Below are 121896 nucleotides of genomic sequence, written 5' to 3' on the forward strand. Positions count from 1 at the left end.
TTAAATTAACTATTCATACAAGATATCGGTATCTAAACAAGGCACCAGTTCTTCTCACAGAAAAAAGGTACCAAATATTTTTTCATGGAATTATATATGCTACTTTAAAACAATACTCTCTAACTTCCTCTCAAAAGAAACACTCTCTAAACTTATCAAATCACTTTAGAAAGTAGAACGAATAATATCAATTTTTGTTTATAAACATGTTGTTAATGGGTGATATTAAATTTCCATTCATAACAAATTACATAAACTTAAATATTCAATTGTGAACATTGTATTCACTTTAAAAGTCAAATTTGTTAGTCTCATTGTAAGTGACTTTCTGCGTAAAAAATTAGTTAGTTACTTTTTAACTATCAATTTTTTAGAGGAAAAATATCCAAATTATCATCTCAAAGGTTAAGGTTATATCAAATTTTTTGGTCAACTGTACTTTTATTTTATCAATTTAAGATTTAAGAAGTTGTTTTTTTAGAGGATGTGCATGAAAAGTTATGTGTATATTAATCAAAATTATCTTTTGATTTGTGCAAAACTATAAACTTTTCTTTTTAAATTCGATATCCGATCCAAGAACGAACTAATATGAAGGATTAATCATAACGTCCTCTAATGGGGGTCCATTTAAAAGTATAGCAAACTATCTATAAAATGACCAAGTGAGATTGGCACCGTTAAAAGTAGACTGAATGATTTTATGTGTGGGTATTTTTGAGTTTTGGTCTTTTTTTTATGCTTAGGAGGTCTTAATTCTTAGAGTATTACTTTTCCCACCCTATGGTCTCCTCGCGTGCCCTACGCAAATTACCAACATACCCTCCGGATTATGTAATCCGAAATATAGATAAAACATCCGGATTATATAATCCGGACAGTTGCGAGGTATAAAAGGAACTTCACCCCCCATTTTTACAGTTTTACAGTTTCACTTCTCGCTCTCTCTTTCTCTCTACATTATCCCAAAATTCGGACACCAAAAATCTTGACCAAATTTGGAGTTTTCTTGCTCAAAAGCACCGCATTTCAACCCTTGTCAAGCATCATGGAAGGTAAGTTCGATTTATCTACACAAGCAAGTTCAATTAGTTCGTATTTTTTTTGGGGTCCATAACACGGGACGAGGCAGTGGAATGGATGGTGGATTACTTGGGGTCTGATCTGGGTGATGCACTCAAAGAGATCGAGAAGACCAAAGGTGCACATTGCAGATTTAACTACTTGGAGAGGATATTCAAGGAGCGGTTGAAGGAGCAGAGGGATTTGGTGGAGGAGTATGGTGTGACTGAGGAGGTGGAGAGGTTGCGGGACCAGGCTGTCCGCATATATTTGCTGTACTTGGTGGGCATCACGATCTTCAGTGACCAAAGCCAGTGGGTTGTGGATGTTGTCTACCTGAAGTACTTCAGAGACCTTGATATTTGTGCTGGTTTTTCGTGGGGAGTTGCGGCACTAACTCAGTTGTATAAGGAGCTCAACAATGTTGCACGTTGGAACACCAGTCAGGTGGCAGGATACCTGAGTTTGTTGCAGGTATAAATCAAGAACTATGTTTTATTTTATTTTTAATTTAAGTGTATATGGTTTGTATATTTATATGTGGTTGTCTTTGATGCAGGCTTGGGTGTTTCATCACTTCATAGGTATGGGAAGCAAGGATGTCTGGGACGGATATGTGGAGAATTTGTATCCACGCGCGATGCTTTTTGTGCCACTGCATGGTTTAGGCACGGTGGACAACTACAGGAACTATCTAGATGCGCTGGATTTGACGAGGGTTGTCATGGCCCCATATGGAGAGCACCGTCAGACACGTCCGTTTGAGCGGGTCAGCCTTTACTCTGGATGGCTGAGATGCGGAGCGCATGGTGAGATATCTGCCGGAGAGGGTGCTTCGCCAGTTTGGGTTTGTTCAGACCATACCGAGACATCCTGTTCAGAGTGCACCTGTTGATGTTAAATTGGCGGAGATCACAAACCGCTTTCAGCGTGTCCTTGATTATACGCTGACACCTCAGCAGTTGGGACAGGTTGCAGTTCATGGTGTGGAGGTAGAAGATGGATACATTGAGTGGTTTTACCAGGTGTCTCATCCACGCATGATTCTTCCAGACATGCCGGTACCGGTGCCACAGCCACCAGAGCGTGAGGTCCTTGGTGCCCGAGCTGCTCAAGATGATGGAGACCTTGCGTACTTACAGCTTAGCGGAAGGATGAGCCGCATCAGAGACCACATCTATGCTGTGATGAGAAGCGGTCTGGTGCCGAAAGGGAGTGAGGAATGACAGCGTTTGGAGGATGTCTTGAGAGAGGTGCATGATGCCAAAGTTTACCGTCGTCGGAAAGCTACTGAGGGTGGCAGGGGTGGTGGCAGAGGTGGTGGCAGAGGTGGTGGCAGGGGTGGTAGCAGAGGTGTAGTTATTAGGGACTGATACTATTTTATGTAACTTTAATGTTTGAATATTTTGGATTATTTTGTTATGTACCATTTGGATAATTATGTTTATTAAAGTTTAAAAATTATATTATGTTGTTAATTTTGAAGTTATAATTTGATTTTTTGGTTTGCGTATGGTCAAAGGCCAAAAACATTGACTGAATGTGCTCTAAAACAGATGGATTCTGGCTCTGTACTGATGCAGTCCGGATTATATAATCCGGACATGTTTAGCGTATTCCGGATTATATAATCCGGAACTTTTGTTCACCACCCCCTTTTGTTGACTTTCAACGGGGTGATTTACACGTTTCGGATTATGTTTTCCGGAAACTCTCTAGCTGTTTCGGAATATATAATCCGAACCAGTATATTTATAACTGGTATCATCAACCATCAGGGTGAATGGAGTGTCAAACTACACGAATAAATCCGGAATATGTATTCCGGAACTACTTCGGATTATATAATCCGGACTAAGGGTATTTTGGGAAAAAAAATAGGGCGCGCTAGGAAAGGCATAGGGTGGGAAAAGTAATACTCTAATTCTTAATGTGCATGTTGCAGTTGAAATATTTAATGCCATGAAGTATGGGATGAGGGATAAGCCAAGAATGTTACCTAGAGTATTGATATTAGCAAGGCATATAATATGATTGATTGGAGTTATTTGAGGACGATAAAGATGGGTTATGATTGTAAATCAGTAAATGGATGGAACGGAATTTTGTGTTAAAACACGGTTAATTATTCCAGCATTGTTGATAGCAATCCAATTGGTTTTATATCTCCCAAGTGGTTCAAAGGTTTGTAGAAGAACATCTTGTATTTCACATTTGCTTTTTACATATGATATGATGATATCCTTTTCTTTCGGGCATTAGAGTCGGAAGCTTGCAAGATTCTTTACATTTGCACTACTTATGAATCAAATTCAGGTTGGACAATTAATCTCTTGAAGTCTGAAATTTTCTCTAGTTCTAATACATCTAAAGAGATCACGAGCTTGTTTCTTCCTCACTTGGTGTGGAAGCTATGCTTGAATCAAGTAACTTGTCCATAGGCTCCCTTATATGATAGGAAGAGAGGAAGAAGAGTACTTTTAAATTCATCATTTAGAGAAGTTCTTGTTAACGAGTAAGGATCTTCTCTATATATAAAAATAAATGGAGTATGTCATTAATAAAGAGATACACACAAAAAATATATTGTGGGTCCTATCACTAAGTGGATCCCACCATCATTAATTATTTTTTACTTTAATAAAAAAATTGCGTGTCTTTATCTCTCTAAATATAAGAAATGGATAAAGTCATAAATGGAGAGGATCCTAACACCTTATTAACTTAGTATCGCAGTCCATTCTTACATATGTTGTGATGATTTTGAGAATCTTGACTACCTTGGTGAAGAGTTTAAATTAATATTCTTTTTGGTGGGGTTTGACACATGTAGAAACGTCATGATGGGATAGTATGTATGGGACGAGTCGTCAACCCATATAAAACGTAGGGTTTAGGTCTTAAAATTCCAATCAGAATTATTTAAGTTCTTTTTATCCCGGTACTAAATAGTCTGCTACCTGTCCTCGTGAGCTTAACTCAGTTGGTATGACAATACATAAAATATACAAGGTCCGGGGTCCGGGGTTCGAATCCCAACCACCACCGGAAAAAATAGTCTGCCACCCATTAAGGCTAGCTCGTATAGGTAGTTGGTAGCCCATTTTTTCCTGCATAACTTAAGATGCTAAATAAATTAGTTCAATTTATTAAGCACTAAAACTTTATCTTTCTTTTGCCACACACGTATTTTATTTGATGGAATCAATTACAAGGTAGTTCAATGGATAGATACTAAGGGTCTGTTTGGTAAGACCACCAAAAGAGCTTATAGCTTATAGCTTATAGCTTATAAGCTCATTTGACAAAATAAGCTCTGTTTGGTAACTTTTTTTACAATGAGCTTATAGCTTATTTCACGAATTTCAACGAGCTTATAAGCTATTTTTCAGAAGCTATTCCAAGTAGCGTTTGAGCTTATAGCTTATAGCTTATTCTTTTTTCTTCCATTATTACCCTTTTTGTTTTATGTAAATCCGTTTTTACCCCTTCTTTATTTATTATAATTTATATGTATTAAATGTAGCCATAAAGATTAAAACAATAAAAGGAATAATTTTGGCATGTTTTTTCAGGGTATTAATAAAGTATAATTGTTCCTTGTCAAAAAAGAAGTGCAATTGTCCATTTTTTTTACGATAACTGTTTAGTTATTTTTTTTATAATCATCCATCAATTTTTTAGAGAAATAATCCGTCGTTGATAACACATATAGATGGTATATAATATTCCATATAGATTTTTGAGGTAATATTCCATATAGATTTTTTTTTTTACAAAATGTCCCATATAGATAATAATACATTTTGGTAATGTCGTCCCGTATAGATAATAATACATTTTGGTAATGTCTATTCTTTGTATAAAATAGAGACAAATGATAATAAATAGATAATAGCATCTTGTCGAGAAAATAGAAAAGGTGTTGCTACATTTAGTTTATTAATTGATATAAATTTAATATAAATTAAGAATGTCCTTTGTTGTCATTTTACATTTATCAGCTAGTTAAACCGCTAATTTTACCAAACACTTCAACTAGCTTATCAGTCATCAGCTAGCTTATCAGCTAAAAGCTATCAGCTAGCTTATCAGCTAAAAGCTATCAGCTAGCTTATCAGCTATCCGCTATTTTTACCAAACAGAGCCTAAAAGAAAGAAAAATTCAAGTTTTTTTTATAGGAAAAATTTGAACTTTTATGGAATGTAAAACTTGAAAAGATCATATATAAGATGAAAATCGGTAATCTGGGGTTGCCCCACCTCAAAACATTCATGTTTTTATTTTTTTATTTTCTCTTTTGTTTTGCAATTTATTATATTTTTTGGATAAATAAAGGATACTGCTTATAAGAAATTTTGTGGGACTTTTATAATGTTTTCAAAAAAATTAAAATGAATAAATGTCTATCTGTTTAGCCTGTAACCCGTATAAGGTTGTGCTTGGATAATAATTTTTGAGCCTATAATTAAATATGGCTTTTTAATCTGACCCATTAAGCTATGTGTTTGTAAGATCATACCATCTTTTATCATGTGCCTTTTTTTTAGGGTTAATTAAGTTTTTAGTTCCTATAAATATTTACAGTTTTGTTTTTAGTCCCTACAAAATAAAATCATACTTTTTAGTTCCTCTGACATTTTCCTTAAGCATTTTAGGGACCAAAATGTTGATGGAAATTTTTGACAGGGACTAAAAATGCTAATGAAAATTTTTTATAGGGACTAAAAATGCTGATGGAAAATTTTATAGGGACTAAAAAGTATGATTTTATTTTATAAAGACTAAAAATAAAATTATGAATATTTACATGGACCATTTACTTAATAAACCCTTTTTTTATGTGTGTATAATATTTTGATGTATTATATTTTAGTGTGTATCGATAATATGTTTTGATGTGTCTTGCAAACAAACACTTGGAAAATTTTCAAAACATTGTCTCTTTAACATCTTGTCTATGCTACCCTGTATTTTTACAAGTGCTCGAAGTCACCACTCTTGCACTACAATAATGATAGCATGGGAGGTAATTATTCTGGACATCCCAAAGGATTGCCCTCGACAGGTTAGCATCGAACATTGGCCTAAGAAAATTGCTTTTTTGACATAAAATACTTCCTATTGACACAAGTAAATGACCAAATTACTCCCAACAGTAGTTAACTACCGTTGGTTAAAGCGCAGGTAGTTAGCTGCCGCTGGATTCAACGGTAGTTAACTACCGCTGGAAAATTGATTTTCTTTACCATCCCACTTGCTTTTCTTTACTCTGCCACTTTTCCAGTTTTTTCAAGAGTGAAATATTCTTGCTGCTTTGTCCAATTTAAGGTAGGTGTCTATGTTCTATCCATCCAATTATGCCACATTGGAATCAAAAGGGAAAATCTTCCGTGTGAAATGAAATGCTATCAAACTTAACAATAACAATTGACCATCTTTCTTCAAAAAAATAAAATAAAAAATAAACAAACAATGGGTAATCCTAATTGGTGTTGTGTTTGATTTGAACAATCTAATCTGATTTGGGTATCTTTGAATTTATTTATCTGAGTTGAACAATCAGTGATGTGTGACTTTATGCACCGGAGGAGAATCAGTGATTTGTTAATGTTGCTGCTGCGTCGAGATCTGTTCCGACTCCGAATGCGGCGAGGATTATGCGGCGTCAAGATTTGTTGGTAATGTTGGAATTGATGTAATTGAAGTGTATGAAGAGAGGTTAACTATGAGATGAATTCCAATTTGGGGTTTTTTTTTTTGTTTCTGGAAAATTATGTGATTGGGTATTGAAATAAATTGTTATGTTTTATTTATTTTTTGTTTCTGAAAAATTTTCTGGGTTGTTCTTAATTGTGATGATGAAGGAGATGTTGAATTATGAAGAAGAGGAATGAAGAAGATGAAGTAATGAAAAGTGAAAAAGCAAGTGGAAAAGTGAAAAAGTGGCAGAGTAAAGAAAGGCAAGTGGGATAGTAAAGAAAATCAATTTTCCAGCGGTAGTTAACTACCGCTGAGTCCAACAGCAGTTAACTACCGGGGCTTTAACCAACGGTAGTTAACTACCGCGGGGGGTAATTTGGTCATTTACATGTGTCAATAGGAAGTATTCTATGTCAGAAAAGCAATTTTCTTGGCCTAAAAAAGGGTGTAAACACACATTTGACCCAATACACCTATGTCGAACAAAGGCCCAACTAAGGCCCAATTCTCCGAAGTCCAAAACATAACACAAACGCCGTTTTACTACAATGAACATTAAGTTTCTTTGGATTCATGTGATTCATAACGTCTTTTTCTCATGTACTTGCGGTGAGTACAATATCTGAAACTAGTGTTTAGTCTGTTTAGGTCATGTCATGAGAATGATCTCAAGAGGGATATTTATAGCTTTTCGTGTGCTTGTATTTCTGTGACTTAAGCCCCAAACAACTTGGGCCCTAAGTTACTTTAAAGCGTTCTAGGTGCTTCTAGAAGCTTGATGAGGCGGCACCTTTAGGGGGATGCTCTTAGGGCTTCATGACCCTTCTGAAGGGCATCTGAGCCCTTCTAGAGGGCATTTGTGCCCTTAAGGATAGATTGACGGTCCATCTCACATTCAAGAGCCAATGGTTGATAGTTACAAGACAGCACCACCCGTAACTGTCACCCAACGACTACCTCGCCATCACTCCAAGGATCTCCACATCCTAGCATATAAAAAAGATAAAAAAAAAGGACTTCTAAAGTTCTCAAAGACAAGATCAAACTATCCTAAAACTCTCTTTTTTGCTCACTTACAAACTTGAAGCCCGAAGTGTCTTTTCTATGTATCCCCTCTGCAAAGTAACACCGTACAAAGCTCGTCTGGCGTCGTTCTCTTTATAATCTCACTAGCGGAAAGACGGCCACTATCGTGCCCGTCTGTCCGCTCTTTCTACTGCGCTAACGCATGTGGTTATTTTATTATGTTTGTTTGTATAATTTTAATTAAATTTTTAAATTTTTTAAATATTATGGAAATTATTGATATATTGACTTATAAACAAAATATTGTCAAGGCATATAACAAAATTATTTTAAACTCAACATATTTTAGTTTGCCTCCATATAAAATTAAGGTAAAAAAAATGATCATTTATTGTTTATTCTAATAGTAATTAGTAACATCATAACATAAATGTGTATGTTGTGTTAAAGAAACATCATAAACAAATGTATAAATGACATGTTATGTAAAAGAAACATTGTTATGATTGCGATAAAAGAATATCTTTAAAAACTACATTTTTCGTAAAGTCTCCATCTTCTCCTTCTATTTTCCCTTCTATAATGAGAACTTTTGTTGAATTTCGAGAAACTCCTCTTGATAAAGCTACATATAATTGACCATAGCTGAAAACATGTCGTGGAAGATAGATTCTGACATTGGAAATGGTCTGCCCTTGTGACTTATTTATGGTAATAACAAAACTTAGTCTAACGGGAAATTGTTTTCTACTAAGCACAAAGGAAAGTCATGAATTCGCGTTTGTTTTTAATTTAATTCTGGGTAAGAAATAATGCTCTTTTCCAGCATTGCTTCTTGTTAGGATTTCCACATCCAACATATTCTTAAATAAACCACGACATAACAATTGTGTTCCATTACACATGCCATATCTAGGGTCTATGTTTCGCAACAACATCATGTTGGAACAAAATGTGTTTAACAATGAACCTTAAAGAGTTTTGATGATAACAAGGTATTAAAAATTGTAAATTGGACTAGCTAATATTTGTTCAAGTGTACAAGACCATAATTATAAAGTTACATCATCATTGGTTCTGAATGAGCAAATAAAGAGCAAAAGAAAATGAAGCTTAGATGATTCTGAAGGCAAAGCGCTCCTGAAGTCAAGCTGCTCCTGAAGAAATACCGCTCCTGAAGTAAAGCTGCTCCTGAAGAATAATGCTTCTGAAGACAAGAGGTCCAGAAGCCACATCATCAGAAGCTGCGTCATCAGAAGCTGCAGAAGTCATATCATCAGAAGCTGCATCATCAGAAGCTGCCTCATCAGAAGCTATTTCACCAGAAGCTGAATCTCAACTGGATTTGCAAAAGATTCAAGAATTGAAGAATTATCAATGCAAAAGCTGTCCATTGGATTCGAAAACACAAACAAAGGATTAGTGGAATTTTGCAACGGTCATTTCAAAGGTGTTTGAAGGCTTGTGCTTGCATTTTGGACGAAAGCGTTGACATTGTACTTTGTACGAATTGTACAACCACGTTCTCCACTACTCTGTTTTGTGTCCACGCTTCAAGACAAGAAAACAGCTCCAGAATACGGTCTCGCCTGCATATATGTTCATTTGGATAAGGAATGGTTTTCAAATTGGTTCTTCATAGGACAACAACCAAATCAGGCAAAAGATCATTGGTGAAAGATCAAGCTTCAACAACGACTCTTTGGTGTGCTGGCAATTTCACAACGTCTCTTTCACACCTCTATATAAAGGAGTGAAGACCTAGAGTTTTGGTAATGCAAGAACGCTGAACGAAAGACTCACAAGATTTTCACAAGTACCAAACCTCTGCTGAAATTGTTCTGCATTCACTTAGAATTTCTGTGTCTCAAAGTCATATCTTAGAAATTCTTAAGTCCATTGAGTCTGTATCTGATTTGCATTGTGAGCACCTCTGATTGTATCTCAAGTGTTCAACCTTAAACAATTTTCTGTGTAATTTTGTTTAGTTAGGAAGTCTCTTGCAGTTGTGCTTGAGCAGGAAGTCTCTTGATTGTGTTCTTGAGCAAAGGAAGTCTCTTGCTTGTGTGCTTGAGCATTGGAAGTCTCTTGCTTGTGTGCTTGAGCATTTGTAATCAGATATTACTCATAGTGAAATCTCCTTGGAAGTGCAAGGGGGACTGGACTACTTCCGGATTGTGGAAGGAACCAGTATAATTGCTTTGTGTCGTTCTTCTTCTCTCTCTCTGTTTTATTCCGCTGCATTTAGATTCTGATTATCACTTCAGAAGCTGTCTCACCTAGCTTCTGATCAGTGTGTTCAGTTTTTAGGAGAAACGAAGAATTTTTAAAAACACAATTCAACCCCCCTTCTTGTGTTTTTCTCACCTTCAATTGGTATCTAGAGCCTTGGTCTGTTGTGTATCACTTAACCGTGCAACGGTCAAAGATCTGAGAAAAACATGTCTACTCCTCCTCCTACTGGTTCTAGTGATACTAGCTATAAACATGTCTCACATGATTATAGTGATAGTAAGAAAACCAGTGTTGGAAAAGTTCCAAAGTTCAATGGAGATGCTGAAGAGTTCTCTTGGTGGAAGACCAACTTTTACAGTTACATCATGAGCCTGGATGAAGAATTATGGGATATTCTGGAAGATGGTGTTGGTGATTTAGTCCTTGATGAAGAAGGAGCTGCTGTGGATAGAAAGAAACATACTCCAGAACTGAGGAAACTTTACAAGAAGCATCATATTATCAGAGGAGCCCTTGTCACTGCCATACCCAAAGCAGAGTATATGAAGATGAGTGACAAATCCACTGCTAAAGCTATGTTTGCTTCTCTCTGTTCAAATTATGAAGGGAGCAAGAAGGTCAAAGAAGCAAAGGCTCTCCTGCTTGTACATCAGTATGAGTTATTCAAGATGAAGGATGATGAAACTATTGAGGAGATGTACTCAAGGTTTCAAACCTTAGTTTCTGGGCTACAGATTCTAAAGAAGAGCTATGTTGCTTCTGATCATGTAAGCAAGATACTCAGAAGCTTACCTGCCAGATGGAGACCAAAAGTGACTGCCATTGAGGAAGCTAAAGATTTAAACACTTTAAGTGTCGAAGATCTTGTTAGTTCTCTTAAAGTTCATGAGTTAAGTCTTAATGAACATGAGTCTACTAAGAAGAGTAAATCAATAGCTCTTCCATCCAAAGGCAAGTCATCAAAAGCTCTCAAAGTGGTTGAATTTGAAGAGGAAGAACAGTCAAGTTTAGATTCTGAACCAGATGCTGCTGAAATGGCCATGCTCTCAAACAGACTTCAATATCTGGCCAAGAAGAACAGAAAGTTTCTCTCCAGAAGGGGTAACTCCAGAAGCTCAAAGAAAGAAGATCAGAAGGGATGCTTCAACTGTAAGAAGCCTGGACACTTCATTGCTGAATGCCCTGATCTTCAAAGAGAAAAGTCAAAGGACAAGTCAAAGAGGTCTACATTCAAACCAAGCAAACTCAAGAAGCAGATTAAGCAGAGTTTAATGGCAACCTGGGATGATTTGGGTAGTGAATCTGGATCTGATAAAGAGGAAGCTGATGAAGATGCAAAGGTAGCTGTTGGGTTGGTAGCAACAGCAACTTCAGAAGCTGGATCAGATTCAGACTCAGAAGATGAAAACGAGGTATATTCCAAAATTCCCAGAGATGAACTTGTTGAGTCACTTAAAGAACTTCTTACACATTTTGAAGTAAGAACCAATGAGTTGAAGGATTTAAAAGAAAAATATGCTGATTTGGTACAACAGCAAAAATCAACTCTATTGGATCTGAAAGCTTCTGAACAAGGACTTAGGGGCTTTGACTTCATGTGTAAAACATATGAAGATCAGCTCAGGTTCTTATGTCAGAAGCTACAAGAAAAGTGTAATGAAAAACCTTTAAGTAACCATGAAATTGCTCTTGAAGATTTTATTATATCTGGCATTGACAGAAGCAGAGTGGCTTCTATGATTTATAGCATTTACAAGAACAATGGCAGAGGAATTGGTTTTCCAGAAGTGAAACTTGAGAAAACCAATCTAAAATCTTGTTGTGAATGCATCAAGGAAGGTCTGAAAACATTCTTTGTACCAGAAGGGGCTGAGTTGGAAACTGTTGTTCAATCAGAACCTGAAGCTTCTAGTCCTAAGGCTAAGATTACTTTGAAGCCAAAGAACTCTAAGTCAAAGGGTATGATCAAATCTGATTCCAAGACTTCAAAGGTCAGGATCCTGAAAAGATCAGAACCTATTCCTCAGAGTCTGGTGAAACCAAAATCTGGGGTTCTGAAGTCTAAGTTTCAGAAGAAGACAGTTACTGCTTCTGAAGTACCAAAACCTAAGGTGATGGTTAATCAGAAGCAACCCAACTCACAGCACAAGGTACAAGAAGTGAAGAGTAAAGCCTTAAGTACTAACCGTCCAGGACCCATAGAACAATGGGTACCTAAATCTAAAAATGTCAATGATGCAGGTATGTCTAAGAGCAGTGCCAAAGCAAAGATCATGGTACCTAGACAGCGGTTGCTCAAGACACATGACAGGAGACAAGTCCATGTTCCTCAGCCTAACAATGAAAGAGGGAGGAAATGTGAAATTTAGGGGCAACCAGTCAGGCAAGATCATAGGTACAGGAACTATTGGTAATTCCTCTACCTCAATTAATAATGTATGGTTGGTAGATGGTCTTGAACATAACCTTTTGAGCATTAGTCAATTTTGTGACAATGGTTATGATGTGCTTTTTGAAAAACCCAACTGTACAGTAATCAACAAGAAAGACAAATCCATTGTGTTCAAGGGGAAGAGAGTTGACAATGTCTATAAAATCAATTTTTCTGAACTGGCTGATCAGAAGGTGGTTTGCCTACTATCAGTGAATGATAAGAAATGGATGTGGCACAGAAGGTTGGGACATGCTAACTGGAGGTTAATCTCTAAGCTGAGTAAGTTACAACTTGTGAAAGGGCTACCAGACATTGACTATCATTCAGATGCACTCTGTGGTGCATGTCAGAGAGGGAAAATTGTGAAATCATCTTTTAAAACCAAAGACATTGTTTCAACCTCAAGACCTTTAGAATTACTCCATATTGATTTATTTGGACCAGTGAGTACTGCATCCCTATATGGAAGTAGATATGGATTAGTCATTGTTGATGTTTTATCTTGGTTTTCGGGTGTCAAACATTGATTACGTTTGAACCTTTCAAACCGGTGATATCTTATTTTTTCTTGGGAAGGGAAAAAGTAAGCAAAACCCTTGAGAATCGAGGTCCGGGAGTTGTTTTCGCTACGGGAAGGTGTTAGGCACCCATAACGACTATAGTAACCTATAGGAACCGTCTTTAACTTCTACGCGCGCGCTTTATTTTTAAATGCTATTTTGAAAATGTTTATTAAACCTAAGAATGTTCTAAATGAAGAATTGGAGGGAGAAGAATGTTTTTGGATTTTTATTTTAGTTGAATTGAAGGAATTTTGGTTCCTTGCCTACGTACCCGATTAAGGGATCAAATCCACCGTAGTTCTCTTCCAAAAATGTTTTTGTTTTTGTTGGTTGATTTTAAGTTTGAAAATGGAGTTTGAAGAATAGAAAGAGGCCTCAAGGGCATGAGATTGGAAAATTGTGAGGTTGAATTAGTCATTTGCAAAAACAAGTCAAAGTATGATTATTTTCATTGGATTTTTGATTAAGAAAATAAAAGGAAAATTCAATGGGATATTGGATCCCAAGGTTTATTTGAAAAAAAAATTTGTGTGAAGTTGTTCACATTTGTTTGGAAAGTTGGTTTTTTCTAAGCATAAGTCCTAGGCATTCATCTAAACATACAATCCTAAACATACATCTAAACATGCATATTCTAGCTATAGTGGTGTGTGTGCATGTGTCGGTGCTTGTGTCGGTGTACATCATTAGAGTCCATTGTCCTTTACATCATACCCTAGATACATTCTATGGCCTCTTTGCCAAGAAATTAAAAGCATGAAAGAATATTACAAAATCTCCTAAACATTACATTCTAAGTCTTAATACAAATTATATTGCAAGAAGAATAGAGATGAAAATGGGATGAAATGGAGATGCTTATGAAATATGAAATGAAAGGAGTTAGTAGCACATGACAATATCAAGAGAAATGGAGTAAGAGAAATACTAGAATATAAAGGATAGAAAATAGTGCAAATATAGCTAAAATTTGTTCATAAAATGCAAGAACCAAGTGACCTATAATTCTCACATTCCAATTACATTTTAAAGGTTTAGAAACAAGTTTTGGAATGGGAATTAAGGCTACATGATCTACTTGACATTTTAAAACAAATTTGGGGCATATTTACATTATTTAACTACCTAATGACTTGTAAGCTAAGTAACCTACCAAAATTCACAATTATGCAACAAAATTAAACACAAACAGTAGCTAAAAATCCTATGAACTCAAGTAGTATAGGTCACCAACATTCATCAAGCCATTTGGATTAAAATCAAGCAAAGATCCACTTATTTTTAGCACAAAATATGACAAAAATAGCAAGAAAATTGACACCTAATTTTTTAACCAATTTTAACATGTGAAAATTATCACAAAATACTACAAAAATATCAAGAAATCTACGTGAATTTTTAGGAATTTTTTAAAGGGTTTTTTGGACTAAAAATGACAAGAAAATGATCAATTCTAATAAAAAAAACAAGGAAAAAGCTACATATATTTTTTAACAAAATTTATCATGCAAAAATGTCATAAAAACATCAAGAACATCATCAAGAACCTATGGAAAGTTAATTGGAATTTTTCTAAGATTTTTGAACATGCAGGGGGTATGAACAGCAACAATTAGCAAGAAGCATGCAGAGATGGGGGGCGCAAAGAGCAGCATATGCACAGACATGGGAACTGGGCTTAAACTAAATGAATGGACCGGGTAGGGGTAGGAAACGGGTTGGTCCATGGGGTGAACCGGTTCAGTGGCCTATATAAGGCCATGAACCGGTTTTTCCCTCATTTCTAACCCTAACTTCTCTCTCTACATTGTGGTTTAGTGAGAGAAGCTCTCACCCAACCTTCATCTTCAACCTCGTGACTTTCTGGAAAAATATGAACACCGATGAAGTTTCCGGCGACGGTTAGGTTTCCGGTGACGGAACCACCGTGCCGGAACTCCATACTTGACTATTTTCGAAAGCTTTTTACACCGATGTGTTCGTTTTTCCTTCCTGAGTTTGAAGATCTACTTCGTTTTTTCTAAAACTCATTGAATCTTTGTAGATCTACAATTCGAACTTACGGTTTCAAGCTTTTCAAATCTTTTCGAAATCTCTTGAAATGAGGCTCTAATCTGGACTATTTCCTCTATTGATTATGAATATGAACTTGTATTTGTAAAATAAACCGTGAATCTTCGTGGATTTGTACTTTAGGGTTTCGGTTTCAAGTTTTCTGAACTTCTTTCAACCTTTTTTAACTGAATGAGCCTCAAGGCTTATTAATCCACTGGATTCACCGTTTATTTTTGTTTATGGACCTTTGATGAAGATTTGAGGTGAAACGAAAAGGTCTTTTCGAAGTTACCTGGATTTTTAGTGGAGATTCGAACACAGATTCTTGAGAAAGCTTTTGAGTTTTCTGATGCTTCTTGCCGTTCCAGAATTCACTTCGTTCTTTCTTCTTCTCTTCGCGCTATCCAGACTTCGTGATCGTGCTTGAATTCGTCACTGTAGGTGATGGATTCGCACTAGAATTGCGAAGCACAGTTCAATGATGAGAATCCAGCAATGGATTCACTGAGAATTGTAACGAAATCCATAAGTCTGCCTCGAATTGTTGATTCAGGAAAATTAGGGTTCCTATGTGATTTTGTGCATTCTTGCGTTCCCTGTGAAATTGAAACTGTTTTGAGGACTGTGAGGATTCTGTGGGATTGAATTGCGTGTGAATTGAAGGATTTGATGGAGAATTGAAGAGATTAGGGTTCGGAGAAGATGAACTTCATGCGAAGTTCTTGATGAACTTCGAAGATTTTCTTCAGATTTCTGAATCTTGATCTTAACTAACAAGAGAGAGAAAATTGTGATGTGTTTGTGTGAGTTGGCACTGAATGAATGGGTCTGTTGGCATTGACTGAGATGACTGGGCTTTATAGCTGACACTTGTGCAATTTGAACAAATAAAAAAATGACATGTGGCATAATTTTGTAACAAACTCTTGGACAAGTGGACAAATGAGGAACTGACATGTGTACAGACCTGATGACTTGGAAAGAAGGACCAAAAATGCAATTTTTAGAAGTTTAGGACTAAAAAATAAAAATAAAAATAAAAATGAATTAAAAAATGGTAATTGGAACACAACGTAAAGTGAAACGACTAAAATTGACAAAACGGACTTAAAACGAACAAATGGCCTAAATGAGGTACTTTAAAGTACCTCTCTGCCGAAATTTCGTGTGAAATGACTAAAATGCCCCTAGGGTTAAAAACGACTAAAAAAGACTCAGATGTAGATTTAAAATGGATTTTTAACAGGAAAATGAAACAAAGACTTATACAAGCAAAATTAAAAGACTCAGAGACAATTTTTATGATTTAAACAGTGACTTGACACTTGAAATGACCAAAATGCCCCTAGGGGCAAAACTGACTCAAAAATGACTTCAAATGCAAATTTTGGAATGGATTTTGACATAGAATGAAATGAAGACTTATTCATACTATTTGAAAAGACTCAAACAAATTTTTAAAAGACTGAGAGACATTTGACATAGGAAATGACTAAAATACCCTTACATGTAAATTTTGCAAAGAATATTGAAATAAAATGCAGAGAAAGATGCAATTGATCAAAGACAGTTCAAATGACTTATAATGCAAGAAAAGAAAAATTGACTAGTATTTTTAGGTCCAAAATTAGGGTATAACAGCTGCCCCTATTTAAGTTTCTTTGTCCGGAGAGTCAAGAGACGAAGTCTTAGAGTTGACGGGACGAAGATACTTAAATATTAACATTTGCACTGTTTTTGGACGTAAAAATACGCTTTCAGACTTTCAAAGATATGAATGTTATGCAATATTTGATTATGAATGCAAGACAAACAACTGGAGTCTATGGAACCTGTCATGTCACTGGGGATTCAGATAGACATTGACAGGGTAGACAAACCAGGGAGTAGAAGGTAAGGTGCAAGTTGTTCTTTGGGCCGAACTAGTCACTTGACCAGGGGATACAATACAAGAGATAGGTGCAAGCTGCTCTTGGGATTGAACTTGGCACTTGACCGGAAACATAGACATATAGGCAGATGCAAGTGGTTCTTTGGATCGAACTTGACACTTGATTGGAGATACAAACAGATAGGCAGACACAAACTGTTCTTTTGGATTGAACTGGCTGTTTGGCTGGAGACATAGACAAGAGGATTGATACAAGCTGCTTCTTTGGATCGAACTTGCTTGTTGGATTATCACCACATCATGTGGGAGAGTGCAGACTGTTCTCTTAGATCGAACTTGTCGTTTGACCGATAACAAAGCATAAGCTGGGTACAAACTGTTCTTCAGATTGAACTTGCCGTCTGACTGATAACAAAGCATAAGCTGGGTACAAACTGTTCTATCGAACTTGCCGTTTGACCGGAAGCAAAGCATAAGCTGGGTACAAACTGTTCTATCGAACTTGCCGTTTGACCGGAAGCATAGGTATACAAGCAGGTACAAGTGGTTCTTTTTGGATTGAACCCGGCACTTGACCAGCAATGAGATACCAATTGAAAGTCTGGCTTAACAAGATACCAATTGAGGGTAAATTGTTATTGACTTGATTTGAAAAATAGACATGACCATTTTTGTTGGCCCAAGAGTAAATTGACATTGATTTGAATTGAAAATTGACATTGGCAGAGACATAGACATAGACATTGAAATTGGGATTGAAATTGACATTGACATGGAAATTGGAATTGAATTTGACATTGGATATTGGAAAGTTGCAATTGACATTGAGATTGGATTGAAATTGGAATTTGACATTGAAATTGGATTGAAAATTGACATTGACGTTGTCATTGGATGTCAACATTGGAATTGAAAGGTTGACATTGACATTGTCATTGGATGTCAATATTGGAATTGAAAGATTGACATTGACATTGTCATTGGATGTCAATACCGGAATTGAAAGATTGACATTGACATTGTCATTGGAATTGAAATTGGAAATTGACATTGGAATTGGATTGAAGTTGGAATTTGAAGATTGACATTGACATTGTCATTGGATGTCAACATTGGTATTGGAGATTGACATTGACATTGTCATTGTATGTCAACACTGGAATTGTTATTGAAGTTGAGATTGCTTTGAATCTAGACAATTGAAATTGAATTGGATTTGACAGTTGAATTTAAAATTGGAATTGACAGTTGGAATTGAGTTTGACAGTTGAAACTTTGATTGAATTTGGCAGTTGAAAGTTGGATATGCAACATGCATGTATGATATAGCAAGATTATTGGATGCATGAGCACGTAAAATGCATGATTATGCATGTATGTATGCTTGAAATGCATGATTGGTTGGCAACTTGGCAGAGAAATTTCACAAAGGCAGACAAGACATTGGAAGATTGGGCACGTAGTGGCTCGTGCTGCAACATATTCACAGGGAAAAAACCTCTTTGGAGATACCGTCGTTGGGAGACGTATCGAAACCATGGCTGAGGGCAATAAAACTTGTAGAAGAGGGACCTTCGAAAAGTCCGTGGATACAGGTCGCCGTTGCTAGGCGTGTCAGTGCTGGATAAACATTGGATGTTCGCATCTGTGGTCAATGCTTTTTCAATATTTCATTCTTTCATTTTTCATTTTCAAACCCCATTTTTGCCTGAACCGCCCTTTCGGGTTTTCGATTCACCGGGGGATAAGATTCTTTTCATTGCCCCATTTTTGCCTGAATTGCCTTCATAGGTTGTCAATCAGCGGGGTGCTCATTTTTGCCTAAGCCGCCCTTTCGGGTTTTCAACTTAGCGAGCTTTTTATTTTCATTCATTTTTTTTTATTTTTCATTTTCATTCTGTTTTTTCATTCTTGCCACTGACCACAGATCATCCTGGGGAGTAACCTGCTTGTAACATGTATTGAAATAGACATTGATACTCATTCATTCATGCATGTTTCATTGAAATGTACCCTGTTGCTCAGGTTTGCTTTCAAAGTAGACAGAAAAAGATTTTCAATTCTCAAAAATGTTCGTTTCAGACATTGTCATTATCAAATAGAAGGAAAATATTTTGTATAAACCATTGAAAGTAGAAAGAAAAATAGAGTTTCAAACAATAGAAAGGCTCAAATTGATGTAGAAGAGCGAAAGTCAGCCAAAGGCATGACTTCACGGATTTACAAAGCTTGGAAAATGGTAATTTTATTGGTTGGTGATACATTGAACACGATGACCGCTACATTTCATAGAAATTTTGAATTCACAAGTACAGAAGCTTCTGATGAAGAAAATCATTGACAGTTGCAGATGCCCCAAGGGGTGATGGTGATTTGCCAGACATAGTTACCTGTCTTTATTGTCAACCTCATTTTTGCATGAACCGCCCTTTCGGGTTTTCGGCTCATCGAGGCGCTCATTCTTGCCTGAGTTGCGTACAATCTCAGCGAGCTCTTTCATATTCATTTTTTTTGTCCCTAACTTTTGCCTGGATCGCTCTTTCGGGTTTTCGATCCACCGGGAAGCGCATTTTTGCCTAGGCCGCCCTTTCGGGTTTTCGACCTACCACGCTGTTCTTTTCTTTCTAGACAAAGTATTTCTTGACTATATCGGCATTAACAGGATTTGGAAGCTCAACACCATCCATGTGTGTAAGAATCAAAGCACCACCAGAGAAAGCCTTCTTGACAACATAAGGACCTTCATAGTTAGGTGTCCACTTGCCCCTTGGGTCGGGTTGCTGACTTATCCTTCGTTTCAATACAAGTTCGCCTTCCTTGAATTCTCGAGGTCGGACTTTCTTGTCAAAAGCATTCTTCATTCGCACTTGATACAACTGTCCATGAGTCATAGCACCCATACGTTTCTCTTCAATCAGATTCAACTGGTCATACCGACTTTGACACCATTCAGCCTCAGTTAACTTTGCTTCCATGATCACTCGAAGAGATGGAATCTCCACTTCCAGAGGGAGAACTGCTTCCATACCATACACAAGAGAGAAAGGAGTTGCCCCGGTTGAACTGCGTACCGTAGTACGGTAGCCATGCAAGGCAAAAGGTAGCATTTCATGCCAGTCTTTGTAAGTAGTGACCATCTTCTGAACAATCTTCTTGATGTTCTTGTTAGCGGCCTCAACTGCACCATTCATCTGAGGTCTATAAGGAGAAGAGTTGTGATGTTCGATTTTGAATTCTTCGCATAAAGCTTGCATCATGCTATTGTTCAGATTGGAACCATTGTCAGTGATAATTTTGTTGGGAACACCATATCGACAGATGATGTTATTCTTGATAAACTTGACAACCACTTGCTTGGTCACATTGGCATAGGAGGCAGCTTCAACCCACTTGGTGAAGTAGTCAATTGCCACTAGAATGAAACGATGTCCATTGGACGCTTTTGGTTCAATTCTTCCGATCATGTCAATGCCCCACATAGAGAAAGGCCATGGGGAAGAGATAACATTGAGGGCATGTGGAGGCACATGAATCTTATCAGCATAAATTTGGCATTTGTGGCATCTTTTAGCATGTTTGTGGCAATCACGCTCCATGGTTATCCAGTAATAGCCGGCTCTTAACAATTTCCTTGACATGGTATGACCCGAAGCATGGGTCCCAAAAGTACCATCATGTACATCATGCATCAACTTCTCAGCTTCTTGTTTGTCAACACATCTTAACAAGACCATATCATAGTTCCTCTTGTATAGGGTTTCTCCGTCCAGAAGGAATTTGCTAGCCCACCGTCTCAGAGTCTTTTTATCCCTGTTGGAAGCACCAGGTGGATATTCACGATTCTGCAAGAATTGTTTGATGTTGTAGTACCAAGGCTTTTTGTCATTCACATCTTTGTCAGCTTGATCTGGCATATTTTCAATAGTAAACACATGAGCGGGTCTATCAAGACGCTGCACTTTGATTACGGGCACATCATTCCAGTGATTGACACGAAACATGGAAGACAAAGTAGCAAGAGCGTCGGCCATCTGATTCTCATCCCGAGGGATGTGGTGCAGCTCAACCTTTGTAAAGTATGTCAACAGACGTCTTGCATAATCACGGTAAGGGATCAGCTTCTCATGATGAGTCTCCCATTCACCCTTTATCTGATTAATGACAAGTGCAGAATCTCCATAGATATCAAGGTGCTTAATTCTTAGATCAAGGGCTTCTTCAATGCCCAAGATGCATGCTTCATATTCAGCTATGTTGTTTGTACATTCGAAAGTTATTCGAGCGGTGAAGGGAATGTGGTGCCCCTGCGGAGTTACAATGATGGCTCCAATTCCTTTACCATAAGCATTAACAGCACCATCAAACACCAATCCCCACTTGCTATTGGGATCTGGCCCTTCATTGATTAGTGGCTCTTCACAGTCTTTTGCTTTCAGATACATAATCTCTTCATCAGGGAAATCAAACTTAATTGGCTGGTAATCATTAAGAGGTTGACAAGCAAGATGCTCAGCAAGGATGCTTCCTTTGATTGCTTTCTGAGCTTTGTACACAATGTCATATTCAGACAACAACATTTGCCAACGTGCAATCCTTCCAGTAACAGCAGGCTTTTCAAAGATGTACTTGATTGGATCCATTCGGGATATCAACCAAGTTGTATGATTCACCATATAATGACGCAGGCGTTTGGCAGCCCAAGCTAAAGCACAACAAGTTTTTTCAAGCATTGTATACCGAGTCTCACAGTCGGTGAACTTCTTGCTCAGATAGTAGATAGCATGCTCTTTCTTACCAGCCTCATCTTGCTGACCGAGAACACAGCCCACTGAATCATCTAACACTGACAGATACATAATCAAAGGCCTTCCTTCCACTGGTGGGACAAGGATAGGTGGCTCTAACAGGTATTCTTTGATGCTATCAAAAGCTTCTTGACATTCATCATTCCATACAACAGGCTGATTCTTTCTGAGTAATTTGAAAATTGGTCCACAAGTAGTAGTCATGTGAGATATGAATCTTGAAATATAGTTCAGACGTCCGAGGAAACCTCTGACTTGCTTCTCAGTTTGAGGGGCCGGCATTTCTCTGATGGCTCGGACTTTGTCAGGATCAACTTCAATGCCTTTTTGACTGACAATGAAGCCTAGCAACTTTCCCGATCGTACACCGAATGTACACTTGTTAGGATTCAACCGCAGCTTGTACTTTCTTAGTCTTTCAAACATCTTTTTCAAATACACAACATGCTGCTCTTCATCACTTGACTTCACAATCATGTCATCAACATATACCTCAATCTCTTTGTGAATCATATCATGAAACAGAGTTGTCATACCTCTTTGATAGGTAGCACCAGCATTTATCAAGCCAAACGGCATTACTTTATAACAGAACGTTCCCCACGGAGTGATGAAGGACGTCTTTTCTCTATCTTCAGGAGACATTCGTATCTGATTATAACCAGAGAAACCATCCATAAAGGAGAACACTTTAGACTGAGCAGTACTGTCAACGAGCACATCAATATGAGGCAATGGGAAGTTATCTTTTGGACTGGCTTTGTTCAAATCTCTGTAATCAACACACATTCGAACTTTCCCATCTTTCTTTGGTACTGGTACGATGTTGGCAATCCACTCAGGATATTCAGCTGTCATGAGGAAACCCGCATCAATTTGCTTTTGCACTTCAGCCTTGATCTTAAGAGCCATGTCTGGACGAGACCTTCTCAATTTCTGCTTGACAGGAGGACATTCAGGTCTTGTCGGTATCCGATGTTCCACAATCTTGGGATCTAGACCCGGCATATCTTCATAGGACCATGCAAAAACATCTGGATAATCATGGAGAAGCTGGATGATCTTCTTTTTCACTTCTGGCTCAAGTGCAGCACCAATCTTGATCTCTCGCTTGTTCTCTTCAGTACCCAGGTTGATAAGCTCAATCTCTTCCTGGTGAGGCTGAATGGCTCTTCTTTCTTGCTCAAGCAGTCGAGTGATCTCATACGGTATCTCTTCATAATCATCATCCTCATCTTCAGCTTCATATACAGGGAATTCAAAATTTGGAGGAACCATAGGGTCACTGTGTTCAACGGGTTTATTATGGTTCAATCTGCATAATATGATTGGGATGATTTTTAGAAAAAGTTTTTCATGCAGATTTTTGAAATTAATAAGAAAATAACAAATGTTTTGGTTTTTTCTGGCATTACCATTATTTCCAAGAAAAAGGCACTAAAAAGTAACAAAAAACAAAGAGTCGTGAGAAAAACGACAACTTTTATTGATAACGGCAATGCCGAAACAAACACGCCCTTACAATGATATCACTTTCGCCTTGGGCAGAGCAAAAGGATTGTTATTTTGAAAACAAAAGACATGAGCAACAAAACACATTACATGGAAGCATGCATGACTAAAGGAACATCAATGGCTTCCCAATTTCTCACGGTGCCTCCTGGTATAACAAATGCAGGCACGTAACCACTTTCAGCAGCATCTTCAGTAATAGCATTGATGAACCCAGCACTGTAGAAGGTTCCCTTTGAAACAGCAGATGTCGGGGAGAATCCAAGGCCCTCTTTACGCTTGTTTTCTAAGATCTGAATCACCTTGCCCCAGCCAGCAGCTTGCCCTGCTTGAACAGCCTTCTGGGCATCTTTCAGTGAAGCCATGCTAGCACCAGCCCTCCGGGGCTCTGCACCCTCAACAGTCAATCCTTGAAACGACGTCCCTTCAGCGGACCCATTCCTCATGAACTTGAGCTTCTGATGCAATGTAGAAGTTACCGCTCCAGCGTCGTGGATCCACGGTCTTCCGAGGAGACAGCTGTACGAAGCATTGATGTCCATGACTTGGAAAGTAATTTGAAATGTCTCGGGACCAATGGTAATTGGCAAGTCTACTTCCCCAAGAACATCTTTGCGGGATCCATCGAAGGCCTTAACCAGATAGCTGCTACCCCTGAGAGAAATTCCATGACGGCTCAATTGCCTTAGTGTGGATTCAGGCATTACATTCAGAGACGATCCAGTGTCCACCAATACGTTGGATATCATGTCAGATCCACAATGTACTGAGATATGTAGAGCCAAGTTGTGGCGTTTCCCTGCTTCGGGGAGCTCATCGTCACCGAACCCCAAGTTGTTGCAGGCAGTAATATTACTCACTATCCCATCAAACTGATCCACAGAGACTTCGTGGTCAACATAGGCTTGCTCCAGTATCTTCATTAACACCTTCCTGTGAGCTTCTGAGCTCATGAGCAGAGACAAGATGGATATCTTCGATGGGGTTTGTAGCAGCTGGTCAACAATCTTATAGTCACTTTTCTTGATAAGCCTCAGGATTTCGTCCGGATTAGATTCTTCAATGGGCTGGCCCGAGGGGCTGGCATTCTCTTCCTCAAGGTTAGCCATGTTTCTTCTCTTGTACAATCTTGTTTGATGAGTTCTAGCCGGTTGGTAAACCTCACGAGCACGAGCCACCTTTCAGACTGCGGCGGAAAAACCAGGAGACAATGAGCACGGGAAGCCATTTGTGACCGATGAATGATGCATATGATGCATGATATGCAAATGCAAAAAGACTCTTTTTTTTGTCAGAGGACTTGTCAAAGTGGTTGTGAACATCACGGAGAAACACGGTTTTATTTGAAGATCTCGAGCAAAACTAGAAGTTTAGTTGAGATGGTATCACTTGGTGTTCACATCCGTGATGTTCAAAAGATGACTTGTCTAAGTCCTCCGATAAATGCATGGAAAAAGTTTATGCATGTATGCATGAATGCATGAATGCATGATTATGTTCAAGTTCGGAGAAAACATGGTGGGTTTGAAGTTCAAAGTCGAGGAGTCATGGGTGGACACGGTGTCCGGTGAAACTAGGGTTTTAGGATAATAGTAACCGGGTTCTAAGAAGGTTCCCAAGTTGCAACCTCTCCGACGTATCTCATGGTGTCACGAGACAACCCTCGCTCCATGATTATACGTGGAAGGTCTATCTTGAGTGTAGTATCGCGTGACGACTAAAACTCGAGACGACACTCGGTTTAGCCTCCGCACTACGTCCTAGAAAAATGGTCATGGATGGGTTTGGTTATCTACGGTTCATAGCGTCATAGAACAATTAGAAGCAAAGTGCCTAAACGCGACAACCCGCGCCGACAACATCACCTCCAAAATGCCTCAGCTATGTGGGATTGATCGCATAATCCAAAACACGAGGCAACCCCCGGAATGAATTGTCGATTATATCCCTCCTAAATCCTAAGTTCACTCAGCCCGGGTGCAGGACTTTTGATATTCTCACCCCACACGTTTGCAAGAAATTAAACATTTATTCACATAGGAAAGCAAGTAAAAGAAGCAAGTAAAATACAAGCGCAAGCGTGGAAATAAAGACTAGGCGTAACTCTCGAATCTCCCCAGTGAAGTCGCCAGCTGTTTTATCTTGGTTTTCGGGTGTCAAACATTGATTACGTTTGAACCTTTCAAACCGGTGATATCTTATTTTTTCTTGGGAAGGGAAAAAGTAAGCAAAACCCTTGAGAATCGAGGTCCGGGAGTTGTTTTCGCTACGGGAAGGTGTTAGGCACCCATAACGACTATAGTAACCTATAGGAACCGTCTTTAACTTCTACGCGCGCGCTTTATTTTTAAATGCTATTTTGAAAATGTTTATTAAACCTAAGAATGTTCTAAATGAAGAATTGGAGGGAGAAGAATGTTTTTGGATTTTTATTTTAGTTGAATTGAAGGAATTTTGGTTCCTTGCCTACGTACCCGATTAAGGGATCAAATCCACCGTAGTTCTCTTCCAAAAATGTTTTTGTTTTTGTTGGTTGATTTTAAGTTTGAAAATGGAGTTTGAAGAATAGAAAGAGGCCTCAAGGGCATGAGATTGGAAAATTGTGAGGTTGAATTAGTCATTTGCAAAAACAAGTCAAAGTATGATTATTTTCATTGGATTTTTGATTAAGAAAATAAAAGGAAAATTCAATGGGATATTGGATCCCAAGGTTTATTTGAAAAAAAAATTTGTGTGAAGTTGTTCACATTTGTTTGGAAAGTTGGTTTTTTCTAAGCATAAGTCCTAGGCATTCATCTAAACATACAATCCTAAACATACATCTAAACATGCATATTCTAGCTATAGTGGTGTGTGTGCATGTGTCGGTGCTTGTGTCGGTGTACATCATTAGAGTCCATTGTCCTTTACATCATACCCTAGATACATTCTATGGCCTCTTTGCCAAGAAATTAAAAGCATGAAAGAATATTACAAAATCTCCTAAACATTACATTCTAAGTCTTAATACAAATTATATTGCAAGAAGAATAGAGATGAAAATGGGATGAAATGGAGATGCTTATGAAATATGAAATGAAAGGAGTTAGTAGCACATGACAATATCAAGAGAAATGGAGTAAGAGAAATACTAGAATATAAAGGATAGAAAATAGTGCAAATATAGCTAAAATTTGTTCATAAAATGCAAGAACCAAGTGACCTATAATTCTCACATTCCAATTACATTTTAAAGGTTTAGAAACAAGTTTTGGAATGGGAATTAAGGCTACATGATCTACTTGACATTTTAAAACAAATTTGGGGCATATTTACATTATTTAACTACCTAATGACTTGTAAGCTAAGTAACCTACCAAAATTCACAATTATGCAACAAAATTAAACACAAACAGTAGCTAAAAATCCTATGAACTCAAGTAGTATAGGTCACCAACATTCATCAAGCCATTTGGATTAAAATCAAGCAAAGATCCACTTATTTTTAGCACAAAATATGACAAAAATAGCAAGAAAATTGACACCTAATTTTTTAACCAATTTTAACATGTGAAAATTATCACAAAATACTACAAAAATATCAAGAAATCTACGTGAATTTTTAGGAATTTTTTAAAGGGTTTTTTGGACTAAAAATGACAAGAAAATGATCAATTCTAATAAAAAAAACAAGGAAAAAGCTACATATATTTTTTAACAAAATTTATCATGCAAAAATGTCATAAAAACATCAAGAACATCATCAAGAACCTATGGAAAGTTAATTGGAATTTTTCTAAGATTTTTGAACATGCAGGGGGTATGAACAGCAACAATTAGCAAGAAGCATGCAGAGATGGGGGGCGCAAAGAGCAGCATATGCACAGACATGGGAACTGGGCTTAAACTAAATGAATGGACCGGGTAGGGGTAGGAAACGGGTTGGTCCATGGGGTGAACCGGTTCAGTGGCCTATATAAGGCCATGAACCGGTTTTTCCCTCATTTCTAACCCTAACTTCTCTCTCTACATTGTGGTTTAGTGAGAGAAGCTCTCACCCAACCTTCATCTTCAACCTCGTGACTTTCTGGAAAAATATGAACACCGATGAAGTTTCCGGCGACGGTTAGGTTTCCGGTGACGGAACCACCGTGCCGGAACTCCATACTTGACTATTTTCGAAAGCTTTTTACACCGATGTGTTCGTTTTTCCTTCCTGAGTTTGAAGATCTACTTCGTTTTTTCTAAAACTCATTGAATCTTTGTAGATCTACAATTCGAACTTACGGTTTCAAGCTTTTCAAATCTTTTCGAAATCTCTTGAAATGAGGCTCTAATCTGGACTATTTCCTCTACTGATTATGAATATGAACTTGTATTTGTAAAATAAACCGTGAATCTTCGTGGATTTGTACTTTAGGGTTTCGGTTTCAAGTTTTCTGAACTTCTTTCAACCTTTTTTAACTGAATGAGCCTCAAGGCTTATTAATCCACTGGATTCACCGTTTATTTTTGTTTATGGACCTTTGATGAAGATTTGAGGTGAAACGAAAAGGTCTTTTCGAAGTTACCTGGATTTTTAGTGGAGATTCGAACACAGATTCTTGAGAAAGCTTTTGAGTTTTCTGATGCTTCTTGCCGTTCCAGAATTCACTTCGTTCTTTCTTCTTCTCTTCGCGCTATCCAGACTTCGTGATCGTGCTTGAATTCGTCACTGTAGGTGATGGATTCGCACTAGAATTGCGAAGCACAGTTCAATGATGAGAATCCAGCAATGGATTCACTGAGAATTGTAACGAAATCCATAAGTCTGCCTCGAATTGTTGATTCAGGAAAATTAGGGTTCCTATGTGATTTTGTGCATTCTTGCGTTCCCTGTGAAATTGAAACTGTTTTGAGGACTGTGAGGATTCTGTGGGATTGAATTGCGTGTGAATTGAAGGATTTGATGGAGAATTGAAGAGATTAGGGTTCGGAGAAGATGAACTTCATGCGAAGTTCTTGATGAACTTCGAAGATTTTCTTCAGATTTCTGAATCTTGATCTTAACTAACAAGAGAGAGAAAATTGTGATGTGTTTGTGTGAGTTGGCACTGAATGAATGGGTCTGTTGGCATTGACTGAGATGACTGGGCTTTATAGCTGACACTTGTGCAATTTGAACAAATAAAAAAATGACATGTGGCATAATTTTGTAACAAACTCTTGGACAAGTGGACAAATGAGGAACTGACATGTGTACAGACCTGATGACTTGGAAAGAAGGACCAAAAATGCAATTTTTAGAAGTTTAGGACTAAAAAATAAAAATAAAAATAAAAATGAATTAAAAAATGGTAATTGGAACACAACGTAAAGTGAAACGACTAAAATTGACAAAACGGACTTAAAACGAACAAATGGCCTAAATGAGGTACTTTAAAGTACCTCTCTGCCGAAATTTCGTGTGAAATGACTAAAATGCCCCTAGGGTTAAAAACGACTAAAAAAGACTCAGATGTAGATTTAAAATGGATTTTTAACAGGAAAATGAAACAAAGACTTATACAAGCAAAATTAAAAGACTCAGAGACAATTTTTATGATTTAAACAGTGACTTGACACTTGAAATGACCAAAATGCCCCTAGGGGCAAAACTGACTCAAAAATGACTTCAAATGCAAATTTTGGAATGGATTTTGACATAGAATGAAATGAAGACTTATTCATACTATTTGAAAAGACTCAAACAAATTTTTAAAAGACTGAGAGACATTTGACATAGGAAATGACTAAAATACCCTTACATGTAAATTTTGCAAAGAATATTGAAATAAAATGCAGAGAAAGATGCAATTGATCAAAGACAGTTCAAATGACTTATAATGCAAGAAAAGAAAAATTGACTAGTATTTTTAGGTCCAAAATTAGGGTATAACAGTTGATGATTACAGCAGATGGACTTGGGTGAAATTCATAAAGAGTAAAGATGTTGCGTGTGATGTATTCAGTAGTTTCTGCACTCAAATTCAATCTGAAAAAGAATCAAAAAATTTGAAAGTCAGAAGTGATCATGGTGGAGAATTTGAAAATGAGCCATTTGAAGCTTTTTGTGAAAAACATGGAATTTTCCATGAGTTCTCTTCTCCTAGAACACCACAACAAAATGGGGTTGTAGAGAGAAAGAATAGAACTTTACAAGAAATGGCCAGAACCATGATTCATGAAAACAATTTACCAAAACATTTTTGGGCAGAAGCAGTGAATACAGCATGCTATGTTCAAAACAGGATCTATATTAGACCTATTTTGGAGAAAACAGCATATGAACTCTTTAAAGGAAGAAAACCCAATATCTCTTACTTTCATCAATTTGGATGTACATGTTACATTCTGAACAACAAGCTCTACCTAAAGAAATTTGATGCCAAGGCCCAAAGGGGAATCTTTTTAGGTTACTCTGAAAGGTCAAAGGCATACAGAGTGTATAATTCAGAAACACTTTGTGTTGAAGAATCTATGCACGTTAAATTTGATGACAAGGAGCTTGAAGATAAAACTTCAAAGCAAGGTGAAAGTTCTGCAGAGATACAGGTTCCTGAAGCTACTCTAGAACCTGATCAGATAGCTGAATCTGAAGATAGTCCAGAAGCTGAACCCACATCAGAAGCACAAGATGAAGCTGCTTCTGATGAAGCACAAGATGGCTCACATCAAGCAGATCCTCCCAGAAACACATTCAAACATAAGTCTTCACATCCTGAGGAGCTAATCATTGGAAACAAAGATAGTCCAAGAAGAACAAGATCACATTTCAGACAAGAGGAGTCAATGATTGGACTAATCTCAATGATTGAACCTACAACAGTTGATGAAGCACTTTCAGATGATGGATGGATCCTAGCTATGCAAGAAGAGTTGAATCAATTTCAAAGAAATGATGTGTGGGATCTGGTACCCAAACCTCAGCACAAGAACATTATTGGAACAAAATGGGTATTCAGAAACAAGCTAAATGAGCAAGGTGAAGTAACAAGAAACAAAGCCAGGCTTGTTGCGCAAGGGTATAGTCAACAAGAAGGCATTGATTACACTGAAACGTTTGCTCCAGTTGCAAGATTGGAAGCAATCAGATTACTTCTTTCCTATGCAGTTAATCATGGCATAATATTATATCAAATGGATGTCAAGAGTGCTTTTCTAAATGGTGTCATAGAAGAAGAAGTGTATGTCAAGCAACCTCCTGGATTTGAGGATATTAAATATCCTGACCATGTTTTTAAACTGAAGAAATCACTATATGGCTTGAAACAAGCTCCCAGAGCTTGGTATGATAGACTAAGTAATTTCTTAATCAAAAATGATTTTAAAAGAGGACAGGTTGATACTACACTCTTCAGAAGGACCCTTGAGAAAGATATTCTTGTTGTGCAAATATATGTTGATGATATAATATTTGGTTCTACTAATGCATCTCTTTGCAAGGAATTTTCTGAGTTAATGCAGGATGAATTTGAAATGAGCATGATGGGAGAGCTGAAGTTCTTCCTGGGCATTCAAATCAATCAATGCAAAGATGGAGTCTATGTTCATCAATCAAAGTACACAAAGGAGCTTCTGAAGAAGTTCAAACTTGAAGATTGTAAAGTGATGAACACTCCAATGCACCCTACGTGCACCTTAAGCAAAGAAGATGAAGGAGCTAAAGTAGATCAGAAGCTGTATAGAGGTATGATTGGTTCTTTGTTATACCTCACTGCATTTAGGCCAGATATTTTATTCAGTGTATGCTTGTGTGCAAGATTCCAATCAGATCCTAAAGAATCTCATATGACTGCTGTCAAGAGAATCTTCAGGTATTTGAAAGGAACAATTAATCTTGGACTCCTTTATAGGAAATCCTTAGATTATAAGCTAATTGGATTCTGTGATGCTGATTATGCTGGTGATAGGATTGAAAGAAAGTCAACCAGTGGCAATTGTCAATTTCTGGGTGATAATCTTATATCCTGGGCTAGCAAAAGACAAACAACTATTGCTATGTCTACAGCAGAAGCAGAATACATTTCAGCTGCAAGTTGTTGTAGACAACTACTTTGGATGAAACATCAGTTGGAAGATTATCAGATAACTGCTAACAGTATTCCCATTTATTGTGATAATACTGCTGCTATTTGTTTGTCTAAAAATCCAATTTTGCATTCAAGAGCCAAGCACATTGAAATCAAACACCATTTTATCAGAGATTATGTTCAAAAAGGAATTTTAGATATACAATTCATTGATACTGAAAATCAATGGGCTGATATATTTACTAAGCCTTTAACTGTTGAAAGATTTGATTTTATAAAGAAAAATTTGAACATGCATTACGTGTCTGATTAGATGTTTGCTTGCTCCTGAATAGGATTTTAGGTTCTGAAGTTAGTTCAGAAGCAGTAGTCCATCAGAAGCTCTTTATTGAGGTTCTGAGGAAAACTCGCTTCTGATGACGTCAGCATCTGAAGTCCAGAATCTGGATTTATTGCTTCTGAATAGTTGAATTAGTGGAAACGTTGGGAGTTACTTTTTAAAAGTAACTTCTGGCCCACTAATTTGGTAGTTACTCTGTGAATTTCTTACGTGGCCTGTATGTGTTGGTGTATAACTAAAAAGGGCAATGATGATTTAATAGCTTTGAAAGTACTTTTCACGCGCCCCCAATTTTGTCATTAATGTTATGTTTGTTTGTCTCTTTTGAATTGCAATCGTTTTACTTTTAACACTTTGACAATTCACACACTACTCACTCACAACAAACACATTTGCTCTCAAACCTCTTGCGAAGTAAGCGCATTCTCTCAAACTTAGAACCCTAAAATCTTCATCTTCTTCAAATCTTCGTCAATCATCAAATGGCATCATCAAGCTCAAAAGTTTCAGAATCTACATCAATCAAGCAAAGCGTATCAGAATCTGGGTCCATCTACAAAGAGAAGACTATGGATATTCCATGGAAATCCTTAATCGTCCAAGTAGAATCACCAGTGGACTTCACTTCACTCAAGAAGTACGAAGTGGACATGGAAGGCTACGTAGAAACTCAGAAACTGTCTGGCTACTTCAACATGCTAAATGGGCCAACATATGTGAACTTGGTCAAAGATTTCTGGTTAAGGGCTGAAATTGTCAATAGAAAGCCTGTGAAGGCAGCAGATAAACCAGCTGGGTCGAAGAAAGAAAAGAAGGAGATTGAGTTGAATCCCACTTCCTTCAGTAGCCTTGAGATAAGGTCTGAAGTGATGGGTATTCCCGTAATCATCACAGAGGAGGTAGTTGCTAAAGCTTGTAGAATGAATGCAGAAGGAAGGTTTCAAGAAATTGTTAAGAAGGATGATGTCCTGCTGCAAAACTACTACAACACTCTTCTGGGTGGAAACAAAGATGCTAAGCCTTCTGAAATGGAGATTCACAATAGAATGTTGGTGAAATTCAGCAATGATTGCTTCTTTCAAAGAGCAGGTGGGTCTGATCAACCCAACAACCAACAGAAGCTAGCAATCTATTTCATGACCAATCTGGAAAAGATAAACTTTCCAAGATATGTATTGGATCATCTCTGCTGGGCTATTAATGAAAGCACAGTCAAAGGAAGGAAACAAGTGCCCTATGGAAGATTGCTCTCTGAGATCTTTTATCAAGGGAAAGTGCTGGATTTGTTGAGAAGAACAAGGGATGCTTCTGATAAATGCTTCGAAGTTTCTACTGCAGAGAAGACTATCAGTAGCAAGACTTTGCATTCAATGCACTTTTTCAAGACAGCTCCTAAAGATGAGAAATGGTTGGAGTTGACCACAGAAGAATCTGAGATTATCAGGGACTTTCCTTCCATAGTTAAGGAAAGTAATCCTGAACACTTAGCTAGATTAGTAGCTGAGTACATCTTGGAGGAAGATGCGAGGTCTCAGGAGGAAGCTGCTCTTGCTAAAGGGAAAGGCAAGAAGGCCAAAGCAGTTGCTGTGTCAGAAGCTGCTGTTTCAGATGCACCTAAAGGGAAAAGGGCCAGAACTAGTTCTGAATCTGATGCTGCTCCTACTAAAGGAAAGAAGGCCAGAACCAGTACTGAGTCAGAAGCTGCTATTGCTAAAGTTGCTAAGTCTGAAGCTAAACCTGTTTCTATCAAGGATAAAGGAAAGATGCAGAAGATTGGTGCTGCTTCTATTCCTCAGAAGAGAAGAAAAGGTAAGGCAGACTTGGTAATCACTCAAGAGCAGCTGGAGGAAGCTCTTGAAGAAATGGAGAAAGAAGAGGCTGATCCCAAGCTGAAGAAGAAGAAGGCTCCCCTTCAACTTGTGAGTCCTATGGTTGAGATGACACCAATAAGGAAAAGGATGGCAGATGAGCGTGCTTCTGAACTTATTTCAGACAAAAAGGATCTAAAAGCACAATACACTCATCAAAGAGATGAAAAGCTCAAGGCTTTGGGATTGGAAGACTGTGATAGGTTCTACAAAGATAAATTGGCTGAAGTAAGAGCCATTGCTGGTAAGCCCACTGAAGACAATGAGGAAGACGATATGATGCTCATTTTTGAAAATGCTCCAGAAGAGGGAACTTCAGAAGTAGTTCCTCAAGGTGCTGATCCACAGAAGATCACTTCTGAAGCAGGCCCTGCAGATCAGGTAATTCAGATTCCAGTCACCTCTATCCCCATTTCACCTTCTTCACCATCTGTACCTGAACCAATAGAAGACACTTCTGTCTTAGACAATCTTGCTCTCCACTACTCAGGAGAGTTACCCATAGACAAATCTACTTCAGAAGCAGCTGCTTCTGAAAATGTTGTTTCAGAAAACTCCCATCAACAAACACCTGAACCACATAAACACACAACACCCCCACAATCACCAACAGCTACCATTGACCCCCAACTCAACACTCAAACATCAACTTCACCACAACAACCACCAACTGAAATTGAACACTCCCCACAACCAACTCCCATGGATGTTGACAACTCTCTAGTCAATGTTCAAGCCTCAACCTCCACCACACACATTGTCTCTGACCAGCCTTCATCTTCAAACACACAGACACACTTTACCATTCCAATTCCTAACCCTTTTCAAGATTTGGAAATCAGTGATTCTGATCTTGAAATCCTTGAACAACCACCCTCAAACATCCTGGAATCTGGATATATCAATGCTGAGCTTCTCACAATCCTGAGTCAGTTGCATAATCTTGTGGATCAACGAAGGACAATTGATCTCACAAGTGCATATGAAGACTCCTGGGCATCTCTTCAGAACCGGGCAACTGAGCTAATTGAAAGCATAAGGGCTAAATGCATCAGAGTCAAGCAAGCATCAGTCAGAAGCCTAATGGAAAATCTGAATCAGAGTCTTAGAGTAAGAAGTTCTACACTGCTCCTGGCAAACCAGCCTTTCTTCTTAGAAACGGATTACTTGACCAGAGAAGCAAGGTTGTGTAAGCTTCTGAAGAAACAGATGGCACAGCAGCAGCTAGAAGCTAAGGAAAGGGAACAGGCTCTTCTCCAGAGGCAACAACAGCTTGAAGAACTGTTGCAGAAGAAGATTGAAGAAATGGAGGAGATGAAGAAACAACATCAAACCAACACTTAGTTGCACACCCTTGTGTTTTTCTTTTTGTTTGTTGTTTGTTTTGAATTCCTAGTCCTTGCTTCTGAAACCATTCTGTTTTAATTCTCTTTGCTTCTGAATGCTTACTGATTCTGACTGTTTAGCTGCTTCTGATATTTAAGATATTCATGTTCATATATTTTTGATCTAATTTATTTAGTTAATTTCCTATTATACTCTCTCATGTTTGAGTTTTTCTCATATCTTTTTGTCTTTTATGCTTAAATTTATTTCAATTTTTTTTGATAATGACAAAAGGGGGAGTATATGTGACAAGTATTTAAAGGCTCTGAGCCCCATTATATATTAATGGCATTTGAAATTTTTGAAAAACTTCTATCATTTTTTTACCTTATTGGTATAAACTATGAACGAACGAAGGAGTATCAAAATTCAAGTAAAATTAATTGAACCATTCTTCTTATCTATAAGTTAATTCTTCCAATGATTCAATTTTTTTTAAAAAAAAGCTCTGATATTTTTATTGTGCGAAAAATGAATTTAATTAACCTGGATAGAACTTAGGGGGAGCTTACAAACCTCACCTTAAAGACTATCAGACTCAGGGGGAGTTTGAGCTTACAAACCTCAGATTCTGAGCTTACAAACCTCAGAACCCCAAAGTCAACTTGTTAATTAGATTAACAACAATTGATCAATTTTAAATACTTTTGTTTGTCATCATCAAAAAGGGGGAGATTGTTGGAACAAAATGTGTTTAACAATGAACCTTAAAGAGTTTTGATGATAACAAGGTATTAAAAATTGTAAATTGGACTAGCTAATATTTGTTCAAGTGTACAGGACCATAATTATAAAGTTACATCATCATTGGTTCTGAATGAGCAAATAAAGAGCAAAAGAAAATGAAGCTTAGATGATTCTGAAGGCAAAGCGCTCCTGAAGTCAAGCTGCTCCTGAAGAAATACCGCTCCTGAAGTAAAGCTGCTCCTGAAGAATAATGCTTCTGAAGACAAGAGGTCCAGAAGCCACATCATCAGAAGCTGCGTCATCAGAAGCTGCAGAAGTCATATCATCAGAAGCTGCATCATCAGAAGCTGCCTCATCAGAAGCTATTTCACCAGAAGCTGAATCTCAACTGGATTTGCAAAAGATTCAAGAATTGAAGAATTATCAATGCAAAAGCTGTCCATTGGATTCGAAAACACAAACAAAGGATTAGTGGAATTTTGCAACGGTCATTTCAAAGGTGTTTGAAGGCTTGTGCTTGCATTTTGGACGAAAGCGTTGACATTGTACTTTGTACGAATTGTACAACCACGTTCTCCACTACTCTGTTTTGTGTCCACGCTTCAAGACAAGAAAACAGCTCCAGAATACGGTCTCGCCTGCATATATGTTCCTTTGGATAAGGAATGGTTTTCAAATTGGTTCTTCATAGGACAACAACCAAATCAGGCAAAAGATCATTGGTGAAAGATCAAGCTTCAACAACGACTCTTTGGTGTGCTGGCAATTTCACAACGTCTCTTTCACACCTCTATATAAAGGAGTGAAGACCTAGAGTTTTGGTAATGCAAGAACGCTGAACGAAAGACTCACAAGATTTTCACAAGTACCAAACCTCTGCTGAAATTGTTCTGCATTCACTTAGAATTTCTGTGTCTCAAAGTCATATCTTAGAAATTCTTAAGTCCATTGAGTCTGTATCTGATTTGCATTGTGAGCACCTCTGATTGTATATCAAGTGTTCAACCTTAAACAATTTTCTGTGTAATTTTGTTTAGTTAGGAAGTCTCTTGCAGTTGTGCTTGAGCAGGAAGTCTCTTGATTGTGTTCTTGAGCAAAGGAAGTCTCTTGCTTGTGTGCTTGAGCATTGGAAGTCTCTTGCTTGTGTGCTTGAGCATTTGTAATCAGATATTACTCATAGTTAAATCTCATTGGAAGTGCAAGGGGGACTGGACTACTTCCGGATTGTGGAAGGAACCAGTATAATTGCTTTGTGTCGTTCTTCTTCTCTCTCTCTGTTTTATTCCGCTGCATTTAGATTCTGATTATCACTTCAGAAGCTGTCTCACCTAGCTTCTGATCAGTGTGTTCAGTTTTTAGGAGAAACGAAGAATTTTTAAAAACACAATTCAACCCCCCTTCTTGTGTTTTTCTCACCTTCACATCAAAGGTGCACCTTTTATTACCTTTAAAATATGTGGTGGGATATTTCCTTGAACAGTTGAGTTTAGGAATTTCTGTTGAAATAAGTTATGAGTATCCCCTTCAACCTCGTTAAATGACAACAAATTATGTTATTCTCCTGGAAACTAATTGATAATTATGTCATTCAATTTTTGAACATCACCATTTGTAGGTGTAATTATGGCTCTTTCGACATACATGAATTATGATATTACTCCTCGCTTATGAATCACACACACTCCTCATCCTCATATTAGATGTGTCTGAACACGTGTTGCATCCGCATCCACAAATATAATTACCCTAATTATGTGATTTTCTCAAATTATCAACGTTTTGGCGTGTCAGTATTTGTGTTTTATCTGGTGTCGGTGTTCATATCCATATTTCTTAACGGTCCTCTCTTTTTATGACATCTCAGATGGTGGTTTGATTGTAACCAAAAACAAAAGATGGTAATTTTAAACTTTCTAGTGTTTCTGTTTTTAGTTGTTGGTAACATGAGTGTGATTATCGTTTAACAATTTTGAATTGTTTAAATGGTTTTAACACTTTGATTTCACTGTATTTGGTTAGATATTTGATGGGGGCCATGGGAGTAATCTTTTTTTAGAGGGTTTAAAGTCCAATCTTTAACATTATATTTTGCTCACGTTTGTTACTAATCTTTTTATCAGAAGATTTAAAGTCCAATCTTTAACATTATTTTTTGCTCACGTTTGTTACTAATATTTTTTTAGAGTATTTAAAGTCCAATCTTTAACATTATTATTTTTTGCTCAGGTTTGTTACTAATATTTTTTTTGTTACTAATCTTTATTTAAAGTCCAATTTTTAACATTATTTTTTGCTCACGTTTGTTACTAACATTTTTTTTAGAGTATTCAAAGTACAATCTTTAACATTATTATTTTTTGCTCAGGTTTGTTATTAATATTTTTTTAAAGGATTTAAATTTCAATCTTTAACATTATTTTTTGGTCACGTTTGTTACTAATCTTTTTTTAGAGGATTTAAAGTCCAATCTTTAACAATATTTTTTGCTCACGTTTGTCACTAATTTTTTTTAGAGGATTTAAAGTCCAATCTTTAACATTATTTTTTGCTCACGTTTATTACTAATCTTTTTTTAGAGGATTTAAAGTCCAATCTTTAACATTATTTTTTGCTCACGTTTGTTACTAATCTTTTTTTAGAGGATTTAAAGTCCAATCTTTACCATTATTTTTTGCTCACGTTTGTTACAATTGATCAAAGGTTAAGGAAGAGTAACTTATATTAATAAAATAATATGAAAATACTGTTTTTTGTGGAAGTAACAAAATAATATGGAAATATTATTTTTTGTGGAAGGGATATGAAAATACTTGACAATCTTTGTCGGTTGTATTGAGGGGAACAACACAGATATACAACATAAAATTGGCTGTTAAAAAAGTAACATGAGTTTTTCTTTTGTGCTAGTTTTTTGTGAGTTTGATCTGTGATTAACGGAGGTAAAATAGGGTTAACGGGGACGATTAGTGACATGGATTAGTAATCCACGTGTTATTTTATAATTGGCTAACAATAAGAACAGTTCATAAGGAATTGTGCGTAAGTTTTCTCCTTAAATTAAATTTATTCTTATCTATTTGTTACATGTGTTATTTGTATTTAAAATTAAAATTAAAAATTAAGGGTATTTTTGGAAAGAAAATTCCAACCCAAAAGTGTGCTGAAAGGGGTAGTTTTCTTTATATATAGTATAGATATCAATATGTATAGTTGATATTTTATTCTATTCTTGAACTAATATATTTTATTTTGTTGTGTGGAAATATTTTACTCTTCTTTTATATAAAAATATTATATTTTACTTATGTGTGAAAATATTTATTATTACTACCTTTTGATTTTTATTAAGTTAATGTCATGCGTTATTGTCTTTTTAGCAATGTGTAGGAAAAATATATATTTTAAGATGCTTAGTAGTATTATTTAAAAAAAAAAAAAAGATGCTTAGTAGTATAATGAGTGTTAAGATAATTTATTTGAGTGATTAATTATATTAGGAGGGGGGGCTTGTTCAAAAATAAATTATATTAGGAGGGGGAGTGTGCGACATGATTAAAATGTGACTACCAGTTCGCTATTTAGCATAAGGAGTACGTCGATGCATGTATAGGGTAGGCTCCTTTCTTGGTTTAAACTTTATGAAGGAAAGTAATTAATATCCAATAAATGAAGACTACGAGAGGAGAGTCAAAAAAATTACTGTAAATGTGATTAAGGGAATTGATGAGATAATTCTGATTGGTTTGGTTAGGGAGAAATTGATGGAGAATTTGAAACATTTTTAACCCCAAACTGATCATTACATGGCAATCACGCACCATTCCCTCAACTACATTTAATCCTAAAATTGGTAAGAACGCCTGAATGATAAAGTTCCTTTCAAAAAACACTTAAATAAGAGAGTTTTTTTTTTTGGTAGTGTTACAATGTAACGAGGCAAAAAGAAAAGAAAAAAAGAGGGACAGAAGAAATTAAGTTCCAAGCTTATCTCTCAGGATGAGAGATTCCATGCCAGGCGGAGGACAGTTCCAGTGAGCAGAGCACCTTGCATGTGATCCTTCCTTAGCCATAAAATCTGCATACATATTTTGTTCCCTAAGAACATGCACCAATGTTGTATTTCCATTTCGTTGTAGAGCATCTTTAATATGAAGGATGTCAGTAGCATAAGTGTGCAAGGAATGATCACAACCAGAAATAATCAGGTCAACTGCTTCCAAACAATCACTCTCGGAAATAATGTTGAAATAACCTTTTTTTACTGCAAAAATCAAGACCTATCTGGATAGCACGTAACTCAGCTAATAACGCATCACCTCCAGCTTCATAGTGAGAAAAACCAGCTATCCAATCTCCATTATGGTTGCGAACAACACCACCAGCACCTAAATAACCAAAATCTTCTAGAAAGCTACCATCAATATTGAGTTTGAGTGTACCTTCCGGAGGGGGATCCAATGAGCTACGAGGGTGTGAAGATATTTTTTATGATGTTTGATTTTATAGTGCTAGAATTAGTAGAAAATATTGTATTATATTAATAAAATGAAGAAAAAAAAATCAAGTAAATTTAAATGCTGGAATTTTTATTTAATCATGAAAGAGTATTTATTTTAATTTAAGTATAAGAATTTATTTCCTATCTATTTTGTGATGAATTTAGAAGGTGAGTTTTGAGTAAAAGTAACTTTCGATAACGTTCTTTAATTATTGTTATTTGGAAAATGTTAACGAGTGCCCCCGGGACACTGATTAACGAAGCAAATATAGTAGCTTTTGTATTAGAAGTTGTGTAATCAATTTCTCAAGAGTCAAAAAAGTGATACTTTTAATTCAAATTTTTCTTTTTTAGATTCCTTAACCCGTGCCCCGGGGGCATCGGTTAACAAGACCCTTGTTATTTTGTTGTTGTTGTTGTGAGTGGCGTGTAAATGGGATTGGAGAACTCAAATTTTCTTGCTTTTTATTTATTTTTACTTATGTATAATTTATATAAATTTTATCCTTTGAAAATCATATTCTGTTATGAATTCAAATAACAAGTTGAAATGTTTTACTTAAAATATTTAAAAATCATTCCACCAATGGATTAAGTCACGCATTAGGTTGCTCTTTCTAAAATGTTTCATGACGCTACTTAAAATTGTGCAAGTTGTTTATCACCTACAACGTCCACACGATAAAATTGTTCAGACTTAAATTACATTGAACATTTGATGCATTGTAGAATTTGTTCTAGAATTACACCTTAACTATGGTATTATGACCACTCTATTATGGTACTATGACCATTTCAATATGGTGCGATGATCGTTCTAATGTAGTACAATGGACGCTCTAGTATGATACTATGAACATTCTAATATTACGCTAGGACCACTAAAAATTTCGAAGGGACAAAATATCTCAAAGCACAGTTTTCCAAAGGGATAAATATCTAAGGGACGATGGAAATATGTTCACTCTAAGCATCGAAAGGACAATGGTACGAAGACCACTCTAACCTAGCTAGTGACAATATGATCATTCTTTTCTTCATGCCTAAACCCAATATGACAATTTCTACCTTTTAATTTATTATCGATCCTAGTTTGAGAGTTAAGACCCCTTCAAAGAATTGTGAACTATCATTCCCTTTAAACCCACTAAAGATTTAATGTCGACACCTCACCTGGAATTTTTTTATGTAACATGTGAACGACCACTCATGAAATTTCTATATGTAATGACTTCATCAATATTAATAAATTTCCGTCTCTTTATTCACATCAAAAAGTTTGTTGTCTGGACAAATTCCAACTTTGTGCCCATATTTCCCACAACTCAATTGCTTTTGCCTATTATGTGATTTGACCAATGGTCAAGCACCAAAATCTGATGAAATATCTTTTTGATTCATTTGCGATTTTTTTTTTTTTATAAACCGAATGGATCTTCATTGTAGAATTCAAGTTTACTAGTTGTTTCACTTCCGAAACCTGAACAAAGAAACCATCATAAGATCAAAAGGGACCTTATCCGTCTCTTTATTCACATCAAAAAGTTTGTTGTCCGGACAAATTCCAACATTGTGGCCATATTTCCCACAACTAAAACACACAATATGTAATCGTTCGTATTCAAAATTAAGAACACGGCCTAAAGCACTCGCAATGAATTTTAAAATGAGTTTGTTGTCCAAATATATTTCCACACAAGTACGGGAAAATTGGCTCATAGATTGACTAGAAGTCAAGTGGTCCACCTTCTACATATTACCTATGCATTTTTTGTATAAATTTTATTAAAATTCTTAAAAACTTTCTTATAATTAAGACCGCATGTACAAATAAAATTAAAATATGATCAAATTTTAATTAAGATATAATTATATTATATAACTCATAAGATAAAAATATTAACAAAAAGGATAAATAAAATTTTGTGTGTGTGTATATCATTGGATTTTTAATTATACTTTCTTAAAATAAATATTTTTTAATATAAAATTTAAAGGTTGGAGCAAAATAAATGGTTCAGTTAAACTGATTTGCACCACACCAGTTTTTGATGGTTTGTTGCAAGAGCTTAATTAATTTAAGAAAGTGAAGATAGCTTTTATGAAGGTGTCTTTTAGCAACTTATTCTAGCCAAAAGTGTTATAGAGAGGTGTTATATATATATATATATATATATATATATATATATATATATATAGAGAGAGAGAGAGAGAGAGAGAGAGAGAGAGAGAGAGATAGAGTGTGTGTGTGTGTGTTATAGAGAGGTAAAGTTAATTTGAAATAGTAAGTTATTCTCATAATCTCTCAACCATTAGATTAATCAAATGGTTGCGTTTTTTTGTTATTAACCCCTCCTTTCCCTGGAAAAAGGATATTAGCAATCCGATGCTTGGCCGTAAGGTACGTAGGTATAGTATGGCGAATAATTGTTCCATTTAAGAATTGAACTCGGGTCAAATGGATGAGTTTCGATCATGTAAAGGTTGAGACAATATTATGTGGAGAGAATCCGCATTCACAATGTGAAACATTTTTACACGTAGATGTGTAAAAATTCAGGAAATGATAATTAGTGTCCTTAAAATATTGCTCAAGGAAATAAATATACTAATAATGTTTTGGTAATGTTGATTCAACGTTTTAGAAGTTTCAAAATTATTATTTTCAATACAATTTTTAAAGTTTTAGTGTTCTTACATAGTGTTCTTAAGACATTTGTTAGTATATGATCATAAATATCAATTTAAATCCTCCTTTCCATAAATTATGAAACCTGTCAATTTTTTAATTGATTAGATGAGACAATACTTAACCAAAAGAAACACTTGTGTGGTCACAACTTCAAATAAAAAAATATTTGAACACAAATGAAAAAGGTAAAACATAAAAAAAATCAAATGGTTTTTATTCTCATATGTATCTCTCCAAAATGGGAGCCACGTCATCATAACAAATCATTTTTGTAATGTTTTAATATGCATTATTGGTATCTTATAATGCTTTACCAACAGAAAAGGCACTTGATTTTGATAAATTATATTATAAATAAATAAACACACAACCAAAAAAATATGATACATTACCGGTATGTTTGGTATAGAAGAGAAGTTGGGAAGAGAGAAATAGGTGAGAGAGAGTATGAGAAGAGAGAAAGAGGTGAGAAATAGAGTAGATTTGAGGGGTTGTTTGATATAAAAGAAAGATAGAAGAAATAGAGAAGAGAGAAGTTTTGATTATATCAAAAAATACGAAAATACCCTTGAAATAAAAAATCTCATAAAAATAATTTAATTAATTCAATCACTTGACATAATTTTGAGTAGTTTAAATACTAGATTAATTTAACTACCTATTATATTACTTATTAATTATAAGTTTGAATAGTTTAGTTATTTTAATTATTAATTAATTTGAGAAATTTAATGTTTTAATAAATAAATAAAAAGAACTCACGCCTTAAAAAAAAAAGAAAGAAGATTTGGAAGACAAGGGTAAATATGGAAACTTGAAAAAATCACCCATTTCTCATCCCTTTCTTCGCTGATGTGAAGAGAAACAAAAAACATGTGGGTCCCATGTGTTTTGACTCTCTCTCCCCTATTTCTTTGGTTTCCAAACAAGAGAAATTGCCAACTTCTCTTCTATCTCTCTCCCCTCAACTTCTCTCTCCCCTAAATCTCCTCTACCAAACACAGTGTACGTGAAATATCAAGTGTCACGCAAGATATATGTCAATTATAGCTATCATACCCACACACACCAAAGTTTATGGAAAATAATAATAATGAGAAGGAAAAAGCTGGAGTTCTGGATTGGTATATCATATTCATCAAGTTGATAAAAAACTTTTCAAGTTGAACCAAATTTTGCGTCCACGTGATTATTAACTACGTAGAAAGCACTTCTGCCTCTTTTTTATTTTTTACTTATTAGTTATTTTCCCCCTAAGTTTCTAATTTGCTTTCTCTTTTTTTATTTTTCGTACTTGCTTCAAGCTGGACACTACTACTATATTAAAAATACGCGTCCTAAATAACAACTATAAATAGAGCATGTCCTCAATGCTCTTCTTCGTGGTACAATACAAAATATTATCATTTCTTCTTCTAAGTAGAGAGTAAAAAACAAATTAAAGATGTCAAATACACTTCGTCTGGCTGTTGCTGTTCTTGGTATTATTTCGTTTGTTCATTATTCATTTTTTTCCTTAACTCTTCGATTTTTGAAGAAAATGGTTCGTAATTTGAAATTCGGCCACCAGAGTAAAGAATGATTAAGCATTTTTTCAATCAAAATAAATTTGAATTCAAGTTGTTCTTCGTTAACCATTTGAGTCCAACAATTTCATTCCTTAATCCTTAGCTTATGCACCTTCATTAGAATTAATTAATGTTTCCTTGGCTTAATTTAATTAGAACCATACAAATGACATTCCTTAGTTTCTTAAACCTTAGTTCCTTTGTGTTCTTGCAGGCAATGCTGCCTCAGTCTCACTTTATGCTGCACCAATGTGAGTTACATAACATAATTAAACTCATTAGTACCACTCATTCCCTACCAAAATGAAGTGTTGAATCCATAATTTTGATGATTAATTTTCAGGGTTACATTTAAAAGAGTAATAAGGAAGAAAAGCACAGAGGAATTCTCATGCATTCCTTACATAATTGGATTGTTGAATTGTCTTCTTTTCACATGGTATGGATTACCTGTTGTAAGCTACAAATGGGAAAATTTCCCTCTTGTTACTGTTAATGGAGTTGGAATTGCTCTTGAATTATCCTATGTTCTCATTTATTTCTGGTATTCTTCGCCCAAAGGAAAGGTAATTAATTAAAGCATCATCAACATGAATAAAGTTTTCATCATTTCAACTTAATTTCTTGCAGAGAAAAAAATGACTATATTATTTTTTAATTAAAATGATGACGTATCAAGATTATGTAAGATACTACTAATTTTGTTGAAGTTAATTTAAAGTGCATGTTTAATATTTTACTATATCTACACGCATGATTAAAAAATAAGATAGGTAGAAAGAGACTAATGATATTTATGTTGGATTGCAATATGAAGGTGAAGGTAGCTATGATCACGACACCTGTTCTTCTTGTGTTCTGCATAACTGCAGCTGTTTCAACTTTTTTCTTGCACGATACAACTCATCGAAAACTACTTGTTGGTGGCATAGGTTTAGTTGTTTCTGTAGCATTGTATGGTTCTCCTCTTGTTGCAATGGTGAGTTACTCATTTTTCCTCCATTCATAATCTTACATTAACATTTTAAGTGTACGTTTGATACCACGGCGTGATTCTGGCACGTTCACTGTGATACCAAACATAAACTAACAATCATAATCAACAACAAAAGAGTAAGAAAGTTTTATTTTGATTTTTGCAGAAGAAAGTGATACAAACAAAGAGTGTGGAATTCATGCCACTACCATTATCTTTGTGTGCTTTCTCAGCTAGTGTATTCTGGTTAGCTTATGGAATCCTTGTTCGTGATGTATTTGTTGCGGTTAGTTTCTTAATCATACATAGTCTCATTAATTAATACAAGAAAAAATAGTTAAATATGAATGGAAATACTAATATTGTTTTAATTAATTTTGGTACTATGATTACAGGGTCCTAGTCTGGTTGGAACTCCCTTAAGCATACTCCAGCTTGTGATTTACTTCAAATACAGAAAAGAGAGGTTTGTGGAAGAATCGAAAATTGGGGATTTGGAGAAGGGTAGCTTAGAGTTAGAGAAGGTGGTGGAATTGGATGTGGTGAAAGTGGAAAAGATTGTTACAAATTGTGAACAATGTTGATGTTGTTTAGGGACAAGGGTTCAAGATTTTAGAGTTCTATCAAGATTCCTTCTTTTATGTGTATTTTGATATATAGTATGTAATAATGAAATGTCTCCCTGTGATGGGTGTAGCAATCTAATAATATTCTTCTCATAAATGCTTCCTTTACATTATGAATGGTATAAGATAAATACTCTAGAATTAGCTTATGGAATTATCAAGTTCTGTTCAACATTTTTTAAATAAATTTTAAATTTAAATTGATTATCCCTACAAGATATTGGTATCCAACAAGATAGCAAATATTTTGGCGTGGAATTATATACGTTCCTCTCAAATAACAAATAACAAGCACTCTCTAAACTTGTTTTTTTAAGGAAAACACTCTATGAACTTATCAATTTAAAAAGTAGAACTAATGATATCAATTTCTCCCCTTCCAAAAATAAGTGTCGTTTTACTTTTTGAATGCAACGATAATTAATTTATGAAAATTGCTGTTGACACATTAGAGAAGGCTGGGACACACATGTAAAATACGCTTTTGCCCCCTCGGCAGTTAACTGCCGAGGAATTAAAAATCCGGCTGCAGTTAACTGCCGAGGAATTCCTCGGTAGTTAACTGCCGAAGTTTTCTGCTACAAGTCTGGCAGAAGCTTTCTCATCTCCATTATTCATCACATCTTCAAAAATTTTTTCTCAAATCTCTCTCACAAATCTCTCTAAAAAACCCAACCAAATCCAACCAAATTTATTCAACAAAATCACAAGTAAGTAATTATAATGCTATTAACTTAAATTTTAGTTGTTATAAATGTTTTTATTTTTTAGTTTTTGAGTATATTTATTTTATTTTAGTTTTTGAGTAGATTTACATAGTATAATTCATTTTTAGAGTAAAATGTTTGTATGATGTTTATGTTATAGTTTAAAGTTTATTGGTTATATTTTAATCTGGTGTTTTAAATTAATTTTTTATTTTAGTTTTTAATTAGATTTACATGTTATAAATAATTTTTAGATTAGATGTTAGTTGATTAATTTTGTTAAAATGTTTGCATGATGATTATGTTATAATTTAAAAAATTTAGGGTTATTTTTGAATTTGGTGTTTTATATTTTTAATTTTATTTTAGTAAGACTATATGATTTATTTTAAAAGTAAATATAATTTGAATAATTTTGCTATATTTTACGTTAATTTTTTTTTTTAGACAATTACATTTTAGGGTTATTTTTATGATTTTTAGAGTCTATGTATAATTTGCAATGTTTGAACGAGTTTTTCATTGATTCTTTTAAATTTCTATGTGTGTAGATTTGAAACAATGGCCGGATGGATCGACGTTCATGCAACATTCAACGGCGGAGAAACTCATAGGTTGAAGGTTCGGTGCCTTGATGTAGCGTTAAGAGGTCTCAAGGATCAACTGAATGAATTCTACCAAGGACTCAACCCCAGAGACACAAGGAGGGTGCAAAATATTCTGTATAAACGTCCAAAGCTCGACGAGGGGAGCGTATCATTCACTTGGGTGGAGTTAAAGAACGACGAAAACGTGACGAGCATGTTTTGGGAGCACACCAAGTTCCAGTGGATCGATATGCGGGTGACGTTGCTGAGATCAACTAAAGATATCATCAACAACTTGATTCCGCCAGAAGATCGTCATTAGTTAGGGTAAGGTGCATTCAAACTACAACATTTGTCTCACCTCTGAAATGGGGTAATTCAAACTTGCCAAACAGCGAGGACTCAAGCATTTCGCTCGCTATTCATGTTTTTCCTTTGAAAAGATTAAATTCTTGTTAGGCTGGTTTAGATGAAGGTATTAGGTGTCAAGGAATGGACCTCATTTCGGTGGCACTTGAATACCTTCATCTAAATCAAGCCTGACAAAAATTTATTCTTTTCAAAGGAAAGCATGAATAGCGAGCGAAATGCTTGAGTCCTCGCCGTTTGGCAAGTTTGAATTTACCCCATTTCAGAGGTAAGACAGTTGTTGTAGTTGGAATGCCCCATTTATGTAATGTAACGAAACCTGTATCGCAATATTTATTCGAACGAATTCATGCTATTGTAATATTTATTCGAATTCACGCTATCGCAATATTTATTCGAATTCACTCTATCGCAATATTTTAAATAACATAAAATAATTTTTAAAGAATTCCTAATAATATTCTAAACAAAATAAAACAAAAAAAAATTTTAAAAAAAAAAGACTCGGCAGTAAAGTGCCGAGGAATACCTCGGCATTTAAGTACCGAGGAAAACCTCGGCAGTTTACTACCGCCGGTTTCATAATTTCCTCGGCAGTTAACTGCCGAGTCGTTCTGAAGCCAGAAATTGGCAGAACCTGTTGAAGGCAGAATTACATGTGTTTTTACACATTGTAAACACATTGTTTGGATGCCAAAGCTAGTCAAAGAAAATAAATTTGGCTCAATTTAAGTGGCGCAACTGTGTTTAAATGGCAAAATAAATTTGGCTCAATTTAACAAACACTAATTAAACGAACAAACTAATGAACCAAATCATCAAGATGTCATAAACAAAAAAGAACATAATGTCATCAAAATACAAACATAATGTCATCAAAATACATACATAATGTCATGAAAATCCGAAATGTAAACAACAAGTCCTAATCCTACTGCTGGTCCTGGTCCTGCTGGTGCCTCCTCCTCGGTCTATGGGCTCTCCTCCTGGTAATGATCGGCGCGATCTGCTGCCTAACACCCTGCAAGGCCGCATACAACTGCTGAGGGGTCATGCTCATCACCTCCTGACCCAAAAACTCATCAGCATGGGCAACAGCGCCGCTAACCATGTCATAGGTGTCAGGGGAGCTTCTCGCCTCGTACCGCTCCCACTGCTCTGCAACGATCTGCTCCTCGTTTGGAGGCCTCGGAACATCTCCCGGAAGAAGTGGCAAAATCTGAGGGTGAGACATAAGCGTGTACCATCGTACATAGCCCTCTGCCATACGCCATGGCTGCTCTCCTGCCTGCTCACCCCAATCAGCCTCCTTAAGTGTGTGAGTGCGGAAGTCCGAGAAGGCCTGCACAATCTCAGTCGGTGTCAGCGCTGGAACATCCGTCGGAGGTCTAGGTACCGACTGGACGTATCCGTACTGCCTCAATACCCTCTCCGGCAGGTGACGGTACACCCTACGGTCGCCGCACATGATCCAGCCAGAATACCAAAATACCTCCTCAAAAGGCTGGAACTCCCTGTGCCCTTCGTACGGCCTCCAGCATACGTCATCAAACGTAATGCGATCAAGCAATGACCGATACGTGGCCCCCTCTCCATGACCCTTCTGAAGAGTCCACCTCGCCGCAACCGGTAAATTTTCAATGTAGTCCGGGTTTGGATCAACAGTGTAAAACTTAGGGAAGTGCGACAAAAACCATGCCTGCATAAACCATACAAATCACATATAAATAAATTAAAGTTAACTAAAAAAATAAAATTTACAATTAACAAAAAAAATATAACAAAATATAACAAAATAATAATAGTTAACAAAAAAAAATTAAAGTTAACGAAAAAATATAACAAAATATAACAAAATAATAATAGTTAACAAAAAAAATTAAATTTAAATTTAATTTTTACTTACAGTGAGCAGTGTCACGCTTCCCCCAAGCTGCCTGTCTCCGGGCAAACAAGCCTGAGCTAACTCATCGTACAGGTATGCAAGTGCCATCCCTCCCCATGAATAAGCACGCATCCCCGCGTAGCCGTCCGCCATAGTCGTCAAATAAATCAACTGGATGCGCTTGTTGCTTCTATCCCCAAACAACAGGCATCCAACCAAGTATAGAAGGTAGGACTTCACACAATAAGTCCTAACCCTCTCCAACTCCTCCAGCTCCTCTGGATCCTGTGTATCCGCCAAAAGGTTGGCTCTACCAAGGTGCGTCGTATAAAACTCCCTCAGCTTAGGATAACTAATGTATCCACCATACTCAGTATTGCAGATTTTCTCTGCCTGCGACCTCGACGCACCCAAGTGAGTCATCAGTAGTGCCTCTCCCTCATGTCTCAGCATCTTCTTCCGGTGGCCCAACATCCGCCCTTCAATCGGGACATGCATAAGACATGCGACATCATCCAAAGTCACAGTCATCTCCCCCATAGGCATGTGAAAAGTGCTGGTCTCGGAATGCCACCTCTCGCATAGAGTCATCAGCAAAGCGTGAGGCACAGTGGCGTAGCCCAAGTATACCAAATCATGTAACCCACTCTGCATAAGCGGATCCCAAAACCATCTCTGATTGGGGTTTGGACGTCCGAGACTCAAAATCTTGGGGCCATGATTAATTGGTTTTACAAAACGCTTCTTGCGGCACTGCAAAAATAGAAAAATAAACATAGTTTAAACAATGTAAACATTTAACTAATAAATATTAAACTTAACAAATGCTAAAATAAAAATAAAGAAAACATATAAAGAAAATCACATATAAAGAAAACATATAAATAAAACATATAAAGAAAACATATAAATAAAACAATTTAAAGAAAATCACATATAAATAAAACATATAAATAAAACATATTTAAAGAAAGTCACATATAAATAAAACATATAAAGAAAACATATAAATAAAACAATTTAAAGAAAATCACATATAAATAAAACATATAAATAAAACATATCAATAAAACATATAAATAAAACATATAATCTAAACATATAAATAAAACAATTTAAATCAAGAAAGGAAAAATAAAGAAAATAATTAAACATAAAGAAAGGAATTAAAAAAAACATATATAAAAGTTAACTAAAAGAAAGAACACATAATTGTTTTTACTTACGTCATCCATATAAAAAAACACATATAAAAAACACGTAATTAAACATAAAGAAAGAACATTTAAAAAAAAAAAAATACTTACGTCATCCTTATTATACCAAAGCGGCAATGCCACATGACTGGCATAAGAGTGAAGCAAAGATATGTCCTGCGGTCCTCCAGGAAAGGGAGCGTCCGTAGGCAACACCTCCGGGGCAGCCGCTGCTGCAATGTCATCCTCGTCTGGCTCCTCTGGCATATGCGGCTGCTCTGGCATATACTGCTCGTCGTACCCACCGTCGGTCACATCATGGTGATCCTGATAATTCAGGTACTCCACCGCCTGGGTCGGGTCAACCACCTGCGACTCTTCAGGCGGTGCCTGAGAAGCCTCAGAAGGCTGAGAACTCCCTGAACCATCCCCCCCCCCCCCCTCCGACCTCTTCCCCTCTTTGGGATATGTGCGTTTCTCCTCTCCTTCTCCTTCCGGTAGCTTTGTGTCTGAGCACGCCTACCACCTATCATCTTAGATGGATCAATGGGCTCCTGATCGGCCATATCTACACAAATTTTTAATAAATTAACATCAAGTTCCATAACATAATCAAACACATTAAACACTTACAATAAAATAAAATCATTCATACAATCATCATTATGTCCATCATTTCCATCATAACTTAATCATTTCTATACACTTAATCATTCACATCATAACCTAAATACACTAAAAAATCAATATACACTTAATCAAACTATAATTAACATCACTTCTATCATTTCCATAACCTAAACTAACTAAATAATCAAAATAATTTTCATTGAGGCATTTGATCAAACACTTTGTGTGCAAAGTATAAAACATATTCAAATTGTGTTCATTTGCCACCATTCAAAGCCACATTACCATTTAAACAGCATAGGCAACATCTACATTCATTTATCAATTCAAAAACTACACATGCAATCATCAAATTGTCTATTTTAATCATCAACTCATCATTAACCTAACCACATGCAAACTACTCTAATTTTTAAAAAAAATAAACCTAACAAACTAACATTAACATTGCAATGATTAAGGGTACTTACTTGTGATAATGTGGTGATGATTTGCTTGCAATTCGTGAAAATGTGATTTTGGAGAGAATTTGTTAGTGTTTGAAGCAAAATATTGAAACTGGAACTGCTTCTGTTTCGATCTGTTTATGTTCAGAAAACTTCGGCAGTTAACTACCGAGGAATTCCTCGGCAGTTAACTGCAGCCGGATTTTTAATTCCTCGGCAGTTAACTGCCGAGGGGGCAAAAACGTATTTTACATGTGTGTCCCAGCCTTCTCTAATGTGTGAACAGCAATTTTCTTAATTTATTCCAACTTCACTCTTTAATTAACATTCTTACCATGTGTTTATGACAATTGATAATAATCAATAGTTAGTGAAGTCAATTTTGTAAAATTGTTAAATTTATTGATTCGTTTATTTTATTTTTAAAATTTATGTTAAACAACTTAAACTACACTTATTTTTGGACGGAAAACTATTTATTTTATGGAAAATGCTACTTATAGCGAGTCGTAGTTTCACAGGAGACAATGAAGGTTGTTAAAATTTTCAACTTTACATCCACCCTTACCGGGATTTTCAGAAACAGAGTAGTTGAATATTTGACCAAATATTTTTTACAATGATAACAGGTAAGCAATTCGTGACTTTGAGATAAAATTCCTTCGCGGGATATAGCATTTCTCTTATTTGTTTTACATTAATTTTTACTTTGATAAATATTCACTTTTATTTTTGTGTGTGTGAACATTGAATATTCAATTTAAGAAGTCAAATCTTTTAGTCCCATAGCTAGCTACTTCTATTTTTTTCTCAAGTGAGATAATGAAGCTAGTGACTTTTTAATTATCAATCTTTTAGAGTGAGAAATTCTTAATCATCCATTTACTCAATGACCCTAAAAAGTTAAAAAAAAAATGCTTATAATTGATCAGACCGGATGAGATATATTTTTAGCATTCATAAATAAAATCATCCTTAAGATACGAATTTATGATGATTTATTTATTTCTCTCTAAAAAAATAAATAAATCATCCTAGATCCTAATTTAAAAAGTCTTCCAATTAAGCACTAGTTAAATCAAAGATCATTTTCATAAGTTGTCAATTCAGAAAAACAAGTTGAAGATAAAGCATTGAGATTATGGATTCCAAGAATATATATATATATATATATATATATATATATATATATATATATATATATATATATATATATAATCACCATATCAAAAGTAATACATAAGTGTCCTAGTTAATTACTTACACACAATCCAGCAAAAGATAGAATTAGCTACACATGATAACCTAAAAATATATAATGAGAAAAGAACAAAATTGGTTTTTAAAGTTAATTCTTCGAAACCCCTTCAACTTTGCAATATCTCCCTTAATCGCTTTCCCTCTCTAGTTCTGAGACTTTAATATATGACATGAACAAAAATGACATAAAGGGTCCGTTTGATATAACTTTTTTTAAAATAGATTTTGGTAGTGTAATGTGTTTTTGTTATAATTTTTTTAACAAAGAAATTTTTAAGGAAAACTTCAAATGAAAAATCCGTTTGAATAGTTTATTTTAAAATGTCATTATAAGTATTTCATCATTTGGTTATAATTTTTTTTGGATACTAAAATTTTGAAAAAATCTCTTAAAAAAACTATTTCAAATAGCTTTTCATAAAAATCATTTTTGAAAGATGTCATTTTGAAAAAATATGTGATTTTTACTATGTAAAATCTCGAACAATGAATAGTTAAGTTAGTGAATGTTAAAATCTCTTTTTTAACTTATATCAAATGAGTTTGAAATAACTTTTACTATTTTTGAGTAAATTTAAAAAAATCCATTTTTGAAAATACAAAAGAAAATCCATTTTTTAAAAATTTAAAACAAAAGGGCCCAAAATTTTCTTAATAAAAATACCATTGATGATGTTGATCTTAAAGAGCTTATTACCAGCCATCCTCAAATCCTATTTAAGATCAACTTTATCTCAACAAATATTGAATGAATTTAGTGTCACTTGCGATTAATCCAAGCAGCTACAGGCCATGGGATCGCATGGATTCATCATGAATGTGTTGTAGGCAATACTTCCATATCAATGCCAAGGAAATTGGCTTTATCAAGTACCGCGAAAGAGCTGTTCTCTTTGCCCAACCAATCTTAGGGAATTGTTAGGTAATGTTTGAAGAAACTTAACAATTGTTTTTTGCATCTAGTTTATTTATCAGACTTTATATTGTTAAATGAAGATTGAGAATCCTTTTATATACATTGCTTTTTACTAAAAAAAAGATAGAAGGAAATACTATTATTCAAAAAAATAATACTACATAAAACAACTACAATAGTTTTATAAACGTTTTTGGGGTCTTAAGAAGGTCAAAAAAATAATACTCCGGTCTTAATTATAAGAGAATTTTGGGTCAACAAAATTTAATGTACTTGGTCCAAATTCTTAACTAGATACATCACATTTTGTTGATCTAAATATTTCTTATAAATGGGACCAGAGGGAGTATAATTTAAATAGAAGTATAATAATTTTACTGAAATATAACTATTAATTTTTAAAATGCTTCATTTTAGAATTTGTCTCGTCATCAATATGTATTGGGTTGGTCGTGATTGATGATTATGACTCACTTAAATTGCCTCATGTTAAAATGCCACTTGAAATATGACTCAATTCGTATGTTTCTCTGTCTTCTTGTACAATCCTTTGTGCAAGGTAGATGATGTGATGCCATTTATTAAAGAGGAGATTAAAACTAAAAAGATAGAGTGAACGACATGTCACGGTCATAATATAGAATGAGATTCTTAAATTTTAGGGACGACAAAAAAGTGAAAAACAACTCAAAGAACTAAAACCATCAAATGACCATATTAAAGGGACCAAAAATATAAATTATCTTTTTTTCTCTCTTAATTTTGCAAGGTTATTTTTGTTAAGAGGCAAAGTAATATGCTTAAACTCTAGCTATGGTAGTCATATCTAAATTTTGTTCTGAAACTTGAATTTTTCTTAGTTATATTATATTTTTTATTTTTTTTATGAACTGAGTATCATCTGCGTACAGCTGCAGTTACTAATCCCTCGAATCAGGTAGGATCTTTATAGGTGACAAACCTCTCCATCATGAAATTTAACACTGATATATTCTCATGACTCTATTCGAACCCCATAACATCTGGATTAGTTGAAAGATATATCGTATCATCTTATCTAAGTGTTATTGAGTATTGTATTTATCATTTGATTATCTTCTTATATATAAAAGTTAACCCAGGTGAATATTTTAGCCCTAATTTTAACCTAAACATATTGCATAGATTTACTGTTTTAACCCTAATGCTTATTTTCTGGTTTAACCTTATCTGCTTCCTACTCTTTCTCATCTTATTATTATTATTATTATTATTATTATTATTATTATTATTATTATTATTATTATTATTATTATTATTATTATTATTATTATTATTATTATTATCATCATCTCTTATCTTCTTATATATAAAAGTTAACCCGGTATATATTTTAGCCTTAATTTTAACCTAAACCTATTGCATAGATTTACTGTTTTAACCCTAATGCTTATTTTCTGGTTTAACCTTATCTGCTTCCTACTCTTTCTCATCTTATTATTATTATTATTATTATTATTATTATTATTATTATTATTATTATTATTATTATTATTATTATTATTATTATTATTATTATTATTATTATTATTATTATTATCTCTTATCTTCTTATATATAAAAGTTAACCCGGGTGAATATTTTAGCCCTAATTTTAACCTAAACATATTGCATAGATTTACTGTTTTAACCCTAATGCTTATTTTCTGGTTTAACCTTATCAACTTCCTACTCTTTCTCATCTTATTATTATTATTATTATTATTATTATTATTATTATTATTATTATTATTATTATTATTATTATTATTATTATTATTATTATTATCTCTTATCTTCTTATATATAAAAGTTAACCGGATGAATATTTTAGCCCTAATTTTAACCTAAACCTATTGCATAGATTTACTGTTTTAACCCTAATGCTTATTTTTTGGTTTAACCTTATCTGCTTCCTACTCTTTCTCTTATTATTATTATTATTATTATTATTATTATTATTATTATTATTATTATTATTATTATTATCTTCTTATCTCTTATTTATTAAAGTTAACCCGGACGCTAACTGTTGCCCTAATTTTAACCTAAATTTTATGCTTACTTTTACTGTATTACCCCTGTTTAATTAAACCTATTTAATTTAGTTAATTTAATCAAATTTTTATTTTCAAATGGAGAGATCTCTTATCTCTTATCTCTTATTTATTAAAGTAAACCTGGACGCTAACTGTTGCCCTAATTTTAACCTAAATTTTACGCTTACTTTTACTGTATTGCCCCTGTTTAATTAAACCTATTTAATTTAATTAATTTAATCAATTTAATCAAAATCTTATTTTCAAACGGAGAGATCTCTTATCTCTTATTTATTAAAGTTAACCCGGACGCTAAATGTTTCATCCTATAATCGTTGCTCCTATTTTCAACTCATCGTTGCTACTTTGTTTTTACTAAACGGAGTCCATCCTATAACAGTTTCCTCCTATTTTGTTTCCCTGCTCCTACTTTGTTTGCATGATAAACAATAACAAATATATATACTACTAAATCTTGAGGTGTGGCGGTACTTGAAATTTTTAGAAATTGCAACTTTAGAATATAATTGTTCTTGAATGTATGATTTAGGGTGTCTCTATCACCCCTAATTTCCCAAATGTTGTTAGCTTCTACTTGGAAATAGGAATAAAACTTAATAGACTGATCAATTCAATATGCTATATTTATTACTCCCTCCGGTCCTATTTATAAGAGAAAATTGAGTCAACAAAAGTTAATGTATTTGGACTGAATTTTTAACTAGATACATCAGCTTTTGTTGACCTAAGTTTCTCTTATAAATAGGACCGGAGGGAGTATTATAAAATAATATGAGTGGATGGTAAGAAAAAAGAGAACATGAGTGGACCTTTAATTAAAAAAATAAAATGTAGTATAAGTGAACCAAGTGGATATGAAAGCATGGGTGGCGAACGGTTAATATGCACATGAGTCCTACAGAGGTCCTATATATTTCATGGGTGGCGGCTGCCCCTTTTCATTAGTACCTAGCTTCGTCCTTGTACTTAACATATGATGTTACGTTACGGTATCAAGGACGATGTCATGGAAAATTATGTTATGGTACAGTACCAACGTCTATAATTCTTAATATTATGAAATACTATATGACAATCATGACATTCATCTAAACTATTTTGTTACCTATTACCGTCAAATATTACCTTCCATATGACCCGTGCGTTAGCACGGGTCGATGGTCTAGTAAATAAAATGCATTACTTGGGGGGTGAAGAAATATAATGCATTACTTTGATTGCTATAAATAAAAGAAGCAAAGTTAGTACTCTCTATTCTACAACGAGAGATCGATTTAAAAAATGTATGAAAATGAACGATCCTTTGAATTTTCAACGTAGTGTTAATCATTTTTTCCACCAATTATGACTTGGTCATAGTAGTAAGGGATTTTTAACCCTTAAACTAGTTGACACAAGTTTGATTCTTGGCTATTGTGTGTAATGAATATTCGATTTGGATAATAGAATCGACTTTTTATGCCCTACATGTTACTTCAATTGTGTAGTTTAGATCAAGTTGGTGTAATCATAAGTATATCAATGAACTTTTCCTCAAAAAAGAAAGTACGTGGACTATTGGCGGACTCAATGTTGGCATGTTTAGAGTGATATTCTCTTCCTTTTTGACTCTATGTATTGAATATTCTTAAGTTAACACCGGAACTTTCGGCAATAGTGGAGTGGATAATTGGATTGGTATGGTGTTAAAAAGAATGTTTTATTGATATTTTGTTAGGGGAAGAATGTTTTATTGAAATTATTTGCTATGGTCATGAGGTATATAGGGTTTTTAATTATTGTCCCTAGATATTAGTAGAAAGTTAAGCAATTAGTTGGTCCATCAATATCATTCATCTTCTTTTTAATTTTATGTTTGAGGATCTAGGAATTAAAATGCTTAGTGAATTAACCCTGTAAGTCCAAAATTATACGTAAATAGTGGACTAAAATGCACACTACTGTTACTAGTAGTAGTGAGATGAAGTCATTGTCTCAGAAAAATAGTGATCAGAAGTCATGAACCATGCGTAAACAGTGAGCTTATTAGTTTAAGGGTTTTGAATTATGGAGATATTCCTCTTAGAGAAATGCTAGCGTCACACCCACTAACACTCTCTTTTAACACACCCAATAAGAATAGGCCACGTGTCCCACTTTTTAATTTCAATTAACTTGAAACCTGTCAAACCATTAAACCATTAATTGTTGGAAATCATTTATTTTATTTTTAATAAATTAGGTTTTAACTTTTCACTCAATCTCCCCAATACACACGGTCCTTTCATGCTCTTTCACAAGTTCTCCTCTGTCAAAAAAATGTTCTTCTCCTTTGTCAAAAAAAACTAATTGCTTTCACAAAATTGACCAGTTGCGATTAGTATGTTCTTGAAATGGATTTAGTCGCATATGAATCCCACTGATTGGTTGATAGGAGAGAGAGAGAGAGCAAGTAAAGTCTTGTGTAACATTTGTATCAGAAAAGATCATGAAATCTTCTACACCTGCAAGGTTATAAAAAATCAAAATATGGCAATAAACGTGAAATAACCTGGATTGATACTCTTGGTTGCAAGGCCATTGGAAATCCAGATGTATGACAATTGAAAATCCAATAAGATCCATGAAATAAATGAAAAATGAACATAACTTACAAGATGATTGGCAAGATTATGGAAAGCTTCATCTCAGGGAAATTGAAATTGAAGAAGACCGTGTTTTTCACTACCTCTTCTCTTTCTTCTCTTTCTCTATCTTTTTAAATTAAATTATTAAAAAAATCAAAATGTTTAGAAACAGGTTAAACAAGTTACAGGTTAATTGAAATAAAAAAGTGAGACACATGTCCAATTTTTATTTGGTGTGTTAAAAGAGAGTGTTAGTGGGTGTGACCCTAGCATTTCTCTTCCTCTTATAGATTTGCCAAGCAAAAAACAAAAAATCCAATTAACAAGAAAAAAGTTAAATATTTTTTACAGCTTTAATTTATTTTACGATGGTAGTTTTTAGTTTTTACAGCTGTTTCTTACGAAGTTCCATTTCGCAAATGGGAAAACCAAGCTCTTAAAAAAATGTGAAAACAAAGATGAAAATGACATGCACGTATAGCACAAAAGTAACAATAAAAACAGTTAATGGAAAATTAAATCAAAACAATTCAGCTGTACACACAGATTATAATTATAAACTAAAACCAGGAGTTAATCAAGGGCCAACGAAGTTATCCAGGACCCAGTTGTGTGAGTATCAAGCAATTGAGCAAGTTGATACTCCTTGTATTTTAGTTGTCCTTTCTCTCTTTGCAAAAGTGATGGGTATTTGGGAGGAATGTTGGATTTTCTTAGGTTGATGTTGACAAAAAGAACAATGATTAAAAACTCAATTATTAAAAAGATGCTAAACGTGAATTTTCAATGCCAAAACAAACACATGCTAAGTTGTCTTTGTCTTAAAATTCAATAAGAAAATATGTCAATCTAATTTATCAATTAAAAATGACTAAAATTGATTAGAATAATCCTATTTGTTTTTTTTTCCTAAAAAAAACAAATAGGATGCAAAAATGGAGCAAGCCCAAATTTATTAAAGTAGATAAATAACAATCCTAATGCATGACAAAAAAAATAACAATCAATAGAAGGAAAGCTGGATCAATCCACACTACTACTTGCAACATAACATAGCAATAATTTGACCAAAAAAATACAACATAGCAATAAAAAAAAGTAAGATAAATGCACCAACACAAACAAATAAAATAGGTTAAGTAAAAGGAGAATTCTTTATTTTTATAAAATTTGGTTGGACATAGACAAAAACTAGTTCAAAAGAATGATATCATCACCAAACATAGTGTTAAAGTGTGTATACGAGTTAAACTATTATCCCAAACCACAAATATGGCCCAAAGCCACATTTTGTATGTTAATTTTTTTAATTTTTTGTAAAGACTAATCTTTCAAATATTGTGTGATTTAAATGAGCGACAAATTTATTTATTTTTTATGATAAATATTAGTAGTTAGTTGCTAGATTAATATTTATAATTTTGTACGGGTTTAAACCCAGAATCTTCAACTCTTTAACCCTTAGCTCATTCCTTCCTATAAATTTTAATGTTATTGCATGCACAAACTTGAATTGGAATCTGAAATCTTGGTTAAGCTAAACAAGACTATGTACATGTTTGGATCCGCGGTGGAAGAGGGGAAAACATACGTCTTCTAATGATACTATTAGTAGCTTCTTTTCTCAAGCTGGGAGGGGCCAAAGTGTGAGTTTTTTTATGGTAGAAGCTACCCAAAACACATAGTTGTTATCTTTGTTAAGACAACGTATTTGAATGACAAAAAATTTGCAAGACAAGATACTATCTACAATCAATTTGAATCATCATGATTCATAATAATGCGCGAAATGGTATGTTACTAGTTCTTTGAAAAATCTCTACAAGTAGAACAGGCAATTAGTTCGTATCTGTTTTTGTTTGTTTCATTCACCGATTTGCTGTTTACTCCTCTTGCTTGGGTCTTAAGGAAACGTAAGCCCAACATAGGCCCACTAACCATAACCAGATCGTTGACATGGCTTCCCTATTTTCCCGCAAAAATGGGCATTTTACTCTCTGCTCATGCCACGTGTCACAGTACAATCTCAACACCAACCAACCAACACAACTCCATGCAAGGAGCCACGTGTCCAAACCAAAATCTCAATACTTTCTCTCTTCAACGTCTCTCTCTGCGACAACCAACCCAACACTAAGACACACATTCCATTCCTTTTCAGACAATGGTGAAACTAGCTTCAGCAAGAGAGTTCCGTACATACGGCCCGGGCCTCACTAGAAACCGTTACGAATACATAAACGCAGGCCTATATCTATTTGCCACCGTGATCCTTTGTTCTGGCTTTGTGGCCCAGCTTTCTCCTGAAGCCCGTTCGGGCCTCGTGGTTCTTCTTATTGCTCTTACCATTATTATCATTGTTAATCTTCATGATATTCTTGCTCATTTCGCTGCCATTGATTTCCGCTTGTCTTTGTTGCCCTTTGATCTTCAACTCTTGTTTGTTGAGTTTGCTGCTCCTCTTGTTCAGATCCTTGGATCGCTTCTCATCTTTTTAGGAATTCTATTCACTTTCATTCAGGTGCATAAAGAGTCGTGTTTATATTTATAATATAGATCAGATACATCATTGTTTTGACAAAAGTTATATTACATGTTACATGATACATTGTGTCCAAACACGTGCTTATAGTTTTTTTATTTGATAGAAAAGAAAATATTTGATTAGTTTGTTGCATGAGGATAAAATGTTAGTAGTCGGGTTTGAACCTTGAACCTACTGTAGCATATCTTGATTTTAGAACAAACTAATTATGTTTAGTTTTCAAATGTGTAATCTAGTGATATGAGTTAGGACACTGAAAGATTAATTAGTAAGAACCAAGTCTAGGATTCAATCTAATAACCTCATTCGGCAAACAAATTAACCACTAACATTTTTATTTAAGCTAACTAAATTGGAAAATATCTTTTGCTTATTTTTTAATTATTTTTATGTTGATGTGTGTGACAGGAAGAGAAAGGATATTATTTGAAATTGGAAAAGCATGTTGTGAACATGCTAGTTGCTGGTCCTGTATTGTGGATGGTAGGATCGATTCATAACTCGTGTCAAATTTATGAGAGAGCGGATGGTCATGTTCAAATCTTGCAGCAGTTTGTGTATATCCCTTTTTTGATGGGGAGTTTGTCATTCATGCTTGGTGCAATTCTTAATCATCATCAACAATCTGGAATCATCCACCATGGCATGAACTTGCTTGTAAGTACTCTACATACTTCAATTATTACACCAAATAACTATTTTAATTAATGGTTGTGGTAATTATTGCGAGATTAGTGATAATAATTAGGTGAAACGAGCCGAGTTGAGGGGGTTGGATAACTCAAGTGACTTGAGTTAAGAGATAAGAGAATTTGAGAACTCTAGTTCAAACTCGATGTAAGATAAAATCTAACAACTAATTAGTAACATTGAACGTTTAAAAAAATGAGTTCAACCAAATATTGAACGTTTATATAATTCATGGTGTATCAACAAATTTTTGGGTATGAGATAGATTTGAATCGACGTAGACATGTTGGTAGACGTATTGCCAACGAATAGGTCATATTTAGAGAACACAACATATTTTACAGCTTATATATAAAAAAGCTATTTCTATAATAAAAGATAAAAAAAAAAAAAAAAATCAAACTGCTTTCATATAATGTATGATTTGTTTTCATAAGCTACTATGAAGAGTTTATGAAAAAAAGTTGAAATCCAATTATTAACACATCATAAGTTGTTTTCATAAGTTAACAAGATGAAGTCACAAGTGTTTATGCCAATGTGGCAATGACATTATATAAGTTCAAATAATCAATCCAAACATGCGCAAAATTTAACTCTTGATTTTTTTGAGAAACATGCGTATGTTTGTTTCTTAATCTTATGCTTGGATTGTTGAATTAATAATTGTTGTGATTATTATGAGATAAGTGAAATCATATATGTTTTGATTATCAATTCAGGGTGGGACTTGGATTTGGCTTGGCATATTTGGAAGCTTGATGTTCTTTATTGGTGGATTGACAAATTTGATAAAAGTGTTCAAAATGCAACAAATGAATGGAATGATGAGGTTGGAGAAATTGCGAGGTGGAGCACAAGAGAGGCTAGTAAGTGCAAGAGAAGGACGGGTTCCCTTGATTTTGGATCATCATCAACCCATGATTAACCGTCAAATTAGTGAAGAGACCAAAGTTGATATACCCCTTCCCACTCCTTATAAGGATGTCCTTCTTGGTCAGACTGGATCATGATTTACGGTCTTTGTTGTTATTTTATCCATCATTTCTCTCATTGTCTAATTCCTAATATATATACATTGTGCGAGGCTATAGAATTGAGATTCAAATTTCAAAACAACGAATAGATAAATACTTCCCCTCAATAAAATGAGTAGATGCATACTGACTTTTACCCAACTCGTTTTATGTTTATACGCAGCATAAATTTATATAAATATATAATTTTAATTACGGAGCTTTTACAGTAATTTGCAAATTGAAGTACATTTGCTTTGCAAATTGAAGTGTAATGATTCACTTTTTTTTAGTCAACGAATTAATGATAATTTTATGAAATAAAGAGTTATTCGTCGACTATTATATTTTAAAAAATATCATTTCATAACAAAAACATTATTTCATTACTTATAAGAATCATACTTGATTTTTTATTTTATATCGGAAAAAATAATCAATATTTAATATTATGAGCAATAAAAAAAAATTTATTTTAAAGAAGCCAAAAGATTTAAGAGATAAAATGTGTCTTTGACACACGAGGAGTGCTTCAAAGAGAATAAAAGTGATTACAACACAAATAACACTAGATAAACTAACCAAAAAGGAGAAACATGAAATATTACAAAGAAGAATAACCAAGATAAACTAACGTGTTGGACCACCATGTGTAGTAGTTGCAAAAATAATAAAAGTTACGCGTGAGATCATTCTTATACGATGGAAACCCCTTGTGAATGGTTGGGTGAAGTTGAATATTGATAGTTCTTGTAAAGAGGGTGTGTTTGTTGGGTGTGGAGGAGTTGTAAGAGGAAGCGATGGTGGGTGGCTAGGTGTTTTTACTAGGAGTGTGTGTTTTTACTAGGAGTGTGGGGCGTTGTTGTGTCTGTGTAAAGGAGTTGTGGGGTGCTTGAAGGTTTGAGGTATGCTATATTTGGTTTTTGGCCCATTGAGTTGCATGTCGATTCAGTGGTGGTGGTGAAAATCCTTAATTTGTGAGGATATGGCTCTCAAAGTGGAAGATCCCTCGTGATGAAGATCTGACGGTTGTTGGAATTGAACTGGAAAGTGTTGATGCATTATCAATTTTTTTAGGCTCAGATCTGACTGTTGTTGGAATTGAATTGGAAAGTGTTGATGCATTAGCAATTTTTTTAGGCTCATTGGATTTCAATTTGTTACTTTTTGATGTCTGTCCGTCGCAGTTTAGCCATTTGCTGGAATCTGATGTGTTGGGGACTGATACCTCTCGTTTAGTCTTTGTGTAGTTGTTCTTTCATATCCTTCTAGCCTTCAATATCTCTTATGCACCGGCCGACAAATGGTAAAAAATATTTTTATCACACGCAATCTATAAAAAAAATCTTTGTCACACACAAAACAAAATTAACACACATAACCATGTTTGTCACACACACCTTATATATGCAACACGACAATCCCATCACTTGTTTCCAAAGTTTGCCTAATTGGTGGTTGTGTGCAGAATGACTTGGCCCTCGCTACAATAAATGGATGCGATGAATTACTGTTAGATATTTTTTATAAAAAGACGAACTCTGACATTTGCATTAAAAACATGCAGAATCCTTGACTCGCATGTTCGAATATTGAAAAAGATTATGTCAGGATCCAACTTACACTATGTATGCAAATCTACGACATAAATGAAAGGATGAATGATGTGAGATTAGGACTATAATGGCTTAGCTCTCGTTATAAGAAAGAGATATGAAAACTCATCTGGTTAGTTTAACTATAAGACACACAATTGCATAAATTGGAAGCGACGATTCAATATCATGAATTTCCGATTATAAAACGAACCCTAACATTTACATTTAAAATATACAGAAAACCTCGACTCCTATATTCGAACAACATAGAAGATACATCCAAATACGACTTCCATAAACATGTTAAAACTCATGTATGCAAATATACGACATAAATGGATGGATGAATGATGTGAGATTAGAACTAGGGCTTAGCTCTCACTATGACAGAGAGATGCCCTACCCAATTCCTGAAAATCATATTACAATTATGAGAACTCTTCTTAATTAGTTCAACCATAAGACACACAATTGCACGGCTTGGAAGCGATGATTCACTATCATGAATTTTCGATTTTAAGACGAACACTAACATTTACATTTAAAATATACATAAAACCTCGATCCCTATATCCGAACAACTAATAACATTACATCAAAATACAACTTACATAAGCATGTTAAAATTCATGTGTGCAAATCTATGACATAAATGAATGAATGGTAAGATCAGAACAAAATTAACAAACAAAAAAAAAGATAAAACACATAAGCAATAATTGAGCCAAAAAAATATAAATTCATGAATTTATGATGTATGATTAAAGGTTTAAGGTGGAGGCACGTCATAAGTACTTGTTTCTCTTTCCAGACGGGGTCCTAGAAACAATAAAACGGAACGTTTGTAAACGGAGAAGTTTCGTTTCCCCCTTTTTATGTTTCAGAACCCTAATTTCGCGACCTTGTCAAAAATCTGAGCTTTTATCTTCTCGATTCACTCCGGTAATTGTTTTTTTTTGCCCTTATTCGTTTCCACATTCTGATTTTATTCTTGTCGATTTTGATAACTAAATGCACGTTATTGTCTGAAACTGATTAAGGTTAGGTTAATTTATGTGTTTTTTTTTTTCTTTCTGGAATTTTAATTTCATGGAAATGTTACCCCTAAACACAATGTTATTTTTTCTCTTTAGCTACTGTACTGCACTGATTTGTTTAGATTTTTTTTTATTGGATGTTATTGCATAATTTTATCTGCAAATTAAGGTTCATTTATGAAGCATGCTAGCTAAATTATGAATGTGTGAATTAGTTAATGTAACCTGTTAGCAATTATTTATGTATGTATATGATGTGATACCTATGAAGCACAAATACTTCTCGGATTAGGCGTGTCCCGGTGCCGGCTACGTCCGACATATGATTACATTGAATTATGTCTTTTTTTTTCCTTTCAAATTATTATTGGCGTCGACGTGTCCGCATCGTGTCCGGTGTCGTGTCTGAGTCTGTGCTTCATAGTATGATACCCGATTGCGAAATTGGATATTGTAAGTCTAAGGGGTTGCAATTCAGCAGGTAGGGTTATTGTCTGAAATGGCATCGGTCTCTAGTCAGCAACAGTTCCGGTACACCCAGCCACCATCCAAGGTGCTTCATTTGAGAAACTTGCCATGGGAATGCACTGAGGAGGAGCTGATTGAACTTGGGAATCCATTTGGCAAAGTTGTGAACACAAAGTGCAATGTCGGGTCGAATCGGAATCAAGCTTTTATTGAATTTGTGAGTGATTTTTTTTTCTTTTCTTTTTTTCCTGGTATTGTTTTGTCCTTCGTATGAAATAGAATTACTGATTGTTACCAATAATTTACAGGCGGATTTGAATCAAGCCATTGCAATGATTTCATACTATGCCTCATCATCGGAGCCTGCACAAGTGCGAGGGAAAACTGTATATCTGCAATATTCAAATCGGCAAGAAATAGTGCATAACAAAACTGCTGCAGATGTTGCTGGAAATGTATTGTTGGTAACGGTTGAGGGTGAAGATGCACGCCTTGTCAGCATTGATGTCTTGCACTTGGTAAGAAAATAGCAAAGGCATGTGTGCATCAGTTGTACATGCTAACACGGTCATAACGAGGATGCTGGTCATTTAGTTCTGTGCTTAGGTTTTTCTTTGCCAGGATATGGAAAACTTGTTGACATGTATATAAATGAATCAGCAGACCCATGTGAAGGCAATATCTTCGATGGAAGCTTAGTGCTTTGGGAGAAATAGCGCTTGTGTGTTTGTCTCTTTTCTCCTTTCCTTATCACTACCTCTTTCTTCCCTAGTCTCCCTCTTGAACTCCTACCACTCTTGTAGTTTAGGATGTTGCCTCATTTTTTCACTGATTTGTGCACCCATGCTGCATTGACTCATCATCTGCATTTTACTTTTTCATAGATTATTCACCAGATTATGTTTTTGTTCAGTCTTTTTCATTTGCGCCCCTACTATTGTTTGGTTGTTTTTCAGATTTTCTTAGTCTTTAAATGTAGGCTAAAAGTTCCGTTCTAAACTTGGCAATTAAATGCTTTGTTTTCACAAAATATACAGTTCAGGAGGCAATTAACTTCGTAAATCCTTTGTTTGAATCAACTATTCATGTATTAAAGTTAATAATACCCTTTCCTTTCAACTCTTACAGTATTATTTCAGTTATAGATTCTTGGCAGCCATCGGCAGCTATTCATCTAAGAAATTTGTGATTTGAAATATGTCACTTGGCTTAGCTATTTCCTCCACTTTCTGCAGTTAATGTTTGAGATTTAATGAGAAATCTTTGGCAATTATTTTTATGATTTCTTAGTTTTTCATCGGTTTTGCTCGTTGCTTACATTTAATGTTCTATTTCTTGTGATATCACCAATGCATGCAACATAAGCATTTCAAGATATGTATTGATTTGCTTAAAGCCTTAAACCTGCAGTCTTATTTAAGTCCTATCATGGTTTTCTTTTTTAATCCCTATCTTCTGTGTTCATAAAATGGAGCTTGGTTGTTTATATAAGTTATGACTTATGCTGAAATTCTAATTTTTAGTATTTCTATTTTTCTATAACATAGCTTAGAAAGCAAAAGCCTTTGTTCATTTTGTGTTCAAATTTTAAAATTTATCTTACTAAACGTCCTCTTGAAAGTTTAACATTTGCTTATGCAGGTCTTTTCAGCTTTTGGATTTGTGCATAAGATTACTACTTTTGAGAAGACTGCAGGATTCCAGGTTAATGAAAGGAAATATTTTTTTGTTGTCCCTTTTTTGATACAACGAACACAAGCTAATTATATGTACTACTGTTTAGGCACTGGTTCAATTCTCAGATGCTGAGACTGCCACTTCTGCAAAGGATGCTTTGGATGGAAGAAGCATACCTAGGTAACAATTGAAATACTTTTGCCAATGTTTATAGTTCAACTGATGGATATCATACGGTGGTTAGATGTCGTGGTGCTTTTGTTCTCAGATGATTGAATAGCCAACTGTTTGATTCTTCTGTATTGACTCTGTGGTAGTTCTTTTTGTATATACCATGGTTGTCAAGAAGGTCTAGTTCGTACGATCTCACGCGTTCTTCTCCTTCAACTGTGCCGGAGCGGTGCGAAAATCGTGGGAGAGGGCGGAGCGGCAAGCACGTAGAGATAGATCATATGATCGTGGGAGCAGCGATCTCTCTCGCACCGGTTTCACACCTTTCGACCCATGTGACCTGTTTTTGACCCGCTTCGTGCCTTTCACGTCGGGAATAATAAAAGCTCATTTATTGGTTAAAAAAAACAAAATAAAAGCTTATTTATGATTTCGTTGACCCATATTGCTTGCTGAAAAGTCACGCAACGAGTGTGCCAGCTAATTGCTTGCTATTCTTAATATTATTTTAATTTTTAATGCTTTACTTTACAAGAATTTTTATTTTTTAATGGTAATTTGCTAACTGTACTCTCCTTTCTAAATGATTTGATTGTTTTTAGCCTTAATAATTCTTATATTGAATATTCTTTCAAAAAAAAATCGTATATTTAATATATTACTTCATATATATTTTGATAGTTATTTTTCTGACAAATTATTTTAATAGTTAATACTATTGGTTATTAATTATTTTTCTTAATTATAATATAACTTTGTTTCTGGTGGGATCTTACGATCCTACGATTTACGATTTTTTTATATCCAAACGATCTTAGGTGAGATCTCGATTTTGACAACCATGGTATATACTACCTGCATGCCTAAATATAGGATACTCTTGAGAAATTTCCTTGCTCCTTTTTATAGGACTCCCTTCAAATTTTCCAAATGCATTAATTATAATTTAATAAAAACGCCTCTAATTTATTTCACATCTTTTTTGTAAGCAATAATTACTATGAAGGGTAAACTTGCTACCAACTTTCTTAATTCCCATAATTTTGTCAACAGGGTCTTATATTTAGAGATGAAGCAGTGTCTTTTTACGGAGTTTATATACTATTTTTTTCAGTTGTTTGCAATTATATGGATCACAGAATGTGGTTAATAGTCATTAATTATTATGATAGAGGGAAGGGACAGTTGTTGTAGAAGTCAGTTAGGGAATTTAGGTTGTTAGAGGGGATATCTGTTAGATAAGTAGAGCAAATAAGGATGGAAGGAATCATTCAGAGATTTCTTACTCCTATTATCATTCTTTCAATGAAATTAGGGGCTAGATATTGTGACAAAAGGATGACAAGTGGTTGGGGAAGTTGAATCCAATTGATCAATTAATTAGGGGAGTTAGAACAATCAGTTAGAGGATATTTCTTTGATAAATAATAGGGGGAATATGAGGTTAGAAGGATCGTTCTGGTTTGTTAATTTGGAAAAGCAGATCTTTTTTCTACTATCAGTCAACTAAATTGTTCATTCATTTTTAAACTTTCAGTCCATTTCCCATAGCTCTTCCCATGCTCCTTACAATGACAATCAGTCAATATGATTTGCTACTGAGTACCAACTGGGCAGTGCTTGAATAAATTGAAGTCCCAAGTTCGAGCTGGAACTTGATGGTTATTGGAACGTTAATTAGGTCTAATTTTATTTTTCAATTTTGGTATTTTGGATTGTTGATCTTTAATCCCACTCATTATCAGGTATCTGCTCTCTGAACATGTGGGACCATGTACCCTCAAGATCACATACTCTGGGCATTCAGATTTAACTGTGAAGTTTCAAAGCCACAGGAGCAGGTATTTCTGTTTTCCCTGGTATTGCTGGCTGACAGGAAACCAAGCATTGATGGCTAATTTGATGTCACCCTTCGTCAGCTATGATCTCTTTTACTTTCTATTCTTATTAAAAAATAATCTAATTGGTTATTTTTCATGCTCCAGAGACTATACTAATCCTTACCTTCCTGTTGCTCAATCAGCCATTGAGGGAGGTGGACAGGTAATGTTTTGGCTGTTTTGTTTTAAGGGATAGCATATTAGATATGTTGCCACCTGCTTTGTGTAATTGAAAACCTCCAAATTGCTAAAGTTAACTTGAATGCTTTCTTCATGCACCATTAGTTATGTGTGTGCCTTCCGCCAAGGGTTTCCCTTGTATGCGGACTTTGTATACTGAAGATTTTTTTTGAAGTACTCATTTATATATATATTTTTTTTCAGGTCATGATTGGTTTGGATGGGAAAAAACTGGAGGCTGAGAGTAACGTTCTTCTTGCATCAATTGAGAACATGCAATATGCTGTAACATTGGATGTTTTACATATGGTACCTTCAAGCCTGATCAACCGTTTTTACATTATCTTTTGACAGTACAGCTTAGGTAATAATATTGTACTATTTTTTTGTTTGTGATAGGTTTTCTCTGCTTTTGGTCCTATCCAAAAGATTGCAATGTTTGATAAGAATGGCGGTTTACAGGCTCTGATTCAATATCCAGGTTCGATCTAGATTATTTGAAGAATTTAACTGGTCAGCATTTGGATATATTATGTTTGTACTCTACATTATTAGTATTAGTGCAAAATGCAAACCAAGTGGGTGTGCTTGCCGACTGTTTTCCATATCACCTAAAGCTTTAGACATTGTATTTGGGGAAAGTTCTCAAATGTGCTTCTATGTTGTCCAATTCTCTGAAAAAAATCGAACACTTATGGCTTATTGAGGAAACTGGCAAGTGTTACAGTTGCATTTGCATATGCATGTAGATGAACTCCTTTGTTTGCAGTATTGCTGGGGAGATCCTCCCTCTTGTGATCTAATAATCCTTAAAACAAAAGTGGTCCTACTGAGATTGATTTATTTTGGATAGAAATATTTAACAAAGATACTTGTAGCTGCACCTTCTTGGTCTAATGGTCTCTCAATTTTCCTCTAAATTATTTTCAAAGATATTATTGTTTTCTCAAGGATTCTGGGTATGTTTCTCACTAGGAATCTCCTCAGCAATGCCTATAGTTATCTTTGATATGTATAACAATGATAGTTCAAGTGTTATCTATGCATTTTTATGTCATTGACCCGGCATCGAAACATGGGGAATTTCAACCTATCAGCAGTTAGAGATTTACTACTTGCCTTGTTTTATTTTGTACTGTCATTCTGTCACTGTAAGTTTGAGAATTCAGAGTTAAATGCTATGGGTTGCAGATACTCAGACAGCTGTTGTGGCCAAAGAAGCCTTGGAAGGGCACTGCATATATGATGGAGGTTTTTGCAAGCTTCACCTTTCGTACTCACGTCATACAGATCTTAGTATAAAGGTAAATAATCAACCCAGACTGAGGATTGATGTCATTTAAATGAATGCTTGAAAGAGTATATGAATTGGAGATGCCTTAAAAACATTATGATAACTTGTTAGGATCTTAGCATTCCTAACCTCAAAGATGAGAGAAATGGGATTATACTTAGTTAAATGTACTCAAGAACTGGACTATCTAGTTATAGACCTTGATATTCCTTTCTGGGATGATGTCGGTGTATCATGCACTGAAAATCCTTCAACTTTGAGTCGTGAAAGGTTCCGTATAATCATTGGTCTCCATCACTGCTTTCTGAATCTCTTGACTGTATTTCAAAAATGAAAAAAAATGTGATAATATTAATACAAGAAACCTGTCGTAATTTTAGATTTGTTGTTCAGTATTATATTTTCCTTTATACGTTCTGAAGGGGAAGCAGTGGCAGCGATCAACTGGTTAATAATTTTGTAAGCTTGCTGCATGTAATATGAATTCACAGATTCAGTTTAATTTTAATGATGATTTTTGTAATTACAGGTCAATAATGATAGGAGTAGAGACTATACCATTCCTATGATACCAGTTGTGAACACTCAGCCCTCAATTTTAGGGCAACCTGTTCCCATGATGGTTCCTCCTGCTGAGCAATATAATGGGTCTCAATATACTCCAATTTCTGACCCAGCTATGATACCTCAGTCTCAGGTAGGATGGGGAACAGCTCTACCAGCAGTTTCTCAATCTATGCCATTGCAGATGCACAATAACATTTACATGCCAGCTGGAAACATGCCACCTGGAAATGTGCCAATGCAAATGCCACCTGGAAATGTGCCAATGCAAATGCCACCTGGAAACATGCCACCTGGGAGCATGCCACCTGGAAATGTGCCAATGCAAATGCAACCTGGGAGCATGCCACTACAAAGGCCAATGCAAATGTCACCTGGAAACATGCCACCAGGAATGCATTTCCCAAATCATGACATGCTACAACCGACATCCACATTGCCCGCATATGGATCTGATCGTACTCAATAGCGTGCATCTGTGTCTCGATAGATCTACATTTACCAAGAGTCAGCTAGCTTCTGCAGAAGTGATTCGAATTAGAGTTCCCATCTGGTGAAACTGGCTGTCATTTGATTATGTTTTGAACCTTAAATAGGCTACTTCTCATTTTTCCTTTTTTATATGCATATTTTGAATGGCAATTGGCCATCAACTTTTAGTTAGCTTACTTCCAAACAAAATGTTCTGTTCGGGTCTTTTTTGGGTTAGGTCTGGATACAATTAGTTTGTCTGGGAAATGGAAGTGAAAAATAATTCTAATAAGTAGTATCTTTATCTTATGATATTGCTTGCTCTTTAGCTTTGGATAGTAAGTTCGTAAGTGCAGTTGTTTCTTACTATTATTTTTTCATTAAACAAATAACATGAAAAAATGGATGTGGCAGATTATAGCTTTATTTAACTTTCTAACATGGAAACTTCATAGCAATTTTGGGTGCCCAGTTTTTTTTGACAAAGTTGTCGATGTATATGTTAAAAATTATGCTTTTGATATCCGATCACCACAATATTTGTTATTTTATTTAAATAATGGTTTAATAAATACTTGATTAAACCCACTTGCGTTGGCCTAGTGGTAATTGGCTTGGGACCTGGGAGTGTGCTCCTCTTCGAGGTTTCAGGTTCGATTCTCTCTCCGGTGCCAATTTGTTCTCCAGATTAATATATTAAACGCAACGGGTCATGTTACTATCCAGTGCCAATTTGTTCCCCAGATTAATATATTGAACGCAACGGGTCATGTTAACATTTGCCTAAACTAAACTAATTTGTCTTTCAAAAAATCTCTTAATCTCTTGACTCTTGCTCTCCTTTCTCATTCCTTGCCTGCCTAAACTAAACTAATTTGTCTTTCAAAAAATCTCTTGACTCTTGCTCTCCTTTCTCATTCCTTGCCAATGTCGGGTCATGTTAACATTTGCCTAAACTAAACTAATTTGTCTTTCAAAAAATCTCTTGACTCTTGCTCTCCTTTCTCATTCCTTGCCTGCCTAAACTAAACTAATTTGTCTTTCAAAAAATCTCTTGACTCTTGCTCTCCTTTCTCATTCCTTGCCAATGTCAAAACAATATTTAAACTCGTAGCCAATCTAGGTTGATCCTTTTGATACAAAGTTGACTCATCCCTGTAAGAGCATGGGTTCAACTTCTGTTGTTAGCTTTAGAATTTCGTTGGTGGGCAATCTCTAAATACCTTAGTAACCACTATGAGCCTTAAGGTATCAGGTATGTATGCTCCTAGTGAACTCTCATAACTTAACTCATTTAAAATAAAAACATTAAATTCATAATATTTGATGTTTAAGTTTATGGTATCACTTAATTGGATCACTTATTGAAGAGGGATATATATGCAAGAGTTCTATATTGACCATACATAATTCATCTAATAAACAACTGTATGTTTCTACGTATTTTTTGAATAAGAATAAATAACAACGAACAGCCATTATCTTTAACAGTATCAAATCCAAAATGTCAAATCATTGATAATGTTGCTTCTCAGAGTGGGGATGAGGAATAGAACCCTAGCATTAATTATCCTCTTCCCTTTCCTTATCATCCCTTTACTCTTTTACATCTATTTTTTACGACAATTGTTCCTTTCACCTCGAGATACACCTTTCAAAAAACCTATGCGTATCATTTAAGTGTCTTTTTAACGGCCTACAAAAAAGTGTTTTCTTTACGGAATCATTTTAGTGTTATATCCAATTATCATCATCATTCACATTAAAGTGACCTTTGATCATAAATAATTTTTTAATATGTTACCAGGTCTAAATTAATGTCATAATGCGTATTGGCGCGCGCACGCACACAAAAAAAACAAACAAAAATCTCTTCATATTTTCTGATTTTTCACTCTTTACACATTTCTATAGTTTCTTCCATATAAATATGATTGCTGAATTTGATAAAGTTATAATAATGCTGCTAGATAATGAAACAAAGAAGTCTGAGATCTGTTTATATATAAGTATCCTCAGCTAAATGATGGAATTTTACTGCAACTAATCAAAACAATTTTACAGACCAACTTTCACCAGCACCTATATACAGAAAGAACATGACATTAAGATCACACTGAAGCAAATGCTCCTTCTTCACCTTTTACTGTACTGGATTCAGACACCTGTCTAAAATATTCTGTTCTTTAACACTACCAAAGAGAGAAACCAGCATATATAACAGAGAAATTAATAAAGCAGACCAAATAAGCAAATGCTACAAGTCTATAACATATGAAACAGACACTATTTCCACTTGCCAGTCCGTCTCCTAAGCCTCCATGATCGGAAAGCCCCCGAAGCTTCATCCGTGGCAGAAAGTTCTCAGCCACTTATCAACAACTCATGCATCCGATCAAGTGGTTCAGTGAGGTCCTGCACAGCATGCCCTTCCGAGACATCTGAAAGTGATTTGAGATTGCACTTAATTAAGGCTTCAACGAAGTAGCAGGTCTCATCCTTGGTATTCCCCTCTGGTACATCTACCACAAAAGATTCAATTACCAGGGTTCCTGGTCTTCCATCAATAATTTCTGGGTGGAGGGACATGATAGATGAGTAGTTCTGAAAAACAAAAGATCGTTTTTGTTGTTAATTAAGCAAGGTGGAGGAGGAGGTAAATTGTTGCGTGCAACAGAAAGAAATAAAAATATATGACATTTCCAAATTAAGTGCAAGCCTTAACGAAAACAATCTAAGGCAATATTGAGTCTAGGAAAATGACCCTTCCATGTTTTACTTGATTTATATTCCATAATCAGAGGTGGATATACTCTTTCAGATAGCATGAGAATGAAAGGTATATTAGAAATATTAATTTCCACTTCTTTCTCGCATCATTTAAATTTTGAAAAGTCTTCCCAAAATATTAAATGCGGACCAGACATGTTTTCAAATTTACCTAAAAGTAACATTCCCGGACAGTGTTCTCGGGAATAAAATTATACACCTTGAAAGGAACATCTCCAAAGTGAAGAGAGATTATTGACTCAGAGGAATCTTGGTTGTATTTGTATTAAACCATTCTTGTGGCTTAAGCACTTAGGCTTTTGGGATAAAGCAATTCTAGAGACATCATAATATAGGAACATCAGTTTCAAAGTTAGCAAACTATGACAGTTAATTAGTGGCCTAAGAATTCAAGGAATCTTAAAATGTCCTTGGTTTGACAATTGGTTGAATTCCTAGACAATGAAAATTTTAGCTACGGACAGAGAACAATGTAAACCAGAAGAACCAAACATCAAGGAACTTGTCGACAAATGACAACTAAATTAACTTTAAGCCAGCAGAAGAACCGACACTTTATATTTTTCCTTTGTAAAACGATGCACATGACTCAAAATAGAATCAAATTTAGACCATTCTTAGCAATATATGATGGGAAACAGTGTTAGGAATATCCGTTACCATATAACTAGTGGGGCCATTAAAAAAAAAAGCATATAACTAGAGGGAGAGAACCTAAGTGTAGCAGTGAGCTGGTTAGTTAGTTTTACATGGACTAGACTAGGCTTTTAAATTTCTGGGAATTAGGAATTCTTGTAAACATTCAGTTTCTATTAACTTGAATTCTCTCGTTGAGAGAGAAGCTATTTAATAATGATCTCTTCATTCATCTATTTCCTTCCTATTTTGACCATGTACCTATAAACTAATATCAGAGCTCAGATCTTTGAGCTATGGATATTGCATCTTAAAGCAAATCTAGAAGCTACTTATCAGTTGAGCAAGCATGGAGAAGCAAATTCTTGAAGAGATGCAGTGAAAGTTTGCAGGTTTCAAGTTTAAATTATGATGGAAAACATTAAAAAGTAGAGATCCTATGCATCGGAAACAAGTACCAGGCTTGCCATCATAACGACAAAAGGATAACAAAAATTCCTTCCACCCCAAATATACTAAATTACGTGTATAATAATACAACTGGCTAGAGCTTATACTACTCAGAAAAATGCAACAAATATAATAACTGTTCAAAATAATGAAGTCTACTATTCAACATTTTGTTAGTTGTTACAACAGCACACATGATTGCACTCCGTCAATTATATGAATGAAACACAATGTACACCCTCAAGCAACGAACTAATAGACCTTCCTAACAGTATCAACATCCCAGATATGGATTAGAGATTTTTAAAGCTTCCGACAGAGATTAATTATGTATATTCTGTTTCTGCCGGTGCAATGTGTATCTTACACACACAAACGTGTATAATTAGTTCATCATAATCACACATGAGATTGCATGCAATATGTGGATAGAAATTTCAGAATGAGTGGTTGAGGAAATGTTTTATTGTTTCAACAAAAGAGTAATGAAGGTAAATTACGGTAATGAAGTAATCATACCCTAAGCCTATGATCACCACCAATAATCCTGATGCTTAGAATATGCTCATTGTCATCAAGGACCTCCAATCTTTCAGTACTAGTTGTAGCAGGAAGCCCTGACTTAACATCAACTTCTCTTAAACTCCCAATCTCAAGGTTTCCCCTCACCACACACCTGCTCACGAATGGTTTATATTTCTGCGGCTGATCAAACCTCCTCACCAAAGACCATACCTAGAGAAAGGAAAAAAAAAAACACAATAAATAAACAATTCCATTGAGAAACATAGTAGAATCATTCCATTCAATTCAATTAACATAGTTTCAAAATTCTGCATTACACATTGCCACAGCCAAACTCTACATCGTAATATCAATTGCAGATACAAATAACTAGATCATCATCATATTCAAGTATGAAGCACGACACATACACTGGACACAACACTGACATAGACACCACAAGTAAATTTTTTGAAAAAATGAATTAATTGAATGTAATTCGCATGTGTCAGTGGAAGACACCAACCCGTGTCGGATACCAGACACGCATTTCATCAGAAGTGTCGGTAATAGAATCATTTAAACTATGGATTATCAATTCAAACTAAATTAGCAATTCCAATGAGAAACATGGCAGAATCATTTAATTCAATCAACATAGTTTCTAAATTCTGCATTCTAGTGAAAAATGAATTAATTGAATATAATCTCATCGTGTCAAAGAGTGTCACAGTGTCTGACACCGACACATCAGACACGCCTTCCATTAAAAGTGTCAGTGCTGGAGACATTCAACTATCAATTCATAGACCGAAAAGCTAAAAAAAAAAAAAAAAAACAGAATCTAGCAAATCAAAAACGGAAAATGAATAATGAAAAGTATAGTAAGATTGATTACAAGAGGAACAGGAGCTCTGATATGCTTAACAAGTGCAGAAGAACACTGATTCTGTCCAGGCTGTTGATTGTGATGTCTTCTGATGTACTCCATCTCCGTGGTGTTAAACACTCCGTTGTTTTCAGTTCCGTTCATTTTCGCCATCGCCGATAAACGCAAAACGCCACCGGCGATCGAATCTAGAACGAATAACTAACTATTGATTCCGACGATCGGAGATCGAATTTCCGTTCCGGCGAGTTTCAGCGATGGAAGGTTCGAGAAGTTTGACAAAAAAAGAAAGGAACGCGTTGCACCGTCATCCACCACCAACAACTCTTCTCTCTCTCATTTATCTATCTTATTATTTATTTTTAATTTAATTTATGAGAAAAATGATGATGAAAGTAAAAGGAGAAAAAAACAAAAATGTGAAATGTGTGTTTTTCATTGTTTCCTTGAATCCTTCACCAACTTACTGTTACTGAGATTTTATTACCATATCGCCATTGGTTGATTTGTCCTTTTTTTTTGCTGCTGTTGTCGTTTTCGGAGACTGCGACTGAGATGTCTGAAAAACCCTCCATTCTGCCATCTATTTACAAAGTGATCCTAGTTTTGTAAAAGATAAATTTTGTAAAGAAAAGATAAAATTTTAAAGAAAAAATGTTAACTTCTACCTTAAAGCACAAGTTAATGATTTAAAATAGAAATATTTTGTTGCAATTAATGCATTTGACTTTAACTTTTTTACTTTTCAATAATTGAATACACAAAATTTAAGAAAATGTTTCCATTTTTGGGTTGCTTAACATGTGCCCTAAGGGCACAAGTTAACATGACCCAATTTTAAAGGCTTAAATATGTCTTTCGTCCCTGCAAATATAGGTCATTTGAATTTTTGTCCCTGAAGTTACTAATCAGATGTAATTAGGATCATTTTTCAAATGATTAATATTTACAATGACAGATTGGAAGGATTAGTAATTTCATGGATGAAAATTTAAATGGTCTATATTTACAGGGACAAAAGACTTATTCAAGCCAATTTTAAAATATTGAATACCTAGTTTCTAAGATTTAACTTATATTAAAGTCAAATAAGATTTTTTTTTTATTTTTATTTTGAGGGAACAAATAAGAATTGAATATTTGATAATTATTTATAAAAATGGTTATATTATAGATTTACACGACAATATGATGACTTATGAGCTCTTATAACCAAGCAATTTGACTTAAATGGTTAATGAGTTTCACCAATGAAAAATTATTCACGAGAACATGAGTTTAATTCGAGAGTGAGACAATTTTTAGTCAGATTTTACTTACATCGTTGTCGAACTTTAGATTGTCAGGGCTTTGGTTACCATTCTCCTTGATTCAATGGTGAAAAAAACATTTGTGTATGATGCTAGAACATTTTACTTATGTAAATTAGATAAAGTCTTCACAAGTACTCCATCCATCCTAAATTATAAGCAAAAAAATCTCATTTTCTTTGTCCCAAAATATAAACAAAAAAGACCAACTTTTATATTATTTCAAAAAAATCATCTTTTCCAAAGTAAAATTAAATGCAATTTGCATTCAATTTGTTCTCCTTTCTATTCTCTCTATAATCATTAACCAATAAGAATGGTTTTTACATCTTTCCATGAAACTTATTTCAAGAACAACACAAAAAATTATACCTCAAGCTACTATGTTTTTGTTTTCTTAATAAATGTGAATTTATGTTTTTTGCTTATAAATTGGGACGAAGGGAGTACCATGTTTATCATAATCATCTTTGATTTTTGTGAATCATCATTATGAGATTTGATTGTTATCATTATAAAAAATTATTTTTATTTTCTTTTATTACAATATGATACTCCCTCCGTTTCAAAATGAGTGTCGCTTTACCCAAAAAAGTTTGTTTCAAAATGAATTCCACTTTCAGTTTCTAATGCAATAATAACTTTTTCTTTTCAATTGTACCCTCCAATTAATACTCTGCACACTACTTTCAAAGTATTACTTTTAAAACTAACCAATAGTTAATAAGGATAATTTGGTAAAATAATCATTCTCTTTCTTTTAATCATTGCATTTCTTAATATGTGTGTAAACACCTAAAACGACACTCATTTTGAAACGGGGGGAGTACAATGAATTGTTGAAAAATTAAAAGACAAGTTAAATGCATGATTATAAAATGGTAAATTCATAAATAAATTAAGTATGAAAATTAAAGTTAAGAGAAAATTAGATGCCAAATATGAAATGTATTATAAAATAATGAAATTTATTTTCATCAATAAATGAAAAGAATTTATTATATAATTATTAATTATTGATTCATACCCTTCATCTCCATCTATAGGCATCTTTTGAGAAGAAGAAAAAAAATTGTTCATATGCATAAACATTCCTTCAAATTATTAAGTGTATTTATTATTATTTTATAAATATATCTCTAATTAATACCAATAATTTATTTTAAATTATAAAAAGTCAAAGTCAAATCCGTTTAAAAAAGTTTATTTCTTAATCTATATGAAATATTCAATGGGTATTAATAAGTAGAGACGTAGAGAGTGTTACGAATAAAATAAAATATTTAAATTATTCATATGTATAAATGCTTTTCACAGTCATCATCGATCTTAATATATGAGAAATATACGATGAGTGTTTATTTTTATTTTTTATGATAGTCGGGGTTTAAACCTTAAATCTTACATATATTATGCATTGTTCCTACCAACTGAGATAAGTTCATGAGGACTACGATTAATGTTTATAATTATAGAATAGAGATTAGAGAGTATTAGAAATAAAATAAAATAAAATATTACTCCATCCGTTTCAAAATGAGTGTCGTTTTAGGTGTTCACACACATATTAAGAAATGCAATGATTAAAAGAAAGAGAATGATTATTTTACCAAATTATCCTTATTAATTATTGGTTAGTTTTAAAAGTAATACTTTGGAAGTAGTGTGCAGAATATTAATTGGAGGGTATAATTGAAAAGAAAAAGTTATTATTGCATTGGAAACTGAAAGCGACATTCATTTTGAAACAAATTTTTTTGGCTAAAACGACACTCATTTTGAAACGGAGGGAGTATAAACCATTCACAAGTATCAATGCCTATCATAGTCGTCATGGGTTTCTGTGAAATATTATTTTTGGTTTTGTTTGTTTTCATTTTAAGAAAACTTTATTATATTAATATAATATAATTAATTTCTAAAAATTTAAAAGAAAATTCATATTCATGATTATAAAATAATAATTTCTTAAATAAATTAAGAATGAAAATTAAAAAGAGAAACCAAATATTAAATGTATCATAAAAAATGATATTTATTTTTATTAAAAATGAAAAGCATTTATTATAAAATGTAGAATTGATAATAAAAACATTAATGATTCCCTAAAAAAAAATTAAAAAAAAATGGTATTTGATTTTAACAAAAAAATAAAAAAATGATATTTGATATTTCTTACGGTTTAAGTTCAACCAAGCTAAAAAAAGGGGAAGATGGGGATATATTCAAGTCCCTGTTGAATTCTTAAATTACTTTACTATTTTTTATATAAGTCAATTTTACAGCCATTAAAAATAGTGCTTTAATTTTGTCAAAAAAAAATAGTGCTTTAATCAATAAAAAAATAGTGATTTAATATTTTTCATCAAAAATGTTAGTTTTTTTATTTATACTCACTTTGTCCCTATCTATTAGCACCTTTTGTGAAACTTTTTTGTCCATAAATATAAAGTTTCTTTCAAATTATTAGGTGCATATTTATTTATTTTTTCTAAACATAACTCTAATTAATACTACTAATTTATTTAAGAATATGAAAAATCAAAATAAGGGGTACTTTCGTAATAATAATTCGCAAAATATACACATGAATTGCACCGCCAATTTTTTCTAATGTGCGTGAAATATATAACGGGTGCATATAGTTAAGACATAGGGAGTATTAGAAGCAAAATAAAACATTTAGACTATTCACAAGTACCAATGTATATCGTAGTTATCCTTTGCTCAAAAAAAAAAAAATCGTAGTCATCCTCAATTTTATGCGAGTAATTATTTTAACTTCTTTAATACTCCTCTCGATCACTATTATAAGAAAAAAAAGTTTTTTTTTAGATTCATTGAATAATTGTTGTTTCTCGACAATAATATGGGTCAGATGCATCAATTATTCAATGAATCTAAAAAGTACATTTTTTTTAAGTGGCCGGACGGAGTATATGTAAAATATGCGATGAGTGTTTATATTAGAGGCATATGGAGTATTATAAACAAAATAAAACATTTAGACTATTCACAAGTACCAATGTCTGTCATAGTTATCCTCGTGTTTTATGAAATATCAGTATGAGTTTTGTCTGTTTTCAAGATGATTACGCCATTAAACCAACACTTTTTGTGATCTATCAGTCTGAGTTTGGTCTGTTTTCAAGATGATGATGCCGTGAAACCAACAATTTAGTGTCTCAGGGCATTTGGCATGTGAATAAATTCCATCATTTGCAAACCTCGTTACTTCACAATCAACTCAAATATTTAGAAAAATTTCAACTCTCTCCGCTACTAATCGACTACTTTGCAATCTTTTGCTCTTCTTCATTCACCTCTTGATCCAGACTTGCTTTTGTATGTTCCACACAAACTTCCCTTTTATCATCTCAAATTTCAATGTTGATATTTAATTTTAATGTTGTTTCTTATCGATTATGCAAAATACTTGAAAGAGATCTTACTTAGGGTTCAATGTCTCTTTTCTTGTGATGATTTTATGAATTTTTTATTGTTTTATGTTTTTCTATGTGAGACTCATGAAATCAATAATTTTCTTCTTTTTTTCTTCCTTGAATCTCATCTTTTGATGGGGCTTGGACTAGATCAAGAAAGAGAAGATCCAATATGCTTTTCATTTGCTGATTTCATTGGATGTCATCTCTTTTTCTATTGGCAATCATGTTTTTGTTGTTTTTAATGGATCAAAGCAACGATATGCCACAATGTTGTATAGATACTTATTAATAATTTTTTTGGAGGGGCAAGATATGAGAAAGTATAGATACTTATTCAATTGAGAGTTGATCCCCTTTTTTGTAACTAGACAATTACAATTGAAGAGTGTGCCTCAAAAAAAAAAAAAAAACAATTGAAGAAAGAAATTGACCCACCAAAATAAAATAATAATATTTTTTTTGTAGGACTAACTCGATCTATACAATAACTGGAATAGGATTCCCTGCTGTAACAGCAGGGTGCTGTAATCAGTGACAGCCGTCCGATTAAGTTGGATGACAGAGATTGTTTGAACTAAAAACACACAGTTTTCAATCTCAACCGTTCGATCTAAGATGAACGGCTGAGATCAAATACAGCGTGAAACTGCGTGCTGCTAAAAACAGCAGAACCTGGTCCTACAATAACTGGAGAGGATTACATTGACTCAATATTATGTAATATCATTATTTTTATACGATAAAGTCAAGCAGTTTGAGAACTTCACATGAGTGAAGATTTTTTTTAATTTTATATTTATGTTCTATTTACTTATTTTTATATTACTTCATCGATTGTGTAAGGATAGCAAAATGTTTCTGAACTATTTCTGGTGTATGCGCAACTATAGATATATTAGATACCTCATATTTATCACCACCAAAAAAAATATATCACCACCAAAAAAGATACCTCATATTTATATTTGTGCATTTTCAATGATTTATTTGTCTTGTGTGATCTAATGAAATAGATCTCTTATATATATTTAAAGCCTCTGGTTATACATTATTATTTATCGATCTAATGAATTAGATCTCATATATTTAAAGCCTATAGTTATACATTATTTATTTACTAGGACACAAATTTTATACTTTTGGTTTTTGATAACCGCGCATTGTTTGCTAGTAGAGAGCCAAATTAAAAGTTTGATTTTTGTATATTATTCACAATTTTGTTGAGCTAATTAGTTTATTCACAATTTTGTTGAGCTAATTAGCTTACGCCGAACTTAATATTTGCGTAGTGTTCTTATCTCTGTTAATTAATAATTGCTTAGTTTTGCAACAATGATTGAGTTAATCAAAAGATGTTTCTACTACGAATCGAACTCAAATTTTTTTCGAACGATTCGTTTTAGAGAGATTTCATAACTACTTAAACCCAATCACTTACTTATGTATTTTTTTAACTAAAAATGTGCTTGTAACAACAAAAAGTACTACCCACATTTGTTTAGCTTGTTTTTTTTTTTCTTCTTTTCAACAGGAAACAAAAACTAACCATGGTGAATAAATATTTAATTATCTCATTTCCTTGTCCATATGCAGGAGACAAAACCAACCATGGTGAATAATTTTGTTCCAAATGGTCTCTTAGGTAGTGAAGAAATCTTTGTTCCTAAGGTACTTGAAAGAAGCAAATGGTCACAAGTTGAAAATAGAACTACTGAGCTACTTCAATTTATTGAGCCCAATCCTAAATCAGAAACACTTCGAAATAACATTGTATCTTACATTAACTGCCTTATCACCAGCCATGTCCCTGTCAAGGTACATAAAATCTGCTTCATTTTCTACTATCATTAATTATTTATCAGTGTAGTTATAGTTATGAAATCCTTGTGTTGCATTGCACCCCATGCATTGTTTTTTTAGTTACCGAAAATATCTCGAACCTTTCATTAATGTTTGTATTTTGAAGCCATATAGATTTCATCTTAGTTATGATTTACGTATAATCATCTAATTTAGGCAAACCTTTGAATAGGTTGGAAAAATATTTTTGCACACACTTTGCCATTTAAATGTAGTTAAATGCAAACAATTATCCTAAAGTTTCACTTTCATCATATTATATTTGTCGATGCAACTAAGTTAAACTTTAGATCATGTTATATTAAGCAACGAGAGTCTATATGTATTTGGTACTTGGAACAATTCCTAAAGGAGATGAATTACGTAGCTTTACTTGTGTTTGGCATGCATGTTATTGACATTAAAACTTTGACTGTTTTATATAATTCTTTTAATAAGAGATCCATGTTTGTTTTGTCAAATAGAGAGAGATATCCAAGTTTGTTGCATTTTGAATTTTGATAAAGAAAAATGCTATGTCATGATGTATAACACATAATTTTTTAACACACTTGTTTCTATTAATTAAAATTTACCAAATTTATGTTAGACCTAAAATTTAAATTTCAACGAAATAGACGAGACTATTTTAAAAATTGTGTTTTTTTACTTTTTTTTTACCGAAATTTTAAAAATTGTGTTAGAGAATAATTATTAGTACTTCTATTTGATAATGTTGGATCTCTTCAATGAAAATTTTGGATATTCATTGCTCTATACTTTTTTTTTTTCCTTTAACTTATCTTTATCTAATAACTTGACCAACTTTAATTTTTTTTGAAAGAACTTGACCAACTTTAATAAAGTCTTCATTTTCAATCAAATTTTTATTTAATTTACAAGACTCGAATCTAATATCTTACTTTAGAGATCTGAGCCAAATTTCACTTAAACCAACATAATATTAATATCAACAAGTCAATTTCTCTTTATTTATGAATAATAGTATTGTATGAATAATAACGGGACTTATTTATTAAATGACAGGTTTTTGAATTTGGATCAGTACCCTTGAAGACTTACTTACCTGATGGAGATATTGATCTCACAATTTTTGGCAACAATGAACTATTTCCTGAAATTTTCATCCCTCAGATTCAGCAAATAATAGAAAGTGAAATGAACAACGAGTTTTCTAGATTTAGGGTTAAAGAGGTTCAACTTGTTAATGCAGAGGTATTTTCTTCTTATCCAATGCAATGCATTTTCATATATAACTTCATATGTCGATTGTTTAAGTGATGTGATAGGAACAGAGAGATAGAGAGAAAATAATGCATTAAATGCGTGTATAGTATTTATGAGTATCCAAATATAAAAGTTGTTCCGATAATTGATAAAAAAAAATCCTTGATAAAAAATATTTCTCAACCTTCGCGTGTTTTTTGTTGTTCAATGCCAGGTGAAGATCATTAAGTGCTTGGTTGACAAATTTGTAATTGACATATCTTTCAACCAGTTGAGTGGTTTATGCTCACTTTGTTTTTTGGACGAGGTAAATATTTATTATGGGAAGTTGTGATTTCAAGCATATTTTTTATTTTGCAAGATCTCTAAAAAATAATAAATTATTGCAGGTTGATCAGTTGATAAGTCGGAATCATATATTCAAGCGCAGTGTTATATTGATAAAAGCTTGGTGTTACCATGAGAGTCGTCTCTTGGGTTCTAAGAGTGGACTCTTTTCAACTTATGCGTTGGAAATTTTAGTCCTGTACATATTTAATCTTTACAACAATGAATTTTTTGGACCACTTGAGGTGACAAACTTGATTATTTTGATGTATATATTAATATTAATATGACTTATATGAAGTATAAGAAAATAAAAATTTATGTTATTTTGATCCTATTGTTGGCATATCTTAGGTACTGTTTCGATTTCTGGAGTTCTTTAGTAAATTTGACTGGGGAAACTATTGCATTAGCTTGAGTGGACCAGTGCCCCTAGACTCACTTCCTATTATGACTGGTATGTGGAAAAATTTCTTGAGTTGATCATATATCTTGAATAATATGTTCTCTTCATTATGGATGATAGCATTTACTCTTTTTTTTTTTTTTTTCTTTCTGAATTCAAAATTGCGATAGCTGAATGTCCAAGAAAAGATCGCCAAGCCATGCTGCTCACAGAAAGCTTTCTTATTGCTTCAAAGTTCTGTTATGGTTGGAGCAACCAGAAAAATCGAGAGAAGCATTTTGTTTCCAAACACATCAATATTATTGATCCTCTGCAGGAAAACAACAACCTGGGGCGTAGCATCAATAAAGGTATTTCACTTTAAAACCTTCCATTGAAACAATTCTTTTTATCAAAGATGTTTCTGTTACATATGTGTAAGAAAAAGAACGTTAATGTGTTCGCTGAATATAGAAGTTGTATGAAGTGTCTGCAGTATATTCTTAAGAGCAATGATATTTTTCCACTTTTGAATGTCATATTTTGTGTGATATATTAATAAATGTAACTTTGATAAACAAAATCCCTGAGTATACATAACTCCAAATTATGCTGAACAACATATTAGTGGATCCAACCTATTGCAAATTTTAGATGCCCTTTTAGACCTGTATTTAGATATGATTTCAAGACTAATAATCTATATATCTAGAGCTAATATAAGTTAGTTGATGGATTATTTGTGCTCTACCTATGGTATATTTGAAGTAGTTTTATTGTACTCATCAACTTCTTTTATTATATTTTTTTTTGTTTATTAATTCTAGTCTGTGTTCAAGAAGATAGCTTATTTTTCCTATTACTGGTGTTCCGTCTTCTGTCTAAATATCTGATTGTCTGGTTATAATATCTCCGAGTAATTTATCTGATTGTCTAGTTATAATCTATTCTACAGGTAATTTCTCTAGAATAAAGAGTGCAATTGCATATGGTGCTGAACAGATGATGCGAATGTTGGACTGCACCGATGAGTATCTGATTTCTGAATTTGATCACTTTTTCGAAAACACATGGAATAGACATGGGAATGGTTCTTGGATTTGTGTCAGCATTTATAATCTTGATATAAGAAATAAAAAAGTTGGAAAGCCAACATGTCAAGAATTCGAGGATGAGCAGGATCTAGCTTTTCTCAAGTCTCAGGGTATTTACCAAAAGTCTGATAATCAATTAGAAGAATTAAAAGATGCATCTGTTGTTTCTCAAACTCGAAGCTCAAGGACCGATGGCATGTTGAGCATGGACATCTTCAGGCATGAGAGCACCACTGTTGATGATGTCATTCGGTCACCACGTGCATCTGGTTCCTCTATGACACAATTTCCATTTAGATACAATATTAGCCATATTGAAGATTCACATTATTTTTTGAACCACTTTTATGATATTTTATATGGTGATTTTGAAAGCTATTGGAAGAATCTTCTGTATGGACGGTATTGTGAGAATGGACGATTAGAGGAGATTTTCTATCATCCTCCCCCTATTTTACATTCAATAGATTTCCGAGCACAATTTTATTGCAGTTGGAGACCTTTAGGTTCTGATAACATTGTGCCTCCCGCAGTTCCTCGTATGCCACCACCATTTACTTCTGATTTGCACGGCAACATAAATCAATGCGTTCCTTATTCACTTCCCATATTTAGTGGAGGCATCGGAACTTTCATGCCAAACCTACTTGCTTACCATGAGGTTAATACTTTTCACCCTTTCACCTGCAAATGTTCTATTTCACTTTTTTCTGCTGGTTCAATTAAACATAATATATTTTTAATGTTTAAATTTTATGCAGAGATATTACAACACAAACATATCCGAGAGACGAGGGAATTTGAATTTCAATTCAAGGGGAAGGTTTTCTAGACCCAGACAGTTTCACAGGCAGACAAACAATTCGAATTCTAATTCAAGGGAAAGGTTTTCCAGCCATAGTCGAAATCATTACAGATGGAAAAATGAGCAACCAGGTATCTAAATGGTTTTTTCAATTAGACTTGTAACAAACTATTTCTCTATAACTTTTCATGAGGATATCACTATAAAATAACTATTTTTCTATAATGTTTCATGAAGGCTCAAGTAGTTCTGTTAATGAGCAAGAAAATTCGGACAATTCTCCAGATCAGCCTTGTTCATAATCCAATTTTATTGGGTAATGCTTTGCAAATTCACCGGTCTTGTTGTCTTTTTTTAATCTTTTGTTCTCAATGGATAAATCGGGGCAATGGGTGTGTGGTTCTACTGATCTAATTGAAGTTGAGCCCATATCCTCACCACCAGATTTTGACTCTGAGTTCCTGCTGTCATCAACCGATTTTACAGCTGCTGGCGACTGGATCTTCCGATGCTTGATTGCTGGCAGCAGCTCCATCTGTCGTCGCTTGAAATTCTAGTAGGCGAATTCCCATGAGTATAGGTTCCAGCAATTATTGGTTAGGTTCATGAGTATGTAGAATGTGACAAACTTATCATTTTGCACAAGTTAAAGATATTGCTGATTTTGTCTTGCAATCTTATCAGGCTTTTTGTGTGATCATTCATGATGTTTCGTTTCATTGAATTGAACAGTGTATAAGTTATGTTGTCTAGTGTTGTTATAAATAAATGTAATGCATCATTGATATCAAAATATAACTCTATATGAGAAGTTATTTGATAGGACAAACCGCAAGTGCACGGTCTATCGAAGTAGTAATAAAAGAGAGTATCGTTTAAACAGGGAGTTGTTCAATTTAATTAACTTTTAGAGAATGATTAGAGGAGAAGAAAGATTGTTAAGTAGAGGGGTTCAGTTGATTGAAAGTAAATATAATAATAAAAAGAGCCTTGGGATTATTGGTTCATCGTAATGACGAATCCTTCACAAACAAACCCTTAAACTTATAACCTTACGTTAGTCCTAATTTCTAAAGACAAGTTTCTCTTTAGCGTATCAAAGCTTCTCTCGAAGTCAGTGAGTGTGTTCCTCCAACAACCACACCTATTCTCATGAGTGATTGCCTTTGGTATCCTTGAAGCTCGAAACTTTATATGTCTCAAGGTTTGCTAGACTATTCTCATGTTTCGCAATCATTGTCTAAATTCACTTGTTCCAATATCAAAGCTCCGCGTTCGCTTTATGAATTGATATTTGAGATGATGAATTAACAATTATCAAACCCTCCGCGTTCGCTTCCACAGTTTGATAGTGGTTAATTCATGTTAAAATGGTGAATTTAGATTAGAAATTAGGGTTACATAGAATTAAGGTTTAAGGCTTGGTTTGATTCGGATTACGTCATTAGACTTATCCAACAATCCCAAGACAAAGAAGTCTACTCACTCATGCTCATTGTAGACATAGAGAAGAAGAAGAAAAGCATAAAGTAAATAACAAGAAAGTAAAGAAATAAAAGAAGAACTTTATTAAGAAAGACAATTGTCACTGATTGAATTCCAAGAATAAAGATGATTTTTGTTTGTGATGGCTAGCTACTCCATTTATAGGATACATTCGACTTAAAATCTAAGCAATTACATCAATAGAATGTTCCACAAGCAACAAAGGGCTTTTTGGTCAAAACCAGAATAGAGTAGCTTAAATCCTAAGCAAAAGCAGCAAAAGGCCATCCTGGGAGGTGGCACGGCCGTGCCAACCTTAGCACGGCCCGTGCCAAGCTTCTGACTTGGGGGAGACATATTTTTGTCTCTGAATCTTCGCATTTTTGCTCCGAATCAGCTCCAGACTCCTTTCTTTTGCTCCAAGACTTAATCCATCAAATATTTATTCCTGAAATATAATAATATGCAATTGAAGTAAAAAAGCTCAAAAAGGAAATAATATTAAAATGGGTCTTGCTAACTGGTGCCTCGGGGGCACTGATTAAGCATATCATAAAAGGAAATTATTACCATAAAAAGAAACTGTTTTTGACTTTATTATAAATTAATTACACAATTTCAATGCATTAACTACTATATAATTTCCATTTTCATATCCTTAAGCAGTGCCTCGGGAGCACCGGTTAGCATTTCCCTATTAAAATAAACTCAAATCTAATTAAAACGACACTAAATCTTATTTATAAAAGTTCTTAAGTATATTGGACAACTTTTTGGAGCCCAAAAAGTTGTTGCAAATTTCTTTCCTTATTTTTTTTTTCGTTTCTTTAATATTTTTATAAGATGGTTGCATATCCTATTTATAAAAGTTTTTAAGTCTCTTAGATAACCTTTTGGAGTCAAAAAAGTTGTTGCAAATTTCCTTCCTTATTTTTTGCAGTTTCTTAATAGTTTTAGGAAATGGTTGCATATCTGATTTATAAAACTTCTTAAGTCTCTTAGACAACTCTTCGTATCCAAAAAAGTTGTTGTAAATTTTCTTCCTACGTTTTTGTTATTTTTTTATTTTTTAGAATATGATCGCGTATCTTATCTTATTTATAAAAGTTATTAAGTCCCTTAGATAACTTTTTGGAGCCAAAAAAGTTGTTGCAAATGTTCTTCCTAATTTTTGGATCTATTATATTATAATATGGTCAACAATAGATTTTAAATAATTCACACTACCAAAAAAAAAGATTTTAAATAATTCTTATTAACAATCTCTCTGATGTGATAAGCCATAGAAGCGTTGAGGGAGGAATTGAATGCTATATCGGAGACTTGGATAGATGACTTAGAAACATATGGCTTTCGAATGAGTAGAAGCATATCAGAGTATATGTAATGTAATTTCAACAAAATGGAAAATAGTTCGACCTTAGAGGTGAAAGTTGGAGATCATATCATACAAGTTATACATTTTACATATCTTGGGCTCATAGTACAAAATGAAGGAGAAATAAAAGCAGATGTAAATCATTGTTTTCAAGTTGGATGGTTGAAATGAAGAAGAGCTTTAGTTGTTTTATGTGATACCAGTGAAAAAATATCAGACAGTTGTCACACCAGGGATGTTTTATGAAATAGGGTATGGGGCGGTTAAGAAACAACACGAGAATAAAGCAAGTGTGTGGAGATGGGGATGTTGTGTTGTATGTGTGGTAAGACTTGATGAGATAAGATTAGAAATGACAACATTGTAAAGATAGTTGTGGTAGCACCTATAATATAAATTTGTGGAAAGCATGTTTAGGTGGTTTGGACATGTTGAGAGAAAACATGTAGATTATGTAATAAGAAGAGTAGTCATATTACAAGAGGTATAGGAAGACCTAGAAAAACTACAAGAGAAATTATTATGAAAGATTTATAGAATAATGAGTTAGATCTAAATATTGTTTTTTTTTTCATAACAAGGATTGGACCAAGAGTCAATCCTAATGCATTATCTTTGAACATCGATTTTAGATGTACTTACAAAACACATCCAACAACTTGCACTGAGATGAATGCGTTTTGAAGATGATGTAGTCTTAATTGGAGTGTCGAGGAAGGAATTGAATGGGATGTTAGAGACTTGGAGACAAGTCGTAGAAGCGTATGACTTTCGTCTGAGTAGAAGCAAGACACATTATGTAATGTAATTTCAGTAAAAGACGAAGTAGTTCTACCTTAGAGGCGAAAGTTGGAGATCATATCATACAAGTTACACAATTTAAATATATTGGGTTCATAGTACAAAATGATGTAGAATTAAAAGAAAATGTAAATCATCGTATTCAAGTTGGATGATTAAAATGAAGAAGGGCTTCGGGTGTTTTATGTGATACAAACGTATCGTTTAAGTTGAAGTGCAAAAGTACCAGACATGTGTCAGACCAGCAATGTTTTATGCAATAGAGTGTTGGGCATTTAAGAACCAACACAATAATAAAGTAATTGCGCAGAGATATGGATGTTGCGTTGGATGTGTGCTAAGACTAGATGAGATAAGATTAGAAATGACAACATTGTAGAGGTAGTTGGGAGTAACTATAACATAAATATTGTGAAAAATAGGTTTAGGTGGTTTGGACATGTAGAGGGAAAACATGTAGATTATGTAGTAAGATGAGTAGATGAAAAGTTGAAGTGCAAAAATATCAGACAGTTGTCAAACCAGCAATGTTTTATGGAACATAGTGTTAGGAGTTTAACAACCAACACGATAATAAAGTATTTGTACGGAGATGGGGTTGTTGCGTTGGATGTGCGGTAAAACTATATGGAATAAGATTAGAAATGACAACATTGTAAAGATAGTTGGGGTAGCAGCTATAATATAAATATTGTGTATAATAGGTTTAGGTGGTTTGCACAAGTAGTGAAAATCAAGTAGATTCTGTAGTAAGAAGAGTAGATCATATAGCGCATAGTCATATTACAAGATGTAATGGAAGACCTAAGAAGTATGTAAGAGAAACTATTAAAAAAGATTTATTGATTAATGAGTTGAATCTAAATATAGATTATGATAGAACATTATGACGTATTTCAGTCCATATATAGTCGACCCTACTTAGTGTGATAATGTTTGGTTGTTGTCGTCATCTTTTGAAAGCATTAATTAATGCTCAACAACAACTATTATTTCATTTCATGATCAACTACCACATTTATTAATCGATGAGATAATCAACTTCCCGTGCATCGCACGGGTCCAAATACTAGTATTATATTAAAACTAGCTAATTATTGACTCATCATTATTCTATCTTAGAACCTTTTTTACAAAATGGAAACATATATTATATATACAATGTTATTTTACAAACCAACTACTACTTGAAGGAAATTAAGTAACAAGTATCCTACCCACTTCTCCAAAACCATTGTGGGAAGTAACTATGCATACTCTAAAACTTTCACTTTGATGATCTATATTATATATCTTATCTTAATTACCAATATTTAAAGGCATTCTAGAGTACTATGCCTTCCTCCATTTTGCTAGCCTTGACAAGAAGATTAGTACCTCTGAAGAGAAATTGATCATTAACTTCATAAACAGGTGAAGTTAAAAAATAATGCAAAGTATACCTTTTTACCCTCAGTCAAGAAGAACAGTGGATTCTTTCCAAGCACACACTTCACTTTCTCTTCCAATTTGTTATAATCCTGAATTCAAACATCTTTGTTATCTTTAGATGTAGAACTATGTAGTAAACAAATAATAGGAGAACAAACATTGCTTTCTCAAAGAAACGATTATGTTTTTATCAACGGCTTATATTTGCAGTCAATGTGCATCTATTTACACCGACAATCCAGGGAATGGATCCTCTCCAGTGACTGGAGGGTCCAGTGAAATCCTACCCATTGAAAATTAAATGCATTTAAGAAATTGAATTTTAATAAATGTTAAAATCAAGAGAGAGAAGATGTTTAATGACTTAGATTTGACACTGGAGAAAACTGGAGACATTCTCACAGGAGACAATCTATTCCCGACAATCCATGTCAACTAATTATGTTTTTATCAGAGTAATAAATTTGTTTGATTTATTATCTTAAAATATTATGTTCGATTTGACTTTTATGTGCTATTAATCTATGAAGCACAAACACCTCTAGGATTAGACGTGTCACGATGTCCAACACGCGTTGGTGTCCAACGCTCTTATACACTTGTACGACATGTGCCGACAAGTGTTGTAAATAAGTTGTTTTTCTTCACCTCGACACTCTTTAGACCGATGTCCGACACCTATATAACACTTATATGAGGCGTGTCAAACAATTCAGACAAATAAATGAATTTTTTTTCTTTGCTTCTACACATTAGACTCAAGAGTTAAAGATGTGTGAGAAGTGTTTCAACGAGGGATTATAAATATTAAAGTTGATTGCAACACATATAATTTTTTTGATAGTAGATGGGTAAATAAAAGTCAAATACTATTGTATCTTATACTTTTTTTTAATGAAATAAATTGCTCAAATTAGATGCACATATATGTATTTTGTCATAGTCCATGTTTCATAGCAGTGTCAATTTACGTGTTGGATCAATCCATACAAGGCTTTGTACTAAGTTCAATTTGGCCATTTGCTAATGGGCGGCGGGATTAGTACTTCAGATTAATTGGTCTTTAGGCCGGATGCCAGGTTTAAAAAATTAATACTCCATTATTATTACAAATATACCCTACAACTAATGGCAAAATAAAAGAGATAAATTTTATGTTTTCCAATAGTAAATTGAATAAGGTATTTTCTTTGGGGGGGGGGGGGGGGGGGGGGGGGGGGGGTGGGGGGTGGGGGTGGTGGTTTGTTTTGTAATTAGGGAGAGAGTTTATTCTACTGCTTAGCTTGTAAACACACATATATTTTTTTTGCATAAGAGACAAAAAACATATTGACTATCTCACTATTATTATGTATTCCAATTATCAATTGTACAAAAAGGAACTTGCTGCCTCCTTCCTGCCACAGAGATATCTTGCTCTCTTGGGAAGAAGCAGTATGCACATGCAGAAGCTTTTCTAGAATGCTAGTTACGGACATACACTTTCTCGTGGTGGCTATGGACAGATCGACTTTATTCTATTAAGGGATACCCCCACACTTTAAATTACTCCCTCCGTTTCAAAATGAGTGTCGTTTTAGGTGTTTGCACACATATTAAGAAATGCAATGATTAAGAGAAAGAGAATGGTTATTTTACCAAATTATCCTTATTAACTATTGGTTAGTTTTAAAAGTAATACTTTGGAAGTAGTGTGCAGAGTATTAATTGGAGGGTACAATTGAAAAGAAAAAGTTATTATTGCATTGGAAACTGAAAACGACACTCATTTTGAAACAAATTTTTTTGGCTAAAGCGACACTCATTTTGAAACGGAGGGAGTATTTTATATGATTTGATTTTTTTTAGAAGATGATTAGAAACTTTTGTAAATAAATAAAATAGTGCTATAATTACTACAATGGTTTAGCCTATCAATAAAAAGATAGACATCTGCATATTGGGATTTTCTTTTTGGGAAAACAAAAAGGAAATTTTACTAAAGTAAATATGGCACCATGGGTGATACATTCATTATTAGTACAGTATTGAGAAGAAAATGGTATAATGGACGGACACTGCTTCTGATCCTAAAAAGCATGCATGCAGCCACAATACAATAAAAGAAGTGGACTTTGCTAAAAAATTTCTGTTTTGGGTTTACTAGTGGTGTGTACTTTCTTTGGGATGTTTGGGTATATTGAGCCGTTCATAGCATTTTTTCTGTGTCCCTCCACCATTCTAACAGAATCAAGGATTATTTTTGTATTCGAAATTTGTACTTTTCTTTGTCCCTTCTGCCCCATCTTGTGGTAGGAGTAATGCATTTTGTTTAGATTATTTATTTTATTTATTTTTTAGGCTAATAAATAGTTTTTGACACCACATTAATTCATTAACCCAATCAAATTTGATGAAGTTCTAGTCCAATAAAAACCGAACAATATCAAGACAAAGATTCAGTTGATCCCAAAACAAATTATCAATACAGAACTTTTTTTTTTTTTTTTTGCAAAAAGAATTAAACGTATTTTTTGAATCAGTCCTACTAAATGTCATCAAAGTTTTATGTGTCAATTTAATATTTAAATACATTATTTTACAATTTTGTCACCTAAAAATGGATCAAGTTCCACCAAAATAAATTAAGTGACTGAAAAGTCATAATTTGCTATAAAAATATATTCTTATAAGAAAAGTAAAATAAAATATTATTAATTTCAAAAAAATGATACTTAAAATTGAGATATATACCAAAAAATACCTTTTGTTTAATTTGAATTTTGAAGAGGGGCGTAAATAATTTTGTTAATTAGGTTCGTAAAAGATAACTAGTATAATTTCACTGGGATCTGGAGCTCTGGGTATGCTTTTTGTGGATTGCCATACAAATAATGTAGTTAAAGTGTTAAACGCTCAATAATTTTTTTTTCAAAAGAATTGGAAGTACAAAATTATGTAATATCAAGTTTTTTTCTGTGTTTTTTGTGATTTCGTCGTCTAAGTGCGGGATTGTGTTGTTCGTTGTCTTGTGCGGCGTTTGATTTCGCGTCTTGTCGCGGTGTTCGTTTAGTTCCTATTGAAAGATCGACATCAGTCAATTGCAAATTCAACCGATGATTTGGGCGTCAACGTTGCAAATCCGAAAGCATGTGATTTTCGGTGATTTAGGTTTTATCATATTATTTGTAGGCATTTTGCCGTTTTATGCTATTAGCTTGGGTGTTGTGAGTTTGTTCGCAGATTCACCCTTTACGTTTTTAGCGATGTTTGTATCTGATGTATTCTATCGATTTGAATGAATGACTATCTTTTTGTTTTTGTAAAAAAAAATTATGTAGTCACGCTATCAATGCAGTTTTGTTATTACAAAAAGAATTGGCTGTAACAAACAATGAATTCTCCATTTCCTGTTTTTTCGGTACTGTACCTCATTGCTTGCATATAAGTGGGTGTGGAAATGTTCTCTCTATACAATGTTCCCTATGATGATCATGATGATGGTGATACGATGCATTGTGCCCTATGTGATGATGGTATGATGTGTGTCTTATTTTTTATTTTTTTTTATCAATATGATGTGTATGTGTCTTATGTGTGCAAAGCCAACGTTTATTACATTTAATTGATGATTGATAAATATAACAAGATTTTACCACTCATTCAAAATTTGCAAATATTATTTTGTTTTTATTAATCGCGATTTTCCAGTGTTTAAATAAACATGATACTTCATCTGTTTTAAAATGACGGATTTAGTTGACCAATTCATATATGTTAAGAAAAATGTATAAATGAAAGAGAGATATTTTTTTTACTAATGTACCCTTATCATGTGTTCGTTCAAAGTGGGAAGATAATAAATTAGAATTGGTGCGAGTAATATTAATTAGAGGTTACAATTTAAAAAAGTAATTAATATTGTATTAAAAATTAAAATAATTAAGTCGGTTATTTTAGGACAAATTATAGTCATCTATTTTTTTTTTTTACCTATTTGTATAGCAAAAAGAATTCCAAAATAATTGGCATATTCAATTTATAAAGTGATGTTAATTATGTATCATCTAATTAATATCACTTTTAAAAGGTAATTTAGTAAAAATTCTTTCGCTATTTCATGTCTATATTGTTAATAAAAAAAAGTTAAACTATTATCTCTAAGTTTTAATTCAACTGATAAATATCAAAATTGTTAAGTTAGATATTTAATGTGTCTGAAGTTTGAACGTAGGATCTATCGTTTGTGTGTGTTAGTTTCTTGTGGTATTTGTCACTTTATTTAAGACAAAAAAAAATGATTATTGTAAAATAAAGAATTATTTAGTGAAATATAGTATTTTAGAAAATGAAAACATGCACATAGAACAAACACCAGTGCGTTCCTTCAAAAACCAAAAAACAAACATCAATAGGTAGAAAGAAAGAAAAATCACTCCGGTACCTTCATTTCATTCCAAGATTTCACCTTTCTTCCATTTCCAAGTAAATCAACTTCCATCGTTTTCAAGTTTTCACGTTTCTTCCATTTTCTTCAAGTTCATCTCATTATTTTCATTCCAAGTTTTCACCTTTTTCATATTTTCAAGTTCATCTCAAGATCATTTTCATTCCAAGTTTTATTTTTTCACCTTTCTTCCATTTTGTAGGTTTATGAACTTGTAAAAGGTTGAAAAGCTTGAATGGAGTTCATAGAAACCATCCTTTCTTGGTCTCTTGATAACATAGTTGATGGAGATCTTTACTTGGAGAAGGTGCCTAGTGTTTATAATTTTGCTTTTTTAATATTTTTGCTCTTTTCTAATCTATGATCGATCCTGTTTTTTTCTTGCTCTATGAAGTGAAGATTTAAACATGTTTTGTATACTATATTTGGTACTTATTTCTTTTGATAGTCCTAATGTATACACTGTTCTTATTTGTACGTAGGTGCATCAGATTGAGAACTCATTCAGTTCTGTTCATAACTATTTTGAGTCATTTGTGAATCCTTTGATAGATGACACTAGAGCACACATATGCTCTAGTCTGAATTTCTTATCAAGTTCACCTTATGCTAAAGTGATATGCTTTTCAATTGAGAATGATGTTCATTCCTATGATGAGAGATATGGTGTTATTCGAACTCCAATCTGGGAAAACTGGTCTCATAGTCATGGAAAAACACTCAACAAAACATTATTTGGGGATATTTTCATTTTGGCAGATTTTAAACCAAAATCCATTGATGATTTACAAAGAACTGAAGGAACATGGAGCCTTGTAGTGTCATCTGAGATCCTAGAGGATGGTGAAAGTATGTGCACTTTCAAAGTGATTGTACCTAAGAACTTTGAATTCGGGAAATTCGAGAGGAAATCTTTGTTTATGACCCTTTTGACCAACCTAATTCCAAAACAAAGAATATGGAAAACACTAAAAATGGAGACAGAATCAAAGCTGATCAAGGAAATATTGTGTGCTGACAGTGAGGTAAGAAATGACTTGACTTCAGTTAACTCTAGTTTTCAAATTGTTTTCATATAACAGTATATCATATGTCATAAATAATAGTAGAAGAAACCATTTAGACTTGAGAGAAAATTGTTTATGTTGTTGGTTTGCATTTTTTTGAGTAGGTTAACAATGGTAATGGTGTCAGAAATTATCTAATCTTTTTGGTAAAAGCTCCGGTTCCTTTTAGTATATTAGAAGAACTAGGAGCAGATCCACCTGGACAACTTTCCAAATATTTGCACTTTATTTTGTTCAAATCATGATTTTTTAGATTTGGAGTTTTCTCCTAGGCTTTAAGCACGCAAACTTTTCAGATTATGCCTGTTCCGGTGTCGGACACGTGTCGGTGTCCGACACCGACACATATGACTACATTGAATTATGTGATTTTCTCATATTATTAGCTGTGTCGGTGTGTAGGCGTTTGTGTCGTGTCTGTGTCCGTATTCATGTTTCATAGCTTGAAGGTATCTTTTGCCAATATCAAGTAACTCACCTTTTGCCCAAGCATTCAAACAATCTGAATACATATGGCCGATTGTGTGCACTTCAGAAGCAGTTTCATATTGTCCTGCTAAATTGAAATAATCCCTGCTCTTTTAAAATGGGCTCTTTATATTTTTCTCCAATAAGGGTTTCCTGTAGAAACACAATAAGTTAATTTTGCAGAGCCTAAGTTGACAATATAATAAAACAGCCTAAAAATGAGAAGGTAGAGGATTCTGTCCCTAAAACAACATGATCAAGTTCATCGTATTATTTTAATTTAGTGTTCCTTGTATTGGGAAAAACCCAAGTCTCACATCGGATCGGATAGATAAGACTCTTGATATGAGTTCATAAAGTAACTCACCTCTTTATAAACTCATTTCATACTGCTATTATTGTTTCGTTTTATATTTTGAAGATAAAATAATAAATTTATTAAGAATAGAAAAGAGAATTATGACATATTTTATTGTTGTTTCATTTTTTGGACACAGGCTAAGGAAGAGGTTAAGGACAGTTTTGATTTCAAGATTTTGGAGCCATATGGTCAATTAGCTTTTGGTCAGTTGGATGATTTTCAACAAAATGCAACTTTAGCCATCCTTTCTTCCATTTGCAATATTAATCCAACCGTGAATCTCATAGAGGGCCCAGCAGGAACTGGAAAAACAAAAACATTGGGTGCTATTCTTTTTTCCTTGTTGTTGGAAAAGAACCACAAGACTCTAGTTTGTGCCTCTAAAGAAGTTGCAGTTAAAGAAATAGTATCACATGTGCTGAGTTTAGTGACAGCAGCATCACTCGATATCTCCGAATTTGGAGATATAATAGAGATGAAAGAATCAATTAGTGATGTCTGCTTACGTGCATCAAAATTAATCTTCTGCACTGTTTCTAGTTCGTTTGAGTTTCACTCATTTGACATGAAATCATTCGATATTGTGGTGATTGACGAAGCTAACCAAGTAAAGGAGTGTGAATCAATAATTCCGCTACTACTGCCAAATATAAAGCATCTCATTTTGGTTGGAGATCAATGCATATCACAAACACAAGTTGAGAGCAAAGTAAGTATCCTACAAATAATCTTCAATAATTTAAGCATTTCTCCTTGTTCTCATTTTTTTCATTAATGCCCAACAAATTAATATTTATCTCCAATTAATACTAATATTTGCTCTTGTTCACTATAAGGTTTCTTTGGATGTTGGTTTTGGAAGAAGTTTATTTCAGAGGTTGAGCTTATTTGGTCGCCATTCCAAATACCTTCTCAATAAACAATATAGGATGCATCCAGAAATAAGTTCCTTTCCAAATTCACATTTTTATGAAAACCGAATGGTTAATGGTAAAAAAGGCATTTGTGAAAAGGAATATCTCTCTTGGCCAATGTTTGGCTCATATTCATTCATAAACATAGATGGTGGTTCTGAAAAGTTAGATGGTGATGTGCAGAGTCGAGAAAATATGGTTGAAGTTGCAGTTGTATCCAAAATAATTGAAAAGATTTTTAAAGGTTAGTATTTGTGTGTGTATATATATATATATATATATATATATATATATATATATATATATATATATATATATATGAGTCATTTACAATTTTATTGCATAACATGAATGTTTGTTTTTGTTAATGTACATGTATCTTTTATAGTTATATTTTCTATTTGTGGCCTAATGCTACATGGCTTAGCTTTTTGTTAATGCACATGTATCTTTTATAGTTATATTTTCTATTTGTGGCTTAATGCAGCATGGCTTAGCACAAAGGAGAACCTAAGCATAGCCATAGTATCTCCATATACTGCCCAAGTCATTTCCATTCAAGAAAATCTTGAAGAAAAGTATGAAGGATGTGATGGCTTTGATCTAAATGTAGTAACAATTGACAATGTACGAGAGAAGGACATCATTATATTGTTAACTGTAAGAGCTGACTGTCACTCTTCAATGGGAATTGTTGGTAATGAAAAGATTAATGTCCCACTTACGATGGCTCGGTAAACCTTCTATGCAATGTTCAAATATCATTTGTTTGTTTTTAAAAAGAGTTCAATTTCATGTTAGTGATTTTATTTCAATAGGAACTATTTTTGGATTGTGGGAGATGGGGTGACTTTAGCTAGCCATGACACAGTATGGAGGGACTTAGTTGAGGATGCTAAAAGGCGTGATTGTTTCTTTAACACCGACAATGATAAGGATTTGAAAGGCGCTATATGGAATGCCAAGCAAAACTACAAACTATTTGATGATTTGGTTAATCAAAAAAGCCGTCTCTTCATAAATTCTAAGTGGAAGGTAATTAAAGAATTTATTTTTTAATTATCGATATTAATTAGTAATTTTTTAGTAGAAACTCATTTCTACATTGAAAGATTGAGTTTAAATTACTTTACATTTTTGCAGGTTCTCTTCAGTGGTAATTTTGTCAAATCATTTAAAAAGCTTTCACCACATAAACAAGATGATGTCCTTCATTATATAACAAAAATCTCCAATGGATGGAGACCAAATACTGGCAGGAAAATTTCAAAAATGGTGAATGGGTATAGAGTTGCAGGTTATCTTCTAATAACCTCAAAAGATATAATAAAAGAAGAGCTGTACACCCAAGTTATCAAAATTTGGGATTTGATTCCTCGAGAGCACTTATACACCAATCTTCTTGCAAAAGAACTTGAAAACATTTTTGGAACCTACAATGATCACTTCATCAGTTGCTGCACAAAGCAAAGTTTTGAACCTTATGATGTTTTAAAGTTACAGGAGTAAGTACTCTTCCACTCTCTCAACAAGTACTTCCATTATATAAACATATATGTTGTTTTAGCTAATTGATATAACATATATGTTTTCTCGTTTCATAGGAAGGTAGAAATTCCCTCGACATGGAAAAGGTCTACTAAGTTTACCAGGTATAAGAAGGCCTCTGGTGATAGTGAAGGAAGACAACAATTAGAAAATTCAAAAGTAAAAGATAGTTTAGTTTTAATGAAGTTCTATTGTTTTTCACCACCTGTCGTTGACCATTTACGTTCAGATGATAATAAAGATATAGATTTTCCATTTGAAGTATCAGATGAAGAACGCGAGATCATTTCACATGGTCATAGTTCATTTGTATGGGGCCGCTCCGGTACCGGAAAAACTACCATTCTAACAGCAAAACTATTTGAAAGGGAGGGTGCTCATGAAAGATCATTTGGAGGCAAGGGAGATACTGCTCCTTATTTAGGTTATGATCAAGAGAGCGAAGGCCGTTCAATTGTGATGGACAGAGCTTATTTGCGACAATTGTTTGTTACAGTCAGTCCAAAACTTTGTCAATCTGTGAACCAACATATTGCTGGATTCAAAAGGTGTGAAACCTCTATTTTCCAGTATACCATTTTTTTTTTTCTTTCTTCATACTGCAATTGCTGGTGTGTATACAATTTTTAATAGCAGAGTTAGCAAAAAATCGGAAAGGTTTTAATTTATGCAGCATTTGCTTTAGTGGTTCTACACATTCTGTATTTGCTATATTTATTTAAGGATATTTTCTCATCAGTCCAAAAATAGAATTTGCTTGAATATCTAATATGTAGTACATTCATCATCCATGGACACAATTTTTGGTATGCACTATGTCTAGCACTCACATTATCCATGGACACAATATGTAAGGCTGTGAATCATATTGAAACAACTTTTATTTGATGAAAAAACTTGTTTGGCATATTAAATAAATTGTTTTATTGCAATATGACAATTTGAAAATTTTTGCACATCGAATCAAAACTAACATCTTATTATTTCTATAAATTGCATTTGCATAGAGCCTGTCCAAGGGGAGGCTTTTAAAACAAGGGCTTTATGCCTCCAAATTATTATACTTTGCTTTATATTCTTTAAATTTATGAAGTAAAAGTACTACAATCAACTTTTGTTTCTTTTAACAGACTATCAAGTATTCAAATAGATAACATGTCGTTTGGCTACAAAGTGGTTCTGTTTTGATGGTGTGGTATTAGGGGCCTTAGACTCGCCTGAGGAGCTGATTGTTTTTCTCATCGTCAGTTATTTTTCATCTTCTGATTTTTGGGGGTCTAGATTGTTTTTTCTTTGCTAGACGTGGGTTTTGGCCTCAGTCTGTGGGAGCAGTGTACTTGCATTTATTTTCTGGTTTACTCTTTGTATTGTTTGTGAGCTTGTCCTAGCCGAGGGTTTTGTCATGCATTGCTGTTTGTCGATTATATTTATGTGGAGTTCACTTAAATTTCCTTTGTTTCACAGCTATCAATTAAAAGATTTGATATGTATCTAACATTATTAGATCACTATGTTATGGATGCAGAATCATATGTGGAGGTAGTATGTCTGAAGAAAGCAAAATTGTTGAAGAAGATACGGTTGATGTTGATGTATCAATACAATTTAAGCATATACCAGATTCTTTCGTCGATCTTCCTTCCAACTTATACCCACTTGTAATAACATTTCGGAAGTTTCTAATGATGCTTGATGGGACTGTGGGTAATTCCTTTTTTGACAAATTTGATTTGTCTTCTGGTGTTGCTCTGGAGACTTTCATAAGGAATAATGAGGTGACTTACGAGAGGTTTGACTCTCAGTATTGGCCGCATTTCAATTACAACTATACCAGAAAGTTAGATTCATCCCGAGTTTTCATGGAACTAACTTCTCATATCAAAGGAGGCACACAAGCTATGGATTCTGCTCAAGGAGAGTTGTGCCGCGAGGATTACATTTCTCTAGTTCATAGCCGATCGTCAACTTTGGACGACGAGACGAGAAGAAATGTGTATAAGATTTATCAAAGTTATGAGAAAATAAAGAAGGAAAGAAGAGAATTTGATTTGGCCGATATTGTTGCAGACATTCATCGTCGACTAAGAGAGTACAAATATGAGGGTGATAGCATACAATTTGTGTATATTGATGAGACACAGGATCTCACCTTGAGTCAAATTGCTCTATTGAACTGTGTTTGTCAAAATCCAGAAAATGGATTTGTTTTCTGTGGAGATACTGCTCAAACAATTGCAAAGGAAATTGACTTTAGATTCCAAGATGTCAAAGCTCTTTTTCATAATAAGTTCGTCCAAGGATCAAAGAAAAAATTTGAAGTTTTCAGGTTGAATCAAAATTTCCGCACACATGATGGAGTGCTGAATTTGTCCCAGAGCACAATAGATCTTATTTCACATTTCTTTCCTTTATCTATTGATTCTTTGAAGCCTGAGACTGGCATGGTATATGGAGGACCTCCTATTGTTCTCAGATGTGGTGGAAAAAATGCCATAGAAACAATTTTTGGCAGTAGTGGAGTTGAGGGTGGGAAACTTGATGGCTTTGGAGCAGATCAAGTAATTTTGGTTAGAAATGATTCAGCCAAAGAAGATTTAATAGAACATATTGGGGAACAAGCTCTTGTTTTAACTATTTTAGAGTGTAAAGGCCTTGAGTTTCAGGTAGCAAAAAAATCATATCTAATCCAATTTTGTTGTTTATGTTATTTCATTCTTTTAATGGACAATGTGTTCTTTTATAGGATGTGCTGTTGTACAATTTCTTTGGCTCCTCAAAGTTCAAAAATAGATGGAGGCTGATTTATGCATATATGAATGAAAAAGATATGCTAGAAGAACCTGAGCCTTGTCCAGTGTTCAATGATTTGAAACATAATCTTTTGTGCTCTGAACTTAAGCAGTTATATGTAGCCATAACTCGTACAAGGCAGAGATTGTGGATATGTGAGGACACAGGAGAAGAGTATTCTAAACCTATGTTTGACTATTGGGGATCTAAGAATCTTGTGCAATTCAAAGAACTTGATGATTCATTTGTCCACGCAATGAAAGTTGAAAGCACTTCAGAAGAATGGAAGTCACGTGGCGAACAGGTTGGTTAATTTTATTCTTATTTAGTAATAAACTAAATTAATTAATATATCTAACATCCTCCATTTTGATTATTACTTTGGTATACTGATATGCTACGGCCGTTAATGAAGTGGGAAAATTGTTTGGATGTTCCACTTTTGTTCCATTTAGATTCTATCTATTGCTACAAATGATATTATAACATAATATTTTCATGGTTCCTTGGCAGCTATTTTATCAAAATAATTTTGAAATGGCACAAGTGTATTTCAAAAAAGCTGGAGACTCTTTTTGGGAGAAAAAGTCTATGGCTGCTGGTCTTAGGGCACAGGCACAACAAATGTTTGTTTCTTGTCCTGAAAAAGCAAAGGAAATCTTCGGGAAGGCTTCTGAAATTTTTGAAGGAATAGGAATGATCGATTCTGCTGCCCAGTGCTGCTCTGACTCGGGGGAGTATGAAAGGGCTGGTATGAACTTAGATCTATGACATCTATGTTTATAATAACTTCTATGCCATATGTTTGTTGGCGAGGTTATCTACTTAAAATTGTATGTAGCACCGACATTTCTAATCAAAGGCGCGTTCCCGTATCTCGACACCAACACGACATTGACACATGTGAAACATTCAATCAAATCATTTTTCCAAATCATTACTATGTCGGCATGTCGGTGTCGTGTCTGATGTCGCCACATATGTTTTTGATATATTGTGATGCTTTATTCTGCTGATTTTTTCCCTTGTATTCTGTTTGATCTTTTTTTTGTGAGGACTCCTTACTCTCTTTTTGTGTTTTTCTTAATAAATTTATTTTTTCATGTTAAGAAAAGAGAATAAGGAAAATTTAGAACACAAAATTATTCTTTCAGCTTACCCATTTTTCTGTGCACATAAATGAAAGTGAAAAATCACTTTGATAGAATAATGTAATAAACATTGAATCATAGAGGCAAAGTGTTGTAGTTAGATATTAAAAACCATAGCCTACTTTCATTTATAACTTCTTGAAATTTCATTACTGTCATCTAATGCTTATATGAAAGTGGAAGTGGTTAACATGCTAAGAAGTTGTAGCAAATAAAACTAAATCAAAATCATTTGATGGACTAATGTATAAGTACACAAGCCTAGTCGCTCTACAGTGGAGTTGATCATGATGTTTTAGGGACAGAATGCTCTACCTTCTCATTTTTAGGCTATTTTATCATATGTCAACTTAGGCTCTGCAAAATTAACTTCTTGCCTTTCTACTGACAGGGAACCTTTATTGGAGAAAATGTATAGAGCCCGATTTTAAAAGAGCTGGGGATTGTTTCGATTTAGCAGGACAATATAAAACTGCTGCTGAAGTGTACGCAAGCGGACATATGTATTCAGATTGTTTGAATGCTTGTGCAAAAGGTGAGTTGCTTGACATTGGCAAAAGATACCTTCAAGCCTGGGAGAACACTACAACTCTAAACAACCATGATTTGAACAAAATGAAGTGCAAATTTATGGAAAGTTGTCCGGGTGGCTCTGCTCCTAGTTCTTCTTCTATACAAAAAGGAACCGGAGCTTTTATGAAAAATATCAGAGATTCTATAATTTCTGACAACTTGGATGTTGCGAGAGAGTTAAACAAATGGACAATATTTAAAGGTGAACTGACTCCAGTGCAACTCTTCAAGATGGTAGATTTCATATTTCGTCCATTTTGCCAAGAAATTGAAATATACTCCAAGTTGATAAAGATATTGGAAATGAACAATTGTGGAAAAATGTTTGTTCAATGTTTGAACAAACCCAGAGAAGTCAGATATAATGAGTTTTTCCAGGGCATGAAAAACAGTTGGAGTTCATTTGGTAGACATGTAACTCCTGTTCCGTTCCTAAATTTGATGGAGCGGTTGATGGTTGAAACCTCATCTTGGAATGGGGTTATTCTGGGAAGTAAGAAAGCATTTGGGGATTGGCTTGCTTGCCAAGAAGATGAAGCAGTTGCAAATCTAAGCTTGAAGCACAAACCAGATTTAGAATCTGTTTATGATTTCGTTGCCAGTTTCTTACAGTGCATCTGTTCTGACAAACGCATTAAAAATGATTGGATTAATTATGGTTCAAAAGATGTTCATAGGATGATGATAACCATACCTATTTTGTTAAATTTAAATTCTGTAAGACATGAAAAGATAGTTGATGAGGTGCTCAAGCACATCACTGCATCCGGGGTTATAACAATACGTACGCAGGTAGTAGACTTATTAGACCCGGCGTCTTCTGATTTTGTACTGATGGATTTGGAATTGGCTGCTCGAATGGCGTATTTGGAATTGGCTGCTCAAATCTTCCATGATTTACACCAACCCCTGGTCATTGTGAAATTAAGGGATAGCACTTCATATCTTCTACCACCAAAGAAGGCATTTTTCATTGATGCAAAACTGTGTTCAGATAGAGAGAAGATATTTGAAATCATAAATCCTGAAATTGTAGAAGTCAAAGAAGAGTCTGCAGCAGGCAGAGGGAAGGAAGTGAAAGTAGAGTCTGCAGCAGGCAGAGGGAAGGAAGTGAAAGTAGAGTCTGCAGCAGGCAAAGGGAATCAAAATAAACCAAAGAAGGGTAAGAAGAAGGGTAGGAAGTGAATCTTTTTGAAAGCAGTAATTTATATTTATCAGCATCTTTTACGTAGTTATTTTAGCATCTTCATGTAGTTATTTAGCACTGAATGGTACCTTTTGTTGTGTGTGCTCTCATCTCAAATGAACTTGGCGTATCTTATGAGTTATGATGATAATCTTTTTTTTTTTTTTTTACTTTATAAATATAATACCAAATATTAAAAAAAAAACTGCTCTTCCAATGTCCCATGTTTTTAAGAGTATGGGGAGGATTCTGAGATGGTTTGGGGCAAGCCACCTTAAGCAGTTATTAACTTATTAGAATCCTGAGTAATGGAAGAAAATTTGTGCAGAAGATTATAATAATAGTATGGTTTTTATGCATGTAGCTGAAATATAAACTGTGGGTGCTGAAAGATTTCATTTTATGAATGGATCATTAGATAGAAACAAAATTACAAATTTTGGAATAGTAAACCTACAAAGGGCTATTTTTACTGATGTACTATTAAGCTACAACAATCAAATAGATAGAAGCCTATGTTATATTCATAATGTTTCTTTTTTCTTCTTCTGTTTTTCAATCCAACCATTTTCTTTTTGTAAACGCAAAGAGAATTATATTAAAAGATCTACCCAAGCAGAAGAGATGCTTAAGGTAGACTAAAAGGAATACAAAGTCTACTTGATTACAAATCGATTCACTCCTATATCCTAGCGGGCTACCACAAAAGACCAGTGGCCAACACAATACACAATACAATAGCCCCTACCACACAAGTAGCACAACAATCGGATCATTGGTTGATCTACTTGTGCAAGCTAACACACCCACTAAGACACACCAGCTGCAGCAAAGCCAAAAATATGCAGAAAAATCTACACTTAATGCAGAACTACTCACCACACCTCAAGACAAACATAGGTACAAAATTAGATTAGTTCACTGCCTGCTATACTTCGGCAATATACCATGCCTAATACACTCCTACATGCTGCAACAGAAACCGATGAGTTCAGAAAAAAAAAGTGCAGAAAAATCTGCACTCAAACCACCATATAATGTCACAGGAACACAAACTATAATGAAATCTTGTCGCCGCATCTGCTACTTCCAAAACCAATACTACAGGCTTGAATCCCAATTTATTGCTACAAATTTCTATACCAAAATAGCTTACAAACGTACGCTGCTCACACCAGGTATGGCACCCGAAGATGCCTACAAATGCACCACAGCTCACTATTGCACCGAACAACCTCTCCACAAATGTGCCTAAAAGAGTTATAATTTGCAGCTTCAAGAAATTAACAGACATGAAACTTGACAATCTGAAAGTCATTTGTAATGCAGTCTGTTCAAGCGCAATTTCCGATTCACAATGTGCACATAGCAGAAAAAACTGCCAGCTACAGCACTACACACTGACTCCAAAACACAGCCTCCTCTTCCGCTCTTTCAAACCACGTGAGGCAAAGATATCACACGATACTGTGAATATGAATACCGCAAGCTTCTATACGCAACCAAACTGCCAAATGTGCAACAAATAGAGCTCAGATCAACAAACCTGACACATTAATTTGAGACAACACCCAGAAGCTACCCCCCACGACAGTTAAAATACCTTACGACGTCCAAGACGAGAAAACAAACAACTACATGCATAGGCCCTCAGATTTACTAGCCACTGATGAAGAGTGTAACTAAGACCAGTTAATTTGAATGCGAGAATTTTCCAAGACAAAATTCTTGTTCTCCACTACCTTTTCCCAATAAAAACCTTTTTGAGATAGCACTTCTTGTTCTCCAAACAACCCAAACGTTAGAAAACCAAATTACCAACAAAATTTCTCTAGTCTTTTTATTAGATTATGCCTCCAACAGATTAAATGGATAGGTTTTATGTTGATGTCCACCATTGACATTGTGGTCGATTTGTGAATTTGGAGATGACAGCTTATGTTGGTTTAATTTCTAACTGAGAGTGATATGTCAATAAGTGAAGTACATTTACAGTTTTAGATATTATTAAGGAAATAAGCTATTCTTAAAAAAAAATTACCATTCCTACAAGGTTCACAATAATGATTAGCTAAAACAACAATTGTAATGAGATATTCATATCAATTTTAATACCAATGAAAATAAGGTCATGGGATTGTGAATTTGTCATTTTTCACAATGATAGATATAAACAAAAACCAATCTTACAAATCCTATGAGCATTGAACTTGTAAGGATGAGATAAACTTGCTTCTTTCAAAGAGCAGTAGTTTATTTTAAACTAATAAACAACCTCTTTGTATGGTAGATGTATTAGCAAAATCCATTAAGAACAATTATCATTTATGATAGCAAGAGGACCAAATCTATTTTCATGATTTAATCCTCTTACTCACCGTTATAGATCGAATATCAAGCTTCACCTTAAGTATTTCGCTTGATATCTAAGACCAATTCATACAACCATAAATAATATAATCACATATATGATAATCAATAAAACACGAATACAACCAATTTTATTCTTCCCATGCAACATTTTAGCTACCTATGTCAATTCAAATTAGTTGTGATTTCATGGGTAAGTTGAAATAAGTTCCTTTGCACTGCAAATTGCTTTGTTATGTATTTTGCTATACATACACTAATGATATTTGTCATGTGCATTTTTTAAAATCAATCAATATGTGTGCATGTTAGACTCATTTTTTCCTTTTCATAATGTTGACTCATCTTTGTCAATATGTACAACTCTATTGCAAATTGCATAGAAGGGGAAATAGAAATTTGCTAGACCGTAGTAATGGATACGATTATATCTTTGAAGTCACAAATTCTTTCATCATATCATAACTTTTCCTAAAACATGATTATATCTTAGAAGAGTATGAGTAATCCATACTTTTCAATATCACAAAAAAAAAAAAAAAATTGTATGTGCAGTAAGTTAAGAATAAATTCTCGATATCTTTCTCTATCTCTATCTCTATCTCTATCTCTATATACATGTATTCTAAACTACACTTTGTTTATTTGTCACTTCACCAATGTCTCCCTTTTGTAACTAATCTCTCATAGTTATATGTCACGTGGCTCTCTTTTGTCCTTGATTCTTTACTAGCCATTCCTTACTATCTATCTTTCATTTTCCATCAGTTGCAAAAAAACACTCCATTTACTTCCCTTCATGCAAGTTGTACAATGAATGCATTATAATCCATTTTATTAATATTGAGCGGTTACATTTTAAAATTATTCATATTCTTAATCAATCCTCTTACACACACAAGTTTACTATAAAGATCCTCATTTTTTCTAAGCTTATATATATGTATGTGTGTGTGTGTGTGTGTGTGTGTGTGTGTGTGTGTGTGTGTGTGTGTATGTATGTATATGTTGCTTATGTTATCCTTTTCATGTCTTCTTCTATTCATTTTTTGATAGTTTTAATTTTCTGTTCAAGCTTCCGTTTTATGTATGTATTACATTTTAGGGTTAGATCCTTTGGAAAATCCGTTTTTTGTCCATGCATCGCTGAAGGAAGATGCATTTTCCTATGTGTTTTCAGATATAGTGAAAATGAAAACCAGTTAATACTTCTCCCCTCTCCAAATTTTATTTTGTAAATAGTTTTCTTTTGGTTATTATATTGTGTATGTAGGAAGCAGTTCATAGGGCCACCATAGCATTGAAATTTTTACCGGCATGCATAGGTAATTTTTTCAAATATAGAAAGGTAACGTTGAATTACCTTGATTGCATATATGCATTCTGTACCTTTCTTATGTGGATGCGTTATATTTTATTTTTCTATAGTCTTGACTGATTATATGATTATAATGTTAGTTTGGATTTTACAGAGACTTTACTTTGGATATTGAATTCTATTTCTATAATTTTTTTTCGTATTCTCTAATGGATATTTTTCCTTTGATTTCACATACACATGTTTTGGAGAAAGGGGGAGTTTCGTTGAAAGGACACTTCATATATGAAATGATGGTTGTATTTTTTCATTGAAATTAAAGTATCTTTTCATTATTGTTTTTTATTTAACATTGTTATGAGATCAAGAGTTCATTAAAAATGTGGAAGAAAACATAATAAAAATGCATAAAAAAATGAATATTTTTTTATGGGAAATGCTAACAAGTGCCCTAAGGGCACTTGATAAGAAACTTAAAGTAGTAACTTTATCTTGGAAATTGTGCATTCAACTTATTGAAATAGTAAAAAGCAACTTTTTCTACATGAAATTTCACAATTATTTCCTTTTTTGATTCCTTAACCATTGCCCTAAGAGCATTGGTTAGCAAAACCCTTTTTTTATTCATTTTTATTCCAAGCCAACATGTGGTTGTTCCTATAACTATTAGATATTTATCCTTCTCAACTAATTGTCATAAGATGGAGGAGGATTTGGATGGAGCTTACAAGAAACTCAAAACTCCCAACACCAAAAATCCAAAAGGGTCGAACAAGAAAAGGTAAGAATCTTTATCCATAGGTGTTAGTTTAATTTGATCAATTATCCATGTCATTGTAATAAGAGAAAGTATTCTTATTATGTTTTTAATTGAATAGTTTCGTATAAGAGTTATTAACATGGAGGCCTAGGTAACTAATTGTAGAAGCACACATTTATTCAAAATTCTAATGGAATGTTCTTGATCTTCGTGAAATTGGAGAGACAAAATCATGTTTTGATGATTTGAACGCAGCAACATGGAAATTTAACCCTTGACCATCAATTGAGATTCCTACAATTAAGAGTAAATTTGGGTGGGTGCAGCTCATGGAATTGTCTAACTATATTCCCATTCTTTTGGGGAAGTTTTGTGGTTACTTTTTTTTTATGGATAATTAAAAGACTTTATTGCCATTTAGTTGTTTTCTTTTAATTAAGGTTTAATTAATTTATTAGAAATATTTTTAGATTTGATTTAATAAAGTTTATATATATGGATTTTATATATATTTGAAACTATGAGGTTAAGGTTGAATGTATAAGTGTTTCTATCAATTATATATTCGTCTTCTATATTATATTTAAAGTAAGTTTGAGTTACTCTTGATCTAGAATTGTGATGATATGGTACCTCCAAGACCTTCCCATAAATTAAACTTAAGTCATTATTTTTAAGCTATGATTATTCATATGCGTCACCTCTAAAAAAAATATTCTCACATATAGTATAACTTCTCACCCTTTCTTATTCTATCTAATCTAATCTAATAATTATAATAATGCAAGTAAGTTTAAGTTACAAAACCTATCATCATTTCTTGATATATTTGTGGTTGTTATTTATCCTCCATTAGAAAAGCGTTGAGAGTAGAAAATGTGAGAAATAGTTGGTCAAAAAAAGTAAAGAAAAAGAGAATGAGAAATAAATTAAAAGAAGTGTTGGGAATGATTTTTTGGAGTGTAGTGTTGGATTAGAGGAGTGTAGTGTAAACAAATGATTTCGGGGGTCTATTTTATGAACCACATGAAATAAATTATTTTTTTAACTTGAACCATTTGAAATACGATGTAAATCAAGAAAATAATTACAAGTTGTCATATTTTTCTCCAATCTAATTGTTAAACTAAAATTAAACACTATGAAACTTTATCTATCCAAAAAAATATTGTGAAATTTTACCGTAAACACATTGAGACAAGGAATCTCTGTATTAGAGATCAAGTAAACAAAGGGAGACTAGAACCGCTATATTGTCCTGCTGCTATATATGAAGCAGACGTTCTAACAAAAATTGTGAAGCATGACAAGTTTGAGTAGCTGAGAAACAAGATGGATGCCACATCTTTAGAGCATTTATCTATCTATATCTTCTTCTCTTTATAAATTAAATTTGACTCACTTTAATGTTAAGATTGTGCCTATGTGGCACCTCTAAAAAAGCTGAACTTCTACTCTAATTATTCTATCAAATAAACTAATCAAATCATAACTTCTCACATTTATTTTTTTCACAATAATGCTAACTCAATCATACAATGCATTAGAATACAATGGGTTATGAACTCACTCTAGACAAAAAACAACAAAGAAGTTACATTAATGAACAAAAATATCATTGTTTTTCTATGGCCATGTTTTATGAATCTAATAGTAACCGTTTATGCACCTAACAAACTATTCAAACATTTCATAATTTCTTACACCATCATCATTGGATGTATCTCTTAACATTCCTTCAATTATAACCTACAAAATGAAAAAATTTAAAGCGTATTTTTTTTGAATTCCCACTCACCCTTTATAACCACAACTTACGCCACATTCATTTTCACTCAATCCGTGGATGTTTCCACCATGCTTTCTATTGATATCAATTTCACAACAAATACTTTTCTACACTATGATTGAAAATTGTATGGTTATAATTTTAATTAAGGGCTATTGTCCTATCCTTCTATGTACAAATTTCAGTGGTATTATTTTGGTTTTAGATCATCATTATCACTTTCTTCAATCAACTCTTGGATGATACTCTTCAATTTTTGTATCATTATATATTGAAAGAGCACATTATTTTCTTAACAAGATTGACACTTTTTTCATTATTAGAGAGCACATTATTTTTTTAACAAGATTGATGTTGTTTTTCTTTTAATTTTATTTTCAAGTTCTATGCATAACAATTAGAGAGATCATTTTAGAAACTAAGAGTAATTAAGCCTTAGGGGGCTGTTTTGGATCATTTTAGTTCTATGCCAAAACTGCCAAAGATTCAATACTTAGGGGGCTGTTTTGTATTTAAATTAGTTGGGGGGCTGTAACCGCAAGTTTTGGAAAGATAGAGGGCCAAAAGTGCAATTAAGCCTTTTTTTTAAAGGCAATCATATGTCTCGCTAAGTCATGTGCATGTATTATATTCTATGAGAGCAGTGGAATTTTAAGCAGTTATATGTGTGTGTAACTTTCAGTTATTCTTAAGCTAGAATATTGATGATGTGTCACCTCTAAAAAAGCTTCATGTCTCTCTTATTCCATTTCATAAATAACTTAACTTAGTTTGAGTTAAAAAAAATCTCATTTTCATCTCAAAGATAAATTGAAGTTTTCTTGAATCTCAAAAGCTATGTCTATTCATGTGTAAAAGTTGCATTGTACGTATACATATACTACGAGGGTTATGGAATTTGAGCAATTGTTTGATAGAAGTAAATCATCAATTCTGTCTTTGAATTTGTAATATTCGGTCAATTCAATTAAAAAATAGTTGGTCAATTTCCCCCTAATTTTTCACGATAATGTTAATGATTCAATATTTGTTTTGATAGGGAAAAAATGTGTATATTTCAATAATTAGTTGGGAATAAAGCCAAATTCATGATATGGCAGATAAATAAATAATTATTTTTTAGAGTAAATATTATAAAATAAAGGTTTGATTATAGCTTTGGTCTCTATATTTACAGTCACAAAATTTGCCCGTTATATTAACATTCAACGATATCGATCCCGCCTTAATAAAATTGACTTGAGTTATTATAGCATTTGTATTATACAACAATATTATCTTTTCTTAACAAAGTATAATAGAATTGAACTTTTATAGAATTGAAAGAAAAAAACCAAATGAAACAATATGTTAATTTGATTCTTTGCTATTATTTTTAATTGAAATATTACTAAAAAGCATTTATTATATTTAAGTTAGTGTCTTAGGTTGAACATGTATATATGTCTTAGGTTCGATGTTTTTTTTTAAGCTAGAACCATGTTGCTATGCCTCAAAAAAAAATCTCACTCTCTTTTATACTATCTAATTTTAAGTTTGAATTGTTCAACTCATAGAAAACTTTTCACTCTTATTCTATCTAATAATCACCAATATGTAATTAAGCATAACTTAAAAAAAAATATCACCTTTTATTATTCCATAATGTCTATATATGATTAAATAAACATGGGAACGTAAACATTAATTGGAAAAAAATAGACAAACAAAAATATGAATTAAGCAAAGTGCCAAAAGGTAAATCAAACCGTTGGCTAAAATAATTTGGACCATTAAAAGTTAGAATAAAATTTCAGAAATAGAGGTTTGATAGGAAAGTTCAAAATAAGCTAATTTATCACCATAAGGATAATTGTTTCAATAAATTAAGAGACTTTAAATAAGAATTAGGAACGTAAAAGTAAGTAGTTAGGTCACGTTGCGTAATTTTGAAGAACATGGTCAAAAGATGAAAAAGACATATCCTAACTTGAACTTATTGCAACATTTCTTATGAATAATATTGACATCAAGCATGAATGGCTCTAACTCTAATAGAAAAGAATGTGAGAATCCAAGATAAAAAATAAAAATAAATAAAAAAAACAAGCAACATATTATTACACCACTATGATACCATAAGTGAATTTTCATATGTGATTGCATTAAGATAAGCTATGATATATGTCTTTAAACTTATTGAATATTATAGGATCCATCAAAAACTATATTATTTATCCCTAAAATATTTACACAAATCTACGATATAAATCAATATAAATTGTCATATGTTTTAAACAATACTCCTTTTTTTTGAGCAATTAAACAATACTCCTATTTTAGTATAAATTAATATTAAAATAATCATATAACTAATATTATAAATCAATAAAATAAATGTGATTATACCTATAACAACTTTTTGTTTTTAAGTACAGGCTATGATCCAACCCGTGCAACGCTCGGGTTATATACCTAGTTTCAATTAAAGATAAAATTCAAGACATCCGTGCAATGCGCGGGTCTAATTCTAGTTTTATATTATTGTAGGCAAAAATGCTAATCTGTGGCCAATTTCCGTTGCTGATTCGCAGCCAATCACTGCAAACAAAATGTTACCAAATTTAAGATAAAATTTTAGAACAAAAAATGAATATATCATTCATCAACTACATTTTGTGCAGTAAACATACAAAAGTTGCAAGTTCTAAAATAATAAAATGACAGTTATAAATATAAGAATAGAAAAATAATTCTTATCATGTCTAGTATTTCTCTTGCAACATTTACATACAAGTTTAGGTGTTTCGCATTACATGAAGTACAAAACACCAAACTCAATTTAGCAATGATTCTAACTTCATATGTATATAGCAGTGTAACACAACCCCGAAAAAGAAAGTTTCAAGAAAAAAATGATCTAACACTTAATACAACAACACACCATACTCAATTTAATTAGCAATGCTTTTAACTTCATTCTCCAAAGAACATAATCAATTTTTTAAACTAAACTAAAAAAGGAAAATATTAAATAGAGGAAAGATGAACCTGATTGTTGGAATTGGGAACAGATTTAACAGCCAAATATTTGTGGAAAATGTTCATAAACTTATAATACATAATATTTATTTATAGTTACAAATGTGGAAGCGTTTCATGGTAATCAATTCAGCTATAAAATATCGATTATGCAAAGCTCATAGTTATCAATTTAACATTTTCCATAACTCAAGAAAACTCAACTACAAGATAATTTCATGGTAACATACGTGTGGCATCATTTCTAGCATGGGACACATAGTGACTAAATGAGTAATATATTAACCAAAAATACAAGATATGCATAAATGTTCGTTGTGCCGTGTCACATTAAGAGCATAGAAGGTAGAGATATAAAGTTTTATGTAGACTGTCCTGGAGGGCCAAAACTCTTTATAGCTTTCAATAGCATTAGCTTGCCATAAATCAGTTGTGCTCTGCGATGTGTGACTCAAGCTTGCAAAGATAAATCCTAAAATAAATGCTTGCGTGGGAAGACTTCAAAAGGAACTACAATTGTTATTGCACCAGTAGGCATCGACATTGGTTAAGTATTAGTGAAGTATTTGATATCACAATTTAAGCATTAGTGAAGTACTTACACAATTTACCGAAGAAACTGCAACACCCTAATAATGCTAGAGTGTTCAAATGTACTACCTTCTCTCCATCCTAAAGTTAAGAATGAGAATTTATCAGTATATTTATCTTGAATAACTCTAAAATAATTATGGTTAGTTCTAATCACATAACTCACAACTGATCAAGCTGGACTATACTGCATATATATATACCTGCCCTACATCTTGCCATATATTACATTACTACTCTTTCATGGCACCATGTAATGTGACCATAGAAAATTGAAACTTAACGGTAAGAAAGTGTATTATAAAGTAGGCTAAACTGTACTTTTCGTCCCCTAAGTTTTAAAATGTTGCGATTTTGGCCCCCTATTAAAAAAAATGGCAAAAATGACGCCCCATATTTAGGGAAATATGCTCTTTTGACCACTAACATAAGGGAAATATGATCTTTTGGTCCCTTAACTTCTCAAAAAGTTGTGATTATGATCCCTATTTTGGGACACGTGACGTCTTCTCAGCAAGTTTAGGGTGAAAGGGGCTAAAATTGCCATTTTTTAATAGGAAACCAAAATCACAACATTTTTAAACTTATAAGGGACGAAAAGTGCAGTTTAACCTATAAAGTATTGTTCTCTGCACTAACTAATAAGTACTCTCAAATGTCAACAAAGAACCAAAAAGTAGTATTATTTTTTAGAAATTTATCTAAACTTCATAAATGAAATCACCAACCTGGTATAAAAAATAAAATAAAAAAAAAAAACATGTTAATGAAAACATTTGTTTTTTAGAAATTTTAGAAACAACATAGAAAGCATCATATTACAAAAGTTGGCATTTTTCTTGCTTAAATTTGCATACAAATATGTCATTGTTTCCTAGAAGCGAAGTCAACATAAGTAGGTAAAAGACTATTCTACTCTTATGTTGTGGACTTAATTTCTCGTCACATCACAACATACTCTATAAGTCCATGTATATTTTAGTACCTATTTCCAATCAACTAGAAATAAAACAAGAGAACACTCGCACCGAAAAGTCAGAAGACAATCGGACGGATGTGTTCACCAAGTCATTACCTAGAACAAGGTTTAAACATTGCTTGAACTATATCAATTTTGTTGAAGAGTAGTTCAAGGATGGAGAGACAGAAGCAAGTTAGTTGGTGGTTAAAGTGGCATCTCCATCGATTTGAAAGCAATGTGGAGAATTTTTGTATATACATTGAAATCATGATTCAAGTGTTGAGGTTCTGCTATGCGATGCGCAAAGCAGGCTGCACGATGCACATGAACATATTTACTGAGCTACATGTGCAGATTGCGCACTCAGGTTTATAAATTCGCGTTTTTCAAAAAATAAATTGTCAAAAATCAATCATAATACCTACTTTTAATTAGTTCAACAAACTTGTCTCCTTACTCCAAACTAATACATCAAGGGGAGATTTACTTTTCATTTTTACATTACAGATACTATAAAATATTTTTAAAAACAAACTAATGTGATTGAAGTATTATATGATTATTTATCACATTGTTATGTTAATTTATTTTTTAAAATATCAAATATATTTCAAAATATAAACTTAGCACTCCAAAATCTTCCCCTACAAAAACCTCCTCTCAAACATGCTTTTTCTTTTGTCTTTAACAAATACAAACCGGATAAACCGTTACCTTCCATAATAATGAGTCTCATAAAGGTCATTGAATAAAGGGTTAAAAGACATTTCTTAAACTGATATCGAAATCAAATTAATTTGTAAAGAGAAAGAGAGTACACCTTCCAAATAAATTTATAAAACATCATTCATATCATCACATGACTTCTTCCTTCCTTGATAAAAGTTATTGTACGTGCAGTTGACAAACTTTGAATATAAAATAAAATGAATCATAATAACCATTATCTTATACTTATCGGGTGAAAAAAAAAAAATTAACTATTCATTATTGATTTAAAGCTTCTCTTATACTTTCCTATATGAGAACCGAATTCCCCTGATTTAAAAACAAACTCCTCAGTCACACTACTAGTTACATCAACCCATACTAGTTTATCATCTTTTGTTTTAAAGAAAAGTATATTGCTCTTCTTCCCAGCTCCGATGGAGAACTTAATAGAAGGTAAGGATCTAACAGTAAAAAGTTTAGTCCAAGATTCTTGTACACCGAGTTCACCTAAAATTGATATAAAAATCTCAGGTGTGTGTAAATACCTTGAGAACAATCCAATAGACCCATTTAAAATTGCCAAGTGTCTCTCTTCCACCCATCCAAACATAGTATAATCAGAGTATGAAGGTTCGGGTGTTGTAAACAACATCTCGCTGCTAAAATCAAACGACACCAAACATTCTTCATCAACTGAATCATCAGTTATAGCCCACCAATGACACATTCCATCAATGTATACTCCGATGTCTTGCTTTAGAGTATAGTAACAACGATTATGCATATTGACACTAAGCTTCCTCCAAGTGTTACTTTTTAGAGAATACATCTCCCAAGGTCTATCTTCATTATCTTCATATTTATCTTCAGTAATTTCATCTTCATAATCTTCAACTTCAGTATCTTCATCTTCATAATCTTCATCTTCAGCATCTTCATCTTCAATATCTTCATCAACTAAGCGAACAGAATTTACAAAATTAATCACTTTATAGTCATCTGTTACATGATCATAACCAAATCCATGAAGATTGTATCGAGGGGTTTGATGAGGTGGTACATACTCAAAAGGGCTAGGAGGAATGATCTTAAATTCCGCAATAGTTGGATTCCACAAAACAAGTCGTTTACTAGCTCTTTGTTTGAGACAAAAAATGCCATTAATACTAACAGAACCTAAAATATAAATACCAGTGTCATCGTCTTTAAATGGAGGTGGCCAATCTAATTTGACCTTATTCTCAAATCTCTCGCCAGAAAGGAAATAAAACTCGCAATGGTAATTGAATTTTTCTGTAAGCTCCCCATGATGTAGGACGAGATATGTATCATCGTAATGGTTATTAGACATCAAATTTTTCAGATGGATTTTACTGAAATAATAACTTAGATATAAGTGGAACCAGGATTTGCTTACACATTCAAATCGTTTCAATGATTTAAGAGGCAGTTTTGACATAATGAACACTGCGATACTCTCCGGTATGTAGTTGCTATCCTTTTTGTTTGTTGCAAGAGTAATGGCTTCCAAGTCTTCCATTTCCGATCAATATGAATTTCCAGCAACCAAGTGGAATTGAGATTAATAAAAAGATGTATAGTGGTTCTGATTATCTTCCAGCCGCCCGCCAAACCTGAACGAACTGTACAAACAAATTAAATATTTGTCTTAACTACACGAGGAATATATCATCAAATCAAATCCAATAACAAATTCATCGATATATATAGCATAGAAGAAGAAGAAAAAAAGTGTACACAGCAACGTGAACTAAAGAATAAAGGCAACATGAATTGTACTTAGAGTAATGATATTTTGACATATCCATTTGATGACAACTTTGTTGACAACCTTGTTTTTCTCATTTCTTATTGGTCAAAAACAATGGAGAGAGAAAAAGGAAGAGAGAGGATAACAACATCAACATCATGTGAATATGAGAGAGAAAGTTGTCTAAAAGTTGTCTAAAAGTGGTTGTCAAAATATCATTTCTCTAGTACTTAAGCTCGTCATGAATTACACCAATGTTATTTATAAGAAAAGGAAACCAAGGTATGGAACTACACAAATAATTTGCACCAAAAACAAAGGTAACTTTTTAAAAAATAAAGCGTACCGATTCGCTCTATTTCACGTGTTTTGTCGATTATTTCCTCTCTTTTCACAATCACTGAAGGTAAGGTTCATATATCTAACCTTTTAAAGAGAAGTGTAGAACTGTAGCAACCCTTATAGAGAAGAAGACTGGTGCGCGCAGCCGACCAGGAAGAACGAACGAATTGGAACAATCATCATGTATATAAATATCTTTCTTAATTAGGTTAATTAAGTTTTTAATTTGGGTCAAAACACAATTGGCCCAGATTTTAAAAGATAAACAAAAAAACTATTTTTTTCCAAAACCCCTAAAAATTCAAGAAAATAACAATCTAAAAACCTTAGTAAGGGTTGTTTAATAAGGTCAATAATCTAAAGTATATATTATATCTTATAAGCTTGTATGATTTAAAAAGCAATGTTTGATAAACGTCAATTATTCAATAAATCTAAAAAAATGCATTTTTGCTTATATCGGAGGGAGTATATGTAAAATATGCAATGAGTGTTTATAATTAGAGACACTATTCACAAGTACCAATGTCTGTCATAGTTATCCTCGAGTTGTTTTGTTTGTTTTCAAGATGATGACGCCATTAAACCAACACTTTTTGTGAAATATCATAAGGTTTGTATGTTTTCAAGATGATGATGTCGTTAAACCAACAATTTAGTATCTCAGGTCATTTGGCATGTGAATAAATTCCATCATTTGCAAGCCTCGTTACTTCAAAGTGAACTCAAAT

At 33.7% G+C, this 121896-nt stretch overlaps 8 protein-coding genes across 10 annotated transcripts; 6 read left to right on the forward strand and 2 right to left on the reverse strand.

Annotated features, from left to right (window-relative positions):
* Positions 1-43800: 43800 nt before the first annotated feature.
* On the forward strand, positions 43801-46055 carry LOC146941285 (bidirectional sugar transporter SWEET3-like). Of its 3 annotated transcripts, none has more exons than XM_085755052.1 (6): positions 43801-43912; positions 44571-44607; positions 44700-44922; positions 45174-45335; positions 45499-45618; positions 45728-46055. In XM_085755052.1, the coding sequence occupies exons 1-6, from the start codon at positions 43882-43884 to the stop codon at positions 45914-45916; spliced, it is 762 nt and encodes a 253-aa protein (XP_085611178.1). In that variant the 5' UTR covers positions 43801-43881; the 3' UTR covers positions 45917-46055. The 3 variants fall into 3 exon arrangements, with proteins under 3 accessions (XP_085611178.1, XP_085611179.1, XP_085611177.1); XM_085755053.1 differs by lacking the exon at positions 43801-43912 and adding an exon at positions 43966-43988; XM_085755051.1 differs by lacking the exon at positions 43801-43912 and adding an exon at positions 44131-44269.
* Positions 46056-60754: 14699 nt separating this feature from the next.
* On the forward strand, positions 60755-63051 carry LOC146941286 (polypyrimidine tract-binding-like protein). The gene is made up of 3 exons (XM_085755055.1): positions 60755-61159; positions 61592-61840; positions 62596-63051. Exons 1-3 carry the CDS (start codon positions 60803-60805, stop codon positions 62884-62886), a joined length of 897 nt encoding a protein of 298 aa, XP_085611181.1. The 5' UTR covers positions 60755-60802; the 3' UTR covers positions 62887-63051.
* A 2199-nt stretch (positions 63052-65250) lies between these two features.
* LOC146941287 (polypyrimidine tract-binding protein homolog 2-like) lies at positions 65251-72571 on the forward strand. The gene is made up of 11 exons (XM_085755054.1): positions 65251-65429; positions 66006-66209; positions 66301-66510; positions 67634-67696; positions 67776-67849; positions 69586-69681; positions 69826-69883; positions 70105-70209; positions 70300-70381; positions 71092-71204; positions 71724-72571. The coding sequence occupies exons 2-11, from the start codon at positions 66024-66026 to the stop codon at positions 72225-72227; spliced, it is 1491 nt and encodes a 496-aa protein (XP_085611180.1). The 5' UTR covers positions 65251-65429; positions 66006-66023; the 3' UTR covers positions 72228-72571.
* Positions 72572-74203: 1632 nt separating this feature from the next.
* LOC146941288 (abscisic acid receptor PYL8-like) lies at positions 74204-77840 on the reverse strand. The gene is made up of 3 exons (XM_085755056.1): positions 77508-77840; positions 76625-76840; positions 74204-74833 (listed from the first exon to the last, which is right to left on the reverse strand). The coding sequence occupies exons 1-3, from the start codon at positions 77649-77651 to the stop codon at positions 74594-74596; spliced, it is 600 nt and encodes a 199-aa protein (XP_085611182.1). The 5' UTR covers positions 77652-77840; the 3' UTR covers positions 74204-74593.
* Positions 77841-85014: 7174 nt separating this feature from the next.
* On the forward strand, positions 85015-88781 carry LOC146941289 (uncharacterized). Its single transcript, XM_085755066.1, has 8 exons — positions 85015-85329; positions 85556-85648; positions 85731-85913; positions 86023-86125; positions 86245-86424; positions 87009-87808; positions 87909-88083; positions 88190-88781. The coding sequence occupies exons 1-8, from the start codon at positions 85273-85275 to the stop codon at positions 88252-88254; spliced, it is 1656 nt and encodes a 551-aa protein (XP_085611192.1). The 5' UTR covers positions 85015-85272; the 3' UTR covers positions 88255-88781.
* Positions 88782-97708: 8927 nt separating this feature from the next.
* On the forward strand, positions 97709-100532 carry LOC146941290 (regulator of nonsense transcripts 1 homolog). Its single transcript, XM_085749938.1, has 4 exons — positions 97709-97780; positions 97956-98498; positions 99506-100078; positions 100206-100532. Exons 1-4 carry the CDS (start codon positions 97709-97711, stop codon positions 100530-100532), a joined length of 1515 nt encoding a protein of 504 aa, XP_085606064.1.
* Positions 100533-100710: 178 nt separating this feature from the next.
* Positions 100711-107673, forward strand: LOC146941291 (uncharacterized). Its single transcript, XM_085755057.1, has 8 exons — positions 100711-101017; positions 101102-101318; positions 101427-101788; positions 101888-102379; positions 103357-104494; positions 104575-104925; positions 105135-105372; positions 106164-107673. Exons 1-8 carry the CDS (start codon positions 100968-100970, stop codon positions 107528-107530), a joined length of 4215 nt encoding a protein of 1404 aa, XP_085611183.1. The 5' UTR covers positions 100711-100967; the 3' UTR covers positions 107531-107673.
* An 11567-nt stretch (positions 107674-119240) lies between these two features.
* Positions 119241-121307, reverse strand: LOC146941292 (F-box protein CPR1-like). Its single transcript, XM_085758006.1, has 2 exons — positions 121170-121307; positions 119241-120695 (listed from the first exon to the last, which is right to left on the reverse strand). The coding sequence occupies exon 2, from the start codon at positions 120590-120592 to the stop codon at positions 119318-119320; it is 1275 nt and encodes a 424-aa protein (XP_085614132.1). The 5' UTR covers positions 120593-120695; positions 121170-121307; the 3' UTR covers positions 119241-119317.
* Between the last annotated feature and the right edge of the window lie 589 nt (positions 121308-121896).

The sequence above is a fragment of the Medicago sativa genome, chromosome 3 (assembly GCF_051527215.1).
Source record: "Medicago sativa cultivar Bolivia chromosome 3, Bolivia_mono, whole genome shotgun sequence".
NCBI classification, from domain to species: Eukaryota; Viridiplantae; Streptophyta; class Magnoliopsida; order Fabales; family Fabaceae; genus Medicago; species Medicago sativa.

What these genes read in the sequence shown, in the direction of transcription:
- LOC146941285 (XM_085755051.1), top strand. Translation starts at nt 44,233, where the DNA reads ATGTCAAATACACTTCGTCTGGCTGTTGCTGTTCTTG. An exon ending in TCACTTTATGCTGCACCAAT is followed by an intron (nt 44,608 to 44,699) that starts GTGAGTTACATA and finishes ATTAATTTTCAG; the next exon opens with GGTTACATTTAAAAGAGTAA. An exon ending in ATTCTTCGCCCAAAGGAAAG is followed by an intron (nt 44,923 to 45,173) that starts GTAATTAATTAA and finishes TGCAATATGAAG; the next exon opens with GTGAAGGTAGCTATGATCAC.
- LOC146941288 (XM_085755056.1), bottom strand. Translation starts at nt 77,651, where the DNA reads ATGGCGAAAATGAACGGAACTGAAAACAACGGAGTGTTTAACACCACG. An exon ending in TCAGAGCTCCTGTTCCTCTT is followed by an intron (nt 76,841 to 77,507) that starts GTAATCAATCTT and finishes TCCTTTCTCTAG; the next exon opens with GTATGGTCTTTGGTGAGGAG. An exon ending in GTGGTGATCATAGGCTTAGG is followed by an intron (nt 74,834 to 76,624) that starts GTATGATTACTT and finishes TTTGTTTTTCAG; the next exon opens with AACTACTCATCTATCATGTC.
- LOC146941291 (XM_085755057.1), top strand. Translation starts at nt 100,968, where the DNA reads ATGGGAATTGTTGGTAATGAAAAGATTAATGTCCCACTTACGATGGCT. An exon ending in TCATAAATTCTAAGTGGAAG is followed by an intron (nt 101,319 to 101,426) that starts GTAATTAAAGAA and finishes ACATTTTTGCAG; the next exon opens with GTTCTCTTCAGTGGTAATTT. An exon ending in GATGTTTTAAAGTTACAGGA is followed by an intron (nt 101,789 to 101,887) that starts GTAAGTACTCTT and finishes CTCGTTTCATAG; the next exon opens with GAAGGTAGAAATTCCCTCGA.
- LOC146941289 (XM_085755066.1), top strand. Translation starts at nt 85,273, where the DNA reads ATGAACAACGAGTTTTCTAGATTTAGGGTTAAAGAGGTTCAACTTGTT. An exon ending in CACTTTGTTTTTTGGACGAG is followed by an intron (nt 85,649 to 85,730) that starts GTAAATATTTAT and finishes AAATTATTGCAG; the next exon opens with GTTGATCAGTTGATAAGTCG. An exon ending in AATTTTTTGGACCACTTGAG is followed by an intron (nt 85,914 to 86,022) that starts GTGACAAACTTG and finishes GGCATATCTTAG; the next exon opens with GTACTGTTTCGATTTCTGGA.
- LOC146941287 (XM_085755054.1), top strand. Translation starts at nt 66,024, where the DNA reads ATGGCATCGGTCTCTAGTCAGCAACAGTTCCGGTACACCCAGCCACCA. An exon ending in GGCTCTGATTCAATATCCAG is followed by an intron (nt 70,382 to 71,091) that starts GTTCGATCTAGA and finishes TATGGGTTGCAG; the next exon opens with ATACTCAGACAGCTGTTGTG. An exon ending in ATACAGATCTTAGTATAAAG is followed by an intron (nt 71,205 to 71,723) that starts GTAAATAATCAA and finishes TTGTAATTACAG; the next exon opens with GTCAATAATGATAGGAGTAG.
- LOC146941290 (XM_085749938.1), top strand. Translation starts at nt 97,709, where the DNA reads ATGGAGTTCATAGAAACCATCCTTTCTTGGTCTCTTGATAACATAGTT. An exon ending in GAGATCTTTACTTGGAGAAG is followed by an intron (nt 97,781 to 97,955) that starts GTGCCTAGTGTT and finishes ATTTGTACGTAG; the next exon opens with GTGCATCAGATTGAGAACTC. An exon ending in TATTGTGTGCTGACAGTGAG is followed by an intron (nt 98,499 to 99,505) that starts GTAAGAAATGAC and finishes TTTTGGACACAG; the next exon opens with GCTAAGGAAGAGGTTAAGGA.
- LOC146941292 (XM_085758006.1), bottom strand. Translation starts at nt 120,592, where the DNA reads ATGGAAGACTTGGAAGCCATTACTCTTGCAACAAACAAAAAGGATAGC.
- LOC146941286 (XM_085755055.1), top strand. Translation starts at nt 60,803, where the DNA reads ATGGTGAAACTAGCTTCAGCAAGAGAGTTCCGTACATACGGCCCGGGC. An exon ending in TTCTATTCACTTTCATTCAG is followed by an intron (nt 61,160 to 61,591) that starts GTGCATAAAGAG and finishes TGTGTGTGACAG; the next exon opens with GAAGAGAAAGGATATTATTT. An exon ending in ACCATGGCATGAACTTGCTT is followed by an intron (nt 61,841 to 62,595) that starts GTAAGTACTCTA and finishes TTATCAATTCAG; the next exon opens with GGTGGGACTTGGATTTGGCT.